At 37.0% G+C, this 128,794-nt stretch overlaps 7 protein-coding genes across 13 annotated transcripts in view; 3 read left to right on the top strand and 4 right to left on the bottom strand.

Annotated features, from left to right (window-relative positions):
• The first annotated feature begins 12,815 nt into the window (after positions 1 to 12,815).
• Positions 12,816 to 33,709, top strand: LOC586953 (protein tilB homolog). Of its 3 annotated transcripts, none has more exons than XM_786709.5 (16): positions 12,816 to 12,923; positions 13,634 to 13,701; positions 14,461 to 14,554; positions 15,667 to 15,740; positions 16,182 to 16,259; positions 16,882 to 16,978; positions 18,266 to 18,341; positions 18,935 to 19,045; positions 19,507 to 19,610; positions 20,539 to 20,595; positions 23,287 to 23,382; positions 24,350 to 24,433; positions 28,536 to 28,671; positions 30,503 to 30,598; positions 31,148 to 31,239; positions 32,523 to 33,709. In XM_786709.5, the coding sequence occupies exons 2-16, from the start codon at positions 13,692 to 13,694 to the stop codon at positions 32,698 to 32,700; spliced, it is 1,383 nt and encodes a 460-aa protein (XP_791802.3). In that variant the 5' UTR covers positions 12,816 to 12,923; positions 13,634 to 13,691; the 3' UTR covers positions 32,701 to 33,709. The 3 variants fall into 3 exon arrangements, with proteins under 3 accessions (XP_791802.3, XP_011666757.2, XP_011666756.2); XM_011668455.2 differs by lacking the exon at positions 12,816 to 12,923 and adding an exon at positions 13,120 to 13,154; XM_011668454.2 differs by lacking the exon at positions 12,816 to 12,923 and adding an exon at positions 13,120 to 13,242.
• A 1,081-nt stretch (positions 33,710 to 34,790) lies between these two features.
• LOC373482 (tektin B1) lies at positions 34,791 to 40,530 on the bottom strand. Of its 3 annotated transcripts, NM_214624.1 has the most exon segments (7): positions 34,797 to 36,266; positions 36,662 to 36,885; positions 37,379 to 37,601; positions 38,010 to 38,224; positions 38,670 to 38,915; positions 38,917 to 38,930; positions 38,932 to 39,110. In NM_214624.1, coding segments are annotated over 7 exon segments (1,203 nt in total). In that variant the 5' UTR covers positions 39,008 to 39,110; the 3' UTR covers positions 34,797 to 36,061.
• Positions 40,531 to 40,713: 183 nt separating this feature from the next.
• LOC577654 (PITH domain-containing protein 1) lies at positions 40,714 to 48,754 on the top strand. The gene is made up of 6 exons (XM_776059.5): positions 40,714 to 40,988; positions 41,925 to 41,968; positions 42,770 to 42,847; positions 44,755 to 44,859; positions 45,533 to 45,641; positions 46,203 to 48,754. Exons 1-6 carry the CDS (start codon positions 40,800 to 40,802, stop codon positions 46,302 to 46,304), a joined length of 627 nt encoding a protein of 208 aa, XP_781152.1. The 5' UTR covers positions 40,714 to 40,799; the 3' UTR covers positions 46,305 to 48,754.
• A 1,084-nt stretch (positions 48,755 to 49,838) lies between these two features.
• Positions 49,839 to 62,300, bottom strand: LOC100888495. Its single transcript, XM_030983481.1, has 11 exons — positions 62,115 to 62,300; positions 60,749 to 60,930; positions 59,789 to 59,908; positions 59,012 to 59,158; positions 58,098 to 58,288; positions 57,777 to 57,900; positions 55,858 to 56,699; positions 55,211 to 55,416; positions 54,307 to 54,548; positions 53,549 to 53,724; positions 49,839 to 52,708 (listed from the first exon to the last, which is right to left on the bottom strand). The coding sequence occupies exons 1-11, from the start codon at positions 62,281 to 62,283 to the stop codon at positions 51,874 to 51,876; spliced, it is 3,234 nt and encodes a 1,077-aa protein (XP_030839341.1). The 5' UTR covers positions 62,284 to 62,300; the 3' UTR covers positions 49,839 to 51,873.
• LOC578509 (solute carrier family 2, facilitated glucose transporter member 10) lies at positions 62,299 to 84,349 on the top strand. Of its 2 annotated transcripts, none has more exons than XM_030983483.1 (14): positions 62,299 to 62,541; positions 64,172 to 64,269; positions 65,461 to 65,641; positions 66,038 to 66,154; positions 71,931 to 72,037; positions 73,688 to 73,771; positions 74,613 to 74,716; positions 76,288 to 76,570; positions 77,191 to 77,301; positions 77,866 to 77,982; positions 78,536 to 79,217; positions 79,855 to 79,977; positions 80,810 to 80,942; positions 81,434 to 84,349. In XM_030983483.1, the coding sequence occupies exons 1-14, from the start codon at positions 62,487 to 62,489 to the stop codon at positions 81,546 to 81,548; spliced, it is 2,310 nt and encodes a 769-aa protein (XP_030839343.1). In that variant the 5' UTR covers positions 62,299 to 62,486; the 3' UTR covers positions 81,549 to 84,349. The 2 variants fall into 2 exon arrangements, with proteins under 2 accessions (XP_030839343.1, XP_030839342.1); XM_030983482.1 differs by having other exon boundaries at positions 81,431 to 84,349.
• Positions 84,350 to 86,698: 2,349 nt separating this feature from the next.
• Positions 86,699 to 91,476, bottom strand: LOC105441182 (AF4/FMR2 family member 4-like). The gene is made up of 4 exons (XM_030983747.1): positions 90,987 to 91,476; positions 90,062 to 90,300; positions 89,286 to 89,453; positions 86,699 to 87,159 (listed from the first exon to the last, which is right to left on the bottom strand). Exons 1-4 carry the CDS (start codon positions 91,474 to 91,476, stop codon positions 86,872 to 86,874), a joined length of 1,185 nt encoding a protein of 394 aa, XP_030839607.1. The 3' UTR covers positions 86,699 to 86,871.
• Positions 91,477 to 122,363: 30,887 nt separating this feature from the next.
• The window catches only part of LOC578747 (syntenin-1), a 16,318-nt gene continuing 9,887 nt past the window's right edge, over positions 122,364 to 128,794 (bottom strand). For both annotated transcript variants that reach the window (XM_778901.5, XM_011672069.2), the window contains exons 6-8: positions 127,277 to 127,448; positions 125,631 to 125,722; positions 122,364 to 124,555 (exon numbers count right to left, since the gene is read on the bottom strand). In XM_778901.5, the coding sequence (XP_783994.2) occupies positions 124,501 to 124,555; positions 125,631 to 125,722; positions 127,277 to 127,448 (319 nt within the window). In that variant the 3' untranslated portion in view covers positions 122,364 to 124,500. The remainder of the gene's footprint in view (positions 124,556 to 125,630; positions 125,723 to 127,276; positions 127,449 to 128,794) is intronic.

Here is a 128,794-nt window from a genome sequence, read left to right as displayed (position 1 = left end):
CCCCCCCCCCCCCCCCCCCCCCCCCCCCCCCCCCCCCCCCCCCCCCCCCCCCCCCCCCCCCCCCCCCCCCCCCCCCCCCCCCCCCCCCCCCCCCCCCCCCCCCACTGAGCGACTTTTCGGCCGGCGCGATTTTCAAAATTTTAAGGAGAAAAAAACAAGTAGTGGGTTATTGATGTAGACAAATGCCCAGGCACCTGTTACAGCTCATTTTATGTATGTTATTACCAAAGATACAAAGATATCAGCCAGTCACTCAATAGTGTCTGACAGTGAAGTCTAGAATGTAAACGTTTTTTTTGTGCATAATTTAAATACTAGGACACTGCTAATGTTTAAATTTCACAGATAGGACATACATGAAACGGGAGGAGGATATAAAAAAAACAGAAAAACGCCCCAGAATCTACGATTCTGTGAAGACTGTAAAGAATCTTGTAGGAGATAAATTCCATATAATTATGAAATGTGACAAGAATAAAGATTTACGAGTAGATTTTATAGAAAAAAATAGTAATCTGGAAGAAATTCGCTTAGCGTAATATCCAGTCAGCAGGATCACACAGAACTCGCTCTTAACTATCAAATGTTAGTAATTTGGAAATTCATATTTATAATGAGATTAGACAATTAAGTTGTAATAGATATTTTTCTTCGTTCACCAAAAACATAATTGCAATGAGGGGTAATTTTTAGATACAATGTAATAACAAAGTAGAAATGTACAATTTTATGCTCTTGGTTTAATTCTGCAGTAGGTCGCAGTTATGTATAAGTACTAATAAGTCATTTATTTTAGGCATTCCATGTACTTCATTTACCTATTTTGTATGGTATGAGTTATAATTTATTAGAAAAGTGCTGTTTATGTTTTATATATCTAAATCTTCGGATGTAAATTGGTACATTATATTACTAAATGCATTGTGTCATGTAATTTTCCTTCTGTTTTGCTATAAACGCTGCATTGTAAATTGACTTATACGGTATATATATGTTTACAAAATATTGATTTGTTGCATTACATTGTAAATTGACTTATATGTTTATAAACAGAATATTGATGTACATCAATGAAGTTTAATAAATAAAACACATGACATATATCATAATTCCTGCAAAGTTCTACAGAATTTTATGTTGGCTGCAAAAGGGACATAGTATCTTTAAAACAGTTGGATAATATTTTACAAATAGGAGGTAAACAGAAAAGGACCATACAGGTTTGTTGGGTAAGACAAAGAACCAACACTAGGTATTGTTTAACCAATTTCTGGTACATTTTACCTAACTACAAACATGCAATAATAATAATCGCTCATACCCAACTTTGAGTTTAAAAACAGTTAGTATTTTGAATACCAATATATATTCAAATACCAATTTATGAAGGTAGGTGTAAGACACTAGCACCCTTAGACCCCCTGTTTACGAGATCATTGGGCCATCGTACCCTCAAAATTGCATAGATCCTGATAAATGTGCACTAAAAGCCCGTTGCACAAGAGGCGAACAAAAAGAAATGCAGACCTACGCTCAACAACTGAATATACATTAATTATTCCCAAATTCTGAATCTCATAGACCGAAAAACGTTTTATAGTGGCTGCTTCGGAAGATAATTAACCTGTATTGCCACGTTTAAAAGATCCCATTAAAACATACTTCTTCCTCAGTAATAAAGATTGATTCACCTATCTAATAGTTTATTGTTTCTCTTCACATTCTGTTACTTAGTAAGCGATAAGGTATTTTTTGTTTTAGCGCTCCTAAATAATCGATATCATTGTCAATACCATTATAAACTGACGGAATCAGAAAGACATATCTTGTTCAACAGGCATAACGTAATGGATGTTGGGTCCTACCTGATTTCGATGCGGTGTTCGAGTAGAATTCTGTGAGATGATGATATACTTCCTCGACATCCTCGTAGCTTGATGTGACGAAGTGTCCCCGAAGTGTCTCTACCCAGATATCTGTTGAATTACTGTCTAGATAGCTTCTAGTATTATAGCATATCGAAGCCTGCAATGACCTTCTGCTCGTAATTGACAAGTCACCGCATTCAAATTAAATTGCAAATAGTGTTCAACAACACGATGATGGTTGAAACTTTCTAATATTCGAAGATATATGACCCTCAGACCATATTGTTTCATTATTTTTTATTCAATCAATCAACGTCAAAGAATTGATTCGTCATCGCTCTTCAATTTTATTATTTCACCTTTCAATGTACTTTCATTCTAATTATATGCATCACGAAAGAACACTGAATTGGATTCTTCAATGTTTGTTTTGATAAATTTCCTCCCCTTTTCTTTCTCCCTGTTTAATACTGATAAATTTTTCAATTTTTCTTAATCAAGGCAAAATATTATTTTCATATTTTCTTTATGCAAGAGAGAGGGAGAGAGAGAGAGAATATGTTAAGTGAGAATTATCGAGTACAACTATGAATGGCATCCTTTTCAATATTATTCAATTCGCTGAAAATATTCAGAATATGAATATGATAAATCCACAAATATGAAAAGATTTTACATTGAAATTTGAATAAAAATCAAATTTTCAATGCACTGACAGGCATCAGTTGAAATAATGAATTCTCTGTGACTGGCTTAGCACTAGTTTCTGAGGGACCAGTCACTGAAGATCCATACTTTTACATGTGCCTCGAATAAAAGTACAATGTAAATTTGATTTATATCCTTCATCAAGAAATGACAAAACTAAAATTGTTAGCTATAAAGAAATACATCAGAAATCAGTTATTAATTCACACCTTCGTCCAAAACACACACACACACACACACACGCACGCACACACACAAATGAACAAACAACAAACAAACACATACCCAAACACATGTACATAAATTTATACATGCATACATACATGCACGCACAGCCAAATTTGACAACCATAAAGTAAAAGAATTTGACATATTTCGAAATACTGACAGCTGCAAACTGTAATGTTTTATTATAATGAACTCCGAAATAAGACGACACACTTTCAAGTAGTAACATAAAGATCAGGGGCGGCCGAGCGACTTCCAAAGTGGGGGGGGGGGGGGGCACCACCTAAAAAGGGCACTTTCTGGAAAAAAGGGGCACCTACAGTGGGAAATCTCAAAGCGAAAATATACCATTTTTTAGACATTGGTATATACCCCTACATGTACATTGCGATTACATTATCAGAGATGATTTCAATATTTGTTTCTCTTCATACATCATACAAGATATCGCTTAAGCATCATACTTTACAGTTGGGTGTGATGTCTGAATATGCATTTACAAGCGAGCGAAGCGAGCGAGAAAATTTTTTAAGATCTGAGAGGTCGCAGTGCGAAAAATTACATCTTTTAAAGAGGAAAAAAGCCAATCGTGATGGGGTTTATAAGCACATTTTCATAACGGAAGACTGAAAAGACCTTTGATAAGTAACATAATTATATCATCTTTAAATGCGAGCGAGCGCATCGAGCAAACTTTGGGGGAAATTGCTCTTAGTTGCTTTAAATAAGGGACACGTTTAATGATTACATGAAAAGGGGACAATTATCGAAAGGGATAAGACACTTATTAGAATAGAAAAGGAGCACGTGTCAAAGTACAAAGGATAATTATAAGAGGTGAAAATGAGGCATTTTTTCACCTGAAAAGAGGCACTCACCAGTGATGAAAAAGAGGCGTTTACGAAAATGGGAAATAGGCATTTGTTGACGGAAAAGGGGCACCCATTAGATTTTGATAGGGGCATTTATAAGAGGTGAAAAGGGGATAGGTCCCTTATTAGAAAGTAAAAGGGGCACGTATCATTATTAAAAGGGGAATTATCAGAGGTGAAAAGGGGCACTGACCAGATATGAAAAGGGGCCCTTATGAACATGTAAAAGGGGCACTTATAATAAAGGAAAATGTGCATTTGTTGAATGAAAAAGGGCACCGTTCAGATTTTTAAAAGGGGCAGTAATGCTAAGGGGAAGTAGCTCTGTCTTCTTTATGGGGGCACTTATCATAAGGAAAAGGGGCCCAAATTTGAAATTATGCGAGCCAAATATTGGTACGTAATGGTGACCAGCATTGGCGTAATGGGGGGGGGGGGTGTAGGGAGAGGCGATTTTCCCCTCCCTCCTCCGCAAAGCGCCGAAGCTTTGAAGTTTCATTAAATTATTAGAGAAAGGAGACGATTCGTTGTACCGTTCTCGAAAATAATCCTCGTCTGAATTCAGCCCCCCCCCCCTCCCGCGCGATGTGCGGAAGCTTTTATGTTTCATTAAATCATTAGAGAAAGAAGACGATTCGTTGTACCGTTCTCGACTCTTAATCCTCGTCTGAATTCAGTTCCCCCCCCCTCCCGCGCGAAGCGCGGAAGCTTTTACGTTTCATTAAATCATTAGAGAAAGAAGGCGATTCGTTGTACCGTTCTCAACTCTTAATCCTCGTCTGAATTCAGTTTTCCCTCCCCCCCCCTCCCGCACGAAGCGCTGAAGCTTTTACGTTTCATTAAATCATTAGAGAAAGAAGACGATTCGTTGTACCGTTCTCGACTCTTAATCCTCATCTGAATTCTGTTTTTCCCTCCCCCCCCCCCCTCCCGCGCGAAGCGCGGAAACTTTTACGTTTCATTAAATCATTAGAGAAAGAAGACGATTCGTTATACCGTTCTCAACTCTTAATCCTCGTCTGAATTCAGTTTTTCCCTTTCCCCCCCTCCCGCGCGAAGCGCTGAAGCTTTTACGATTCATTTGAGTTTGAGTTTATTGATTTCACATTTCACATGCAGAAATAATACAGATAACAAAATATACATAAAAGACATATTGTTTCATAATATAACAAAATGATTATATTAATTGACAAGGTAATCATCACATTTGTTTGACAACTAATATCATTTAAAGGAAACCCAGATAAAAGTACAAACTGTGAAATGTGCAGGAACCTATAGAAAAGCAGAGCTTGTAAAGAATAGGTTCCTGGGCGACTTGAAAAATAACAGGGACAGAAAATGTTTACTGTAGAGAGAGGTACACAATTAGAATTAAGACGGTGGTAGTTTGACAAATAGTTGTTTGCGAGTTCAATACAATACAATACAGAAAAAAGAAAGAAAAAGAAATACATTAAACCGAAGAGTAGTAACGAGCCAATAAATAGCAGAGTATGCACCATACATGTTTGCACCACCTGAACGTTTACAAAAACCGAACAATAGAAATCATGAAATTTTTTATTCCTTTCCTGTTAAAATGCACTTAAATGTCACATAGGCAAAAGAACGCCTAAAATTGCAAATGAATTGTAAAATGAATTGTAAAATGGTACACGTTATAAAAAAAGAACATTAAACATGAAATGTCTAATCATCATTATTATTGTAGGCATTCAACAAATGTAACTTGAGTTTATATTTAAATTGATGAATAGAAGAAGAGTGAAGTAAATCAGGATGAAGATTGTTCCAAAAAGACGGACCAGTATATACAATTGTTTTTTGAGAAAATGAAGTGCGTAAACGGGGGATGTGAAAATCATTCCTTTTCCTGGTAGGGTATGAATGAATATCCAAGTTCTTAGTGAAAAGAGAAGCAATAGAATCAGGCAAATCATTTGTTGTAAGTTGATACATGAAAATACCCAAATTATAGAGAAATATATCAGACACATGTAAAAGGTTATTGTTGAAAAATAAGATGTTTGAATGTGACCGGAAACCAACATTGTGAATTATTCTCAGGGCTCTTTTTTGAATGACCAATAAACTATGCAGTTGAGTCTTGGAGCAGTTGCCCCATGCTAAAATACCGTAATTTAAATAAGGGAAAATTAAGGTGGAGTATAGATTCAACAGGACATCAAGAGGAAAAAAGTGTTTAAGTCTGTTGATGACGCCGGTATTTCGTGATAAAAGTTTACATAAATTTCCAACGTGCATTTTCCAATTAAGTTTGCAGTCTATAACAAGACCAAGAAATTGTGTGTGTTCAACAAATAAAATGTTTATGTCATTAATGGAAATGTTACCAGGTAGTGATGTTATGGAGTTACTGAAAAGCATATAGTTCGTTTTAGTCACATTAAGAGATAATTTATTGGCATTAATCCACTCCAAAACAGATAGTAATTCATTGTTTACAACGTCAGCAATAATATTGGGATTTGGATGAGTAAAGAAAATATTGGAATCATCGGCAAAGAGTATGAATGACAAAATGGGGGAGGAAGTTTGGAAATCATTAATGTAAAGTAGAAACAAGAGCGGACCCAGGAGAGATCCTTGCGGGACACCACAAGTGATATGTCGTAGACATGAGTCATGATCATTTAAATTAACATATTGCATTCTGTCTGTGAGGTAATTCCTGAACCACTCCAAGGCCTTCCCTCTGATCCCATAATGGGATAGTTTATATAAGAGAATATCATGGTTAACTGTGTCGAAGGCCTTGGAGAAGTCCAGGAAAATGCCAATAGTATGGGACATATTATCAATAGCACATGCAATCTTATTAATGAACATGAGTAATGCATGAGTTGTGGAGTGTTTACGTCGGAAACCATATTGAGATGACGATAATATATTAAATTTAGATATGAATTTAAAGGTACGAGTATAAATAAGCTTTTCTAACATTTTTGAAAACGACGAAAGCAAGGAAATTGGGCGATAATTACCCAAGTCATCTTTACTACCAGATTTAAATATAGGAACCACCTTAGCAATTTTCATTTTTTGAGGTACAATACCATTTAGTAAAGATAAATTTAAAATATGAGCAAGAGGATGAGCAATCACACCGATTACCTTTTTTAAAAGAAAATTAGTTATGCCATCAGCACCTGCACTTTTTTTATTCTTAAAACTATTGACAATACTAATTAATTCAGAACAGTCTGTTGGAGTTAAAAAGAATGAACTTTGGTTGGAATTTGTGAGAAAAGAATGAAAGGGTTTACCAGATGTGGGTATTTTCTCAGCTAGCTTTGGCCCTATTTGAACAAAAAAAGAATTAAAAGATTCAGCTAAATCACGAGAGTCTTGAATCTTCACACCATCATCAATCACACTCTCAATGTGTATAGACTTAGTTTTACTTTTCAGGACATTATTAATAATCTTCCACGTATTTTTAGCATCATTTTTATATAAATTGAATTGTGAAGAATAATAATCTTTTTTAGCCTGTCTCAATAAAGATGTAAGAATATTACGATATCTATTGTATTTCAATTTAGAGCCCTCAGTTTCTTTTACTTTATATTTATAGAACAATTTGTTTTTACGGTTAATGCACTTCAAAAGAGATTTAGTGACCCAGGGCAGTCTGGGCACTTTTTTGTAATTAGAACGCAATGGAATACATATCGGAATATACAGGTTGTATAAATCATCGAAAATTTCAAGGAACCTATTATAACAATCGTTTACATTTTGACAATTATATAATTCAGACCAATCAGTAGAGATAAGACTTTGTCGAAATCGTTCGATGTTCACATGGGACAAATTACGAAAACCCGACACCTGCTTACTGGAGGTACACTGTGAATGAAAATTGGGAATGAAAGCAAACACTGGGAAGTGATCACTCAAGTCGGAAAGTACTATACCAGATTCAATATAAGAAGATACATTTGTAAAAATATTATCGATCAAAGTGTGACTGCTATTTGATATTCTTGTTGGTTTGGTGATTTGGGGAAGAAAAGAATGGGATAAAAGCAAATTTAAGAAATCCAAATACTGAGAATTTGAGTCACACGATAACAAGTTGGCATTAAAGTCGCCCATTATAAAGCACATCTTGTTGGCAATATGAGGTGATGATAAAATAGTCTGAACAATTTCAAGAAATTCAATGAAATTACTTTGAGGTGGCCTGTAGATTTCACCAATAACGATATGTTTTTTACCAGGAACTTCGATCTCTATAAATATGCTTTCAAATATATCAGACATGATGGTTAAGTCATTAAGTATTTTGGATGCATAATCATTTGAAATATACAAGCCAACTCCGCCGCCAGTTTTGTTTTTCCTGTTATTAGTGACAAGAGTGTAGCCATCAATAAAAAACAGTGAGGAGTTAGATTTAATCCAGGTTTCACAAATACCAATGAATGAACAATCATATTTAATTTTGTCCAGGAGTAGTTGAAACTGGTCAAAATTTTTACCGAGACTTCTGACATTGCATTGTAGAAAAGATAGTTTATTGACAGCCTTTGAAAAATGATCAATGAACTGAGATTCTGTAAAATAGCGTGAATGTTTGCTGCCTGACAATGACTCACATGAGTCCATGTTCAGTTGCAACTCAGCAGTGCATAAATTTAAATATTCAGCCGTGTCAGCTTCATGACGAACGTTATCTGTAGTTATGTAAGAGGAGGATGCCTGTGAATTATCAGGTGGTAAAAGTTGTTGATCATTACCAACATTAGATAATAGAGGTTCAGTCATTGATAAAACATGAAGTAACAGGTGAATAACGGAGAATCCAGTAGATGAACTGGAATGACATGTATATAAATATGAATAGGAAAGAAGAACGTTCAGGTGGTGTAAATACACAAAAGGCGTGGTTTATAATATGACATTTGTTGTATAGTAGAATTAGAGATGGTTCGCAATAGAATGTAATAACCGATTTAGTACAGGTAGCATCAATCAGGAAGTTAACTGAATCAATTGTACATACGTATACATTCATTGGAAATAAGATCGAGACAAAACACAGATAAGAAATAAAAACAAAAAAATTCATTACTTAGCACTTGTACTAGAACACGTACAAGAAACTCATGGGCTCCTTTCAGCCACCGCACGTAGAAGAAATTTAGAAAATTCAGGCAAAAGCAAGAGAGAGAGGGGGGGGGGGGGGGGGGGGGAGAAAGTAGGGGGGAAGTGGGGGGGGGGGGGGAGATACCCTTCTTACGGTATCGGGTTACATGTATGTTTACATGTTAATCAAAAGTTAATTCAGAATTTAAAATGCATTTAAGTTGAAACGGTAAAATAGATGTACATGTATCACACAGTAAACAGAGCATATTCCAGAGAAGGTAGAGAATAATTATCGTGATTTGTGTTCAATGCTGAGGTGATTTACCTTACTCCTGCTGGTTATTCCACTTGGAGGTGTTTTTTTCCTTCCATTTGAGTTCAACTGAAGCTCCGACAACGATTATCTTAGTGGAGACTCCCTTTTGCTTCCGGAGGTCGTAAGCGATCTTGGCAAGCATTCCCCTCCTGGCTTTGAGGGCTGGGGGGAGGTCTGTGCGCACTGTGATTCTCACTGACGCCGTGGCGCGATCTTGGGGGATCCTTTGGCGCTGACCGTTTTCGAAAGCGGCGAGCAGGCGGTTACGATCCTCCATGTAAACGAACTTCGCGATGATTGCATTCGGGGCTTGTGGGCGGGTCGATGAGGCGGTAGCTCCGTTGTTGCGTCTTGGTAGGCGGTGTGCGTTTGCGATCGCGATGTCGTTAGCTTCCCTTTCATTGATGCCGAGGTGTATGAAGACCTTTTGCAAGACGTCGCGTACTTTTTCGTCGGGGGTTTCATTAACGCCGTAAAAAAGAAGATTGGCGCGCCGATTGTAGATTTCCATTATGACAATCTTCTCTTCGAGGTCGGCGATTTTTTCCGCCATTTTCTTTTCAATCGCGGGTAGCTTTACATGCTGAAGATTGGCAACCAAATCGGAATTCATGCTAACAGAATCCTCGAGTTCGGTTTGCCTGCGCTTGATGGAGGCCACCTCTGCTGTGAGTAGGTCCAGTTTCCCGCATACTGCAGCTGAGCTAGCGGTTATCGAACGCTGGATGTCGGCGAGCGTCAATTCGGGTTCCGCTTGCGGGCGAAGTAGCGGCTCACTTGGGCCTGGCTTGCTGGCACCTCTCGTAGTATTTGCACCTTGCGGGTCTGGAGATTGGGCGGGTCCGTTTGTGCTTACAGATGAACGTAAAGCCCTGGAATTAGCCATTTCCTTCAAAATTCGCGATACTTAACCCTGCTTCTAGTGTGGAATGAGATTCTAAGATATGAATATCCTCTATAGTCCAGTAAAATCCTTGAAGCAGAAATGCTTAAGCTCGAGTAAGGGTTCGTTGGGTGAATAAAAGGGCGGTGGCTGGAGAGAGTAAAAATTACACGTCCGTTCCCATTAAATCATTAGAGAAAGAAGACGATTCGTTGTACCGTTCTCAACTCTTAATCCTCGCCTGAATTCAGTCCCCCCCCCCCCCCTCCCGCGCAAGCGGAAGCTTTTACGTTTCATTAAATCATTAGAGAAAGAAGACGATTCGTTGTACCGTTCTCGACTCATAATCCTCGTCTGAATTCAGTCCCCCCTCCCCCCTCCCGCGCGAAGCGCATAAGCTTTTACGTTTCATTAAATCATTAGAGAAAGAAGACGATTCGTTGTACCGTTCTCGACTCTTAATTTCTTTAAAAAGGGGATGGGTTTTTTCACATTTTTTTCTTCTTCTTTTTCTTCCTTTTTTACTCTTTTTTTTTGTAATCTCAGGGGGGGGGGGATGTTTGTACAGGCCATCCCCCCTCCTTCGAGCCAGGGGGATGCATCCCCCATCCACCCCCCCCCGATTTACGCCCCTGGCTATAATGACATGATTTTCCAGGAATTTTTTTCAATTTTGGTTATAAATTATAATTGTATATGAAAAATTGTGTTTGTTGGAAAACTACAACTTCCCAAATTTACAGTCAGGCAAAAATAATTATGCTTATTTAGAAGCCTTCATGTCAGGGCCTTAAGGTGGGTCCCTGCATGCTCATCTGACCGTAATTAAAAAAACCTAAAATCCCTGGGCTTACGGGGGATCTGTCCCCTGGACCCTTACCAAGGGCCTTATTATAGACTGTAGGTGGTATACCCAATCAAGCAAAGTAGAATTTCCAGGGCCAGAGAATACCCTGATGAAAAGTAAACGGATGCCAAAAGGGCGGCCTGGAAACGAAATTCACTCCAGCTTCCTGAAAAATGGTGCCCCTCCCGCAGGCTTAAACTTATGCGATCGGGCAGAAATCGCTTTAGGAAGTAGGGGTTATAGTCTTGCACTCATAGAAGAAAGTGCAGGACCAGAGAAAACCCCGATTAAAAATCAACGGATGCCAAAAGGGCGGCCTGGAAACGAAATTTGCTCCATTTTAATGCCTAAAAAACCCTAAAAAAGTTATTTGAGTTTCACGTCATCTTCCCAAAAATGGAGCCCCTCCCGCAGGCTTAAACGTATGCGATCGGGCAGAAATTGCCTTAGGAAGTAGGGGGTATATTCCTGCATTCATAGAAGGAAGTACAGGGCCAGAAAAAACGCCGATGAAAAGTAAACGGATGCCAGAAGGGCGGCCTGGAGACGAAATTCGCTCCATTTAAACGCTTGAAAAACTAATAGAGGGTGTTGCACAGTGACGCCTTCAAAGTAAACCATAGAAAGCTTCGTGGTTTGAGGATTTTTTGAGGATTTTTTTGCATGTCAGAGGGTTAGTACAGTAAAAGGAATATAATGAGTAACATTTTATACAAAAATTAAGCAATTTTTTCATCAACCTTCAACAGTGTTACCGAGTCACTAAGGGCCAAGTGGGGAAACTGAATTCAGACAAGGATTAAGAGTAAAGCGGTAAAGCGAATCGTCTTATTTCTCTAATAATTTAATGAAACGGCAAAGCTTCTGCGCTTCGTGCGAGAGGGGCGAAACAAGAATTAAAAGTCGAAAACGATAGTGACAACGGATCGTCTTCTTTCTCTAATAATTTATTGAAGTGTCAAAGCTTCCGCGCTTTGCGCGGGAGGGGAAAACTGAAAAATAACTTAGTTCCTGGCCCTGGGTTTATAGGTTTAAATTTGTAGACATTGGGACATTGGGGTCTGAAAAGGCATGAAAACCCAGGGGACCCCACCGTGGAAATAAGCTCTCGAGCTTTCGTGGGTTATCCTGTGCAAGCTGACTTAATTTTGATCTGTTATTATTGTATATTGTTGTATCGAAGCTTGTCGAATAAAAATAAATCAATCAATCAATCCTTAACCCCCACCGGGCCCCTGCATGCTCCCCTAGCCGTTTAAAAAAGAACCCCTAATTGAAAACTCTGGATACGGGCCATACGGGCCTGTAGACTAATTGCTCCAGCTCCGCCCATTATAATATACGCCATTGATTTTACATTAATCGTTTCTCGAAAAAGTCGACGCATGATATCAGATCAGATGATATGTCATGTGGAATAAAGTTTTAATCAATCTACTGTCAACTATAGTAAGTCTTCACAAAATATGGCCGAGGCCTACAAGCGTTTTAACAGATTCAGAGAATATTATGATTAAAAGATGTTGTACGTTGGGGGGGGGGGGGGGGTAGGAGGTGGGGTGTATCATGGATACTTTGGGTATCAATAATTCTGATGACAATTTTCCCCTGACGGCTTGCTAGCAAATTTAAGTAATATTGTGCCCCCACTTACGGATCAGCCCGTCCCCAAGTAGGGGAGGGGCTAGGGGTAGCTGTCCTATGGGGTTAATTGGCACTCCCTGCATGGAAAAAAAACTCACATCTCAATGCTCACCCGAAGTGCATGAGGCCAAACAATTTTCGTGATAAAAGTTTATGTAAAAAAGAAAAAGATGTATTTGGTAATAACAGTAAAAATTGACTTTTTGCCATATAAATTAGCAACAACAACAGTAACAACAACAACGACCACAAAATCAGTAACGATAACAACACAGCAAGCTAGCTAGCAGATGATGCGATCCTGCGGGCTGCAGCTGGCATCACAAGCGCTACAACTATAGCACTAGGAGCGCGCTCAGAGCTAGCTAGCCTGCGCTGGACCATTCGCTGACGATTCAAGCATTGTAGAATCTTCAGTCTCATCCAGTGACAGGTAAATATTTCATTATTTGCATGTTATAAAATGATTACTTAGTTATGTAAATGGCTCGCTCTCTATAAACGTGAATTGCTGTATTTATTAGTTTTATTAGGGAAACTTTTGCCGCTTTTGGCATTTTGAGTTTTTCAATGATTTCCCACCTAGATCTAGGCCTAGTCCGATACGTGTCATTTTTTGTATGTTCTAGAACTGCAGAAGCGCGAGGCTGAGCTGTCCAAATGTGTGAGTTGTAATCGGCCAGATTCTGTACTTAACCAATATTTCGCAATGATTATGGACAATTTATGACCTGGGTAGTCATTCGTTAATGGTAAGCCACCCGATTTTCTCACAATGTCATTCATTTGAAGTAAACATAGACCGTCACCTAGATCTAGATCTAGATCTACAAGCTTTGCACTTGTATTAGTTTTGTATGTACATTAGATCTAGTCTAGATTCTAGTCTCTAGATCTAATCTAATCTCATTATTTGATAAATTTTCGCATCAGATTCTGTGTGCGTGCGTATCATAAATATTTAAGACTAGCGCATGACGTATGGTTCCTATTGAGCCAATCAAATACAGCGATAGGATGGCAAGGACAGGTACCCTACTTAAGTTAAAAAAAGACGCGGGCCCGGGCGCAAATTTTTTATCATAGAACCTAATGGATATTAATGGATACTAATTTATCATTAATAATATTCACTTTCTGCAGGACCGTGGCATTCACTTCAACCTTTGACCTTTCATTCCTGAGCATATTCTGATTCAAGATGGTGCGAAGTAAGTCTTTATTTGTTTAATTTTTTTTCATCCTTGAATTTTGAAACGGTAATCATATTTCTCACTTTTATCTTTATTTTCCAATCAATTTTTAAAAGAGAAGTTTGACACCTTCCATTAAATTAAGTTAACATCAAATTCTAAAGAACTTTGCAGGAATTATGAATAGGTCTATTTCCCAAATGAAATCTTGCTTTAAAGGGAAATATATCTTTTTTTATTATTTTATCTCCTGTCAGTCCGTTGAATTATTGTGAAAGTTGCCATAGAAGGTCAAATATATTTATCGACCACTTCTTTTAAAGGCACACTGTCCTACTTGTAGCTACAGGTACTTGCTCCCTCTATATAGAAAACTTCCCCAATCGGTGCCTGTTGGTCCCCCATGGTCCTCCTTTTCTTATGTTAAATGAGAGCTGAGTTAATGAGAAAGCCACCTGTCACAGTGACCTCGCTGGCTCGCTGGGTGGTCTAATCCCTTCTACCTGAAGTAGTAAAGCCTGCCTTTAAGATGTTTGAAAGGGATAGTTGATTTCTTGTTTCAGACCGCAAATGCCTTCAAAGTGCATGGTTATTGTGCTTGTTCTTAGTCATGACATTTCTAGTGCTCTTTTAGGACCTAAAATTGCTATGAAGATAATTGTACAAAACACATCGGATATCTGAAACTATGCATTAATTATATGGCAAATGAATAATGATTGTAGGAAGAAAAGTGTTCTTTCATCAAATTATTTGTGTGACTTTGGTTGTGTTTAGTCACTGAAGATATGGTACGGAAGAGATCAGAACACAACGAGATGGAGATATCCACCCTTGAGGAAATCTCCCTTCATCAGCAAGATATAGAAAGGTAAGTATAGGCGCGTCTTCATCATCTCGAGATTGCCAAATAGCCCGCTATTTGTGATTTGGGAAATAATCCCAAATTTACAAATCACGTCTTCATCAGCTCGAGATTCGACCTCAAAACTTGAAACTCGACCTTGAGAAATTAGCTCAAGATATTTGCCTAGTGTTAGCGCATAGTGCGAGTCTTCAATCTGGTGAAGACGCACTGGACAAATAGCTGGATATTTTGAAGGTCATGATGGAATTACAAATCGAGGGTTCAGTGACACAAAGACGTAACTCCATATTTTGCCAAAATGAGTATTTGATATCAAAATGTTCAGAAAAATGTGGGCTTTCCAGTTTCCAGGAAACACAAAGACTTAACGCCACCTAACACCCCATCGAAGTCAATGGCTAGTGAAACATAGAATTAACTCCCTTAAGGCCCAAGTGCTCAGTGACACATAAACCACTTTTTCTCAAAATGGCCAAAATGGAGTTACGTCTTTGTGTCACTGACCCTTCAAAATTAACAATAGTGCATTTCCATCCACCTGTCATGATCCCGTATTATGAGGTTTTGGTAGCTTTCCAAAATCAATAGAAGATATCAAACTGATTATCAATTGCTCTTTAAAGCCTGTCTGTACTAGTTTGGCCAGGGGGAATTAGACCTCCCTGCAAGGTCACTAACAGGAGGTTATCTCATCAAATCAGCTCTCAATGGGGGACCAACAGGCACCGATTAGGCATTGTTTGCTATATAGAGGGTGCAAGTAGCTATAAATAGAGCAGTGGGGCTTTAAATGGAGTATCACCAACAAATCACATTTTCAACAAACCTTCAACAAATCTTGACCAATCCAAAGTATATTAAAGTCTAATATTATTAGACAATCAGATCAGATCTGTACATTCCTTAACCGTAAGCTAGTTAAACTCCGGGTTCACTTATGCTTGCACAGGGATTATGAGAATTATTTTGTATTCAACCTTGTGATAACTCATGCTGTAAATCTATAAAGTGCTATCATTATTAGGTATACATGTATATGTAAGTAAGGATTATATATTATATTTACCTAAACTTTATTTGACATTACCAAATGCTATTTTTGCTGTTTAATTCAGGATTGAGTTTCTTGACAAGTGGTGCAGACATCTCAAGATTCTTTACCTTCAAAGTAATCTTATTCCTAAAATTGGTGAGTTTTTACTTCTCTTCTCGTTTATGGATGCAACATATTTTACAATGCTGTTTAATTCCCATGGGTTTTGTTTCATTGCAAACAGCCAATACTTAATGGATGTAATTCATCAACATATAACATGTACAGTATTTTGCAATCATATTTGCATTTTCTTAATGATGCAAATGTTGCCCAATTTCACAGACAATTTTTAGGTAACTAGATACAATTATGTAGGGCATAGTATATTCAGTGGAAAATAAGTGGAATTGGGCTGTGGGATAATTAGCTGAAAAGTCTTGAGTATTAGTAATGACAAGAATATCATTCACTTTCCAGCAAACTACCCTTTGAGTACTTTACATGACTGTCCTAGCTGACTTAAGGATTAAGCATTTGAATAACATTCCCTCTGTAGTCTTGATTACACCTTCCTCTTGTATTTGTTTCATGCAGAGAACGTTGGGCGGCTGAAGAAACTAGAGTATCTTAATCTTGCTCTGAATAATGTGGAGAGGATAGAGAATCTATCAGGTACCAGTAGTTTAACCCCTCCCCCCCCCCACCACCACCACCACCACCACCACCACCTTGCTCTCTTCTGCATCTTTTACATTTCTCTCTTTCTCTCATTATTTTGTTTGATTATGATGGAACATGTACCAGTATTATTATTTTGTATAATTCTATTCTACATGTATATCTTTGTATTTTTATTTATTATTTATTCAGCAATTCACAAAATATATAACAATGTAAATATAAGTAAAGGAACATTGAGAGAATGTCAATAATAAATGCACAGTCTTCCTGGAGGTCCTCTGAGTGCATCAGTTGGCTGCCCGGGAAGAGGAAAGCAAACTAAATCACTGTAACCGTAATGGTCCCTCTTCCCGACCAACTGGTGCACCCAGAAGACCTGGAAAATATAGCATGAAGGTTATCAAAATGTATAACATTTCTTGAACAAACCAGCTAACAAAAACAAAGCACAAGGAGGAAATCAAATTAATATGTATGATGACACTGGGTCATGACATGATACTGAACATAAACATGAGGAATTAAGTCTGGCTTAAAAACTATTGCATAAATTGTCAAGTAGGCAAACTGAAACCATGAAGTTTACCGATGTGTGTTTCTCTCGTCTATACAGGATGTGAATCTCTGACGAAGCTTGACCTGACGGTGAACTTTGTTGGTGAGCTGACCAGTATCGAGTGCCTCAGGGATAGTTATAGCCTCAGAGAGATGTAAGCTCATAATACCAGGCAACTTTTGCTTCTCCCAATAACATTTCTTAAAGGGTTCCGGTAACTTTGTCTTAGATCCTTGAAAAAATTCGTTGATTTAGCTCATGCTGCAATGATAATTATAAACTTTTAGGTCAGTTAGGAACCCCACGACTTTTACAAGCCTGTCTGAATATCAAGATATTTATGATTGAAAATCAAAATCAAATTTTGCGTTTGCCAAACGGTTTTCATAACACTACAGTCTCTTAGGGTAAATGAGTATGGTAAAACCGGTCACTCAAAGGTTTCTACTTTTTTGAGGCACTTATTGATTATTTTGAAGCGCAATTTTTTAGGGCTTTAATATAACACCATATTACAGACACTGCTAACACGTAGGGCCATGCATCTCAGATTTAACACTGTTAAATGATCCCTTTAAGATCAGCTTCAGAGATATTTATATTTCATTTGAATCTCTGACTTTAAGATTGCATGTGAAGGTTCATGCAGGAGAGCTATTTCTTGAAAGCATCACGGACTATTGGTCTCTACTTACTTAGCTCTTCATATAACGGGTTGGGAGTGATGTCCTCCAATCAATCACAGAGTTATAATCACTTACATCATGTATATCTTGAACTGCATGTATGGAGGTGACATTGATATTTAATCTCAAGATATTATTGCAAAGTTTGATCAATGACATGACACCTCTTCCTAAGGCAAGTGCTAAAATACATAGAGCTTTAGCCACTCTCTACCTGGGTTTAGTAAGTGGGAACCTTCTCAAAAGAAATTCTTTGAATATTTGAGAGCTTCAGTAGGGAAGCCTTGCTAAAATAAACCTCAACACTGTATGCATTCTTTTGTTTTCATAGAAAAAAATGCTTTTATAGCCCCCTTAAAGGTATAGACCAATTTGGAAACGCCCCCCTCTCCAAAAATGAAATGAAAGCTCTTATTACCAATCATGTGAAAGAATATGTTTTGACTAATACGTTATGATACAAATTTTGCCGGGAAACTGCCTACTAATGGATATATTTGGTGAATTATCATATTGATCTGGCCTGGATAGATGTCGTGAATGCACTTTAACATTGAACATTCAGGCATATATTTTAGTTTTTTTGCAAATTTAGGTTGAAGAATTGCCATTCAAACCTCTGAAGGTAATATTTAAACAATATTGAATGGATATTTTGCACCCAAAACCCTTGAATCGCAATTTTACCACTACTGGTGTATACCTTTAAGATATTTTTACAGAGGTGAATTGAATGAGTTTTTCCATTACACTAGATTCCTTACAGGTAATCCATGCACAGAATATGAAGGTTACAAGGAGTTTGTTATTGGGACTCTACCACAGCTAAAGGTAACTTTTAGATTATTGGACATTTTCATTTGTTAGAAAAAATGAAAGGGAGAGTGGCATATATCGTTATGTGAACAGTAGTAGGATAAGACATCTGAATTCCTTAACATTATCAGTTATAAAAATTTAGTTCTTGAGAAAGTTCTGTGAAGATGGATATACAGTATCAGTGAATGAAAAATTTCTTGAATGTTATATGTGTAATACAATGTACATGTATACGGTACAAGGTTTATTTGGCATAATAATGATAGTAAAGTGATACCTGTCTATAAAGACCACCCGAGGGAGACAAGAAAAGTGGTCTTTATAGGCAGGTGGTCTTTATGTACAGCTTCCTTTAGTACATGTTTCAATGAGAAACCATTTCAAGGGAAACAAAAAATGTGGTCTTTGTAAAGCAGATTTGACTGTGTTTACATTCTGTTCTTGTGTATAATGCTTACCACATTACAATAGAATGTCTAAATTCGCTTCCGGAGGATTTTGAATATTACTACCCCTTAATTACGTGCAGAAATTTGTTTGTTTTGGAAAGATTCAATGCATGTATTTGATTTGACATGAAACATGCCTGCCTGTCTATATTGCAGAGATTAGATGGGAAAGAAATCGAGAAATCTGAGCGAATATCAGCTCTACAAGAAGTGGATGCAATCAGACCTAAGATTCTTGAACAACAGAAAGCATATCAACTTAGAAGGGTAAGTATCTCTGCTGATCATTGAAGATACAGGAGAAAAGGTAAAGATTATAGTTCATTACCAAACTTGATAATTACATGTATGTGCCCTTCAACACATATATTGGATATAGATTTTCAAACAAAGTTCTTCTTTTTATTCATCTTGATACAGATATTATTCCATGACATCAAATCTAAATTCTTGACCCTGTTTTGAATGTTGAGATGCATGACAGTTATCTTTCTCAACAAATATATGTTAACAGAAATGTAGGTATTCCAAACAGCCTATAACAGTGAAAGGGTTTTCGTTGAGGTAAACAAAGTGAGGAGAAGGAGATTGGGAAGAAGAATATAAAAATATTGACGCAATAAGGGTTATATGTTAGAATTTCTCTTTAATATGATGAAAAAGAAGGATAGGGCAGAGAGAGAGAGAGAGAATTCTGATTTTGTTCTTGTCCATGATTCTGTTTCTAGGAGAAAGAGAAATCTGAAGCGGAGAATCACAAGAAGGAAAAGGAAGAGAAGAAAGAAAGGAAGAAAGGTTTCGATAAAACATGGTACACAGATATCAATGAAGAGTAAGTTATTAACTTTCCAATTCTAATAACCTGTGTGTGTGTCAGGGGGGGGGGGGGTGATGCTTTGAAAGCCAGATATTTGTGAAAGAAAGGAGAATGTGTCAAATTTGCCAAATCATATGTTTAATTTAATGTTTAGTGAGTGAAAACACATTTATCGTGCATATTAGTTTATTTTATTGAACCAATTTCAATATATTGTATTTTAATGTAATTATTAATCTTTGGTAAATTTAACTTGTTTCAGCCTTTGGCTGCTATTTTGAATGTATGATTTTAAATCAATAAAATCACTTTATAGAATTATTGATTAATAGTTCTTTTGTCCTGCAGAAATAATGATTAGTAAATGAATTTAATCATATATTGTGTGGGTCTTGTCTCAGGTAGATATTAATGCTAATATTGCTGGTGAATACAGCAATCACACACTCTATCCCTCTCTCTGTCTCTCTGTCTGTGTCTGTCTGTCTGTCTGTCTGTCTCTCTCTCTCTCTCCCCTAGGCCCTTTTCTCTCTCTTTCTGTCTCTGTCTGTCTATATGTCTGTCTGTCTCTGTGTCTGTCTCTCTTCTATGTCTCTATTGTACTGTCTCTTTTTCTGTCTGTCTCTCTCCTATGTCTCTATCTGTCTCTTTCTGTCTGTCTGTCTGTCTCTTTCTGTCTCTGTCTGTCTATATGTTTGTCTGTCTCTGTGTCTGTCTCTCTTCTATGTCTCTATTGTTCTGTCTCTCTTTCTGTCTCTCTCTCTCTTTCTGTCTCTGCCTATATGTATGTCTATCTGTCTCTGTCTGTCTCTATCGTTCTGTCTCTGTCTGTCGGTCTGTCTCGTCTCTCTCCTATGTCTCTGTCTGTTTCTACCTCTCTCTCTCTTCTATGTCTCTTTTATTTTTTTTCATCTTGCTATCTTTCATTTAATCTCTTCTACAGTGATACACTCCGAGAGAAACCAAAGAGTAAAGATGAGGAGGAGGATGAAGAAGAAGAGTAAGTTTGCTGAGTTTATCTTCAAAGATATATTATTATGCCTTGTTTGTTTCAGTTATATATAAGCATAAATGGAAAGTGTACTAAGTCACACCAGCACTTGTGAACACTCAGTAGGCATTACATGTTTTAAATTAATGAGGCATTCAAGTTCCAGCATGGAATGTCTAAGGAAGTAAACCGTGAGCCTGGGTAAGTTACCTTGAAATCCACTTGTCTGACTTACACGATAGGGTAAGTATCAAAATGTTTATTGCAGCATCATGTAGCGGTAATATTCATCTGCTGATTATTTTTTTCTTCCCGAACTCCCCCTCCCCGATTTTTTCTGATTTTACTCCTATTTTTCCTGATTTTCTTACTCAAAATGGAGGAGGGGGGGGGGGATGTTGTTAGATGCCATTTTTTCCCCAGAATACTTATTTTTTTCAGTCAAGGGGGGGGGGGGAGGGAGGAGGGTTAGTGCTCACTATCACCCATGAATATTACAAAGACATACCTTTTAAGATGTTCTAGCGAAGTTGTTTTTATTTCCAGAGAAAATATTTATTTCCAATTCCATTGGAAGATCATAGTCATGATAACTGTTATAGCAGAGGTGATGTGGTCTAATGGATAAGTCGTTGGACTGTGGATCACAGGGTTCGCAGTTCGAGTCCCACCACGGCACCCAGGTGTTAAATGGGTACCGGTAGGAAGGAATTTCTTGAATGCTGTGAGCTCTGAAATCGCCGCAGCCTAGCTGAGTCAGGGTAATAGTTGGAGCACCTTGCATGGTGGATATGTGCGCTATATAAATATCCAATATTATATCCCTTATCGTAAGATTGTTGCATTAGGTGTATACACAACAAGAAAAAGAATACCGTAAATCTCCGTGTATAAGGCGCACCCCTATTTTTTTTGGGGGAAAAAAAAAAAAAAAAAAAAAAAAAAAAAAAAAAAAAAAAAAAAAATCTTTTTTTTGTTTTGTTGTTGTTGTTGTTTTGTTGCCGAAAACCCATGCGGGGAAGGACCTTCATTCTACATCGAGGTGCAGTTGAAGTTGTGAACTTTTCAAAAATAATAGTAACAACAGTCTAAGGCTTCATGATACCAAGTGTCCCACACCAGCCTCTTCACATCACCTAGCAGAAGCACTGTGTTCTATGCCAAACATCAATAGTCATGCATGATATGAATAGCATCCTCTAAATTTCTGACAATGGAGTACCTAGGATAGAACCTTGTGGTACACCATTTGTTATAGAAAATAAATTTGAGGAATTATTATTATAAACTACATATTGAGATCTATTAGAAAGATTACTTTCAAACCAAGATGACAGACAAATTTGAGTGTTGTTGTAGTTTCCGAGTGGTGAGTCACCACACTGATTACTGAGCTAGGAGACATTGCCAGGCATAGCGCCATAAATAAAAACTAAAAAAATACTAAAAAAAAAAAAACTAAAAAAAAAAAAAAAAAAAAAAAAAACTTTTTTTTTTCTGTACCTGTGTATAAGACGCACCCCCGACTTTTAAATTTTTTCGGCGGCAAAAAAGTGCGCCTTATACACAGAGATTTACGGTAGTTTTACTGTAAAAGACGTTTCCTGCCGACTAGATCGAAATAGTTCATTTTTATTGATGACGTCACGCATAGTACCTTTTTTTCCCTGGGGAAAAAAGGTACTATGCGTGACGTCACAAAAAAACCCCGCATATTCTTTAACTATGCGTTTTCCTAGCGAGCGCGTACATGATTTCAAAGTGCCTCTGCGTGGTCAACCCCTGCGGTGTCACGGCGCTCAAGCCATACACTGTGCGATAACTGCACTACACTAGCGCCAGCTAAACATTTTTACATCCTTCAATGTTTCATTTGAGCCGTGCAATTTTCTTTATTTCTTTTCGATCTGAATGTAGATGTGAATGTGAGTATAAGGTTCATGTTATTACAGAAGTTTACAAGGAATAATACAGATGGAAGGGATATAAAACAAATATAAAATGACTCATTCTCGGAACAAGCTAAAACCATTCGCACTCAGGAACATCATTAGTACTTTTCTCCCTCAGGCCGATGGCCCTCGGGAGAATACATGTAGTACTAGTTGATGTTCCTTCGATGCGAATAGTTTCAGCTAGATCCTCGAGTGTCATTGTGTATTTGTATATTGTATCATGCATACAAAGAATATTGCAATCAGATGCATGGTCTAAAAGAGGTCACATGATAAAATATAGATAAGTACTATCTACCTTAGATAGTACTTTTGTAAAGTAATTTTTTGCTGCTACCCCACTTGCCCACCCTTGCCCATTGAATACGCATAGCAAAGTAGGTTACGCGAAATGTCAAAGTCAATGTCAATGTCAAATGAGCACGCATCGACTGTATTACATGTATGCATGTTGTGCTTTGTAAAATCTAGCTGAAGCTAAACTGTCTGCAGAATCAATTCTTATTATTATGTAACATTCACTTTAAATAGACCTTATTGCCGATGTGGGATATAAAACAAATATTAACCTCCTTTACTCGAGCAATGGATACAAACTATCATCGCCTCGGTGATGATAGTTTGCACCATTACCCTCGTAGTCAATTAATATTTGCTTATTATTACTAGTAGTAATAGTAAGGAACCTTATACCATGGATATTTTTTGTATTAATGAATATTTCTTGGAAAACTTTTCATTTGAGGTTTTGGAATGAGAAGGTTGGTTTTACACCTGAATCTCGAGTGGCTCTGAGTGAACATGTACAGGAGAAGAAGAGACAAGAGGAAGAGGAAAGAAGGTCAGAGCTTGGTTTGGATTTATTTGGATTTATATAAAGATGTATGTACTAATCACACCAGCTTCTTAACCTGTGGGGTCTGAACATTACCATAATAATCATAATAAAAACTGTGCTTAAAAACTGCTTACCACCGAAGTCTCAATGGCTATAACGAACAAAATACAATGATAAACAATTACATATTAAACAAAACAAACAAAATGCAAATGAACCTACAAATTACAATACATACTGAAATATACATCAATATGAACAGAGCAAGTTAATCTTCAAAAGCAATTTTGAATAAATGTGTCTGAAGAAAAAGACTCAAGAATTGATTTATAAAGGAAGACAGAGAGGTTGCCACTCAATGAACTAAAACTTAATAACAAAAGATGGTAAGGGAGTATGAAAGATCTGTATTGTCATAAACCACCACAAGTTGAAAATTGAAAGTTCACCGATATCCTAACACACATATCCATGCCAAGGAATATCCTTACAAATTATTTATATGGTTGGTAGTCAAATTATGTTCTGAAAGTGTACAATGATGTTCTCATGTGTTGCACTTGTGAAAATGAAATTACATGATGTCCAGATATAACTAAAATCATCATTATTGCTTCTTAAAGCTTGGGACCCGCTTAAAAGCAAACCTCTTTGTATCTTCTTATGCAAGTAATAAGGGCCTAACTACTACTACTAGGTCGAGTGTACTCGCACTGATTTGACAAAGCTTTTTCCATTCAGTTCTATTCTCCATGATCTTTGGGAGTTCCTGCCTTGGTAGACAGGTGTCATTTTCTAACTGGGCTATGTAAGTCATTGCTGGGCCTAAAGAGTATTGTAATACCTGCCGCAGATGAAATAACATCGCTAAATGATTATAAGTAAACTCTAAACGTTAACACCACCGATCAGATGAAATGTGAATGACTTGACAAAGATAAAAATCAGTTTTTCTTTGTTGTTATGACAGTAAGAAGCAAGGTCCTAACCCACCAAAGAGAGTTGTAAGACTGACGACAGACGACGGGAACCCGCTTAATGTCAATGAAGCAAAGTAAGTTTCAAGAGTTTCTTTGATATATTTTAATAATAATAATAATAATAATAATACATGAGATTTATATAGCGCCATTATCCATTTTGATTAAATGCTCAAGGCGCTTCAAAATATAAGGGAACACATTACATCATGACAAAGAATCGTGTACATTTACATAAGAAAGAAAATGCATAAATGAAAGAATGAAAGAATGAATGTCTGTCTTCAAAACGCAAAATTAAACAAATGGGATTTAAGGTTGCTCTTAAAAGATGTTGAAGAGTCGGAGTTCTTCAGCTCCTGTGGAAGTGAATTCCACAGGGCTGGTCCGGCATGAGCAAAAGCTCGTTCCCCCCAAGATTTCTTTGAAAGCGGTATGTGTAGAAGACCAGAGTTGGAAGATCGGAGGGTACGTGTGGGTTGGTAGAGGTGAACTAAAGACTGGTTGTATTCAGGAGCTGTTCTGTTCATGATTTGATGAACTAAAAGGAGGATTTTGAAAATTATACGTTCTTTTACAGGCAACCAATGGAGATTTTGTAAGATAGGTGTAATGTGACTATGTTTGCTTGACAGAGAAATGATGCGTGCAGCTGCGTTTTGTAGTTTTTGTAACTGTGCAATTTGAGAATTTGGTAAATTATAGAGTAAACTGTTGCCGAAATCCAAACGTGAAGAAATAAGTGAGTGAACAAGTTTCTCTGTTGCCGAACGAGTCAGATATTTCCGTATGAAGCCAATATTGCGCAATTGATAGCGAACTGATCTGGAAATGCTTGTGATTTGTTTAGACATAGACATTTGAGAATCAAGAATGACGCCAAGATCGCGACATGAATTTGATAAGGGAATGGTGTTACCGGAAATAGAAATTGAGTCTATATTTAATTTATTCAACTGAGATTTTGAGCCGAAAAGAATGAATTCGCATTTACTATGATTTAATAGCAGAGAATGTGACTTCATCCAGGCGTCAATATCAGCGATGCAATTTTCCAAATTTTGCAAGGTTTGGGAAGCTCGAATTTGATGCGGCGGAAAAGAAACAAAAACTTGTATGTCATCTGCATATAAATGATAACGAACAGAATGACGTTGAAAAACATTTCTGAGACCGGTTAAATATATTGAAAATAAGGTGGGCCCGCCCACAGAGCCTTGGGGTACTCCACAGCCAAGTGGCCTGGGGGAGGATGTGAAACCATTTAAAAGGACAGACTGTGAATGGCATGAAAGATAGGATTCAAACCATTCAAGAGCCTGGTCCTGGATACCCAGACTTGTTAGAGTATTTACAAGTATTTTGTGGTCTACGGTGTCGAAGGCTGAGGACAGATCTAAAAGGACCATGGCAGTGACGGATCCGGAGTCCATTTCTCGTAAGATTGAGCTTGAAACATTGATGAGAAGGGTCTCAACACTATGATGAGGGCGGTAAGCCGACTGTAAAGGGTCGAATAAATTGTGTTCCAGCAAATAATCTGAGAGTCTAGAGAACACGACTCTCTCTAGAATTTTGAACAAAAATGGCAGATTACACACAGGACGGTAATTTTTCAGGGATTCATTGTCCAAAGAGGGTTTCTTCAACAAAGGGCGTATAAGTGCTGTTTTTAAGACTGAGGGTACAGTGGCTTGATTCATACTAAGATTAACAATGTGAGATATAATCGGGGCAAATATCGGAGCGCAAACTTTTAAAAGAATGGTAGGAACTGGATCTAATGGACAAGATTTAGGGGGCAATTTACGAAGAAGGGAAAGAATTTCATCTGCGGTGGTATGTTGAAAGGTCCTTAGTGTGGAAGAGGTGACAGGTTCCAGTGGTAAAACATTTGGATTAAGGCTATCTCGGATTTTTTTAACTTTTAAACAGAAGAATTGAATAAACGTTTCAGCCATGGAATTGCCATCAACATATGACGGCAATGGAGAAGACTGTTTTCGGTTCAAGAGTCGATTGGCGACATTGTAGAGTTTCTTGTGATCATCGCCGCAGTCCTCGATGAGTCTGGTGTGGTATGAACGTTTCGCCTTGGAGACAAGGTAGCTCACCCGGTCTCTCTGAGCACAAAACATCTCTCGGTCAATCGAGAGCTTTCCATTGTCCCGCCATTTCCTCTCAAGTCTCCGCCGCTCTTTCTTCGCTTCGGTGATGTCATGGTTATACCAAGGACTGTCTTGATGAGCTCTTACTTTCCGAGTCTTGGCTGGAGCATGGGAGTTCAGTAACCTGCAGAGTTCTGAGTTGTAGCGGATAACGGCAGCATCGACGCTCTCTGTTGCTGAAGACATGATGCTACTGTTAGTAACATCGTTGGCGAAATCAGTCCTGTTGATGCCCTTGATATTACGAGAGGAAAAAGTTGCATTTTTCCGCTGGGGCTTGTCGAAACGTAGCAAACAGGTAACAGCAGAATGATCAGAGATACCGGGTATTACTTGTAGGCGAGAGTACAACAGTCTATCGGAGTTCCTGACCAGAATGACATCAAGGATATGGCCATGGTCGTGCGTAGGCGTAGTCACCAACTGGCAGAGTCCATGCCCGTCGACAAGATCATTGAACCTTTGGGTGTGTTGGGATGAGAGATTGTCTAAATGTATATTAAGATCTCCTGTGATGACCAGAGGAGATAATTTATACAATTTCTCATCCAACAGATCTGAGAATTCATTAATAAACAATGTAAAAGATTGATAACCTGGTGGTCTATACATGACTAAGATCTCAAGACTAGTCATGCCATTGGAGACCACGGCTGACATAGATTCAAAACTTGTATAGTTAACTAATTGGTTAATATGTACAGAGAGATTGTCCCTGTACAGGAGCCCGACACCACCTCCACGCCTGGAGGCTCTGGGGTGGTGCAGAAATGCAAAACCAGGGGGAGTGAGGTCAGCTATGACTGCATCATCAGATGCAGACAGCCATGTCTCACTGATAGCAGCGATATCACATTTGTTATCCTTAACAAAGTCATTAAAAATTGTGGATTTATTTCGAAGGGAGCGTGCATTGATAGTACATAATTTAAGATGGTCTTCGAATCCGTCACGGCCACCCCTTTTCCCCCGATGTGTCCTCAGCCGTCGCCCGATACCTAGGGATAAAATCCTCCCCCAGGCCAAGGTGTTGTCCTCACGCCATTTTTCACATTTACATGTACTTCCGGAATTGAGTGAGTGTAGAAATTCACTCGTATACTGAATCCTATGAATATCCAAAGTCGTGGCGGAGTCATCACCAGAAGGGCCTGGGTTAGGGTTAATATCCCCACAACTTAGTAGTTTGACATGATAGGTTGACACAGAATTGTGATAGTACAGTATGGGACCCCCAATATACTTTCCCTTTGATTGTGCAGAGACATTGAACTGCTGAGAGTAGCTAGCTCTCATACAACAATAAGTATGTGGTAGCTGAGTGCTTCTACACAAGAGAAGCACCACCAATACAATGGAATACAATTTCAATGGTATCATTGTGTCTGTGAGAGTGATCACACAATGCCAAATACATGTACAGTATGGTCTATGTATAGGCAAAACAGAAATGGCTGTACCTACATACAGTATGGCAAAACTGAGAATAAATCTTACTCTAAATACGCTAGAAATACAGTGTAAAAAATCTCAAAAACTTTACCACAGGTGCTTGAAGACAGACATTCATAGATAGAATACAATTCACAATCAAAGAAATATCAGAAATAGCAAAAATATACTGAAAATCAAGAGCTCTGTAGGCGGGCAGCCACAAGGCGCACACAACCAATAAGAAATGATTATCCTTGGCTTTTTGTTATTCAATGGGTAAAAATTGTCAATGTCCTTGTTTTTTTTTCTTCGTGTGTTTCATGTCACGATCCCCTTTCTTTTTAAAGCATTTGTTGAAGCTTGCATATACTTTGCATTTCATGCGAGGTTGAAGATACGACAACTGAAAATGGGAAATTCTAAACACTTCTAATGCTGAAAAATGAACAAATACCGGTATAAGAAAGTGAACTGTTGTTTAATACATTGATACTTACCAGTATGTCAAGAATAGAACTCAGTTATATCAAGCTATAATTCAGTGATACTGTCTTTCCTTTCCTTGTATCTTCAGAATTGATTTCTCTCTGACTGACAATGAAGAAGAGAACACATTCGATTTAGATGTTTCATGTTTCAAGCACCTAGACACATCACTCATTGATGTAGATGTTCAACCTACGCATGTTAAAGTAGTTCTCAAAGGAAAGGTAAGATCATAAGTACTCATCACAATGGATGTTGCTTGCCCTATGGAGAAAAATAAGAGAAGAATGTTACTTTAGAGAAAAGTGCTTTGACTTTATTGTGCAAGGTGACGAAATTAAGATGATTAGAACTCTATAGAATTTTTTGAGAAGTGATTATCAGATTGTTTAAAAACTTGGCACACCAATAAGCACAAAATTATTTTTATTAATTTCATATTAATTTCATTATTATTGTTGAACAATTTATGCTAATCCATAAGACACGGTGAATTTGAAACTAAAGTATTATATTTGTTTTATCCAGCTAATTAATGCAATAACTTGTCCTATTTCAAAGTTACAGGAGATCATGATGAGATCAGTAGCACAAGATCAGATAAAAAAAGGTCAACAAAACACTACCAAAAACTCCACTTTTAAATTTCTTGGTGCTTCCAAATTTTGAAATTTTTTAGAAGAAAGTTTCAGAAAATCCAAAAAACTAAAGTTGACCATCCTGACTGAATACACTTTTTGTTTTTTGATGATTTGTCGATTATTCTCTTAAAGATAAGGTTGAGTTCTGGGAAGAGGTGAAAAATAATTTGTGAGCGTTATCATTCTTATTATGCAAGTGTGGAAGAACATCAGATAAGACATGTTCCCTGAAAAGCATGGCTCTTCAAATGCCTTCATATTCTAAATATGTCATGTAACTTCGTAAAACTCTGGGGTAGGATTTTTACGCCATGTGTTCGTGTAGTCCCATATACATTTTTCTGTGTACAGTGTTTGTAACGTTACAAAGACATGGCCAAATTTCTTATCATTTTGATGATTCTCGAACCTTGCAATACACACAAATTCTTATATGCTAGATGATCAACCTTTTCTGGTCGATTCCACACCGTTTCTTTCACAATGCAATCGCATGACCAGAACTCAACTTCATCTTTAAATACGGAATGGGCTTTGATATTAATGTTATCGTTATATGCATAGCAGGTTTTACAGTTAATCCTTACTAAAAAGAGGTGATGCTAGTGAACTTAAAGATGTTTGTAACGTTACAAAGACATGGCCAAATTTCTTATCATTTTGATGATTCTCGAACCTTGCAATACACACAAATTCTTATATGCTAGATGATCAACCTTTTCTGGTCGATTCCAAACCGTTTCTTTCACAATGCAATCGCATGACCAGAACTCAACTTCATCTTTAAATACGGAATGGGCTTTGATATTAATGTTATCGTTATATGCATAGCAGGTTTTACAGTTAATCCTTACTAAAAAGAGGTGATGCTAGTGAACTTAAAGATAATACAAAGTTTTGGTATGGGTGTCATGAATTTGGTTCAAATGAACATATTGGAAGTATATGCGATCCTACAATATTCAATGATCCTTGTCGCGGTTGAAATCGAGTCTAAAGTTGTGAAATTGTATATAACAAAAACTCTTCATGTGGTATAGCTCCCTCTCAAGGTCAAGATATCAATTAAGATATAAAAAAATGTTTCTTGAATAAAATCGACCAATTAGCTATTCCCAATTGGAAATTATATATCACAACTACATATTCTGAGATTTTCATGGTCGCAGCTACCATTGTACGGCCGTAGGCGGTATTTTAAATTTATCATAATTTACCGGGAGCACCGGTAAATTTTTATATTCAATTTTCCTCAAAAGCAGAAGTGTTTCAGGGGCTAAATTTTCTAGTGCTTATAATACATCCATAGGGGCATCCAAATATATCAAAATTGTAAAGAATCACTGTCCACCCAATTTTCAAAATTCCCCAAAACTTTGTATTAACTTTAATAAAATATTATGTTTTATACCAGGTTTTACAGTTAACCCTTACTGAAGAGGTGATGCCTGATGCTAGTGAAGCTAAAAGATCCTTGACCACTGGTCATCTCCTGGTCAAGATGCCTAAGGTATGTCATGATTGGTCCATGTTTGAGGGATCATTTCTATCAAAAATTATCTGTAACTTTGCTACAGACTGCATTTTGAGAGCTATTATTTAAATATGATTAAGTATTGTTTATCAAACTTATTTATTAAACTTGATAGTCTTAGGCATAGAACCCTAATATGGCATTGCTCCCTTAAGGATTTGCATTACCATCATCAGATGGCAACACTTTTTTATATTCAACACCTCCCCCTCCCCCCAATTTTTCATTAATTTAGTTGTCAGTTTAAATTAAAAAAACACAAAAAAACTACCTGTATGTTGTTTTGAAATACAGGTACTTCCTTATTTCTTGTTATTGAAGATAGTCGTAATCATGACAAGAAATTATTATTTCAACAAACAATTTGCTTTGATTGTGTGCCATTTATGCTTACAGGCAACATGTCCTTACCCCCATCCTGAAAGCGATTATGAACTTGCATTTCTTAAAACATACGTCTTTGTTACTTACATTGATGATTGTTTTTCATATGATTGATTGATTGTTTCTCTGATCTGATTTCAGGTTAAGGAGTACATCAGACCAAAGAAGAGCTCATCAAAACCCAAACCAAGCACTACCAGCAATAAAGACACAACCAAGACCTCATCAGTAGAGTAAGCAACAAATATATTACATCAAAGTTCAGTCAAATTACCCCCCCCCCCCCTCTCCATTGCTTCACAGTTGAATTACATAACAAAATATTTTTGCAAGTTGCTCTATATTTGTTACTGAGTTTTGATGGAATAAGAGATACCTTGGACATGTTATGCTCTGCTTGTTACTGAGTTTTGATGGAATAAGAGATACCTTGGACATGTTATGCTCTGATTGTTAGTGAGTTTTGATGGAATAAGAGATACCTTGGACATGTTATGCTCTGCTTGTTACTGAGTTTTGATGGAATAAGAGATACCTTGGACATGTTATGCTCTACTTGTTAGTGAGTTTTGATGGAATAAGAGATACCTTGGACATGTTATGCTCTGCTTGTTACTGAGTTTTGATGGAATAAGAGATACCTTGGACATGTTATGCTCTACTTGTTAGTGAGTTTTGATGGAATAAGAGATACCTTGGACATGTTATGCTCTGCTTGTTACTGAGTTTTGATGGAATAAGAGATACCTTGGACATGTTATGCTCTGCTTGTTACTGAGTTTTGATGGAATGAGAGATACCTTGGACATGTTATGCTCTACTTGTTCTATGCTGAAGTTCCAGAGATGAGTGGAAGAGTCAGGAGGCTTGTACAGTAACCATGGAGATGTCTTAAGAGTTTTTATAGAGTAGATACATATATATGAATAGGCTAAAGGCATGAAAGGTTGCTATATAGAACCTCAACTCTGGAGAGGTAAATGAGTACCTGGCAGGAATTAATTCCTTGAAATGCTAGAGCTTTGTAATGGCAGCTAGGCTAAAGACGGGGTAATAATTAATGCACCTCTGAATAGAATTTCTAGATAGATGGCGCTATAGAAATTCCTATGATTATTATAATTATTAACCTTATATATCTCAAACCTCCCATTTCTCATTTTTAGGGTAAAAATATATGGGCATTGAAACTACCACATTATCTAAACCCTTAATTTGATTTTAAGCCACACTGTCCTACTTGTAGCTACTTGCTCCCTCTATATAGAAAACAAGCCTGATCAGTACCCTTTGGTCCCCCATGATCCTCTTTTTCTTATGTTAACTGAGAGCTGAGTTGATGAGATAACCACCTATTCTGTGACCTTGCGGGGTGGTCTAATCCCTCCTGTAAGCTAGTACATATAAGCTTTAAAATAAGATGTGGAAGAAGATTTGTGCATTTGAGCCAATTAAATGATAAATTAATTATTTAAAATCTAAATTCCTGATTTGATATTGTGATGATTGATTACAGGCAGAAGCTTGAGACGTTAGAGGTTGATCCTAGCAGTGGAAAACATGTTGATCTGATGGTGACCAATAGCAATGGAAGACCAACTAAGGGACCAGTACAGGCTAGATGTCAGACTGTGGAGGAAAGGAAAAACAGCGAGGACTTTATAGACAATCCAGATGTACCGCCTTTAATATAGCATTAAAGGCATCGCCTTGCTTCATTCTATCTCTCACAATTATGTTCTATCGGATCCGGGCTAACTCGGACCCGGAGACAACTCGGCCCTGCTGCAAAAAAGGTTGTTTTTTGTCATTTTACCTTTAACCCCTTCCCTAACCCTGACCCTAAACCTAACCCTTACCCTAACCCTAACCTTAACCCTAACCTGCAAAAACTGACCATTTTTGCAGCGGGCCTAGTTGTCCCTGGGTCCGAGTTAGCCCGTCTCTGTTCTATCTATCATGCAATGTTTGAATGACATTGAAGATCTTGCTTTCCTTTCGTTTGTCTATCACATTGATGTTCTACCTATGATACGATGGAGGAGAGGAAGAGCTGCAGATTGTGTGGACGCTCCAGATTTATACATTTTGATCTGAAGTTGGAGACCTTCTGATCTCCGGAGGTTTATCTTCAAGTGGTTGCTTTAGTCCAATTTTGAAACTTGTTGTGTGGAAATTGCATGATTTCATGAATAAGCCAAGCCCATGAAGTTTGATAGCTACCATCACTACTTTTGAATTCATTCACGTTAAACCTGCATACATGTATTTTACAAATCAAATGAGAAACGTCTGCTTAGGGCTGTGAGATGTTGCTGATTTTTGACACTGTATGTTAAACAAGTTTCGAGATATGTTATGTTTTGTATTGAATGATGGGCCAGATTTGCGGCTATTAATGGCAGTAATTAGGGGTTTCATGTAAAATTATACAAATATTGCATACTTCCCAGTTCTACTTAAACTTGATGAATAAACTTCTAAATTAAGAATATCTCGAGCAGCAGATTGGACTTGAAATATTGTGGCACAAGCCATGAGGAACATGCCGAATTTGAAGGTGAATTTTGTGATTTAGAATGACGATGTGTATGCAATATTAGTTGTTTAGAATTTATAGTTGGGCTTTAAAAAAAAAAGATGTTGTATTGCCCTTTAAGTGCCAAGACATGGGTCGGAAATATTTTTTTCTTCTTTTTTTTTTCTCCCTCTTTAAGCTGATACTTCTCAGTTTTGAATGCTTCAATATTTTTTTCCTCTAAAAAACGGTAAAAAAAAAAACTTTTTAAAAAAGCAGACCGTAGATTTCAAGATTTTTGGGACGGTCACAAAGGGCAATACAACATCTTCTTTTTTTCAATGTGAATGCACAGTATGTATAAAACAGGGTGATACATCTACCCTCATATGACAATGTAATTGAATGTCATGTGATTGCTTTTTAGCCAATAGGATACTCTCTGATCATTACCCTATACAACATGATGACTTTACGTTTCAAAGTGTTAGTGTGTGTGTCCGTTTTCACCAGAAAAAAACTTCAGAACAGTTCCTCCTTTAAAATTACATTTCCATTCCGTCCTGTATGAAATGCCTTGAAATCAATCATCTTATTATTCATAGTGCTTTCTTTTATCCAAATTTTGCACAGGATATGTCTATTTATATTGTGTATATTTTGTACTTTAATAAAAGGCTATAAATTAAAGGAAACGCATCATCTTGTATTTTTTGCTGGGAGATTTTTGTTGCACGCAGTTTCAATGGTGAATTGTAGTAAATCAACAAAGTGGGTAATTATTAGTTATGTTTTGAGGATTGTACATATTAGGTATACTCTTTCAAAAATGAGTGAGAGTCCTTAAAAGGGGCAGATAAGATCTAAATAGTATATCCTGAAAACTAATTATCTTTTATGGTTGTGAAAAGAGTGGTAATCAACAAATTAATATTGCATAGAATAAACACTTTGACCTATCTTATCTTATCATTGTTCATAAATTTAAACAATTTTTTTAAATTTTAAGGTGATATAGTTTTGGAATGAAATACCCCCCCCCCAAAAAAAAAAAAAAAAAAAAAAAAAAAATATTTCTTAACTCGCCTGTCTTGAATCAACTTTGCAAATGTAAAAGCTATCAAAGGAAATCAAGAAGTCATGTATCCCAACTATTTAGCTTAGAGCTTATAATTTGCATTTAGTTCTGAAGTAAATTTAAGTAGTGGAGAGTTTATACTTCTTAAGTTGATACAAATTGAAAGAAATGTCAAGTAATACACAGTATTTATTCCATTTAAACAAGTTTATTTGTGTAGTGCAATATATTTATACATGAAAATAGTTATACCATAGAATACATATCAAATCATCAAGAAATTCACAAATATATACAAAAATGTCAAATTATTATCTTGTAAGAAATGATCTATGGTGAGCCAGAAGAGCAAATATAACTCTTGTGACTCAACACCCTCCCGACTATAAACAGATAGGCCCAAATGCACAAAGGAGGTTAACATTTAACCCATGGTTTAAACCCTCATTTACATAACCCATGGTCTATTAGACGCGTACGAGGCAAGGTATGCTTAATCTGTGCTAATTTTAAACCATGGGTTATTTAACTGATATGGCTTAAACCATGGGTCAGATCTAAACCTCCTTTGTGAATTTGAGCCATGAAGTTTGATTTCAGAGTCTGAGGTGGTATTCTGGCAAACTAATTTATCTTTCACTTTAATAGCGAGAGTTATTAATTTGTCATACTAAATTGAAATGTTTGCAGACAGCATCCAGATCTATGATGTGGCACTGATGTCTTAATTCAGGTTAGATATGACAAATAAAAAACCTCTCACTATCATAGTTTTTAGAATACAACCCAAGATTTCTATAGAATATACATTTCATAACACTATTGATTAAAATATCTACAATTTTTCTTTGTAGCAATATTGCAATAAACCTAATGGACGGACGATAGAATACATGATATTTTTCTATGATCTACAATGAATGGCAAAGAAATTTTAAATCTTTATTCAAATACACGTACAGGTTAACAATTGTTGCTTTATTATGAGACTCATTTATCGGGATATAAGAACTGATCAATTTATTCTTGCTGGGAGAGACACATCAAATGAATTAGGATAATGGTATTCTTGATTGGAGTATAAGAAAATTCTTTCAAAAATATCTTTCACTTGTTAAACAGAAGATTGATAAATAAATGTCACAATTTATCTGGATGGCACAATGTTTCATGTAGTGTAGTAAATATACCACTTTGATATTGATAATGATTTACATGTAACATGATTGTGAGCTTTAAAAACTTATTCACAATCACCCTAAAGTGGAGTAAACAGTTCAAGGTATATATGAATGCCATCTATCTAGTGATCAATTTACTGAGAGTCCTGACAAGATCAGTCTATGGGTATCTCAGCTGTGGATCGATCAGCATTATGAAACAACTAATGCAGCTCTTCTTAGTTGCTATGCTTGATCCTAGATCTATAAAGTCTCTTTAATTGGAATGCACTAGCTGCTCAAGCAAGTAGACTCCTCTGTGCTGTGTAGAGCTCTCTATCAGTCTTGAAGGTAGAGAGGTTGTTCATGGTCTGAGTGACCGGTCCAGTGGTCAGCTTCTCTCTGACCTGCATGCACTTGTTGTCTAGATCCAGAGAATTGTTCTTCAGTTCCAGGTCTTTGTTGATACGGTACAGCTGCTTCTCACACGCATCACGAGCATTGCTGTAACAAAATAAACGAGACTCGATCATTAGCATTTCAAGCATATTAACCTGAGATAACTTGGGACATCAACATTACATCCAATGAGTTTTTTACCTTCTTTAATGGGCTTTCCAGTCAAGACAAAGATGTCAAAACTTTTCAAGACATTCACAAGATATTTCTACTGGATATTTGGAAATTCTTAATGTATTCTTCAGACAGTGCTGAACATAATCTTACAGATCTCATCTCTGATGATCATCACCTCCATATCAGCTTCACCCTCTTCCCTCAATTCATTTCTATTCAATGTCTATTCCATGAATAAACTAATAATATGTTATTCAGAGATTTATTTTCAATAAAATGGCCTGTCGGAGGGTCCAAAACATTGAAGAAGAAAAAAAACTTACTGTGCATCTTGGAGTTTCTTCTCCAGAGCTTTGATGCTATCTTGGATCTCATGCACCTCATTGACGAGTCCATACTGAGCATTATCCCTGCACAGCTCAACGTTAGGTCTGTAGGTGCGGTTCTCAAGTCTGGTCATGGCTAGCTTGAGAGGGTTCTCCTTGTCCTTGATAGCCTGCTCCAGCTCACGAATGTTACGCTCCTGCTTTGCAATCTCCTCTTCAGTCTGAGGTGAAGGAATGATAAACAATATCAATTAGAAATCATCATTCTTTACATCTAGATACATCTAGACACAGTGAAGCTACTCTCTCTCTCTCTTTCTCTCTCTTAGTTTGGAAACTCTTGCACAAGTTCAAGCTCTTTGCAATAAAAAAAACTAGAATTAAGAAAAAGGGGTAGGACATGAAAAACCCTGAAAACATATAAGATTTATGCAACTATTTGGACTGTCTGAATATCTACAATTTAATGAATTGGTTTATAGAAAGTGTAGATTGCTACTACACATACATAAACTATTCTATGCCTTGGGTAAGTGCACTTGTGTGTTGGTTTAAAATCGTTAATTTGGAGCCAGAAGGACTTTAACTCGATGATTAATTTTACAATGATTAAGTTAACAAGCCTCTGGCTCCAAACTGTTGAAATGTACATGTTTACGTAATGTATATTGGACATTAAAATAGGACAGATAAAGATTTTGAGAGTGAACTTACATTCTTCTTCTGCCATTCATCTTCATCCTTAGCTCTCTTCATCTCATGGATTCTCTTACGGAGAGCAAACTCAGTAGCTTGACGTTGAGCTTCCAGGTCGTTATCAGTCTGAGCTACTGTGCTGTGGATCGCCTCTCTAAGACGCTGTGAAGAGCGCATCTCAGCATCGGCTCGATCCTTGTTGTAACGAGAGAAGTCTTCCCATGTCTGGGGTGTGGTACTCCTATAAGAATGGACAAATGAAAAGATATCATCAAAATGTATTCTTACAGAGCTAAATTATGTGTGCTGCAAAAGGAGAATATGATCAAGAAACACCCTGTGTAATTAAGAAGACAGAGAACATCAAATCACAGACTATGAAAAAATATGAAACAAAAGATTGGCACTGACACTGTCAGCAAAGAATTTAAGGGGGAATAAAGTTGAATATGTTTAATAATGTTTAAAATCATATAAAGTTCTGGTTTAAGTTTCTGCTGTTCATTCTCTGTGCATTTTTCAGAATACATGAGTTTATGTACAAAATTACAAATAGAAGAGAAATACAATCAAAGTGTTGATATGAATAGCTTAATTGTATGCATAAAGAACAGAGATGGTGATAACCATTCGTTATGAAAGAACTTACCCTTTAGGTGTCCTGGTAGAGTTTGGTTGATAGCAGATATCAGGAGAGCTAATAGTGAGATCATGACAGTAGGTATCAATCTTCTTAGCTTCAGTCTTATCCCTGAGATCAGCATGAAGCTGCTGACGAGCTTCCTGGAGGAGACACAGCTGCTCAAAGGCAGAGCTCACCTTGGCTTGCAACGCATCCTTGATACCTTCTATCACATCAATTTCCTGGAAACAACAACAAGAAACAAAACACATCTTTAGTCTCCATGGATACTCAATCAAAGGAAAAACCAAATTTGAGATAAAATTTTAGGCTTAGTAGTTTTGGACAGAATCATGATTGCGAGGATTACACAGAGCAGTAGGTTTAGGGTATGTCAATCTCTTTATGATAGGAAAACAAATAGGAGATCCATGCATAAAGGTATTAATTCAACTCGAATTCAACTAAAATGGTATCTAATAGTAAAGATCAATTTCATACATCTCAACACTGTTAATTAAAGACTGTATTGATTTTTTTTGTTACGAAATTGTGGTTGAATCTAGTTGAATCTAGTTCAAGATTAGTCTATGTGATTTTGTCTCCCGTCTTTAATAATTGATTTTGTCTCAATACTACAAATTTTACACCTAAAGAAATTGCTAATCTAGTCTGTTGAACACCTACCTTGCCGACTTCTGAGTTTGCTAGGTCATCTACCACATCGATATCCCGCCTGCCATCACGTAGGGTCTTGCATTCTGATGCTACATCAAGAGGAAGAGCTTTAGCCTCTAGCGCCCTCTCTGCCAGGTCCTTGTCTTCTTCCAGCTTCCTAATCTCCTCATCGACGTCTGCAAGGGTCTTCTCCAGAGTTTCACGCCACGTCTCAATGTCATCAATCCTGTTTGATAGACGAGTTGTGTTGTCATGGATACCCCATGATGTGCGGTTGTAGGTTTCGTTACGAAGCTGGCTAGATTCTTGGCGGGTGGAGTGGGAATTATCACGGAGTTTCTCAGCATTTGTAGAAAGGAGGTGGCTGTTTGTGTGCCAGTCTGATGGGGCGAAATGGGTGACTGGTTTGCTGGCGATATCTGTCTTGATCGACATGATGACTTTTCTTGAGTTCTCTGATCTAGCAAAGATGAAAGAGAGACAAAGAATGATTAAAATATTACAATTGTTATGTAAGTGATATTTGACATATAATTTTCATAAGTCTGAAGGCAAAAGACAAGGTGTCATTTTTGTCAAGTGTCCAGACATGCACAACCCATTAACAACAGTTAGGCCTAGAAAGTCTAGTTTAGCTATACTGAGTTAGATCTAGAGTCTAGTCATTGACTATCAACAAAGTAGCCATCAATGCACACCATTACACAGCACCCATGATCACTCAAAGAAGTTGCTGGCTATCCCATCCCGCACCTCCAGTTTAAACACCTTTACGGCGTCTTTTGGAGGAATCCTACCAAATACCAAGTACCAAGTACCCAACTCTACCAAGTACCAGAACTCATTTTTCCCTCGAACAGTAACTGCGTGGAATGCACTTTCGAAGATCACCCTTGACGCTTCTTCACTGGAGGGCTTCAAGGGAGCGCTTCCACTCAGCATCTAGACCAAGAACTAGATAGTTTATTCCTCAGCACTACATCCTGACTTATGGATCCTGCTGAGTATCGTCGTAGAAGTAGAAGAAGTATCGCGAAAAGTATCACAACTAGTCTAGAGCCCACATTAGATCGATCTAGACTCTAGATTAGTCAAGAAGCAGTCAAGTCAATAAACCAATAACATTTTGACAATATGATTTTAATAAGATCCACTTTGTCTTGGCTCTTGCATCACAAAAGTGCACACCAAATATTACAACCAGGGCTGTCAACCATCCCGCATTTGGAGGGAGTCTCACGCCACCCCAAAACTAGAGTCGGGAGACTCGGCCGCCACCACGCCTTTCTCCCACTCTCCTGCCAATGATGTAGAATCTTCCAGTTTATGAAAAAACCTCCCCCCCCCCCTCCGCTTTTTCAGCGGCTGGTAGAGTCGTTGCGAAATTTTTCTCCAAACTAAAAATCTCCCTCCAAGCAGTTTCCCAAAGTTGACAGCCGGCAGCCCTCAATATAGATCTACGACTAAAGAAACATACTATGCCTCACTCTCTTGTTCAACTCTGCATCAACATGATTCAATTTCAATTGCTCCCAATAAATATCGCCTCAGCCCACCAGCTGAGCTAGCTCAAGTAGCTGCTCACTCCACAACAGAAGTCAAATTCAAAACCAGTTCCAAATTTTAAAACAATCACGTCATGATCAATGGAATGCCTGGGAAAATCTTCTTTAAAAAATGGAAATCGCTGTAATATTCACCTGATTATATGTTCCTCTGATACAATTGGGTTTATCTTTACTCTTCAGACTATTATATTTATCTTCCCTTAGTCTTGGTAAACTGAAGCAACATGCATGCAAGACGGTGAATGTGTAGACAGCGTGTGATCATTCACTTTACAGCTTTGCCAACTAGCTCTAAACCATTCGCGATCGCTCGCCGTATATTTCTGTACACAGCTGAGAGCTGCTTAGCAACGAACACAAAAGGAGGGGAAAGCTTCCTATCTATACGAGCCATTGGTCAAAGTGCGGTAGCAGGGAAACGATCGACCAATGAAAAGCCCTCTAATGAAACCCTGTAGTCATAACAACCACAAAGGATACGTAGATTTGTACCAGTCGTTTAGACAAAAATACGACATAACACGGAAGTTGTCTTTGTTTACATGTCAAAGGTCATCTATGACTTTTCAAAATGTCTCACGGACACAGTCACGGATGTGGAGGCCACGACGATCATGACCATGATAATCCTGATAGAGGTGCATTATTCTCCCTTTACACGAAGATTGATACAGAAAGACTGGAATGTCTGAATGAAGTGACGGACGGATCTGGAAAACTGGTTTTTAAACCATGGGACGAGCGTCTCGATTTCTCAAAGGTTATAACGTTGCCCCATTCGTTTGTTTTTCTGTAGGCAAATTTATTAAGACTAGAGTATCCATGCGCATGCTCAATCAAGTCATGATGCTCAGCATGCACATGGATACTCTAGTTTGACTCACACATAGCTGCATTAGTATACTTTTTTCTGTGTATTAAAAATGTTTAGACAACCTCTATAGATCTATATCACTCACCATGCTCACTGTACAAAACTCAACTGAGTTCACTCAAAATTTACTTCAAAGTTTAGTCACATTGATGATGACCAAATTTGCTAAAACTTATAGAGTCTAGTCTTACCTTTTCTTGTTAGAAATTAGAGGACATACCTGTAGATGACAATAAATAAATATAATAATCATCAATATGCTATTCAATTCATACTCTTGAGTAGCGCCCAAAGCCTCCAACGGAGAATGCACTTAATTAGGAGAAAAACAGAAATAAATGATATGTTTGCACATTGTCTCTGGCAACGTCACAATCTACTGACCGAATTGCCAATTTGAGATTAGCATAGACTTAGTGATCTCATTTTCAAACATTCATAATTTCTTATTCTTGATCTGATTTATTTCAAACTTGTGCCATTCCATTTATCTTATTTTTCTGCTTTCATACAAATAGTCGTACTGGTCTTGAACAAATGCTACTACCGGTAATGACAGGACAAGTATTTTATCTTCTTTTGTGAAACCTTTCGTCATCTGACATTTTCCCCAATTATGATACAAAGTATAAAAAACAATCAGTAGATCTACTTGATAAGACTTACGCTCGAAGAGAGATGGAAATGATTTCAACCTAATTATCGATGAACAGGCATTGCCCTACAAGCATCGATGGACTAAAGTAAGTAAGTAAGTAGGCCTACTGAATTTTCTTAATTTGGTATTTAAATCTTCATCTTTCATCCTCTTTTTACTTCTAGTTTGTAGAGAGCGACGATGATGAAGAACTTTTATTCAATATTCCGTAAGTATGGAGACCTTGGGTGGTATTCTGTTAACCTTTGTTAGGTTACCTCCATGACACGCCCATTTTTCATTGATTCTCCATTGAGAATTAATCGCTGTTAAAATGTACTCTCAGCCAATCACGTTTCATGTTTGATCACACGTAAGGCTACATGTATGTGAACGAATCTCCATGTGAACTATAGCACATATTCAGTTCACTGAGCAACATGATTTTATATGCAATATCTTTCCTTTTTTTTTAAACAGTTTATTTAGTTGTTTTACTATTGGAAGTTGTACATCTGAAGAATCGGTGTAATGATCACTGAAATCAAATTAGAAAAACACAAGAAAGAAAATATCTTATGCATATTTCACCTATAAATAGACTGGTGTACAAAACTTAAAAGTCCTCTAGGCCAATGTTATTTCCATGTTAACTTCTATGTTATCTGCGGGCTTAAAGAGTTTTCAGAATACCAAAACTATTTTAACAATATGTTAAGTCCTGCCCCCTGAAAAATCTGTTACCCAATTTTGGACTTTGGACTTAACATCGTTTTCTGAAAACTACCCCTGCTTAATTCAATTTTTTGTTTCTATTTACAGTGAATATTAAAATATGGTTTATTTTTCTTTTCATTGAATAATAAAAAGTGGTGACTGCTTTCCCACAATTATACACGAGTGAAGCAATTTTACACAAAGTCTCCATTTGCATAAATTCTCATTGAATAAAATGAAGCTAAATGATATAATTGTGGCTGTAGGAGAAGCTGTTCATTAGATGTTTGTATTTGTGTAATTTCTGTTCTAGGTTCACTGGGAACGTGAAGTTAAAGGGTATAATTGTGATCGGAGGAGAAGATGATAGTCATCCATCTGAAATGAAACTGTAAGTTTTTTTCTTCTATTCTTCTGTACAAGTTAGAGAAATTGTGATGACCAATATTCATATGTTACCGTCTCGCCCATTTCGAATTGAGAAACAAAAATGAATTTATATGAAAATTGAATCACTAATACCAGATTAATTTTTGAAATTGAAAAAAGGAATGGTTGTTGCTTCCATAGAATTCCATGCCATGTCCAGTAAGGTAAAACGTTGGACAGCAGTATTATGGTAAATTCTTTGCAGCATGTACAGCATGTACATTGAGTGATTTCAAGTTGGGTGTTTAAGGCTGGTGTTAGTGTTTAATAAACACTAACACCAGCCTAAACACCGAAATGGAAATCAGCTGGTGTTAAGGCTTTGACCTCTGAATACCGTCAACTTCCGGTAGCTAGTGTTATCGATTTTGCAAAATTGTCGTCTGCTGAACCGACCTTTGTGGCTGGTGTTAATATTTTACGTACAAATGTCCTATTCACTAACACTAGCCCCTAGGGATTAAGCAAATGTTGATTTCCAGTTCGGTGTTAGTGTTGTACCCGCACACAGTCAACGCACGAACGACGCCAATGTATTGTCTGACAATCAAATAAAAAATATGTGAAACAGGTAATTAATATATTCTTTCGTGTAAAATTAGTTATTTTCTAAGACCAGAGAAATAGGTGTAAATTTATTCTGTACTTTTCATGATATCTGTAGTTTTGATGTACTATTTTTAAATCATTGTCGTGAAATCAAGTATGTGGTGACGTCACGGCTGGTGTTAAGCTATCGATTTTGATATCGGTATCGGGCTCTTAATTTCATCAGCAAATTCTCTGCTCGATTTAAGAGCTCTTGACTGCTCTAAACACTAACACTAACACTAACACTAAAGGCCCGGTCACACAGCCTTTCGCGTCTGTATCGCGGGTAAAATTTCGCGATTCTTTTTTTGCCCGCGGTTGCCCGTGGTGGAAAATGTACAAAATTGGCTTACCCGCGGTTTACCCGTGGTATGCCCGCGGAACAGACGCCGGCGACTGTTCCGCGTCCTTATCGCGGGTGAAGCGCGGCGGTACCGCGGCCTACCACGCTTACACGCGGTACACACGCTAATGCACGTGATAACAACGCGGTACAGACGCGGAACAAACGTGCTATGACCGTGCTCCACCCGCGATTACCCGCTAAAATTTCGCGTCCAATTCCGCGTGTAACCACGTCTTAACCGCGGCCGTAGCACGTCCTAGCACGTTCGTTCCGCGTCTGTACCGCGTATTTACCGCGTGTGTACCGCGTGTGTACCACGTGTACCGCCCGCGATTACCCGCGGTCTAAATTTTTGGGCAGCCCAAAACTTTTTCACGCGGCCAACCGCGTGTGAATTTCTTACCGCGTGTAACGACGGGTAAAGTACGGCTGTATCGCGTCTTTATCGCGACCTCAAAGCGTCCAACAGCGTCTGCTTCACGGGCAGAAATTTTTGGCCGTGATTCGGCTGCGATACGCCTGTGGAGGGCTGTGTGACCGGGCCTTAACACCAAATTTGAAATCACTCAATATGTCTATACACCTTGTATTTTATTCTTGGACGATTGTATCCTTGGACATTTTATCTCAATTGTCAGGTTCATAGTTCTGCTTCTTGCTTAAATTAACTGTCTTAAAATGCACTTGAATCAATCTTTTGTGAACAAAGCAGCTCGTGCATATGCTGTAATTAGCACATCTTGTGATTTTCTACATTTATGTACCCCTAATCCTATTATTATATCTTATTGTCTTTTGACTCAATCTGTAAAGGATACAACCCTGCAGTTCTCCAAACCTGAAAGTAATCAAGAGGAAGAAGAAGATGAATAAGATAACAATTTTCATTTAGAATTCCCAGTAATTCCAATCTGATTTCTCTGATTGATCAGGTATAAGAATCGACCTCACATGACCTTTGATGATGTTCAGTCTGATCCTGATCAAATGATTGAGATGCACAGAGATTCTACAGGAGAACTGGACTATGCCACAAAGTAAGTAATCAAATCTGTTGCGAAGAAAGGTCACCTATTCCAAACAGGAGGAACTATGAACAAAATAAAAAATAGAGGGGAAAGGTTGCATCAGAGCACATGAACATGAATAAAATAAGTCCCTCAAAAATAATTTTCATTGTAATATTTTTTAATGGAAATGAAAACACAGTTTAAGGTGCGGACACACTGGGTTAATATAATCAAATAATGTAAAAGTGCTAGATAATTTAATCCCTGGAATAATTCCATAGTTTCTAGTGCTTGATGATGTTTTAAATTCCTGTTGAATATACAATTGTACATATATTGTTAACTCTGGGCATTTCTAAACTTTACTGCACATATTCAATTATTACATGCATCATGAACATCTATTAGCCTTACACGCACTTACACCTAGTTGTAGAAATGGTCATAAATACAAAAGAACTTGCCAAAGTGATGTAACTTTGATGGGAATTAAAGAAATCAAAAATCAAAATTGCTGTTTCTTTTTAGCTGGTGTTAGTGAACCTGTTTTTTAATAGGAGAGGGTAGGTAGTTATGGCAAATCATTCCAAATCTTGTCATGCATGAAGGATGCATGATGGAGCAAACAAGGCCAGGGTGAAAAGCTAAAGTGTACTTCATGTAGGTCTTGATTATTGTTTCATGTCCATTCTATTTACAGAGCCGCCCGCTTCTTTAATGTCAACCATCTTTCCATTCACTTCTCAAAAAACTTTGGAGCCGAGACATCAAAGATCTACTACATTGGACTGAAAGGAGAGTTTACAGAGGTGAGACTGAGATGAAAATAAATAATTAGAATCAAAGTTAAAATATGAAGTATTCTCATTGCAGGACAGTTATATGAGTAAAGCTAATTTTTATAAGAAGAAGAAGGAAACTTATTTCAAGTACATGTATAACTTTTAGAATTGATCTTATGCAGTGGATAATGATGAGCAATGTATCATTGATACATCTTCATAATGTGAATCTTCTAGAGGTCTATTTCCTCCCTGTTACATAGATTCTACTTATATTCGTGTTCATGTTCATTGATGTATCCTTTCCCATCTATCTTTTATTTTGTCCATAATTCCTCATGTTTGGAATAGGTGACCTTTGCAACAAATTTGATGACTTTTATGAATTCCCAAAATTGTTGGCAGGAGTTATAATTTTTCTCACTACAAGTATTAAAATGTGAGCACTGAACAATAAGATCATGATACAGACAATCATATGCTATAAATGTTTTGACTTGTTATCTTTGCTGAAAGTAATGTTTGTTAAGGATGTACATCTGCACGTGTTACATGATTGCTCTCATTCCACTTGTATTTCTTATGCAGGCTCCAAGGCAGGGGATTCTGATGGTGAATTATGAAGCCGTGGCCAATCCTAAGGACCATAAAACTGATCTTCGTGACAATGTTCAACATCAGATCAGATAGCCGCTGGACCACAGCTCCTCAACTCGGTAGATAGATAGCTCTTGATGTACTTTATGTACATGGTACATGTAGAGAAGTATTATAATATTAGTTCATTACTTTGTAGCAGTGATTTGGCTCTCTTGACCACAGCTCCTCAACTTGGTAGATAGCTTAGAAGATAGAAAGATAGCTCTTGATGTAGTTAATGTACATTGTAGTTCATTATTTTGTAGCAGTTGAATCATTTAGCTCTCTTGAGATGCCTCGAGTTCAAGGATAAGAACTGAGTGTTTTCAAATTTATTTTGAGAAAAAGGGGTTTATGTGTCACTGAGCACTTGGGCCTTGAGGAGTTAAGTCTATGTTTCACTAGCCATTGACCTCAATGGGGTGTTGGGTGGAGTTAAGTCTTTATGTTTCCTGGAAAGCCCACATTTTTCTGAACATTTTGATATCAAATACTCATTTTGCCAAAATATTGAGTTACCTCTTTGTGTCACTGTCTGAACCCTCGAACAGAATCGTGAACAAAGGATGACCATATTACAATTTCATTTAGTACTTCTTTGTAGAATGAAAGGTAATGCAAAATTAATTTTGTTCAGTCAAAAAGAAATACCTGTATAAGTTTTATTTCATCAATTAATGTATCGCAGTGAGCTTCTTGATTACAGGTTGTCCCGAGAAACAGTAATTAAGTTACCGGTAAGTAGTTAAATCTATTTAGTAAAGGCAACTCTGAATATATACTACTGAAGGTAATGCACTTGTATTTATCCTGGTACTTTGCTGATCACATTGTATTATTCATGCATCAAATGAATGAGTGGGTGCTTTAAGTCCTAATCATGGCTTTGTTTCTTTCCTCAAACTACTTTTCCATGATACAATTTCATATAGAAATTTGGAAAGGAGCCTTACAATCATTCAGTGTACATTGATCCACTCAACTACTTTCTGCCAGTCCATTTTTATATGAAAGTTTAATTGCTGCTTGATCATGTTACTTTTATATTGTATCTTTTTTTAAATACAGCAGTGTCATTAAGTAAGCAAAGTCTGATATTTTCCATGCATTATTTCTTAGTGTGATACTTGAACAGCAATTCTCGCTATTGCCCATACCCCCAAATGGTGCATGCATATGGTGCGCACATCCATGCATTACACGTATTATGCATGTGCAGTATGTATTCGAAAGCTCTCTTGTAGGTTGCTATACTGACCTCTTTGGAATTTTTACAAGTCCATGATTGTTTAAGAAGAAATACTTATAGAGGGCATACCACTGCTTGTCCATCATTTTATAATTGTTCTTTTAAAAATTCTGTGAACTTAGCCGTGATCGTGCAGTGATTTCATACTTGTCTTGCCTTCTGAGCAACTTTTCACAGTATCGCACCATATTTTAACTGACAATGCAGTTTGTAAAAGTAGAAGACAAAGTGAAAGGTAGCTAGCTAGCTCGGTGACTACGGCTTCGGCCAGGACCGGACGGTGCGCACATGTACACAGCTGCGTGAAATGGACCGGAAGCAACTAAGGCACCAAGCTATTACAGGGTGCATTTGAAATTGGGACATGCAATTTACATCCAGGCATTTAGGGTATTGGCGATAGCGAGAATTTGATTTATCTGTCAGACATGCCTGTATAAGATTAAAGGATGAGGAATTAAAGTAGTGAATTTGTTGAATATTCTGGAACATTCAGTGAGGCTTGTTTACATTCATATATTACATGAAATGGTAAGACTAAACAATATCTATTCATAATTAATTGTTTTGAGAAAAATAAGTGGATTATGGGAATCGTTTTCTCTGTGGGTAATACCTATCCCTTCATAATTTGTTATTTACTTTTTTCTGACCCACATTAGACTTTGTTATTATTCAGTATAAGATTTGTACCCTATCAGGGATTTTTTTCATGGGTCTTTTAGGGCAAACAAAAACTTGGCCCTCATTTATAAGTTATGACTCTGGGTCTGTGAATTAATAGTAAAATCTTTGAGGCAATCATGAATAAAGTCCTGTAATCAGTGAAGAATATTATTTTGAAATAAAATTCCACACTGAAAAATGTATCCTGAAATATTTTGAGAAAGGGAACTCTATAATGTTGTCATGGAATATATCTAAGAATGTATTTGAAGTGAAAATGGTAAAATATCATTATTTATGAAGCACAGCTACATTGTACAGTATCTGTCTGTGTTATTAGTTTATCATCAAAATGACACCAAGTGGATGATAAATTATATAACTTTTCTTGGAATATCAAGTCTGATTTGTAGATTACATATTACATAGAAATATAGTTGTGTATGTTTCGCATAATTTTGTTCTTTACTTTTAAAGTTAAGTTGTGTATATGGTACGGTACGTATTTCATTCTGTGTATGCATCTTCCATTTTTTTTGTGTAAAACATATAAATTGATGATTGCTTTAAGCATCATAAAACTACATTTCATAGTGTCAAGGTGTTTGCTTGTTGTATGGTCAAATTATTGAAAAAATGTGTCTGTATCATGATACAGTCAAACCTGATTTAGTGACCACCTGTCTACAGAGACCACATTTTGGGTTTCCCTTGGGTGGCCGCTATTGAGACAGGTTTGACTGTAGATTATTATCGTTGATCCTACATGTGTATACATGTATCAACGTGAATTCCACATCATCAGATCAACAATAACCACATCTATTGCAATTAACACTTTTAAAGGCACTTATTGTACTCCATTGCCACCATGCACATACCCTTTCAGAGGATGTTGCATCTTCTTGTAGTATTAGGCCTACAAAAAAAGAAGTTGTATTGCCCTTTGCGACTGACCCCAAAAATCTTGAAATTTATGGTCGGCTTTTTAGAAAAGTTTTTTTTTTAATTAAAAAAAAAAAGAAGAAGTTTAATAAATAAAAAAATATGTATTAAAACATTTAAAACTAAGAAATATCAGCCCAAAGAGGGAGGGAAAAAAAGAAGAAGATTTCCGACCAACCGACCGACCCATGTTTTGGCCCCTAAAAGGCAATAAAACATTTTTTTTTTAGGCCTTAGAGGGCTGCCAGACAGAAAGCTACTCTTTGCTAGGATGTTTTTCTGCCTGTTCTCTGAAACGGTTTACCATGCAACTCATATGGGCTAAAATAACCATTGGTGCTGAGAACGGGCCAAAAGAAACATCTTAAATTTTCTTCAACTTAATGGAATTTTCTTTAAGCTATTTGTTTAAAAAAAACACCTCTATTCTGCATACCGGTATGCATTTGTGTTGGTGCACTGCATAGTTATAGCAACATTTAGAGTGTATCTATGGGTTACAAACAAATGACATCAACAGGCAAATTCTATTGGCCGCTAAGAAGTAAAAATTATTCACAAAATTCATGTCCGCAGTCAATTATAGATTGATGGTAAGCATCTTTCTATTCATCAACTAGGCTTGAGAAATCTAGAAGAATGACTTTGCATACTTGCAAATACTATTCATGGGCTGAAAAAGGAAAGAGCACTATAAATATAAGGTACAAAACACATGTATTAAATTGTTTAGATAGAGTACTGTTTATTGGCAAGATTCATCTCTGTAAATACTTTTCTCAGTTCAACATAAATACTAAGTTATAATATAATTATATATATATATATATAATACTGCACCGACAACTCCCAAGATAATCATTAGTAGACCATTTCACAAATGGGTTTCATGATAATAACATATATGTCAAAAACAACAACAACAACTGTATTTTCCAAGATTTCTGAACCTATAATGAGTGGCAGGTTTTACTCTCTGTAAAAGTACATCAGGGTATCAAAGAGTGTTGTGGCTTATAATTTATTTGGTTACTAGATAAATTGTACTATTCAGCTGGTACTACTTCTCCAGTGCATTTGGACTAGGCTTTAAGAATCAAGATGTTGGTAAGAAACAAAAAAAATGGAGGATCTTAAATTCCATTTTCAGACTAGAAACTGAAGTTTGTTCTTTTATACAGAAGATGAAGAAGAAAGAAAGAAAGAAAGAAGAAAGCACACATAGTAACTTTTAACTTATGTAGGTACATTTATCCTCATGTTCGATTACTACAGTAATAATAATAAAGTTGGGACTAAAAAAAGTGCAACTAGACAGCGAAATTTCTCTATGCACTGGAGTACTAGAGGGTATACAATAGTGTTATAACATCACAGATATTTCCAATTCCGTTTAACCGCTAGTCAAAACGACAGTTTTTCGGTTAAACAATTATTATTTTTTTTTACATTTGTTTCTGTTGTTAAATAAATGACATCAGTGAAGTATTGTGCATGTATTTCAAGGCTGGGAACTTGCTTATACGAGTCAACTTCTCAATCTACAATCTTGCAATTGATTGTTATCGTGTAGATTGTTGCTCTGCAATTCAACATTCAACAGTCAGGGCTTACTTATGATGACTATAATGTTGGCAAAACTTGATTTATTAGCTTCATAAAGAAAGTGAAACCCAGTCATTAATTTCCAATACATTTTGTTAAAATAAAATTTAAAAAAAATAAAATAAAAAAATTAACCCCCTCCCCCCCCCAAAAAACAGGAAAACGAAACCGTCCAATTGAAAATGGATAGTGCCATGGACGGTCGGATACCGTACGGTTAAACGTTTGACCACAGCACTAGTATACAAATACCTTTGTGTTCACACGACCTCTTAGGTACAGTAAGACTGAGAATTCCTCAGATTATTTGTTATATACTGAAGAGTAATTATGAATGAAAAGTCACATTTCAATATTTCATATTAAGGATTGCAGAATTTTGCTTAATCATGAACATGCTAATGATGTACTACTACATATGTAGTTGCCCTTCACTTCTTATTTCATTATTGCAACATAAGAAGGCATAATCTTATACAGGCTTTGTTGGTTGTAAATGTAACTGTAAGTCAAAATTTTAACTGTAACAAGTCAGCAATAGAACATTTTACACAATATTCTTGTAAACAATTTCATCCCTTTACCCAAATATTTGTCTTGACCATAACAATAATAATAAATAACAACAACAACAATAATCATCATATAGGTTTATATTCACCCTGTAATATTACTTTTGATGTGCAATTAAATGAAAATGCAGTATATGTTCATCACTATTTAAGTTGAATAGAACTTATGACAGAAAATCTATGAACTGGTCTATTAAAATGCATCCAAAAACTTCAACTCATAACTGCCTGTGATCGTATTTGTACTCATTATAAAACGTTATTACTTGAAGTTGCACACATGAAGACCTGGCCCTTGTTAATGAAACGGCCATTGCAGCAATCGAGCGATGGAAGAACTTAATTTAATTTAATTTTTAATTAAAGAACTTTACATATCTATCTTGATCAAAGGAGACACGAACGAACAAACTTGAAGTGACCTAACATTTAAATATATTGTTATCAAATAGATTAATAGAACATAGGACTGGTCATACATCATAAAAACAAATACATCAAACCAGGTGTCCTCTTGTTATGATGCAAAATTCATTTGATGATGTTGTTGTTATTACGTTTTACTCTTTGTAACCTCCCAACTCTACTCCTGAGAACCTATCCTTTTTAACTTTCTTCGTTTTGGCCTAGTGCCGAGGCTGTCTGGCACTGTTTTTCTTACTATCGACCTGTCTATGGCAATCTCTGTCTTGTTCAATAATGAAAGCACAGTCTCGAATGTATTTTCATCCTTTATCAATGCTATCTTTGAGTGGAGTCTCTTCAGTACTGCTTGGCACCTTCCTAGAACTAAGACTGGGGCCTGGTCTATTTCCTGGTCCTGGTCTTGGTCCAATATGTCATCTGGACTGGGATTATGTGTCTCATTGCTACTGTCATCTGGTTCTAAGGCACCACCTTCCTCCATGGGTATGGTATCAAACAAGGTAGCTACGATTCTTTGATCAGAATCTTGGAGACGAGGTTGATCATCTTCTCCCCGTGCTGATAGTGGTGTTATGATGGGGGAGTTACCAACAATCTTATTCACAAAGTCATAATCAATGTTAAAGTAAGGTGATTGAGTGTATGAGGATGGTAGTTTCTCCCAAGACCATGCATTGTCATGGATAATAACAGCTAGGATGTGTTTACAAGGCAGGGCTGATCTTACCCATGTCTTACAACTACAATCTGGATGCATCATGTTGACTGTGATGCGGTCTGATATGAGGTTGGTTGCCGAGGGTGACTGGACGTGGAAGATGCCACAGCTTTCATCAAGGAGTTTGATATGATCTGGTTGGATGTTCCTTGCAGCCTTCCATTGCTGTAGACATGTCTTGAGGAAACATCTTGGTCTTTTATGAAGGAAGCTGGGTATGGAGGTACAATACTTACGGCATCCGTCATCTGCTTTGGAGTTACATTGGAAATACCTGCAATCAAGAGAGACATTCAATCAGCAAAATTTGTCTACTTAGACTTCATTAAAGGCATCGTTTAACAATGTTAAATCTGAGATGCATGGCCCTACGTATTATCACTGTCTGTGATATGGGGTAATATTGAAGCCCTAAAAAAATCACGCTTCAAAATGATCAAGAAGTGCCTCAAAAAAGTAAAAATCTTTGAGTGACCGGTTTTACCATACTCGTTTTCCCCAATAGACTGTAGTACTATGAAAACTGTTAGGTAAACGCAAAATTTTGTTTGATTTCCAATCATAATATCTTGATAATCAGACAGGCGATCGGCTTGTAAAAGTCTTGGGGTTCCTGACTGACCTAAAGGTTTATAATTATCATTGCAGCATGAGCTAAATCCAGGATTTTGTTTCAGAATCTGAGACAGAGTTACCAGATCCCTTTAATGTAAACAAGAATAAAATGGATACCATTAAATTGCATTGTGACTATTTACTGAAGTAAAAAATAAAAGGTATCCTTCCATTCTTAATCCTAAATGTATCCCTAACACTTGCAATTAATTTCCATCACAAGCAGATTTGATTAAGACCCACATCCCCTTGACGTATCATATTGATATCATCTAGCTATCATGTAAAGCTAGATCTGTTCTTTGGTAGGAACCTGTAGAGGATATCGCTCATTAGTTGAGATAGTTTGTATAGCTCACCAAGATTTGTTCTTTGGTAGCAACCTGTAGAGGATATCGTTCATGAGTTGAAATAGTTTGTATAGCTCACCAAGATTTGTTCTTTGGTAGCAACCTGTAGAAGATATCGTTCATGAGTTGAGATAGTTTGTATAGCTCACCAAGATTTGTTCTTTGGTAGCAACCTGTAGAGGATATCGTTCATGAGTTGAGATAGTTTGGGTTGTTTGTCAGCTTGCAGACAGCATTCTTTGAAGGCTTTATTTTGAAGACCTATCCCAGATGAGGTGTTAACTGCTTTGATGAAACACTGCCGCCGGAAGGCTCTCACCCACCTCTGAATAACAGAAAAAAGTGACAAAAACATCAGCTTATAAAGTTCATAAATAAAAAATAACATGACTCCTTAAATGCAGATCTCATTAATAAAACATGTAAGGTGGAAAAAGAAAGGTTTTTCATCTGATGTACTGTATTAATGGAAACCAATGTGCAAGTAAGTTGATCTAGTGGCTAACACTCTAATCCTGATTTATGCCGTTTGAATGGTCACATTAAATGTCACTCTCTAGACTTAAATCTGATTGATTTTTTTCTGTAAAGCAAAACCATTTTGCAATCCCTACCCGATCTCAAGTCCCTAAACCAATCTCAAGTCAATACAAAATGAAGTGCAGGATCTGTGATTAATATGAATCAGTTACAATAATTAATTCTGATTTTTTTAAATTAAATTTTTTTTTTTTTTTTAAATTGTTTATCACTGTATTTTGTTTGTTATATCGCTTAAAGACTTCGGTGGTAAGCGCTTTATAAGCACTGTTTTTATTATTTTTCATTATTATAATTCCATTTGGTCCTGATGCTCCTTCATAAATATTAAATTTACTGTTAGCTCATGAATATTCATAATACATACCTGATGCATAGGGAGCCAGAACCTTCCCAGCCAATCTCTTAGAGTACCATGCTCTGTCCAGGCCTGACTGCCCTGTAGGTGGACAACGGCTGCCATGTACTCCCCTTCAGTTGAGGCATTAGCTATACGGTCAAGCATGGTCTGGACACTGTGCTTCATGGTTCGTAGCTCACTGGACTCTGAGTTTAGCCACTGATCCCAAGCAAACTGGCGGTGATGATCACAGAAATAAACAGCGTAACCTGTAGGTTGGTGGAATAAGCAATGATTAATCTTAAATTCTAGTCAATATCCTGATGAGTAGTATCAAGAGGACCCCCCCCCCCCTCCTCCCTGACTGACTGACCGACCTGGGAATACTGTACTATAGACCAGGGCTTCCCAAAGTCCGGCGTGCAGGGCACGCGATCTGGACCGCCGAGGGGGCTCTGATTTTTTAGTTTTAACCATGAAAGGGCCTGGGGCAGAATCCATCCGGCTCCTATCTTTTTGTACCAAATTTAAATGATTTCGACCAAAGGACACCAAGGGTACTGTGTAGTGTCAAAAATCGCTGCATTGTGAGTGGTCAAAATGAACATTGCCTCATAAAATATGTACCGTACACAGTGCAGAATTGTCACTTCTTCGCTAATATGTGAATCATTCAAACACCATTTGAGACATAGATTTGAAGTTTCATGGACTTATTCTTGATGACATACATATGTCAAGTTTAATTTGTTTTTATCATTCCATGGCAGAGATTCAAAAGGGTACCAAAATAACCCGGCCTTTTTAGGGTAAAACTGTAACAATTCCCCTTAGATCAGATATCGACCTTTAAAAAAAGCCTCAGTTTCTTCAGTGTACAAGTGACATTACTGTTAATTTTAGGAAAAGATTGTTTGAACAATAGGCTGACCTGGAAATGCTTGTTGGACTGCATTCAAATCCTCCTGTGCAACATCAGTTAGGAAGTTAGCTGGAAGCCACGAGGGGTTCCACTCCTTGAGAACAGCCAGGGCCTCATTAATCAACCCCTGCCTAGCTTCTTCCACTATAAAACTTGCTACAACCTGGTAGTCACAGTTTGTCTTTACAATGACAAAAAATAGTGGCACCAAGCACCTGTATGATACATTGTTAAAAAGGAATTGAAAATACCCTGTAATTAGTTATGTGTGCTATGAGATTGCTATGCGCACCTTCAGCTTATATCATTAGACTCATGAACTGATATACTCAATTAATAGTTTCTTTCAGAGTTTCAGATATTTTAATTGAATTCATTTAAAATCATGGGTGGTAACATAAAATATCTGGAACATGTGTAATTCACAAGATACAATCTATTTATTATTAGTATCTAGATGAAATCAAGAAGACAGTGGTTACAAAACAACTGCAAGGTTTGAAGTGTGTCAATGGATGATGGGATAAGAAAAGATATTAACTAAATATTTAACCCAAATCTGAATTTGTTTTCAACAAAATTTAATTTTAATGTCCTAAACTACATCTTACTTTGACAAAACCACAAAACAAAGTAAGTTTCTGCAAGATATTTACCCAGTAGTTCTGAAGACAGGATCCAGTATGCACAACTCGTTTCCATATCTTGCCAACAAGTATTGCTGCCACAGTGTTTGGTGCACCAGCAACAAAGACTCCCCTAAAGGCACAGCCAGTTTCACATGTTCAGGGTATTGCACTTGGGTACGTTGCGCTCGTGGTATGTGTTGCGCTTGTTGCAGGTGTACACTTTGTGGTACTTGCGTAGGTTGTGGTTGCGAGGAGTGAGTAGATTGTTGCAGTTGAGTTGAGGATTGTTGATGTTGAATAGATTGGCTCTGCTGATTGAGATGCAACGTTTCTTGTTGTAGATGATGTGTGTCTTGTAATGGTCTGGATGTCATCAAGGTTTGATTCTGAGAGAGTTCATGATGTTGTCTTAATGTCCCCTGAGCGTGAGCTTGTGGGAAGCATTGCAAGTGTTGAGGATGCAGTACTGACATATGTTGCTGCTGAGATACCGATGGCATTGGTGGTGATGGCAGAGGGGATGTGGCATCATTGTTTGCTCTATAGTTGCTGTGGTAAGCTTGTTGTATCTGTTGTAGATGTTGAGAATGAAACTGATGTTGATGTGATGGTGATGGAGGAAGCCTCTGAAGATCTTTGTTGGTATTGAGGTATTCTTGTTGATCTGAATGTGCCTTCTCTGTGTCTTCAGTACCCAGTCTGTAAGATAGAGCTAGCTGGCTTGGAAGGAGCTGTGTGGCAGCCTCACTGGATGTCTGGAGATGTGGCAGGTGTTGGTTGAAACTAAAATCTGATGATGATTGCTGAAGTGGTATCAGTTGTTGTTGTTGTTGCTTGAATTGTTTTGTGTTGCCATTCGACCCATGAAGCTATGGAATAGGGAAGAGAAGAGATACAATTAATACATTTAGACACACACGAACAAACACAAACAAAAAGATTATAAGTCTGTTACCCTAATGTTAAACTGGGCTTAGCCACCATGGCTAGGTATCAAACCATTTTTAAAACTTTCTTTTGGTAATTTAGCTTGCAAATCTCCAGGAGTTTCAAACTTCCTCACTAAATGGGTAAGGTAAAGAACCTTTGAGACATATTTTGAATAACATAGATACATTTATTGACCTTGACTGAGCTACCGTATTTGCCGGCGATAAGGCCGCACCGCCGCACCCTAACTTTGACATTTCAAAGAGGGAAAAAAAATAAAAATAAACAAAAAAAAAAGGAAAAAAAAACAAACGGACAAAACAAAATAATCATAATTTTCTCGAAAACACAATTTTTTTTCACAAACCGATACCAAATTCATCCATATTCTTATAATTTACCGGAAGTTTAGCTAAAAAAGTGATCGCAGGCAGATTTGGTGTCCGATATACCCCTACCACAATGTACGGTGTAATGCGAAACTGCATGAAATGGAAAAACAAAATGGCGACTTTGGATGGATGTTCGCAGCAGCTCCGTTAGACTGTCCCTTCCTTTACTTTTGCAATGCATTGGCACGAACTTAGATCAAGATCTATCGGCAAATGTTGTGTTAGGACGTTTACTTTTGTCTTCATGTCAACAATGCAAGATAAAATTGTCGGTAAGATGTTTGGAAATGTCCTGTACCATAGTGGTATTGTTATTTTACTGTTTCTAGTCCCATACGTGCAAATTCGTGTTGGTTTTGACTTTCGTTTTTTTTTTTTTTTTACTCTTTCGTCGTAAAGGCCGCACCCTGACTTTTTGATATTTTCTCTCCCAAAAATACTGCAGCCTTTACGCCGGCAAATACGTAATACAGGGAGTACATCTGTGACTCCTTGAGTATGGTTAGCATTGTTCATCGACCGTACAGCCGAGATAAAATTTTAGGTTTTGGCTCGATACGTTTAGATTCAGAGCCTTAGAAATATGCCAGATGAAAGAGAATTACTTCAAAACCTGAACCATACCTTCTTAGAGCCTCTCCTGTATAAGAAACGTTGATTAGGATCATCTTTTAACCATTGCATAATATCCATTTCAATATCAGTCTGATTGGCTTTCTTCTTCCCTTCCGCTGTGTACATGTGATACCTAAACATAGTATAGAAATAGACAATTTATATTCAAACATCTTTCAGGAATTAATAAAAATATTAAGAGGCAAGAACAGGCAGTATTTTGTAAACAAAACATTTAAAAATTATGAGCAAAATGGCTAGTTGTAGTTTAAAACACTTCAACCATTATCAGTAAGATGAAATAGACTTTAGAGGAAGTCTTCTCTTCACCTGATATCACTGTCTTCAGGAAAGTATCTTCTGTTACTAAGGTCCGGGATCTGTTTGCCATTGAACAAAGCTCCAGAGACAAACCTCTCGACATGTATCTTCATCTCAGCTAAACTGGTTACTCCTGCTCCTACCATTCGCTGAATATATTCAATGATCCGATGATCCACTCTCTGTCTGGCTCCACAGATCTGTATTATGATAATAATGGTGGTAAATCAAGTCTTTATTAGAGATCATGTACACAAAAATCAGGTCCGCCAACCCAGTGGGTTAGGCGGCAGGTTATAATGAAAATACATACAATAGCAAAGTACATTAACAATAACAATACAAGTTACAGTGTAATAATATATGTGATAACAAGGAGCACCGGGATAAAGAGAGAGAGTTATATTAGCAAATCAATGTTAATTGACATAACAGATCAAATTTAGGACAAGTCATAATAAAAGTCTATACTAAGGTAACTGTGTTCACGTACAGTTAGTGTTGGTTCAGCGCAATTTCAGTTTGTTATGACAATAAACATTGTTTTCAATATGTTTAATTAAAAAAAATCACTTATCACCCTATAACAAGGAATTATATAAACTTACCAACTAGGTTTTTCTTTAATCGCAAATAAATTCTTATCTACATTTGATTTAAAGGGAGTGTAGCTTGGCAAATACTGGTTAACGCCAACTAATCTCTACATGATCAGCGTTCACGAAACAGACCAAAGTTTTCCTCCCGCCTCTGTTTCGCGTATGTTGCACGCAGGTGATTGCTGCGGTCTCATCATCCGCAGTCTTATTATACCTGATTGGCCCCGAGTCAGGCTATGGGAAAGACACATAGTCTCGTCAAGCTACACTCCCTTTAATATAAAATTGGAACATCACTCTTTATATTTTGTTATAGAATATAACCTTGCCAACAGGATGTCCCTCATGTTCACTTTCCTCTGGTAGGTAAATATAGATCCTCCTTTCACCCAGGTTAGTATGACTGGCTTTGATAGCATCGTTTATCCTCTTTGCTCCCCGGCGTCTCTCACAGTTAGAATTCTTTGAAATCTGTAGGAGATAATGGACAACAATTAGTGATTAACATTAATGGGAAAGGATAGATTGTTTGAAAGGTTGCATTAATTGTACACAACTTGTACAATGTACCTACAATAAGGACTAATTCATAACTTGATTATTACTGACAATTTTTACACTAAACTCAAATTAAAAAGAGCCTTCTACATTTATAAATAACTTTTGATTGGGGTTACATTAAAGTCAGAACTTGAAGTTTAAGATATTATCCCTGTTCTTAAATATCTTAAACAGAATTTCAGATAAATTGACCAGGGTGTGCTATCCTCCCAGTGTCGCTATGCTCCATGACTGACGTTGAACTTTTTAAAAGAGCGCTGAAAACTCACCTCTTTGATGAATGCTTCGAGTAATTATTACGTAAACATACATTGTACATTGTAAAGCGCTTTGAGAGGGCCTTCAGTCCTGAAATGCGCTATAAAAGAACGAACTATTATTATTAATATTATCCTGTTTAGTGATCTTATGTATTATAACACATCATTATTATTTATTCTTAAAAGTGGCTTTCTTATCATGAACTTTTAAAATTTAGATGAATACTCATCTTGAAGCCACTATGAATCTTCATCTTGAAGCCCTTACAAGATTACTTGCCTTAAAGTTTGGAAATTTCATGATTTCCTTCATGACTAGCTTTGCCTGGCAATCTTTCTTTTTAGTATCTTGTATTAGGTTCCTGGGCTTGTGTGCATTTCCAATTGCTGGTTCTCTCATCTAAAAATTAAACAAATGAATAACAAGACATCACAAGAGTATACTGATGGCCACAATCTACCTTTTAAAGAAAATAGAGTGATCTTTTTAACTTTTGGCACAAAACAATTATACACTGAGTGAAGTATTACATTTTATCAAATAAACCCAAAGGGGGTGATTTTAATATCAGAAGGAAAGCAAGTTATTTCAAACTCTTAACTGTGCAATATCACATTAAAGATAAAGACCAGTTCTGGTCATGCGATTGCATTGTGAAAGAAACGTTGTGGAATCGATCAGAAAAGGTTGATCATCTAGCATATAAGTATTGGTGTGTACTGCAAGGTTCTGGAATCATCAATGATAAGAAATTTGGCCCAGTCTTGGTAAAGTTATAAGAGCTAGCTGTACACAGAAGGAGGTATATGGGACTACGCGACACATGCACGATATCTATCCGGTCTAAATAGATATAATAATGTACCAAATATATGAATTAGTAGGTGGTTTCGAGGCAAAATTTGTATTCTTTCACATGATTGGTAATGAGAGCTTCCATTTCATTTTTTGAGGGGGGGGGGGGGGCGTTTCCAAAACTGAGTTAAGACAACAAAGAGGAAGGGAATCGGTGAAAACACATGCATTTGTATTTTTTAATAAAGCATATTATTGTATAGCTTTACAGATGTTAGGTGTTTGGACAAATTATCATTTTACACAAAAGATACACATCACAACTTTCTACTTATTGGCATAATTACATGTAAAACATTTATCCATTTTGAAACAACTCAAAAAGAAAAATCTTAAAATTAGTACCAGTATCTTAAATGCTACAATAAAGTTGGATATACTTACCCTCTTTTCAGCTCTTGCTTCCTTAGCTTTCACCTTGGATTTCAACTTGTGATCTTTGGCATATTCACACTCATACATGTTCTTATTGAGGTGTATGAATGGTATGCCATCATACTTAATTTTTCCACCGTGGCTAGGTTGTGCTTCCTCCCATAAGATTCTATGCTTGCATCTATCGATAGCTGTAAAGAGAACCAATAATCTTCAGATGAATCAGGCTTGTCCATGGACAAAACACAGAGACCCAAAAATCCATTGTATTTTGAAGTGCATTGTAGCTTGAAAATTTCCTTCATCATTATCATCATTATCAAGTATCAGCACCATCTTTACCATAATCACGATCACCATCACCATCATCACTATCCTGATCATCGATCACCATCTTGATTCCTGGTCACATGCATCCATCACCATCATCATCAAAAATTGTAATCATCATCACCATCATCATCATCAACAATCTTCATCATCATCATCATCATCACCATCATCATCACCAACATCACCATCATCATCAACATCACCATCATCATCATCATCATCATCATCATTACCATCATCATCATCATCAACAATCTTCATCATTATCATCATCATCACCATCATCATCACCAACATCACCATCATCATCAACATCACCATCATCATCATCATCATCATCACCATCATCATCATCATCATCAACAATCTTCATCATTATCATCATCATCACCATCATCATCATCAACATCACCATCATCATCATCATCATCATCAACATCATCATCATCACCATCATCATCATCATCATCACCATCATCAACATCATCATCATCAACAATCTTCATCATTATCATCATCATCACCATCATCACCATCATCATCATCATCATCATCAACATCATCATCATCATCATCATCAACAATCTTCATCATCATCATCATCATCACCATCATCATCACCAACATCACCATCATCATCAACATCACCATCATCATCATCATCAGCATCATCATTATCATCACCATCATCACAATCAGACATCACCATCATCGATCATCATCACCATCATCATCATCATTACCACCACCATCATCATCATCATCATCATCATCATCATCATCATCATCATCATCATCATCATCATCATCATCTATTACTATATTATTATCAACATCACCAGCTATATTATTATCAACATCATCATCTATATTATTATCAACATCATCACAACCATCATCCACTAAGTAGGTCTATACGCGTCGGAACGCTAACGGGTACGGGAGTCTCTGCAGAGGGCACCCCGCCGGCCGCCTAAACCCCTGGCGGCGACAATGGCAAGAATACGCATTCATTTTACGGGCATACAGCTCTATTACTTACGGGTTGTTCCAAACTGTATGGACGTTTTCAGGGAAACAAAGCGCAGTGTTTTATCCAATTCATGGTGTTCCTTTATCGTTTCTGCTGCCTGTTTTGTATACACATAACCGAAATTCTTGGAGTAGGCGACATCGAATTGTGGTGTTTTCAGCGTGGTGGGAGCGGCCATGTTTACATCATCATGCCATTACATAATCGCCGGATGTCGATATGCGATGCAGCTGATCGAGATCGAGCGGCAACGGGCGGGCACTATGATGATGCATGATATAGGTCTACAGCTGAATTAAGTCTCAGCAAAGTCTGTAGGAAATGGGACTGGATTTGATTTAAAATCTATGAGTTTAATACTCCACTACATGTGAAGTCGAGATGGAGTATCATAGGTTGCAAGAACAAGGTTCCGAAGAGGATTTAGAAGATACAGGTGAGTGCATGCATGATGCCGATCTGATTCTGAGGGATATAGATCTAGATCTAGACCTCTTTTGTTTGTTGTGACAGTATATATGTGTGGTGATCGAAGGGTCATTTTATTAGTTCTTCTTCTTCAAGATAATCTGCCTCCTTCAATGCTGAAGACTCTTGCAGATGCCGTATACTCGGCCTGGGTGTGCAGGTGGACCATATTACACCGGGGTTCCCCCCCTACCCTAATAGTAATACGAATAGTGCAATGGGTTCTTAACATGCAAGGGTTGTGACTCTCCTGTACACGGGGCCTCCATTTCATGTCCTATCCGAGGGACGAAGTGTTTTCCACTTGACATAACCTGCATCTATGAACAAGGGAAGGGGCACGTTAACACAACACATGCAGGCTTCAGTCATCCGCCTGGGTGCATGGGAGTCGAACCCGGGATCTTTGGTTCGACAGGCAGACACTTTACCGACTGAGTCTGAGCCAACTCGCCTCCTGACCTTAGTTATACAGTTAGTTGAGTGGCATGCTGGCCGTTGTCATGGATCAGGCATGAAACCATGGCATATGAGGTAAGCATGCAGCGCTATAGGGCTGTCAACCCTCCATGCATTTGGAGGGAGTCTCACGGCACCACGCTCATTCTCCCCCCGTCCCACCAGCTCGTAGTGGGAGACTCCCGCCAACACACCCTTCCTCCAAGGTCAGGTGCGTAGCCAGGGGGGGGGGGGCAATGGGGGCGGTCGCCCCCCCAAAAAAACGCCTGCCAAATAAAAAGAGAGAGAGAGAGAGAAGAGAAAAAAGGGAGAGGACGTAGGAAGAAAAAGGAGCAGACAAAGACAAGAGTCGAGAACGGTACAACGAATTGTCTTCTTTCTCTAATAATTGAATGAAAGGTCAAAGCTTCCACGCTTTGCACGGGAGGGGGGGGGGGGGAGGGAACTGAATCCAGACAAGGATTAAGAGTCAAGAACGATCCAACGAATCATCTTCTTTCTCAAATGATCAAAGCTTTCGCGCGGGAGCGGGGGGGGGGGGGGGGGGACTGAATTCAGACAAGGATTAAAAGTCGAGAACGGTCCAACGAATCGTCCTCTTTCCCTAATGATACATTTAATTAAATGTTCAAGCTTTCGCGCGGGAAGTGGGAACTAAATCTAGACAAGGATTTAGAGTCGAGAACGGTACACAAATCGTCATCTTTCTCTAATAATTTGATGAAACGTCAAAGCTTTCATGCTTCGCTCGGGAGGGGGAGGGGGGAGGGGGAGGGGGGAGGGGGAGGTTAGTGAGCACATCAATTTTTTTTAATTTTTTTTTCTTACTCAACATCCCCCCTCCCCTTCCCTGTTGAGCCCCAAAAAATTGCATACGATCTCCCTCGAAGCAGTTCTCCAAAGTTGACAGTCCTGGGTAGTCTGTTTGAATTTTGATGCACATTTTTGTGTTCTATCCACAAGGGTCCGGACACACAATACCCCCTATGTACCACCCCCCCCCCCCTGTATCTCCTTCAAATCAAAAAGTGTATCTCCTTCAATAAATTGTAACTCTGCAATTAGCAGTATATACCTACATTCGGTTTAAGTGAGGTAATTAAATAAATGAATCAAAGTTGTACATTTATTTTCTTTAGTGAAGCTTTTAAGGCCAGCTGGAGGTGAAAATGACCAAGAAGAAGAAATCATGGATGAGCATCCTGATGTTCGCAGATCAGATCAACTGTCCAATATGGTAAATATACAAACGAATGAGTGTTTCTGAAAAACTAAATTCCCTCTACCATCTGTAACTGTGTAATGTGTATATTTATATTTAGTGAATTGGTACATTATCACTTATGAGTGACTGTACGTGACTGTGTGAGGGTATATAGGCTACTTGCAAAAGTGAACTTCTAATACAAACTAATTTAAAATTAACATTCAAGACTTCAAATTAAAATCATGCCATACTTGTATTTGTTACAGAATTACTCTTTGTTTCTCTAGTCTCTTCTTGAGCTATAATTTGCTTAGTCACTTACATGTAATTCATTTACTTCAGTTACTCATCCCAATTTCTTTCTCCATTCATCTCCTCTACGTACCAAGTCTTCCATCTCACCTGGTGTGACGTTCCTTGTTCTCTTCTCATTCTTTATTCATGGTCTTGTGTGAATGCATTAGTATTTCCACTTCTCCCTAATCATTGGTTCTCTTCTCCTTTCTTTTGAATATTCAAGTCTTACTCTTAAATCCTATTTTGCTTTTGGTGTACGATGTATTTCATTTGAATATACTTTGCCAAAAAATGTTCAGTTCGTATGATGCTACATACATGTAGCAGTGTACCATAAAAGACAGACAGACCGGCACTGGACATGGTCTGAGTCAGTCGTATTGATTTAGGGCTCTGCTACTTCTGTGTTGGAGATTTAGGAGAGAGGATTTAGGTGAGTTTGGCAGTGGTTTTTGGATGAATGGTGTTTTAGAGATATATTGGTGAGAGGTTATTTGTATGTTAATACATTAGATCACATTGATCTTGATGATATAAAACCATTTAGATTTATTTGAACATCAATCTTTTAAAGGTGCAGCTTTGTACATTAACAGTAACCCTTGTCCATTGATAAAGTAATTTTATTATCTCATAAAAAGCAAATCTACAGTGAATAAATTACCCACTTCTTTTAATGATTTTTAGAAATGATTATAATGTAGGTTTCCACTACATGGTAGCAGCATATTGAAGAGCTCTAAAATTATAATTTCACAGGATGAAATAGACCATTGTTTTCATTAATTGGAGCAACTACATGGATTGATGATAAATGTATCTCAACTAGCTGCACTATGATGCTTTTTTTCTACATCCATCATTAACCAGCCTACTTTAATATGATCTAAATTAAATATTGTCTGTTATTTAATTCCTGTTTAGGTACAGCAGGATATCCTTAATACATCGATGTTAACACGTGAGGAACAGGTTATTGATGTAGATCATGACGTTTCAATAGTCAATATAAACCCACCCCATCCTAAAGGAAAGCCTACTGTATATTTGGTAGTTGCAGCAGCGATGGCAGCTCTCGGAGGTGTTCTATTCGGCTATGATATTGGTAAATAGTTTGTTTCAAACTTTCATTAGTCAAGGTTAATGTTGACTGTTATGGAATGATATGGCTTTCATAAAGATGAATTCAAGACATTAATAAGTTGTTGATGATTATAATGATGGTGGTGGTGGTGTTAATACAAGCAATGCAATTATGATATAATCATGATGTTCTTGATGATGATGTATTGGCTTTTAGCTGATGATTATTTTGTGATGATGATGGATATTGATGATTAAGACTAAGAATGGGATCATACTTAATTTGAAAGAAGAAAAAATCCTAATAATGTTTTAGAAGGTTTAATACCGGTAGTTGATTTAGTCAAACACAATTTTTTCTTGTATTATAAAGGATCAGTGAATTAACCCTCTCTTATCTTGGTTTGTAAATTTGTAGGTATTATGTCTGGTGCTCTTCTACAGCTGAAGGAAGAATTTTCACTGTCTTGTTTTGAGCAAGAGTTTGTAGTCAGTTCACTGCTTATAGGAGCAACCATAGGGTCAATATTAGGAGGTGAGTTAATAGTCATATAGTCGCTGTCTTGTTTTGAGCAAGAGTTTGTAGTCAGTTCACTGCTTATAGGAGCAACTATAGGGTCAATATTAGGAGGTGAGTTAATAGTCATATAGTCGCTGTCTTGTTTTGAGCAAGAGTTCGTAGTCAGTTCACTGCTTATAGAAGCAACTATAGGGTCAAACTGCTTATCCTTAAACTGCTGGCGAACAGAGCAACAAGACCAAGCTCTGTAATTGTTAGGTTTCTCCAATGGTAGGTTTGTCCAATAATGCCGAGTTTGTGCCACGGAACTTAGTCGGACATTTCGATTATATTCTTTTCATGTCATACGTCTTTATCTTTTTTTTTTTTAATTTTTTTTTTTAAATATTTTTTATAGTTTAGTCTACCTTAATTGCTGATACCTCCTCAATATATATATATACGATAGACTATCATTAATTCTGCTGCATTACCATATAGCTTACTTAAAGGTTACTGCAGATCAAATCAATTGATTCATAATATATTATAATCAGTTACTCAATTTATTATTTAAATTAGTTTGATATCCTAAGGTAATTCGATCTGCCCTTAATCTCCTTAATATTCTTGCACTTATTTCGAGAAAAAAAATCTTTGTTTCTCTACTATAATCAGTGTTTTTATCACAGCACTGAATAGAGATATAATCAATAAAGTAAGGTAATATTTTGTTGGTTCAATTAGTACTCTTATCATAAGAGTAATTGTAATCGCCTCATTCTTTTAATAATTGTTAATTGGTTTTGCCATGCTTAGTTGTAACCACTGCCCTGTGGTTCAGGTTCTCTTTAGAATCTAACTAAGGCTAAGGGAGCAAACCCTAACAGAAAACCATGCTACCGTGACAGCATTGAGGGCGATTGACGATACGGAACTCCCGACATCCTTCGACCAGTCACTGCAGGGTCTAGTGGTTCACACCCGTCCTGGTTTGTCCTCGCCGGTGTGAAACTGCCACCAGTTCCCCGAGAGAGTGCCGGTAGTAACTTGCAAGAGCTACCGGTACTTATCCACCTTTGCAAGCAGCCTTCACTATGCGCAACAGTATGAAACTTCATACCGGTTCGGTCGTCTTCCGGGTTAACAAGGACCGCGCTGTTAGATCAGGACTTCCGTCGACAGTGCCAAGTATGCTAGGAAGCAAACAAAAACAACAACAACAAAAAGATGACACCAGCGGAATTACTACAATGACGTTTGGACAGTGGAATGTCAGGACACTCCTCGATCGGGAAGGAACTGGAAGGCCAGAGAGAAGGACTGCCCTTGTAGCCATGGAGCTGGAGAAGTACAAAATTGACATTGCTGCTCTGAGTGAAACACGTTTCTCCGAGTCAGGTAGGCTCGATGACATGGGCTACACATTCTTCTGGAGCGGCAAGCCGGATGGGGTACGACGAGAGGCTGGAGTGGGATTCGCCATCAGAAAAGAGATCTTAGCGAAGCTCACAGAAATGCCTAAAGCGGTGAATGATAGAATTATGACAATGACAGTACCACTGATGAAGAAGGGAAATGCTACTCTCATCAGTGTATACGCACCAACCATGACGAGTCCGGATGAAACAAAGGAGAACTTCTACAATCAGCTGATATTGATGGGAGACTTCAATGCCCGGGTAGGACGAGACTATGAGAAATGGCAGTCGGTGTTAGGCAGGCACGGAATCGGTAAATGCAACACCAATGGTGAGCTACTTCTAGCGCTGTGCTCTGAGTTCGAACTCCTACTGACAAACACCGTGTTCAAGCAGAGGGAAGAACACAAAACCACCTGGATGCACCCTCGCTCTAAGCATTGGCACCTGATTGATTACATCATAACAAGACAACGAGACAGAATGGATGTTCACAGCACAAGAACTATGCGTGGAGCTAACTGCTTGACCGATCACCAGCTACTAAGATCAAAGATTGCATTTGCTTTACGTTCAAAGCGTAGGAAGCAAGGAGCTACTAAACTTGCAAAGCTGAACACAGACCGGCTACACGTCAACACACAACGGCTAAAGCTAGAGCAAGATATGGAGAAAGCTCTGGCGACTTGGGGAGTGCAAGAGGGAATGACAGTTGATCAGACCTGGGCATCACTCAGCAAAGTAGTATATGACACAGCGAGCAACACCCTCGGTAAACCAGAGCGAAAACACCAGGACTGGTTTGACCCAGAAGACTCCGAGCTTCTGATACTCATGAAGAAAAGGAATGAAACACACCAACGTGTATTACAGACTAGAAGCACCAGGTCAACCACCACCGCGTACAAGGAAGCCTGCAGACACTTGCAGAGGTACACACGGAAAATGAAAACCACCTGGTGGGAGAAAAAGGCAGAAGACCTGCAGCGCTCCGCAGACAATAATGACATGAAGTCCTTCTACACTGGACTGAAAGAAGTCTGGGGCCCCCAGACTAGGAGTACAGTTCATCTCAAGTCCCTGGACGGTAACACAACCTTTTCAGACAACAAAAGGGTGCTTGAACGATGGTCGCAGCATTTTGAGACACTACTCAACCAGCCAGGAGATATCGAGCCTGCAGCGCGTGATAGGATCAACCAGCGACCTGTAGTTACTGCACTCGATGATATTCCAACACGAAAAGAGCTAAACCTGGCAATTGCCTCCTTGGGTGATGGCAAGGCACCCGGAGTGGATGGGATACCAAGCGAGATATGGAAGCACGGAGGAGCCACACTAACCAACAGTTTACTAATGCTGATACAACAAGCATGGGCAGAAGGCTCCGTACCTCAGGAATGGAAGGATGCTAATATTGTCGCCATCTTCAAAAAAGGAGATAGAACTCAATGTGGAAACTACAGAGGAATATCGCTATTGTCAATAGCAGGGAAAGTTTTTGCCAGGATCCTTCTGAACAGATTGAATACCCACATAGCACCAGATATATTGCCGGAGACGCAATGCGGATTTAGGAACAACCGCAGCACAGTAGATATGATCTTCTGCCTCAGACAACTACAGGAGAAGTGCATTGAGCACAACCGATCCCTCTATGTGGTTTTTGTCGATTTCACGAAAGCCTTTGACACTGTTGGTAGGACAGGTCTTTGGGAACTACTACGAAAGTATGGATGTCCCGAGAAGTTCACCGGAATGGTAGAGTCCTTACATACGGGTATGATGGCTAAAGTCAAGGAAGCAGGCGAAACATCCCATAGCTTCCCTGTAAGTAACGGTGTAAAACAAGGATGTGTGTTGGCCCCTACGCTGTTCTCCATCTTTCTCTCGGCGATGCTGGAGGAGGCCTTTGCGGATTTTGAGGAAGGCGTTTACATACAATCGCGTCAAGACGCCGACCTATTCAATGTCGCACACTTCAAAGCTAAGACGAAGTCTACACAGATTCTCGTGAGGGAACTCCTCTTTGCAGATGACAGTGCTCTTGTTTCTCATACACCAGAGCAGATGCAACATTTTCATCAGCATCAAAGAAGTTCGGTCTACAAATAAACATCAAAAAGACTGAAGTACTATTCCAACCAGGTACAGACCACCGAGAGGAGGAGGAGATCCTAGTGGATGGGACAGCCCTAAACCAGGTAGATGACTTCACTTACCTCGGCAGCACTATATCCAAAGACGGACGCATCGACTCTGAGCTGTGAAAAGAATGTCAAAGGCCAGCAGTGCCTTTGGAAGACTGCGAACCAGGCTATGGAACAACCATCATGTCTCAACAAGAGTGAAGTGCAAAATCTACAGGGCTATCGTCCTATCCACTCTCTTATACGGTGCGGAAAGCTGGACTCTCTACACAAGTCAAGTAAAGAAACTTCACGCGTTCATGATGAGACACCTTCGAGCAATCATCAGAATCAGTTGGAAGGACAAGGTGACCAACAAAGAGGTACTAGAGCGAGCAAACCTTCCTTCTATGGAGGACCTGCTCATCAGGAAGAACCTACGATGGACAGGCCATGTCATCAGGATGCCCTCTGAGAGGTTACCAAAGCAAGTACTATTCTCGCAACTACCCGCTGGCGAAAGAGGGATTGGTCGTCCACGGCTTCGCTACAAGGACACGATCAAGAGGAACCTTAAGCGGAGGCAAATTGAAACCAAGACTTGGACAACTGCTGCAGGCCAGCGAGCTGTATGGAGAACAGCTGTAAAGTGAAAATGAAGGCGGTCATTGTCGCTTCGCGACAGACAGCTACTACTATAGGGTCAATATTAGGAGGTGAGTTAATAGTCATATAGTCGCTGTCTTGTTTTGAGCAAGAGTTCGTAGTCAGTTCACTGCTTATAGGAGCAACTATAGGGTCAATATTAGGAGGTGAGTTAATAGTCATATAGTCGCTGTCTTGTTTTGAGCCAGAGTTCGTAGTCAGTTCACTGCTTATAGGAGCAACTATAGGGTCAATATTAGGAGGTGAGTTAATAGTCATATAGTCGCTGTCTTGTTTTGAGCAAGAGTTTGTAGTCAGTTCACTGCTTATAGGAGCAACTATAGGGTCAATATTAGGAGGTGAGTTAATAGTCATATAGTCGCTGTCTTGTTTTGAGCAAGAGTTCGTAGTCAGTTCACTGCTTATAGGAGCAACTATAGGGTCAATATTAGGAGGTGAGTTAATAGTCATATAGTCGCTGTCTTGTTTTGAGCAAGAGTTCGTAATCAGTTCACTGCTTATAGGAGCAACTATAGGGTCAATATTAGGAGGTGAGTTAATAGTCATATAGTCGCTGTCTTGTTTTGAGCAAGAGTTCGTAGTCAGTTCACTGCTTATAGAAGCAACTATAGGGTCAATATTAGGAGGTGAGTTAATAGTCATATAGTCGCTGTCTTGTTTTGAGCAAGAGTTCGTAGTCAGTTCACTGCTTATAGGAGCAACTATAGGGTCAATACTAGGAGGTGAGTTAGTCAGTGATCAATACTGGGAGGTGAGTTAGTCAGTTAGTGATCACTACTAGAAGGTAAGTTAGTCAGTTAGAGGTCATTTGTTCACTTCACTTTTAAGGAAGCAAGTAGTAGTAATATGCGCTTACTTCAAAATCATCTATTACAATGCAATACTCATAGACAGACTGTTCTTTGTAGATCAAGTTGTTGGTTATAATTCTTTGAATGAAGTAATTTAGAATTTACAATGGCATTTGCAAGAAAGATCATAAGAAACCAGGAATATGTCATATTTATAACATGTAGTTCAATCCTACCCTTTTGTATAGAATATTAATGTACCATCACTGATGCCTTTAATGGTTATATGATATTGTATGTCTGGAGCCAGAAGGGCTATACTTTAACACAGAGTTAACAACCCTTGTGGCTCTAAACAGACAATAGACCTCTTGAGACCCTAAGCATGATAACATAATTCAAAACAGCATAGATGATAATTCTAAAGTATGAAGGCAGATGTGTATTGTGCTCCCACTGTGTCACTAGAGACCTCATTCTTTGAAATAACATGAAATGCCTTGATGTAATAATAATAAGAACAATATTTATAAAGCGCATCATATCCATCTCTAGAGATGCTCAAGGTGCATACAAATAATTTAAATTGATATTGAACATACTTAAGATTAAAGAAATATTAAATGTTAACTTACATTAGATCACACAACTTCATGGTGCCATGGAACATACAATGTGGCACAGCGTGATTATTCATTTTTCATGCATTGTATAAAAAGAACATTGAAATTTAACAATATACATTGAGCATCAGGTGATTTTTAAGCCCACTTTTTGTACATCATGTATCTTTGTTTTATTGCAGGATTTGTGATTGACAAGATAGGGAGGAGATGGGCCATCATTCTGAACTCATTGGTTTTCATTATGGGAGCTATTGTTCTTTCAGCTTCTGTATCATACCCAGTTTTGGTAAGCTCAGATCTGAATTTGTATTTGTATACTCGATTTCTTGACAAGATGATAACTGAATTATTCATACCCCTTGTAAATTTGAGGTTCTTTGTGTTTTGGTAACTTAAGAATGAAAGGTGAACTGGTTGAATAAAGGCCTTTGTTGAATACTTTTCTATATACCTTTTTGTTGACCCCTCATTTGACATAAATTTGCTTTCTTAACTAATTTCCTTGTTAATTTTATTGAATTCATATTATCTGTAATATTACCCTTCTACATGTATTTATGTATTTCAATTTTTTTTTTAATACTCTGTACCGGTAAGTAATGTATATGTTTTTTATGAAGAACCATACATACAGTACTTCAACAATTAAAAAACTTGGTAAGGGTATGAATTATTTAGTAGTTAACTGTAGATGAAAGCTTATAAACCTTTGTATATGATGTGGTACTAGGTATCACTTGAAAATGTTGATAACAAGGAAAATGATTTTGTTGGTTGAATATGAAATTTGTCAATCGTTGAAGATGTTGATTGATTATTGATTGAAGGATTTTATTGATAATTATCCATTCTCGCAGTCCAAAGACTGAATTGCAATGGTTACAACAGTTTACAACGTATATACATGATAAAAGCAACTATACAATAATATATTAAAACAGTCTAGGCAATCAACATTGAAATTCAAATAAAAGTGATCAAATGACAATTATTATGGCAACTATCATTATTTTCAATTAGTAAGCAATGAAAATCTTAAATGAAACATTCTAAAAATATACTATTGAAATTAATCATCAAAACCATTACTATTACGAATTTGGCATGCCGAAGGGTTGATTTTGTGTCATATTTTGTGGTAAAACATATTGGAAATATTGGAATTGAATTTCATAATGGATTAAGAAATACAGTGAATTACATTGCAAATTTGTGAAGAATATTGAAATTTGTTGATAATAAAAAAAATTAAAATAAACATATCGCACTGGCTAAATAATAGGTGATCAGTGTGAATTCATTCATCTTCAAGTATTGCTTGTTCTTTAAAATTCAATGCTATTAATTAAATTTTAATTCACAATTAAATATGAAATAATTAGAAATTAAATACCTATTGCACAATTACTGGCAAATACTCCCCACTGCGAGTTGTATGCATTACACTCTATATTACAGTAGAGTGAATGTCAGACACACAAAATTATTGGCGTCAGAAAAAAATTACAAGATGTAGTCTGTATGATGATGTATTTTGTTTGTTTGTTTACTCAGATTGTTGAAGGTGTAGCCTGTATGATGATGTATTTTGTTTCTTTGTTTGTTCAGATTGTTGAAGGTGTAGTCTGTATGATGATGTATTTTGTTTGTTTGTTTACTCAGATTGTTGAAGGTGTAGTCTGTATGATGATGTATTTTGTTTCTTTGTTTACTCAGATTGTTGAAGGTGTAGCCTGTATGATGATGTATTTTGTTTGTTTGTTTACTCAGATTGTTGAAGGTGTAGTCTGTATGATGATGTATTTTGTTTGTTTGTTTACTCAGATTGTTGAAGGTGTAGCCTGTATGATGATGTATTTTGTTTCTTTGTTTACTCAGATTGTTGAAGGTGTAGCCTGTATGATGATGTATTTTGTTTGTTTGTTTGTTTATGCAGATTATTGGTCGCCTGATAGTTGGCTTTGCTGTATCACTATCTGCAATAGGAGAGTGTATCTACATATCAGAAATATCTCCAAAGGTATGTTTGAACATGGGGAGGCGCGATAGCTCAGTCGGTAGAGCAGTGGTCTCGTAATCCGGTGATCCGGGTTCGATACCAAGGCGATGAGCCAGTGCCCTTTGGTAAAGTATTAATCCTCATTACCAGGTCCCTCAGAGAGGACCTAAAGCTGTTGGCCGTCTGGTTGCGTACTTACAAGCATTAATGCTTTCTTACAAGCATTTATGCTTTCTTAGCAGTCGGGTAAAATAACCACCACCACCATTCATTATGTGGTAGACAGATCAACAGTAATTTAAGCATACATACATACATGTAGATAGCTTCTTTATTGGGAGATGGAAACGATTCAGTGCTTCAACTGTTGTATATTATTTACCAGCGGCCCCTCGTTCAATTGAATATGTAAGCATAGCTTTGTCACTCAATATTAGCAAAGTCTGACAGTTTTGTTGTATAGTTATCTTATTATTTATTTATTTTATTTGTTCATGAATTCTTTCAAGAGGGCAGTTCCATTCAGTTCCACTGGAAGCCAGAGGATCTGCTTTTCAAGAACCCCCTGCATAATACAATGACAGTATAAAAACATAAGTATAACAATACAACAAATAAAATTTTACATACGGTGCCTGTACATTTGAAATATCAAATTAAGCATATATCTTGGTGTGATAGCTAGTTCATCAAATATCTGTAAGGATATGTATTTAATTAAAAATGGCAGTTTTTATGTGATTTATTTTCATACATAGATATTGTAGCCTTGTTGTTATTATTGTATGTATCACTTAATTGTGTCTTCAAGATTGAATTGAAATGAAAGATTAGAATGATTATAATGTGTTGTTTGTTTCAGGAGAGAAGAGGTCAGTTAGTATCTATCAATGAGTTAGGTATCACCTTGGGTCTTCTCTTGGCATACGTGGTCAACTTCTGCTTCATCAAAGTCATATCAGGATGGTAAGTCATGTAAAGCTTTCTTTGTCTTGGGAGTAAGAAATAACTTTCAATCTTACTCCCTTACTCAATATAAATATGTGATGAGGGTTTCTATTAGTTCATGATGCTGTAATTTTGATGAGAAGTACCTATTCAGACAGTCTATATGACCTGTGATAACAAGACTGGATCTTTTATAAATGTTATGCTTCCTGGGAGAAATTTCAATTATTTAAATACATTTGTGGCAGGTCCTGCTGGTTCCAAGATTTTTTCTGACTTATTTTTCAATTACAGATCGATCAATCGATCTTATACTGGGTGTAAGCCACAAATATGTTTAAATAAAGACTGGATCTGATGAAATTCATGATTATTGACAGCAAGATTGTTCAGTCCTTGGTTGATCTGTCTTACAAAACCAATATGAAGTCAATGGCAGCTGTTACATGTATATAATAGTATGGTATTTATTCATCAACATATCGCAGCCAATGGCTGAATTGCATGCATGATTTACAGAGATTTTATTTTAAAAATATTTAAAAAAAAACAAACATATTTACAGTTCGTTATTTAACAATAATTCAAAGACTACCTCAATTAAACTCATAAAGGGAAGACAGAAATAAAGCAAATATGGAGCGGGAGATAAGGAAAGAAGAAAAGGAATGTTGAGGGAGAGGGAGTGGAGAGAGAAGGAGAGAAGAGAAGGGAGTGTGAGGGAGAGAGAGAGGGAGCGAGAGAGATAGAGAGAGAGTGAGAGAAGAACAAAGAGAGAGAGAGAGAGAGAGAGAGAGAGAGAGAGGAACACAAACACAGAGCTGGTATAATATAAAACAAATTGAAAATGTAATTGAAAAGTTATTTTATCCAAGTTAATGGGAATGCACTTCAGAATGATTGATTTAAAGAAAAGAATTTTGAGGCAAGAATAAATAGATTTCCACATTTATAGGCAACATTCAAACATTAATCTTCAATTCACTATTTAGAGTTCAGCAGTTTGATAATTTGTGGGCTTTATAATATAAGGCTTTACCTACATAGCAATAAAGCCTGTCCTCACTAGTTTGGCCAGGAGGGATTAGACCTCCCTGCATGGTCACTGGCAGGTGGTTATCCATCAAATCAGCTCTCAATTAACATAAGTAAAAAGGGATCATGGGGGACGAACAGGTACTGCTAATAGGCATTGTTTGCTATATAGAGGGAGCAAGTAGCTACAAGAAGTGCTGTCCCGCTTTAAAACAAAATTAGAACAATTTGAGGTGAACTACTATGTCTATTGACAGGGGATGCAAACATATTTTTGTGTATGCCTGGTATATTGTGGAAAATAAATGAACTGAACTGAAAAAAAAAAATATATTGACTTGCAATTTTGTTTGCCTTTTACCTTTAAAATAGATCCATGGAGTTACAATACAACTTAGTTGTGAAAGATTGACTTTATAAATCTTTTAAGATTTCTTTGTCATGTTTGAGTTGGTAAAGGTATAGGTATATATAGGATTTGGTGTTTGATAGGAAAGCCACAATCACATATATGTATTTATTCTTACATATGTTTGTCATGTATTTCTATGTAGGAGATATATGTTTGCCTTGTCTGCTGTACCAGCACTGTGCCAAGGCGTGGGCATGTTCCTGCTACCACCAAGCCCTCGATTCCTGGTCCAACAGAAACACAATCAACAAGCAGAGAAGGTCCTAAAGAAGCTCCGTGGATCCGATCACGTTTCAGAAGAACTCTCTGCAATCCAGAGATCTGTATCATTAGAGAGGACGTATTCCATTCTTCATTTATTCCAATCAGTGGACAACATGAGATGGAGAATGGGCATTGGAACTGCTTTAGTCTTCTTTCAACAAGTATATCATGAGCTGTTTTATATAAATTTATATGTCAAGACTACATTGCATATTTACAAAATGATTGTCAAATGCTTGGAAATATTCTCAGAAGAAATTGTTCTGTATTCTGGGACACAAGGTGCTTATAGGGTGCACATGGACTTTCTCCACTTACTTTCTTTTATTGTTTTGAGCAAAAAAGGGCTAAAAATAACTTTCCAAAAGGTAAATTACTGTTTTAATTGTTTTTCTAATAACATTCCATGGGTTTATATATGCAGTTCATTTCAATGGGCATTTTTGATATACTAAATAAGAAATGATTGAATGTTAATGTTTCAATAGAGTTGGGATGTAATGACATAGTGAATTGAGATAGATGGGTCTGAACGATTGGATTGTTTGCTGTTACTCTTATTTGAACTTGTATGATAATTTCATTCATGTAAAGTCAAACATTAATTGATTTCATATAACAAGCAATACATTGAAACAGTGGGAGCAAAAGAGTGGAAAGGAACATGACTGAATGAACATGGTCCTTAAATGTTCTTCTTGTAGTAAACATCTTTATTCAGAATGTTAGGATACAGAGTTATATGTTATAATTAACTTTGTTTACCTTTGCTGTTTTTCAGATAACTGGGCAGACCAATGTAGTCTACTATGCTCCAACTGTCTTGGAGAATCTAGGCTTTGAGGATAATATGTCAGCAACAGTTGCTTCTCTTGGAGTAGGAATAGTCAAGGTAGATATTGATTTTGAAAGGTTGTGTCAAATATATTTTCATGTCATAATGTCAAGGGTAGTGCATCCATCGAAATAGATCAATAGGATGACCTTTAATGTGTTGATCATATAGTGGTAGAGATAGACAGATTTGTATGGATGATGCCCAAAGTAATGACATCTCTAAAGTGATAACTTTCTACTATCAATTATCAATGGTTATTAGATATATTAAAAATAATATCAAAGGTTAGAGATTGTGGGTTATTTGACAGGGTATCCTGCTTCATTACAATAACACTATACATTAATGGAACCCCCATTATTAGTCTTTTTTTCTCTCTCTATGTTTCTTGCCCAACTTTGACCGTTATGTTCTTTTGTCTTTCCCTCTCTCTCCTTTATTTATATCCTTGTCCATATCTGCCTGAGTTTGCCCCTCTCCCTTTCTCTCCTCCCCTTTCTCTCTTCTCTCTCTCTCTCTCTCTCTCTTCTCCTCTCCCTCTCTCTCTCTCTCTCTCTCTTCTCCTCTCCCTCTCTCTCTCTCTCTCTCTCTCTCCTGCTTGCATCCTGTACCATGTAGGTAATAACAACCTGTTGTTGTCTGATGTTGGTAGATAAGTTTGGTAGAAGGTGTTTTCTTCTCTGTGGTTCTGGATTGATGGCTCTCTTCATTATCATACTTGGCATCATAACACAGGTCAGCATACAAAGGGCATTATAATGTTTTTATACAACAGTATTGAAACACAGATGAATTCACATGTTATTCATGAGATGTCCTGCTCAGAAACACTTGATTTGATTTATTTATTTCTGTTTGATTTTCTTTTTCTTTTGCATTTTTACAAATATGTAACAAACAAAACATTACAGATTTTACACATTTCAAAAGAATATAATGTCGAATAAAGTAAGGCTGGCTGTAACTAATCAAAAACATCAAACAGGAGGGTTGACAAAGTATAGAAAGCTTGATAGCTTGATGACTACCCCAGATAGACAAGATCACGCTACATTATGAAGACAAAAGTTGTGAAATTGTCTCAAATGTTTGCTTTTTGAGGCCCTTAACATGTGAACTAAAAAGATAGTGTATGGTTTGTTTGTGTTTGAAAAGATAATCTTGAATACTAGTAAATACCTACAGAATTTATTATTTCAACTGCAAACTGCTTCATGATTACAGCTATATCTATTTGATTAAAATGTATACTTATTTTTTTTTCTAATCATATTTAACTTCTATTCAGACGATACCAACAACAGTCATCAATGATACATGCCAAGCAACCTCACTTTCAGCAGAAAATATTTCATTAAATTCCACACTGCACATGAGGCATGTAAGAAACACTGAACCTATATCTGGAGAAGAGGTTGGTCCTGTGCATTCTGAAGCTCACCCAAGGACATTGTTTCCTTTCTCGCATCAAGTTCATCGTTACAGCATAGGAGATCGAGTTGAAATCACAAAGAATACTCCAACGCCCTTTCATTCACTGGAGCATAGGAACACACTTCTACCAGTGGGTAGTCAACATCCAGCTGAGAGCATAAAGGAAGTAACTCACCATCTGAAAAGAACTGATTTACACAGTGTCAGCAATAGAGGGCAGCAGCACCATTCAGATGTCATCCCTTCTGATGGTGTAAGAGAGAGACGTAATATTCATCGTTCAACTCAAGAGGGCTCCCTCCTAGGTGCTCACCAGGGTTCATCATCTCAGCTCAATTCAAGAACTTACCTCAACGTAGCACTGGAAGATCCTTCTATTGTTACACTTGATGAAGCAGATTCTGGCACGGATACTACAAGCAATACGGATGAAGATGAAGGAAGCAGTGAGGTCCATATAGCAGGATCCACAAAGTGGTCAGCTCTTGTATTACTTCTCCTCTATGTTGGTGCATACTCTTTTGGATTTGGCCCAAGTAAGTAGATCTAGGTCTTTTAGATTTGGCCCAAGAAAGTAGATCTAGGCCTTTTAGATCAATTGTACTTGCCACCTTGCTTCAGTGGGCATATATCATATTACTCCAATATCAAATTATGTTATATCATGTAAATTTTAGATTTTGTTATATATCTACCAATAGAAATGAAATTCTAAAAAATTCTGTTTACAGATAGACAGCTCAATCAATTCAATTCACTTCAATTGAATGTTTCTTGTTTACAACAATAACTTGCACAATATGTGACAAAATCAACCTTATTCTTAGCAAATTACATGCAATAATTTGTGTATATCGCACAACTTATTTGAATGTCTTATTTCTATTATTATTTTTGTGTGATACAAGGCTCAAGTTATTCTTTTATTTTTTTCTTAAATATAAAAGGGAGGCCAAATTATTTTATAGAAAATTGCACTGATAAGAACAAGAGTGAAAGAGATAGAAACCAATCAATAAATATATCAGACAAACAGTATTAAAACAGTGTGAAGTTCAGAATGTTGTAATAATTTTGAATATGTTGTTCTTTTCTGGATTAGTAAATTGGTCATTTAGTCCTGCAGCTATGATGTCTTATTTTTATGGATGATGTTTTGTTTTGTACTAATAGTCACCTGGCTCGTGATTAGTGAGATCTTTCCAGCTGGTGTTAGAGGGCGGGCTTCGTCTTTGACGACAGTCTTCAACTGGGGAACAAACGCCATCATTTCTCTGACATTCCTTGATGTTATAAGTAAGTTAAAGAGCCTCTTTTTCATTACACTGACCAGTATTGAGTATGATTCTTAATTTTCCCAAGACTTGATAATGGCATGAGAAGGCCTCTGGAATTTCAAATATTATGATTCAAGCTACATGTATCTATAGTTCACTTACAGATAGATAGTGTTCTCAATATTTCCCTGCAATGTACAAACAGATTTATGTATGTAAATATACCACTTCATGTGCATGTACTATAGTTCTTTATTGGAGACAAATATGTATAGGAACCACATTAAAGAGAGATATCAGGTATTCCAGGGGCTGTGATTTCTTTTCATGACCGGAGGGGAAGAAATGCGAGGGACGAGGGAGCAAAGTGTAAACTGTGGTTACATGATACCAATGGAAAACAGATTTTCTACAATATTTACTTGTACATTTTGAAGGATATTATGCTAGGTAGTGTAGCAACCGAGCGAGAAGACTTTTTGCATTTTTATTAGTCTAAACGCTGTACTCTTGAGCCCTCCATAGCCTAAAAGTGTGTTGCAGTATTTGCTATACATTTTTTTTTTTTTGCACTTTGTCAATTTTTCTGGGGAGGGAGGAAGGGGGGGGGGGGGAGACTATTCCCACTAAAAAATTGAGGAGGGGACCCCCAATCCCCCCATGATTGCCACCCCTGACCCCTACAGCCTAAAGTAATTTCCTTTCCGATCTCATTCGCTTGAGATTGTGGCAGCTGCCCAAACTTTGAGGGAGCAGAGCCCGTATTGTATCCTATGTCTATGCTACATGTACATGTAGTTACCCCAAATCAAACATGTTTCTACCACTCTTGTATTTTGTTTATAAACTAGGAAAGTTTGGTGTGTCTTGTACCTTTCTGATCTACGGTGGTGTGTGTTTAGTATCGGCTGTATTTATCTACCTTGCAATACCTGAGACAAAGAACTGTAGTCTAGAAAAGATATCAGAAGACCTGAGTAGCAAGTGAGTATTCTTTGCTTTTTATTGGCCAAATTACCAATATTTGTACTGCAATATTATATTAAAACAAGTAGCTTAAACAGATTTTCTCTCAATTTAGGTTCACCATGTTTTGTCAAAAGAGTGATATGGTTGCTAGCAAATATGTGTAATATTAACCTGAAGAATAAAGAACTAATGATTTTAATATTTCTCTGCCTTTGAATTATTTCTCATCCACAGTATTATTGAAGCTTGTAAAAACTTTGGATTGTTTTTTAATGGTAAAAGAAAACGATGCTTCAATGTATGCATGGAAGAGTGAGATAAAGAGAAGCACATATCCTTTATGATTTGAACTTTACAAACTAATGTTTCCCTTTAGCATACATATATGTTGTATGCATTGGTCTTGCTTTGGGGGAATAAAATAGACAGTTATAATAGCCCGATTCAAATGTTGTTTCCATTAATTCATTCATTTTCTGGTCAATTCTTCTTGTTCTCTACAGCAGGTCATCCATCCGGGACAGATGTACCTTGAGATGCTTATCTTGTGACTCCTGTTGTGTGCGCTCCTTTTCACGCTACACACCTACTTTACTCATCACTGATGATATGATAGAATAAGACAGTCAGATGCTCATCTCTTGATTGTATCTGTTTGTTTCCTGTATGTGCTACACACCTACTCAACTCATCACTGATGATACGACAGAATAAGACAGTCAGATGCTCATCTCTTGATTGTATCTGTTTGTTTCCTGTATGTGCTACACACCTACTCAACTCATCACTGATGATACGACAGAATAAGACAGTCAGATGCTCATCTCTTGATTGTATCTGTTTGTTTCCTGTATGTGCTACACACCTACTCAACTCATCACTGATGATACGACAGAATAAGACAGTCAGATGCTCATCTCTTGATTGTATCTGTTTGTTTTCTGTATGTGCTACACACCTACTCAACTCATCACTGATGATACGACAGAATAAGACTGTCAGATGCTCATCTCTTGATTGTATCTGTTTGTTTTCTGTATGTGCTACACACCTACTCAACTCATCACTGATGATACGACAGAATAAGACTGTCAGATGCTCATCTCTTGATTGTATCTGTTTGTTTTCTGTATGTGCTACACACCTACTCAACTCATCACTGATGATACAACAGAATAAGACTGTCAGATGCTCATCTCTTGATTGTATCTGTTTGTTTTCTGTATGTGCTACACACCTACTCAACTCATCACTGATGATACGACAGAATAAGACAGTCAGATGCTCATCTCTTGATTGTATCTGTTTGTTTCCTGTATGTGCTACACACCTACTCAACTCATCACTGATGATACGACAGAATAAGACAGTCAGATGCTCATCTGACTGCCACATGTTCTGTTGAATATTAAATATTTATTGTCTTTTACTCATGAAAACTTACTCTGACAATTACTGTAACACTTGACAATGTAAAGCAATAATACAAATGGTAGCGGCTGAACGTAGTGTGCGAGGTACGTGCTGAGTAAACAAAACCTTATAGATTATAGTGCAATTTATTTTCTTCTAAAGGACCAAATGGCTTTGTAAAATATTTTGTATACATAATTATATATCTCATGTTTAATGTGCTATATAAATGTAGGCTGACTTAGTGTAATCCTTATTTACACGGTTCCCAGCTGTCCATCAGTTGAAATCAGGGGGGTGTCACAAAGATCCTATTAGTCAAACTTAACTCAAAGTTAGACTTAAACATTATGGAGAGCCATTTGTAGCATTATAAAATATATTAAAAAGCGAAAATTCAAGTATTTTAGACTTTATATAAATTCCACATCAAGAACATGAAATCCCCTTGATAATAGAAAATATGAATGATTTGAATCCCATTTCATGCCTTTTAAAATAAATTTTACAAAATATTTCATAGGTGCTAACCATAATTGTTAAATCCAACTTAGAGATAAGTTCAACTTAGGATCTTTGTGAAACACTCCCCAGGTGTCCAAACTGGTGAGATCATAGTGTGTATGCAACCCTTGTAACCTGGCATGATACTATTTTATTTTCAAACAAAAATATAATTATTATTTAAAAGAAAAGAAAAAAAAAAAAAGTACTACCACAAAACAAGAGAGAAATCATTTGTATTATTCCATATGATAAACAAAAATTTAAAAAAATTGTTGATGGTAATAGTCAAAGTTGACTGATTGCTGTAAAAACACTAACCAATAACGTAATAAGTTCATTTGTATAAAAGCAGAAAAATAACAAATAGAATAGCAAAAGTTTGAAAAACTAGGACCAATAATAAGAAAGTTATGAATGTTAAAAATATGAGATCACTGAGTCTAATATGCGAATCTCAAATTGGCAGTTTGATCGGTAGATTGTGACGTAGTCGTGGAGAACACTCCCTTTTGTCACATGTGTGGAACAAACGGGGAAAGTTGTCCGCCACTACACTACAGAGACATTACCGATCCAGCCAATTTGAAGAGCCCAAACCTGTAGTGATTACAACTTCGAGATATTCATAACGTTTTTCAGCTTTCCTATAGTATTTCACTATCAAAGTTGGATTTCACGGGAGTTTTGAAACTTTTTCACAGAAAAAGCAGGGATATTTGTTTTCATAAAAGGCTGGAAACCCTTTATTCATTTTTCAGTAAAATCTTTTATTGTAAGTAGAAGTCATTCTCTATGATATTGAAAAGAAATATGCTGTTTTAGAATGTTCTCATTCACGTTGATAATCATGTACCATAATTTGTGAAAAGCTTAATTCTGGTACACCATGTCACAATGTTGTTAAACTGCAGTCAACAGACTAAACAAATCACAAGTTGCTTGATTTGAATATCTTTATTAATATTGGTCAAAGCTGGTATATTTACATGTACATAGTATTGACAAGTTATATTTGATACATTATGAGAAAGTATGCTATTTTCTCTATACATTATGAGAAAGTATGCTATTTTTTCTACCAAAGTCCATGTACCAAATAGCAATAATCCAGCTGTATAAAGTGCTGACTACAAACTTATACAAAGTGCTGGGTAGATAGATACTGTATGATGAAATCAGCTCTTTTGTCATTATATTACCAAATGGATGCATATAAAAGTTGTATAAATTACTACATTCCCAGCCATTAATCTCTGCTATAGGAATATACAAGAAACCAGAAAACTTTGCTTTGCAGATTGATTCTGCAGTATTGAACAATTGCCTTAGGAACATTCCATAATGTCTATATTATGATATATTAGTTTTATTTACATAGTGTGTGTGGTGACTTCTATCCATCTCACCTTGCGTTTCCCAGTGTATTCACTGCTTAATTCATATGATGCCACAAACTTTGCACTAACAACAAAATATGATTAAAAGTAGATTTTTAAGACTAATTTTTAATCTATGTGCTTTTTAATTTGTTGTCTTATTGCAAAGAGAACTTATTTAAATGAATCGGTTATATACTGAACATGCTTAGTATGTATGCAACACATTGTACATTAATGTAGTATCATAAAACCATTGTTTGAATTTGAATTTATTAACAACACATCATAACAATGACAGTGTATGAACAAAACCATTATGTGCCTCTATGATGGCAACAATTATTTAATCTATGATTTGATATTTGCTTTAAATATATTTGTTGAAGTGTCCTCCACAAAGAACCTGTTCTATCCAAATGAGGATAACAACAAAAAGCCATTTTTCATCCAAACATAGTACAGCATTCATATTCTTGGGTGAGATTTTTAATCCAATACAGTACTGCATCAAAATCAGTGGGTGAGAATTGGTCACCCAAAGCATAGATTGGTTTAGCCTTTAAAGGCACTATGTCCCATTTGCAAGCCCCCCCAAAAATTGAAAAGGTTAAACTCCAACAGCATTTGAAAGACGATACTAATTTAGAACTTCCCTCAAAACGAAAGGGCTTGAAAATGACTTTTAGTGGGAAAATAAGGACCATTAGTTGTCAAATCGACTTAAGTGATTGCAATCACCTAAGTAATAGTCTGATTTTCAGACCCTTGTACCGAATGGTCGTAGGTTTTGTGCTGCACAAAGATTCAATCAGTTTAATTTTGGCCATTACAAGTAGTGGGTTATTGAAGTAGACGAATGCTCATGTAACTGTTACAACTCATTTTATGTATGTTATTACCAAAGAAGAAAAAAAAGTCAGCCAGTCACTCAATAGTTTCTGTTAGTGACGTCTAGAAGGTAAACTAATTTCTTGCATAATTTGAATATTAGGACACTGCTAATTTTTAAATTTCACAGATAGGACAAACATGACATTTTCATAATTCCTACAAAGTTCTACAGAATTTGATGTTGGCTGCAAAAGGGACATACCAGTAGTATATTTTGTCTGACACCTTGAGTATTTACTTTCACTTTCACTTTGAAGCCTATAAATCATATAATGAAACTACTTATTCAAAGCAGTATGTAAATTATACCTGGTAATCATTGTTCACATGCAGCTCTATGTATAATGTACCAAGTGTGTGTGTGTGTATGTATGCACACATTATATTGAGAGGCACTGTAAGATAGATCAATGATTGATGTGTGTTACAATCTTATACATTATGATGATTGGTAGTAAGAGGCTGAACTTCTATTGTTATGATGAAAATACATGTACAGTTTACTCATACAGCTTTATCATCTGTGGTAAACGGAAAGCATAACAACTACCTGCTTCAATACACAAGTCTACCCTTCGATATGTTTTCATCTAAAACTGATTAATTAAAATTGAAAAATGAATTATTGATTTCTTAAAATGCTTGAGCATGCTTCAGCTGGGATTATTATACTGGAGTGGCACATATGCCAGACACGAGAACTATGGAAGACTCCACTATTACTGCTATTACTATGTCATACATATATCATATTTACAAAGTTAATATGTGCAGGGTGTAGAGTTGGAAAAACGTGTACCTCTATTGTACATTTGACAGTTGTAAAAGACAATTATTGAATGACGTACATGTACCACATTCATATATGTTTTTGTTTTTTACTTCACATCTTCATAAAGATAAGCGGCATTTAAGAATTCATTTGTGTATAGTTTTCTAGATTCTCTTTTTAGTCCATATTATTATGAAATCCAGACATATATTAATAGATTTTTAATTGTGAGATTCACAATTATATTTTCTTGCAGTCGTAATATATAATAAAAGAGAACATTTCCTTATCAAGAGTATACTTTGTTTTGAAACTGAAAGTAAAAGTACAAGGAGTAGAGATTTACATCATTTGCCTAAGAGAATGGTGGTGATGGTTATAATGATGATAGTGATGATGATGGTGAAAATAATAATGATGATAAAGATGAGGATATAAATGATGATGATGATGGTGATGGTGATGATGATGATAGAGGTGATGATGGTGGTGGTGATGATGATGATGATGGTGGTGGTGATGATGATGGTGTTGATAGTGTGGATGATGATGCTAGTGGTGATGATGGTGATGATGATAAGGATGGCAATGATAAAGAATGATGATGGTGGTGGTGATGATGATGGTGGTGGTGGTGATGATGAGGATGATGAGGATGGTGGTGATGATGATGATGGTGGTGGTGATGATGATGGTGTTGATGATGGTGTGGATGATGATGATAGTGGTGATGATGGTGATGGTGGTGGTGATGATGATGATAAGGATGGTAATGATAAAGAATGATGATGAGGGTGATTTTGGTGATTTTGATGATGACGGGTGAGGATGGTGATGATGACATTGACAATTGGTGATAATTCTGCTAGTCTAAATGGTACAGTGTAAAGGATATGATTGAGAATTTAAAATGGTCAGATATGAAGATAATAAATGGTGATAATGTTGATGAGTGACGATGGTAAACTTAATGAAAAACGGACTAAGGTCTCCAACCAGAAACAAACTGCCTGATTTTGAAAAGCTCAAAGTGCGTTAATTCAAACTCAGACTTAAGAATATCCGCATCCATCTTTTCAAGGAGAGCCCCGTTTACAAGATGCTTAGCGAAACGTTCTACAGTCTCTTCCCTCATGTGTAGTAAACGCAAGGCTTGCCCGAGCTCTCCGCAGGTCAGTTCCGACATATCACGTGGAAGTTCTGCAGGTGAGTTGAAGGTTCGCTCGGGTAGACGAACCCGTTTGGTTGATGTATATGAAGACGTGTTGGACTGATGACATATGCGGATAGAAAGAGAGAGAGAGAGAGAGAGAGAGAGAGGCAAACGTATAGCGGTTAATTAAAGTTGTTAAACCGTCCATTGTAGACTCGTGTAGAAATTAATATGAACCACTACAGATTTCAACGGGGGTGATCCAATTTCTACAAAATGAAAAAATAAGGGCCATTTAAATATTTCCAATCCGCGGGGATTAATTCTGGATTAACATTGATAATCTTCTTTAGATCGTTCGTTCGTGTCTCCTTAGATCAAGATTAATGTATCTTGATCTTCGGAGAAGTTGTTACAACCTGCCGTGCCTGACACGTTGCCCCGGGGTGCGAGATAGGTCTCTTGTAGCGTGCCCCCATTTAAAACAATTATACAGTGACAATTAACATTACATTTAATTAAAAGTGTGAAACTATTAAAATTACTCTCATGTTACGTGAACGAATATTATATTATAATGAATAAATTGATTTGGTCGATCCACTAAAAGAATCCAACTAAACGCAATTCGAATCCTGACGGAATCTTAGATTGCCGCTCGAATGCGGCTCGAATGCAGTTGAAACGTCCCGAATGCAATTCGAATGCACTTCGAATGCCATCGGAATCTTAATTGCAGCTCGAATGCGGCTCGAAGGCAGTTGGAACGTCGCGATCGAATACACTTCGAATGCCGTCAGAATCTTTAGATTGAGCTCGAATGCGGCTCGCATGCAGTTTGAACTTCCCGACCAGGATGTAAGAATGCATTTCGATTGCCGCCGGAATCTATTTCGATATATTTTCGGTACTCAAAGAATCAAACTGGAATGCACTTCGAATGTCGTCTGAATCTTTAAATTGCTGCTCCAATGCGGCTCGAATGCAGTTGAAACGTCCCGAATGCACTTCGAATGCCGTCGGAATCTTTAGATTGCAGCCGAAATGCGGCTCGAATGCAGTTGGAACGTCCCGAATGCACTTCGAATGCACTTCGAATGCCGTCGGAATCTTCAGATTGCAGCTCGAATGCGGCTCGAGTGCAGTTGAAACGTCCCGAATGCACTTCGAATGAACTTCGAATGCCGTCGGAATCTTTAGATTGCAGCTCGAATGCAGTTGGAACGTCCCGAATGCACCTCGAATGCACTTCGAATGCCGTCGGAATCCTTAGATTGCCGCTTGAATTCAATTCAATTCAATTCAAAATGGTTTATTTCTAATAAAAACTTTCATCGCGGCGTTAAGCCGAATTACAAAGGTTTACAAACAAATTAATAACACATAATGTAATATATAATATAGCATACCCTGACATATTAAATTGGAAAAACAAATCAGTATAAATACGAGAAATATAGGTTATTGCAACATAAATTAGAAAGAAATCTGAATTAAATAGCATAAAGTAACATAGTTGTACTGAAATCATGTGAGAGAAGAATTAGAAGGACTGAAGTATCCAATAAACGGTAAACGGAGCAATATATGTGGTGGAAACTATCGAGAGTAAAAACCGAAAAGTGAGGAGTAACGTTTGCAAATACACTGTAACTTATTAAAATTACGAGTGGGAGAGATTTAGAGAGGAAGAGTAAAGGCTGAGGGGGAAAAGGTTTAGGAAGAAGTAGTAGAAAGCGGCTCAAATCCAGTAGGAAAGTCCCAACCAGAATGCAAGGATGTCCCGAATGCATCTCGATTGCCGCTGGTATCTATTTCGATATATTTTCGGTACTAAAAGAATCCAACTGGAATGCACTTCGAATGCCGTCGGAATCTTTAGATTGTCACTCGAAGAAGGCTCGAAAATCGAATTCAGTGTGAACTTTCCGACCAGGATGTAAAAATGCATTTCGATTGCCTTCGGAACATATTTTGATGTAAGATGCCTTTTCATAAAAACACGTTTTCCTTCTTGCTTAACTTTGCTTGTTCCTTAAAACGAAATTTAAGTTGCCAGACGGATGACATTTTGAAAGCGATTGTTTATTTTTTTAAAAATGAAGTGAACATCGGGCAGAAAACAAACACCAATATTCACCCCAGTGACTTCATTAAAAGTGCGAGGGTGTAAGTAAAATTGGTAAAATGATGTTAAAAAATCACAAGAGAATGAGATGAGCTGTCGTTAGTATTACACTCACCTTCCTGCACGGTTTAAGAGGGCTAGTGAATGTAAGAACAGTGGGTGACGTCAAAGGTGACGTCACAGATGACGTTAGAGACAAAGCATCGTCGGTATCGTCTTTGCTTGAATCCTCACGAGTGCTGTTAGGAATGAGATAATCCGTTGCCTCCTCAAAGCTATGATCCTGCACATAAATGAATGATAGTTATAGTCATTATGATATAGCAACTAAATAGGTTAAAGATTCACAAGTAATGACCTATAACAGAGAAATTATGTATATCTTTTCTTTAATTATCAATCGAAAGGTAACGGTAATTTTGTTTAGTTTTTGTAAAGATAAATCAGATTTTACTAGCAGCAGTCAAGGTAACCATACAACATAAATCTAATTTATGTATAGACGTAGATTTAAGATGATAGAAGATAGAACATTATATTATTTTGTGTAAAGGCAACTATAATCTTGAAGCAATTGATATTTATTTTGGAAATCAATTGATCTAAGTTCGAAAGTAATCTGCTTATCATGGTTCAACCTTTAAATATAATAGACAAAACAATCATGAGAACACATATATTTATAATCTGTTCATAACTTTTCTGAGAAACAAGGAAACTAATCAACAAACTACCAGGACACCATCTTTGCAATTATTTTCAATTCTTATGCTGTAAGCTTTTTCTTGAAACAATCTCTAGCCCTCCCCATCCATTTTGTAAAAGATACTAATAATTTAGCATTCAAATACTACTTGACTATAAATAGAAAGGAGCTGGGGTTAAACTCACAGCTATCTGTTGTGCACCCGAGTCATTCTGTTCCATGATGGAAGGAGCAGACATCTTTCGACCTTGTCTCATCTTCTTCTCTCCATGTTTGTGTTTAGAAGAAGAATGATGGCGTCGTACTTTGGATCGGTGTTTGCCGCTCGTCGCCCCTACGTCACTGTCGCCTTCGAAAGATACTGAGCGATCCTTGGGTGACTTCGGAGAGAGAGGATCCCTATATTCCTTGCTGTGTTTTCCACCTGAAGTTATCATCATATTATGACGAGAAAGACATTTATTTAAATCATTTCTACACTACTTTGGCCAGGAGGGATTAGACCTCCCTGCATGGTCACTGACAAGTGGTTATCTCATCAAATCAGCTCTCAGTGTACATAAGAAAAAGAGGGTTATGAGGGATCAACGGGTACCGCTTAGGCATCGTTTACTTAATCGAGGGTGCATGTAGCTACAAGTAGTGCAGTGGGGCTTAAAAACAAATTCTCCAGGCTAAGTCAACATCTTTACTTTACCCTTTTCTATAGACATTTCGTACTGATATAGACTGTCATTATCATTTCATTTCTAGAAATATCGAACAGCAGATTTAGCATCGGAACCAGCTTGCAAGGATGCTTGTTTGTAAAAGGTTGCACTCTGAAGTCTTCTGAATTTTACAGAAAATGTTCACACTCTCAAGAAAATTATAATATTTGACGAGACAGGTATAAAGCTTGACACAGTCGTGGCACATTTACTAATCTGTCCGATGGTCTTCATGATAACAACGAATTATTTGTGTTGATCTGATTGTCTTTTGACAAAATTCGCAAAACAATATGAAATGAGGGCTTCCTTTCTCTCGTCGGAGAAGATATTACATAATAAAACCACTAAAACTTAAACACATCATTAAAGACTCAAATTTAAATTAAAAAAGAGTTACTTTTTGAGCGATGTTTCTCCAACTTCTCAAGCGATGGTGTACGAGGAGGTAACGGTGGTCCATCAGCATCAATGGCACAATCCAAACTCAATCCAGAACCACTAGGAGAATGGTCACGTGATGATGATGACATCATATCATTAGCACTCTTCCTCCTGGTTTTCTTCTTTGACGAGGACGACGATGATCGTGACTTACGATGACCACTCCTGACGACATCAGCATTGACCCTGGCTGATGATGTAGGGGTAATGTATATACCACTGGCCTGACCACTGGGCTGACCACTGGGTGATATGATAGGGGTAGTGTCTTTGGGAACGTCCGGAAGGGGGCGATTCTCTGCTTGAGGGTTGCGTCGAAAGGAAGATAACCAAGACGACTTGGAGGATTTACTCTTACGTCTACGATACGGTACAGGTGGTGGGATACTCCGAGGCATAGAATCCCTTGCACTGCCGGTATGTTCTGTAAAAACAACAAGCACCATGTTTCCATATAAGGGAGCTTTTCTTCACAACGTTATAAAAAATGGATACGAAAAACAAAAAGAAGATGAACAATCAGCAACATAGAGTTGTAGTACGTTTTTTGTTTGTTAAATACCCTACAGAGAGGATCTATGGATACCAAAACAAACAACACTATCAACTTTTCGAATCTAAGGCAATGACGAAATGTGATATATTCTTTCCCTGAATGTTGTAGTAATAATAGTAGTGATAATATTTTACATGTTTCCGATACAGAAATTAACTTTTATGGCCAGCTGCAATTTTCTGAACTACCGGAAACAGGAGAAGAATATAAAAGACAAGGATTCAAGAATCATTTTAATTTGCAGCTGGTACATTTTTTATGCTGTGAGATGATCTTTAGGATTTGTAAGAAAGAAAACAAAATGAAAATAAAGATTCTTACTCTTTACGATTGTCTTCGCATCATCAGTGTCTGAAATGGAGTTATACATGTTACTCTTACTATCTGACGTCACGCAAGTTGAAGATCTGCTAGTCTGATCGCAGTCATCATCCTCTTTCTTATCCTTAGATTTATCTGAGTCCAAGATATTGTTGAAAACAGGTAGAGGTTCGTCCGCATAGCAGTTCCGTGTTTGTAACTGAAATGAGATGGAGTAATTATGATACACTGAGAGGGTTTCTAGGACACTTCACACATTTTCGTTATTATAGTTTCCTTTTTAAAAAGAATTTAAAGTCACAAACTGATTGGTTAGTTGGATCCAAAGGAGGACCCCCCCCCGTGAAACAAAAAGTTACACTAGGTTACCGCCGTATAAAGAGTCGTTGAAGGGGGGGGGGGGGTGCCTCCCTATGTTTCAATCCTAAATCCCCCTATTTTACTCAGATAGTCTCTTGCTAAAAAAAAATATATGTATCATTAAAGTCTGTTGATTATAGGGGACGTGTGTGCTATACAGATTGCGCTAATTTCTTGCATTCCAGCCTTCCGTTTATATCATGTATCTAGCTCAGGGAAACCGTTCAACATTTGGTAAAAAGTAATTATTGAATGGAAAAATTATTCGATATTCAGTTTTGATATAGGAATATTTGTTTCTATGAATTGTTTTATTGTTCTGGCTGTGACTACGACGAAGGCCTTTAATTTGCATACCGTTTAATACTTAATAACGTAAATTTGAATAGTATAAACAATTAAAGGATATATTGTGGCATGACAACCTATAATCAGGTACACATTTACCATGGTAATAATACCTTTTTAGAATCAGCCGGCTTCGTTCCTCTTGGTTTTTCTGAAGGTGGTGAAATCTCCTTTCCATCCTCCTTCGCTAAAAAGTAAAATATAAACTTGATACAGTAATGATTTTACGTTTCTCTTTTATTCAAGACTATCAAGAAATTACAGAAATCATGATTATAATTATGACCCCAAAATATTGATATTTCAATTCAAATAAAGTGTCAATATAATTTGTCTAGGCGAGAATATCAATCATACGTATACTGCAACTAAATAGGTTCCATAATTATGTTCCACTAGTAACAAGTTCTTACGTGGACGAGGATGCTGAAATGTCTTGGTGGAATCGACGTTGATGTAAGAATGATTCTCAATATTAGTAGGTCCGGTGATACATACAGATGTCAGTGATCGCCGCGAGAATGGAGCTAAGATATTGAAATGTAACAAAATCAAAGTTCATAGGTCAGAATAGAACGTTCAGATTTTATTTTATTGATGAGCTCTAACCCGGATGAGCCCACAATCAAAGTAATAAGATAATTCGGCAGACTTCCAGTGAAGCCTTTATCCCCTACAAATGAAATTTGTAATCAAAACGCTAACGTTACTTTCTGCAATCTAGTATTTGAGGGGAAAAACACGCAAACATTGTAAGAAAAGAGAGAGAGAGAGAGAGAGAGAGAGAGGATTATGCATCATTTATCATAATATATGGTGAAACGTTTTGGTTGTACCTTTGTCAAATGCATTATTGTTACTAGAAGAAATGTTTGTGCACAATATAAAATCGATTTAAATTATTTTCCAGTTGAAAATGATTAATGAAACTAAGTTAGGGTTATTGACTGGCCTTAGATTACTTACCTTTCTTATTTCTGAGTTTGACGTTCCATGATTCAAGCTCCCACAAAGGCACGGTGACAAATATCGAGCATTTAGGCTCTCTGATAAAGATTTCCTATTCAATCAGAAAATAAGTAGAAAATATATGAAAATCATGTAACATGTAATTGATTCTATTAAAATTGAAAAAAAAAGAGCCAAATTTTGTTGTTGATATGATTCAAATCATTAGATATATGAAATATTGTTTTACATTTTAGAGTTGTGTTTAAAGTACTGATGTTTTCGGCAGTTGTAGTTACTTTTCTTCTTATATTTTCAATTTAGGTAGGCCTATGATGCGCTATTAGATCTTTTCTTTTATCTGAATCGCCGCTTTATAAAACAAAAGTAGAATCTTACGGGAGGAATAAGCTCCACATCAGCACGAGTATATGACATCATCAGTTTCTGATATCTTTCGGTTTTTTCCTCCATCTCTGGTGAAACTCTAAGAAGGACGTCTGAGTTTGTTGATATGATGACGACTGATCTCGTGTTCTTATCCCCTCCAACAATGATACCGATCGCGAAATATGCAGTGGCCTCTTGCCCAAGCTTCAGATGAAGGTCCAGGGTTCGAATCTGTTTGATAAGTGATGTTGCCTTAGGGTTCATCCATTTACCCCGGGTAGGCGAGGTTTCGCGGATCCGCACTGTGGTTGGTAGTCCATGGAGTGAAGTCAGATCCTTACAAAAGGAATATCCACAAAACAAATTAGGTATATAGCTGTTCGTGTTTACAGTGCAATGGAGACTTATGAATGTGCAAATGAACTGCAAATATCAAATAAAAATATGTTAGAACAGTCATTTGGATTTAGTCAATATAAGCCTAATTGTAGATTTATTTGTTCCGTTTTAAAATGTTACATTTTTCTCCATCTGAGTTTACGGCAGAAGTGCAATATTTTTAAATGCGTGAACAAATACGCACATTAACGTTTTGAACCGTTCTGATTCGATAATGCAGGGTATTTTATTGTCATCGCTTCCAATGCTGTAAAGTATTTTAAATGTTGCCATTTTTCGGGGGAGACGTATAAAGAGCGATTTCCGGTTCCTGTTCCCAAGCATCATCACGCGCCCGTTATGCACTTTATGATGCATGCATTGTGGGACATGGTTGTCGATACATGGGGACATTATGAACAGCAGAGTGGCAGTATACATAAATCTGAACTAGTGTAGTAGAATTCCCTGCCTTTAAGATGTATTTCCTTTTTTCATGGAGTCTCCTTCAGCATCCTATAGAGATGTTAGATTTGCGGGAAGGAATCACACGTTCAATCTGAATTTTGTTTGATAAATATGGTTTGGGATTTATTTCTGCCTGGAGGACACAAGGAGAATTGAAAAAGAAGCAATGTATGAGGACATTGTAGTTGACACAGTGTGATTGGAATTATTAATATTTGATCACAGCTTACCTTCACATGCATGGATTGTGGTTCAGGGATCGTCTCATAAATCCCATTCCATTTCAAGTTTAATTTGATGATCTTCTGAGGTTCATTGTTTTCCCGTAGTCGGCATCTTATGGAGATGAAAACGGATACGAATCACAATGATGTACTATATCTTTTTACAGTTAGTGGAGTGATAGGCGCGGTATCAAAAGTTGTAAAAACTAAAAGGACAATGCAGTTTGAAATCACTATAGTTGCAGAAATGTGTGTTAGATTTATACAAGAGTATCTGTGTGTACGTGGGTGAGCGCGCGTGTACTTGCGTGCGTGTGTGCGTGTGTGTGTGTGTGCGTCGATGTTTTGTGGGTGTGCGTGAGTGTGGTTTGATCAGCGTAAAAGAGGGATAGTCAACATTTTTTAAATAATCTTTAATTTATCAAGTTGGGCTTTTTAAACAAGGAAAAAACAACAAGCATTGACCTAGGAAGAATGATTTCATGACTGCTACTTATTATTATATACAAACAGCAGCTTTAAACACTTATCTATCTTTATATAGCTTTAGTGCTCTTCTTGTTATCTACCCATAAGACATTCATATTTGCAGCGTTATGTTACCCATGCATGTTTTAGTTGATCTGCCTCTCTCTATGGCATTAGGCACTTATCACGGCAACTAAAATATCAGGCAAATTATGGTCAGCATACGTGCACACTATTTGAGTTATGTGTATTGCTATATAATTTGCCAAGATAATGCAATAACATACCACCATCCTGTCTGTAAATTGGCGACTACATGACATGCTAGTTTTGATCGTTTTAGAAGTGGTTGACTATAGTGGAGTGCGAGTTTAACCGGAAATGTCAAAACCTTGTGGTTTCACTACTCATCATGGTCATTCGTAGAACTACATAAAAAGCTCTCTAAAAGAATTGTATAAATACATCTTTCATTCAAACTGTTAAGACATCTTATACCTTCAGAGATTCGATTAAAAATTTATTGTAGATGCAAACTATAACGCAATGCATTTTAGGTTTCAGGTAGCTATAGGGATCAGTTATCGAACTCCTGTTTATGATAATTTATTGTGTTCTACTTGTTTATTTTATCAATATTTTATCGGGGATGCAGCCCTAAACGGCTTTTTTCTCAAACCTTTTGCTGCCTTTCCAGACACGCATGGTTTATAGCGAATATCTGAATAAAAAACCATCAGTAGCGTATATAGCCTATAGACAATTAGCTTCATTCTCACATGGCGTCACAAACCGCCTCATAAAATTGTATTTAAAGCAGCAGTGAAAGAAATGCTGCTCTCCCAATAAATATACTGCTGAATCATGAATGTATTATGTACTCCTTCCTATCAATGCATGTTTAGGTCTGTTTAGTTATGCTACGTGCAATATTCAGTAACTCCTTCTCACTTCTCTCTCTCTCTCTCTCTCCCCCCGTCTCTCTCTCTCTCTCCTACTCTCTCCCCGTCTCTCTCTCTCTCCCCCGTCTCTCTCTCTTTCTCCCCCAATCACTCTTCAGTCTCTGTCTATCATTCTTCTCTTGAATTCTTCTTGCTGTATTTCTGTATCCCCAGAAATCCCGTACTTGTCAAGCTTCGAATATCTTGGAGCCCCACGGCCAGTTTTGTTTAAAATAAGTTTATATCTCTTCATAATATATCTTTTTATGTATACTGATTTGTATAATGTAATCATAAATGAAACATAGAATGATGTTGTAAAGCGTAGTGCACTGCACGTGACATCTTCTAAAACACAAATATTAAAATGACTGCAGCAAGGGGTCTCGTCGGGCACAGCTCGTTTTTATCATTCTCATACTGATTAGCGTGACCCCTAAACGAGCTCCCCTCGATTATTAGCTCTGTATATCTGTGATCTACGATAGATATTGACCAACTTTACAACAACTCAGCTTTGTGTTCTGATCACCCGTCTTTGCAATACAGGTTACAGATGGAACATTATCCAGAGAAACATCCCCACAGAGTGGACTTACCTGAGATATTTGACAGCTAACCTTTGACACTCGATGACATCTAGAATTAGAAGTTCGTTTCCTACATCAAGATCTGGTGATGCAACTAGTTGGGGAGGAATCTTGATCACACGAACCACCTTAGGTCGGTGTTTAGAAAGAGATCTCACGCTGGTGAATTTCATCTTTGGTTTCTTTGATAACCTCGATGGCCACCAAAGACTGGATTTTTTGTTTTCGTTCTTTGATCTGTTGAGCGTTCTGTTAGAGCCTTGATCAGCATGTCCTTTCACAACTTCTAGTGAAATTGACGTTAATGTTTTAGGAAGAGCAATGGTAGAAGAAAAGGATGATGGAACGACACGCTCGTCAAGGTTTTCTCGAAAACCATTCTTACAACCCTCAACCACAGATGCTTCAACGTAATCAACAGCAAGAATGGACTCAATCTTAATTACCTCGTTAACTGAGATCGTCTGCATATCACCTTCTGCCAGGGTGACAAGTAAAGGCAGTTGATATTTGCGGAGAACCTTTGAAATGGAGTATGAATCTGTACCCCATGTAAGATCTGTCTCACTCGAAATGTCTTGATGGATGTCATCTTCAGATGGTGATTCTTCAGCCATTTTGAAAGCCTTGTTTAGAGAATGATGACCGGTGTCAGATGCTGGTATTGAGAACGTGCAGCCTTATGATGTTGCACTGACTTCTGCAGTGGATCGTCCAAAATGGTGCGAAATCAGATCACAAAGTTTATCATCCCATTGGAAAGAATTATTGAGCTGTATCTATGGACTAGGTCACTTACATAAACGATGTAGGTAGCAATTCACTTACAGAGGATCTACGACGCGTATCACTATCACTTGTATGTTGTGAAGAAGAATCGGTATAGTTTTTAGCATTTGGTAGATACTCGCTGGTATGCTATACATGCGGAAGTAGTCTGACTGATATGCAGTAAAGCCTGGTTTTATGCTAGCGTTTAATAGCATCCAACAATCAATCTTCTCATCTAAAATGTATAGCAGGCGCTATTAATTATCGTTGATAGTTAAGTGGAATGAGTGAAGAGACACTCTTAAACAAGGCATGAATTAATGGAATTGAAAGTGAAACTCGTATTGACGCTGTGTGATATCAGACTCTTTCTAACTTTTTGAGAGCAGTATATGTTGTTCTACTCCATGCGACTCCTCTCGCTCTCTCTCTCTCTCTCTCTCTCTTGTTCTTTTCTCCGTTTTTTTTTTTTTTTTTTTACTCATACTCCATTTCTGGGAGAGAAGGAGTGAATGTTCAGAGCATTTTTATTTCATGCATTCTGAGCATTTTTGAAATTCAATTTTATAATGCCAGTTTTCTAATTTTAATACATGTCAGTTTTTTAATTCCTTTATTGTTATTATTATTGTGGTATTTTCTTTGTATCCTCGAATGTATTCATATATTGTTTATGTTGTTTATACATATGTATGTCACTCGCCAGTGGAGGACGAATTTCTGTATTTTTTAAATCAGGCGATAAATTATCTTGAATCTTGAATCTTGTTCAGGATGGTTTTGGAATACGAAGAGTTTTGGAATACTGAGCGCCTTTCTAATCTCCAATAAAGTCGGAACATCACACACCGAGTCTTAAAATTAACCAAATAACTTGAGTTTTGGGTTATACAACCACAAGTAATGTTATAGTTATACAACTATTGTTTCAAAATTCATTTGGAACTTGCAAATCTGTTAGTACATTTGTATGCTTTCTAAATTGTTTGTATCTTTTTATTTTTGATAATTTTCTTGTTCCTGCAGCACCTATTTCCTAGGATCGAATATATTTTCTTCTTTATAGATTGATATTTATCTTTATCACTGATATGCGGCCAGCCCTAATAAGGTTGACTCGCATAATTCGTCATAAATGCCTCTATCATTCTATCTATCTGATGACCAGGGTAGTAATAAAGTGCTAAGAGACGGTATTCCGTATGAAGCGGTGTATGAATCCAGATTTATTAATATCATTATTATTGATAGCTTGAAATTTAGAATGTTTATTCATATGTGTGTCCATGCATATAGACGCAGACATTTATCGGCATGTGAATTACTAAGCCTGGAATGACTATGTATATGGTTACATATCATGCCTAGCTATTCTTGTCAAAAGATAAAAAACATGGAGGGAGAGAAGGGGTGGAGAGAGAGAGAGAGAGAGAGGGGGGGGGGGTATGTAAAGAGACGAAGAAGGTAATAATATTGACAACATTGTATAGAAATTGTATTCCTTGCATTGCTTTCTTTTGAATTAAAGCAACATAAATGACAATGGTGGAGTATGGTAAGGGCCAAAAAGAACATTTTTCTTCAATTGTGGTGCTGGCAGCATTGTGACTAATGATATCAGACAAAGCAAATAGAAATAAAAACCAAAAATTGAATAAAAACAGACATTCTTGTTAACAAGAAATAAAAACAAACCAGACAGTAACACACAAACAATATAAACAACACGATATGAAACAATACAACGCAAACAAATGAGCAAAAAGAAGAAGAAAAAAAAAACGAATTTACTTCTATAATGAGATATACAAATATATTTCACTAGGTATTCTCTGTTTGTTCGGTCTCATGTCGGTTTCGTCGATGTGACCGAGAAATGAGGTAATGTAGGCTCTAATTGTGTGTTCGGTATCTTGTCGGTCTCTTGTCGGTCTCGTCGGTGTGACTGGTGTATAACTGTCCAATCATACGAAGGTAAGAGGAGACACCTGTACTACCTAGTCACATTGGTGAGGCCGACACCAGACCAGAAAGGAAATTACATCACCCCCTATTATGAAGTTGAGATATCGGTAGGTTTCCCAAATTCATTTTGGGCACAGATTGCAGAAGATGATATAAATCAAGTGATTTTAACTTAATTTCTTAAATTGATAAAATACAAGAAAGTTAATCTTAACTGGAAACTGCATGATATATGCTTATATGTATTGGTTTTAAGAATCGCTACTTTTGTCCGCCCGATTCGGTTTCAGACAACGAAACAGTCTCCGAACTTGTATACGATATGCGTTCCTTCCGTAGTAGAAGATCAGAGCATTCCACCAAACCCGATTCATATATAAGAGATGGACTGTAACAAAGACTTGGTAAATATCTACGAATCCGATAATCTGCATGACTTTGTAGATGGCCTCTGGTAGGAACCCGAGGAAGAACGCACCTGACAACAGAATAGCCATTTTGACAGCCTTCCATTCTGCGGATCGTCGCTGAGGAACTGCCTTGGCGTCTTGATAATGGGGATCACCGTCTACTCTGAGAAAAGTTTCCTTGGTTGAGGGTTGGCCAACTCCGGTTTGTCGCTGAGGAACTGCATTGGCGTCTTGTTGATGGGGATCACCGTCTACTCTGAGAAAAGTTTCCTTGGTTGAGGGTTGGCCAACTCCGGTTTGTCGCTGAGGAACTGCATTGGCGTCTTGTTGATGGGGATCACCGTCTACTCTGAGAAAAGTTTCCTTGGTTGAGGGTTGGCCAACTCCGGTTTGTCGCTGAGGAACTGCATTGGCGTCTTGTTGATGGGGATCACCGTCTACTCTGAGAAAAGTTTCCTTGGTTGAGGGTTGGCCAACTCCGGTTTGTCGCTGAGGAACTGCCTTGGCGTCTTGTTGATGGGGATCACCGTCTACTCTGAGAAAAGTTTCCTTGGTTGAGGGTTGGCCAACTCCGGTTTGTCGCTGAGGAACTGCATTGGCGTCTTGTTGATGGGGATCACCGTCTACTCTGAGAAAAGTTTCCTTGGTTGAGGGTTGGCCAACTCCGGTTTGTCGCTGAGGAACTGCATTGGCGTCTTGTTGATGGGGATCACCGTCTACTCTGAGAAAAGTTTCCTTGGTTGAGGGTTGGCCAACTCCGGTTTGTCGCTGAGGAACTGCCTTGGCGTCTTGTTGATGGGGATCACCGTCTACTCTGAGAAAAGTTTCCTTGGTTGAGGGTTGGACAACTCCATGCAGAGTGGTAGGAGTGGTAGGAGAATGCTCGGAGACCTCGACCGGAGCAGGTGCTTGGAAGGCATCGACCGGAGCAGGTGCTTGGAAGGCATCGTACGACGTCGGAGGATGGTTTGTCGTTTTACTTGAGGTGTAGGTGGACGTACCCTTTTGGAAATCGTTAACCTGATCGGGTTTCCCATTTGGATGGGTCAAAGACGTCTTTGTAAAAGCTGATGTCACTCCCGACGCGGATGTTTTTTGTTTTGTTCTGTTTGTCATCAAAACTGAGTTGACTGTTGCCCGCGGGGCCATGTTTTGACGGGTTTTAATCGTTTTCGAGTGGCGGCGCGTGATGCAGGCGATATGTGAATGTACGCAGATAATCGTGACAAGGAAAAGGCATAACCAACTGAACGTTATGGTCTGATCATTGGACAAATTGCCGGCGCTATCATGAGCCCAGTCGCATGCTCCTGCGTAAGGGTCATAGGTGATGGTAGGCTTTGAAGGTGAAAATAACAAGGAGACTGGACCCTCGAAAACGATCTGACTTGAGACGCATGCAGTGACAAAACCTAAACGACTTTGCGTGACGATTTGCTCATACCGAAGAGGCCGAGTCACATAGATGTGCCTGTCAATGGCCAGAAGAAACAGACATGTGCTTGTAATCCTCGGGCAAGTGTTCCACACCAAGGTGAACATCAAACAGAATGTTTCTCCAAATACCCAGCGACACAGGATAAAGCCTGGGAGGGTGAGGAAGGCAGTCAGTGAACCAAATATATCACTTATGAATACAATGCTGTACAATACCTTGCTGGCAAGGCTCGTACCGGGTAGGTGAGGTATGACGACGATGTTGAAGATGTTTGTCAGAAGACCTGCAACAGATGCTAAAGAGATGACGATAGCTTCGAAAAATAATACCCCGTCTCTTGCGGAGTAGGACGCATCGCAAGATTCATTGAATTGAGGCAGTTTTACCGACATTGTTGTTTTGAGTTTTCTTGTTTATTATTATCCGAAAGAAACAGATGTCTAGCGTAAAGGTTCAGGTTTCCTGTTGAGCGTTGTTTTTCTTTCAGCTATGTATTTGACGGCAGAAGCATTAACCCAATGAACTGCGGCGATCTTACGGACAATGATAAATATTCTTTTATGTCCTCTACAAAAGAGTACATCCAAAGTCTGTTTAGTTGTATAGGCTCCTTTGACCACAGTCAACTGAAACGAGGCAGTCTTTCCCACATTATTTTTCATTCACTGCAAAAGGTTGTCTAGCTTCCAATAAAGATTGAATATCCATATTGATTGTTGTTTTTCTTCCCATTTGTGTGATTCCTTGCCATAACACTAGCAAAACCCAGAACGTAGTATCCGAACGAAAATATCTGATCTTCATCTGGTGAAACTCGTTCCTCAATGTAAAGTTACCCAATTTGCGGTATCTCCAACAGTGTGGACAGAAACTACAACACGCATTTAGGTTCGTTTCAGTTGCTCATAGTCGTTCATTATACCAGTAGCCCACACAATAAAGAAAGGTCACGTTCTCGTCTAGCTTAATTGATCTGTAAACGATGCTGAAAATGAGATAATTTGGTGGACTTCACCTCGTTCATCACACGCACCACTTTCAGGACGCTGGATATTCACGCGCCACTTGCCACTATTAAAATCTAATTTTGAAAAGGGATTTTCTGGATGGCGTTGTAATTACTGGTATATTTCACGATAAAAGGGAAAGCGTGCCCCGACGTGTGCTCTACAGTATAATGAGCATCGATAATTAGATATCAGTGCAGAAGCTATAATGGGTCAGCTATATACACTGTTGGTCATAATGGTGGAATAATGATTTTTACCCCAATTTATTGAATGATTTTGACAATGATTTATTCCTAATAGATCTAGATAATAGTATACTACTTATTATTGGTCCGATTCATTTCAAACTTTCGACATTCTGCAATACCTTATTTATCTGCTACCATACAATAAACTCATTACAAGGGTTGGATTGCCATTTAAAGCTTGTATAATCTGACGATGTATATGACTATACACAATTTAGAGCCAAAAGCTGATAGCATGTAGTAGTAGTAGTAGAATGGTTTTTTATTAGACAACTTCAAAATGGTAGCCCGAAAGCTAAATTACATTGCAAGTTTTACATGTATTAAAAATCATTTCAACAAACTTAGATAATATGGACAAGTACACATAATACACAGTCGGTTAGATCATAACTAATTACATATTCCCTACTTACAAACAAATTGATGAAACAAATAAAATAGATTCGGCGTTACTTTTTTTCTATAATCATTGTTAAGTGAGGAATATTCATATTTTAAATATAAATTGAGGCTGATTAATGGAGTTATAACAAGTAAGTACTGAAGATTTGTTTAACTTCGAACCGTAATACACATTGAATGTCTATAAAGCTACACAATATATAAGGATTTATCATAGAAACATGATTAAACAATTACCGAAAGGGGAAAAAAAGGTTAGGGAGAGACCGATGTAGAGAGAGAGAGTTAAGTTAGAAAGAAAAACAGGAAGAGATGCGGAAGATGGGAGAGGGAGATAGGGAGAGAGTGGAATGAGAAGAATGGAACAGTTGGAACTGTGAAGACATGGAGAAGCGGAATGATGATGAAAGTAAGATGACAAGGAAAAGGCGATTAGAAAGAAATTACAAAGTAAAATACAAAGTTTCCCTTACAGAGAAAAACAGTACAATTTACCAATCATGCATTACTAAAACAATAACATAATATATGCGTAAAAACTTTAAATATGTAAAGCATCCTATTAAATTGAACCCTGGTCTGGTGTAAGTAATGGTCAAAATTCCATTTACCAAATATAGGCAGTTTACAATATATATATACAAGGTCATTATATTGTGTGTTTGGGATGTAGGTCTGCTCTATCATTCTGATTTCAGGCAATTAATGTAGAGCGCCGAAAGTGACAAAACCCGGCGCATACCTGCGCGACGTTCATGGAATATGTAATGTAAAATGTTAAACATTATTCGTGATTTATATTGCTTTTAAGACGAGGTTGGGGGCATAATAATAATAATAATAGCAGAGTGTTATAAAAAAAACTCATATCTGGCACGGTGCCATTTCTGGCGCTCCATTATAATTACCCCGGCTTTAGCACGGCCACCACGTACTAGCCTTTAAACAAGGCCACATGTCTGATAGACGCCGAGCGACTAAAAAGAGACTAATCGCGAAAACCTGAGTGAACGCCAGAGCGAGCAGAGTAGACATGTAGCCTTTATCAATCCAGTTGGATTTCTTATGTTAACCTTTGTTTCCGACTGGAATTCTCTACCGAAATGGTAGCGTCCAATCAGCGAACGTATCCTCGCATGACGTCAGCATATAGTATCCATCACACACACACACACACACACACACATATAGTAAACTCTACGTAGTACGAACATGGACCTACTATTAACTATTATGTACGTGCTAAGACCACTGACCTCTACATGGAACGAATCACGAACGAAGCCAACTGGGAGATCGCCGTTCTAATTGGTCAGTATATCCAAACTTAGCGTATTGGCATGCTAATATGTATCTATGAATAATTCTTGCTGAGCAGTAATATCTACATTGCAAAAGGCCTCGTGACGGTCGTCACTCGGTCGCGCGTTAACCCCGTGTAGCTAAACTCATCTCAGCCGCTTAGCCAGAGTCACGAGGCCTTGTCAATAGACTAGGCCACCACTAGCATTATTATACAGCCCTCGTTCATTTTAAGCCCCACTGTCCTACTTGTAGCTACTTGCTCCCTCTATATAGAAAATGTAGCCAATTGGTGCCTGTTGGTCCCCCATGATCCTCTATTTCTTATGTTATTTGAGAGTTGAGTTGATGAGATAGACAACTGTCAGTGACCTCGCTGTGTGGTCTAATCCATCCTGGCCAAACTAGGGCAGATAAGCTTTAAGGTATTATTTTTTTGCCAGATACACATTTACCTCACTTGGGTCGAGGATGGAAAATGTAGATTAATGTCTTACCAAATGACATTAGTGCTGCAACAGGGATTTGAACTCATGGTGGTTTACAGTCCAGAGACTTATACACTGGACAATAACACATCTATGTTTTTTAATTATAAGAAGAGGTAAAATATCAATAATGTGGTGAGTGATTTCTACCATTTTATAAAGAGATCGTGTGTTTGGTGTTAAGGCGTCACCACTCATGTTTTAGCATTCAGGTAATACCTCAGCTGAGAAGACTCCAAACTGATCGCCTCTTGGCGATTATTGATAACTGATTTTTGTTCGGTGTGGGCCCTGTTTCATCAAACTTGTTATCAATAATAACTGCCACAGATCTATTACAAATCCACTCACAGCCAATCAATTGCAAGGATTTCAGTAGCTTTTGACAACTATCGTAACTTTTTATTGATAACAAGTTTCATGAAACAAAGCCCTGGTTCGGTCTCGTTGAAGTGACTTGGGTATTTTAGATAAAACTAGGTTGTGGTGGGTAGTGGAAATAAACTTGGAAGAAAACGTTATGAATCTAGCAATAAAGAAAAGTACATGGGTGAGGTATTTGATGTGATGTTCCCTCTGGAAATTCTAATGAATAATACTGTAACTAAGGTATATCCTAAAGCGACTCCAAATCGATGCTACCCGTCGAATCTGTCCTGCCCCCCCCCCAAGAAAATAATTAAAAACAAAATTATGAGTCGCAACTAAATATTTTCTCACGGATTGCCCCCCCCCCCTCTTGCCGCCGGCTGGATCCGCCACTGTTTGGAAGCACTGCAAATTTATTGATAAACATTTGAAGGGGGTGTTTAAAATTGTAAACAAAAGCTACAATATCCCTGTCTGATATGAGAAACCAACATTTCCATTGAAATCAACCACAAAAGTTCTTTTCAGATCTCATTAAAGAAAGAAAAACATTTCTGTGAATTAAGGAGTGTGTTCCGGTTAATTTCTGGATTTTGGCAAAGCATTTGTCAATATTATTGATGATTCTATCATGTGTAAAGAAGTATTAAATAATAACAGAGGTTCACATCCCTACCAAGAATCTCATATTTTTAGATCATGTCGGACCCCGGTGTCGGGGTCATCACGAACACCGTGATAGTATTCAGACATGGACTATTTAAGCTGGAAATGTCCATCACATATCCTTTTGTTTCCTCGCTCCGCTGCCTGTTCAATGTCACTTGTTCTCCGTAACGTTTATATATCACGAACTAGTTTATATTATGAACACTCCAGCTGGTTTACGTCATATGATGAAAATCTTTAAAAACAGCATTTTGAAATTGTTTTCTAGTACTTCCCTTCTCCTTAAAAAACCCCGACCATTATAAACAAAAAACCCGGATAATCATAGCTATTTACAAGTTATCCTTGCCTAATTCCTCACCGCAGGTTTACTGATCTGTTGGTTTCTTTACACAGATCTTCATGCATGCGTGTAATACGTCTTACATAAATATCAAATTATAACAGATTTTTCTTTTCTTCTTGACGTTGAGGGGGCGGGGGGGGGGGGGGGGTTAATGACACACGCCCAGTGTACCTGCTGGCCTCTAGATCCACCACTATAATGAGGAGCAAGATTTTAAATGTGTCTCGGAGTAAGGAAATAGCAATAGTAACGGGTGGAGGATTTATTAGGGAGGACATAACGGATTCAACAACAAACTATATTTCATCCCCTTCCCTCCCAACAATGTCTTTCTCCGGCCTCTGTCTCTCTGTCTCTCTGTCTCTGTTTCTCTCTGTCTCTCTCTCTCGATGTCTGTCTCTCTTTGCATGTGTGTGTTGTGTGTGTGTGTGTGTGTGTGTGTCTCTCTCTCTTTGTTTTCTCTCTCTCTCTGTGGATATTTCGATCTTTCTTGACGTATTTCCCTAACATAATACGTCAAATTTTGTTTTGTCTCTATTTATTATTCCATCATTGCAAAGCATAGTTACGTGCCATTGGTTTCTAAGAAAGCACATAACCTACCTTTTCATCATAAATAACAAGATCCAATAGTGTAAAGATTGACTTCCCTAGGCCTCCAATAGTATAATTATGAAAACCATTTAAAGCGTCTAGAATGGCGTTCCGTTCCGCATGAGTACAAGGAAGTGGATCGGAAATAACAGGGCTTCAAAACTATTGTGTAAGATGAGCGCCTTTACATAGCTACCTGCGATTCGGTGGAATGCGCAGGGATAACAGGTTACTGGGTAAACCCGCTTTTAGGGAAAATCCCTTTAAAGGTACTATGTCCCATTTGCAGGCCAAACAAATGAAAAGGTGAAATTCCAATTGTATTTGAAAGATATTACTAATTTAGAACTTCCCTCAAAACGAAGGAGCTTAAAAATGTCTTTTTGTGGGAAAATAACGACCGTTAGTTATCAAATCGACTTCAGGGATTGAAATCCTTTTATCAAATAGTCGGACATAGTACCTTTAATCTGGGGTTAGGGAAACGACCGTATAATATCGAGGTCTACAAAATAAGTAACTTGGAATTATTGAGACTTTCATAGAAAAACCAGTCTAACTAAAAAACTAAATGTAATTTTTGTTCATCTAATTTTCTTTTTAAACCCCCTCTAAAATGTTGGGTGCCCCAAATTCACCAAAAATTTGAGGGCAAAATTTCATTCAAATTATATCATAATGTGAAGGAGGATGTAATTTAAGACACACTTCAGCAAAAATTTTCCCCAAAAAATGTGTTCGAAGACAAATATTGATTTAAAAATACACAATTGGTTTTTTTTGTTTTAATCAGAAAATCTAAATTTTGTATTCTTTCATCTAAATTTGACTTAAAACACATTTTGTTTTGAAAATTATTGCAGAAATGTATTTTAAATGACATCCTCTTTCACATTATGAAACAACTTAAATGAAATTTTGCATTCAAATTTTTGGGGCTCCTATAACACTTTAAAGAGGGGTTTTAATATTCCTAATGAAAATGAAACCGTTCCTTCCTCGAAATTCCACCATTCCCCATTTTCCAGGACCCCCCTTTCTCTCTTTCAATGCCTCCCTCTCTCTCTATCACTCAAAGCACTAACAAAAACATACTATGCTCTTCTCTCTCTCTCTCTCTCTCTCTCTCTCTCCATCACTCTCTGTCTCTCTCTTGATTCAGTAATTGGTCTCGCTCTCTCTAACCCCTCCCACTGCCCGTGATCATTGTTCCCTATCGATATGTTTTTACCACCTTTGTTCCTTCTCTACACCTAATACTGCTATCCCCCCTCTCTCTCTCTTCTCTCTCTCTCTCTCTCTCTCCATCACTCTCTGTCTCTCTCTTGATTCAGTAATTGGTCTCGCTCTCTCTAACCCCTCCCACTGCCCTTGATCATTGTTCCCTATCGATATGTTTTTACCACCATTGTTTCTTCTCTACACCTAATACTGCTATCCCCCCTCTCTCTCTCTTTCTCTCTCTCTCTCTCTCTCTCTCCATCACTCTCTGTCTCTCTCTTGATTCAGTAATTGGTCTCGCTCTCTCTAACCCCTCCCACTGCCCTTGATCATTGTTCCCTATCGATATGTTTTTACCACCTTTGTTCCTTCTCTACACCTAATACTGCTATCCCCCCTTTCTCTCTCTTTCTCTCTCTCTCTATCTCTCTTTCTCTCTCTCTCTCTCTGTCTCTCATTTTCTTTGTCTCTCTGTCTCTGTCTCTCTCCCTCCCTCTTTCTCTCCCTCTTTCTCTCTCCCTCCCTCTTTCTTCCTCTTTGTCTCTCTCTCTCTCTCACTCTGAAATACTAACTACGAGGGAAAAGGAATTTAGAATACATAGAAGCAGGATTAGGTGTAAAAATGATGACTTCAACAATCAATGACAGTAATAATGGCATGATAGTCACAATAAAGGAAGGGGGGGGGGGGGGGGAGCTTGTGTGTACACGGGGGAGGAGATATAGCGCGCTATTTTTCTTTTAAGTTATAAATGTTTTCTCAAAGATGTGGGTAGGAGGGATATATTACCTGTTTGAGCAAGAAAAAATAACAACAACAACACCAATAACAGAAAGAATAAAGTATTGCTGTGTCAATCGATTTTTTATTTTAATTATAACAAAAACAATGTAAAGAAGACAACCTAAACAAGTTACATCGCTGTATACAATATCGAGGTTTAAATGGCACTGATGATAATGGATAACTTTTATGTCAAATTATTTATATTCATACACAGTGAATACGCTATTATATCGTTTTAGATTCCCGTTAATTATGTATTAGTGAATGATTCGGATCATGCATGTAAACTGCTTTAAAGATGATGATAGCAATACGTATACCACTTATATAGCGCAATTCTTGTCCTCAGACATATAATTATGAGTGCGCTTTAAATAAATTACATCATATAACATGACATAAATAAGATACTGCTTAAAGTAGAAATATAGATTTACTGTAACATTTATATCCAAAACATATTTTTACCTAAATATTTTAAATACCAATTTAAATAAACTACAATTATTACAAAGAAACAAAACTCCTGAATAAGAATGTATGCAAGTACATGTACAGTGTGAGTCTAAATATATGCACTTGAAAAGAGGTGGGATTTCAGTGTTTCTTGGACAGGTGAATATTGTCCTGGGAGCGAAAAGTACAATGGGGAGAATTCCATAATGTGGGTGATTGGAATGAAAAGGCTTTATTTCCAGATGATTTGGTCCTACGTCTTGGGAGGGTTAAGATATTTTGTGAGAATGATCTAAGATTCCTTGAGGGGACGTAACGTAATATCAAGTAGGATAAATAGCCAAGGTAAATACCATGAATTATCTTGAATGTTATTTATACTTTATTCGGGATCTAACAAGTAACCATGTAAACTTCATAAAACAGATGTAACATGATCACAAACGAGCTGCTGAGTTTTGAATTCGTGGTAATTTTGAAATGTCTTTATCAGAGAGACCAACAAGCAGACTCTTGCAATTATCTAAGAGTGATGCCCACGTACCTCAAACATTATTATAAAAGTATTACATTGAATTCAATGATTTGGTCATGATGGTGATATCATACACCTCTAAGGTATGGTACCCGGCAGGAATCAATTCCTAAAAATGCTAGGCCGCCCTATTGGCTGGCTTGCCTAATCCGGGGTAATAAAATGTCGAGCGCCAGAAGATTCTAGTCTGACAGATATGAGCGCTATACAAAATCTAATTTTTACTTTCAATTTTAAATACATTTTACAACAAATTATGATTTAAGTAATTTTAGGTTGTGCCAACAAACGGTACCGGGGAAACGATAGGAGGAGATAAAGAAAGAAAATATAACATTATTAACCATGACTATTCAATGATTTGTTACCCTCGGTATAACTCGTTTTTAAAAGTTTTCATTACATTTTTCAGAAATAAATCAATTTAAAATTCGCAAAATAAACAGATCTTCCTAAAACGGAAGGTACACTTGTCTTTCCGTACTACGAAATATTTTTTCCAGTAAGAATAGTAAGGATAACCTTACTTTTATGACGTATATACTATTTGAATGAAAATACAAAAGCCTTAATAGAAACAACTATTCGATTTTATAATAGGCTAAGCTGTGTTCGTACGCGTACTTAGTCAAATCATTTGTGAACGAAAAATTTAGAAGCATGGAAGGTAATATAAATTAGATTCAAGTGAAATTGCTAAAGCCCTTCAAGCAAGACAAAACAAAAGAGATTTCAAGACATATAAGTGAACATTTCAAATTATGTTTTTGCACACACTTAGTCCTATCAAATAATGGGAATTGAACGGAACATTTACAGCCATGATTACGAGCGTATACATACACAAGCTACGGGTACACTTTGGACATGTTCATGATATTTATACAAACCAGTTTGACCGACACAGGAGTCGTCTGATCTTACAAGAACTTTGATATTATGATAGACCTCAGAGCATCTTGAAAACAACCTATGTATTAGAGAAGAATTGGTGGTCATTGGATTAATACATTCACCTGTACAACTAAGACATCTTGCCTTATAGATAGTTTGTGGGATCCTGGTGGCATTATGGTCGGCTATGTACTCCCATGGACATAGACCAGCATTCTGTGGAGATCGTAGAGCACCAGGTTGTGAGAGTGGATCACGACATTGAAGCTCAGAGGCAGGTTGTTCGACGTCGGACTGGTAGTGGAGAACATTTCTTGGATGGAGTCCTACAGCGTCAGAATCAAGTCTTAAGAGAAGGTCACTATCCTCATAAGAAGTCAGGTATTCAGGTCTGGTAACAGGACAATGTTGACTACTTACTGGATTGCCCATAGTCATCTCAGTCAAACATAGTACAGCCACCATGGTGAGGAGAGTGAATAGCAGTGCCACCTGAATGCATGAAGATACAAAAACAATCCGTTACACAAAGCGGAAACAGCAATGTGTTAGAATATTTTCAAATAAAATAGTTTTACAAAGTAGATACTCATGAAAAATGTGTTCATAACTTTAAATCAAGTTTAAAGAGACAAAACTGAAGATGGAAGAAAAAAAAGATTCTTAGACCGATAGAAGTACAAAAGAGATATAATATAGAAATATGCAGAGAAACAGCCAAAGGGAATCGTTTGGGAATTTTAATAACAACTATAAAAAGAGAGTAAAAAGACTCCCCCCAAAACTCACAAAAGGAGATAAAGAGAGAGAGAGTGAGAGAAAAAAGAGAGAGAGAGAGAGAGAGAGAGAGAGAGAGAGAGGGAGAAAGAAAGAGAGAAGGGAGGGTAAGTCTATAACAATATTATAATATTGAAAGGGAAAGAGAAACAGAGAGAGAGAGGGAGAGAGAGAGAGAGAGAGAGAAAAAGAGAGAGATAAATTACAGTGAACATACCTTCATCGTTAGCGTAAGAGATCACCAAACATAAACTGGAACAAAGATCGTTTCTAGAGAATATATTTTGACGGCTATTGTAGTAGCGGTAGTATAAAAAAAAAGGATAGAGCTGAATACAGATCAGATCAATCAGTGTCAAGCTGTTCTTTTGAATGTCGTCTCTTTGTATTAAATTTGTCTTTTATAGTTTATTATAATGTTTATTCAGGTAAACTATGCATGAAGTGACCAGTTAAAGATAAAGATTCCCCCAAATACTCGGAATATTTACAAAAATTGATATCACGATCTGCATTACCGGTTGCCAAATCTAGCCCCAACTTAGATGAAAATTACATTCCTGTTATCAAGGTCTCTTCCTCTCCAGCTAGAGTCTCATCCAGAGTTCATCGTTACTCAGCCGATATGAGAAACCAGGATGTTTGCTCAGGTAAAAGATTATCATATTCAGTTTTAGTCAATCTTGATTTTAGTTTGAATATGACCAATAATTAAGAGTGGATGTAATCATCGTACGGTGGGTGATAGTTTTAGCAAAATAACAATTACATTACAATCATTATAATAATGAAAATGGTGGTGGTTATTTTACCTGACTACTAAGAAAGCATAAATGCCTGTGAGTAAGCAACCAGACGGCGATATCCAGGTGATTTAGCAAAAAGGCCAACATCATATATTTCTACAAGCATGTGCAGTTGCTTATGTTGTTTGAAATATAAATGGATAAATTTCCCCCAAATTCATGCACCATGTCCATTTCTACATGATGCGTGGTCATCCATCCCCATCACCCCTACATAAACTATTTACTTTTAATTTCTATATTTGAATTTAAAGATTACGTATATGTGAATGGAATTTATTGAAACTGTGAGGAACATAATAACTGCAAGGTACAATAACTGCATACAATGGATCGCAGAGGAAGAAGATTATTTAAATAGTTCCCCATGAAGCTAATATTCAAAAGGGAGACATGCTAGTTACGTACATAAGAATATGCAAACAAAAATAATTGTAGCCAGGGGGAAGGGAGGGGCAGGAGGGGAGGAGAATGGGGGAAGGAAGGGGTGTGAGCTGGTGCCCTCACTTTTTCGCAAGTCTAGAATAATGCACCTCTGGTGACAAAAATACTCTTCCTGTAAAGAAAAGAGCCCCTTCAAAGTGCCTAAAAGCCCCTCCCGTGATTCTCAAAGTGCCCCTCATAAGGCCAACTCTCCCTTGTTGTGTTCTTAGTTTAGTTCAAGAAAGCCTTTAGTATAGGTCTAGTAATGTTTTAATGTGCTTTATTCTATCGTTGCAGCTTCTCAACGTGTATAACCAATGTGTATAACCAATCCAAATGCGGATTTTCTATATGATTTTTGATGAATGCCTAATCCTTTGACCAAATGTCCTTTCCAAGTGAATTATTACTCATCCCACGGTAGAATAAGTACCCAAATGAGAATGTCTTTATATTATAACATCTATGTTGTACCCTTAAATCATACGCATTCATGAAAAATACATAATGCCTGATTCATAAACTGGCTGGCTAACATCAGTTTTGTGTGCTGTGTTCCATCAATGCAGTTTTTCTCTGCAATTTGATGCTTGCCCCTCCTAAGACAAAACACGTCCTTTAGAGCAGGCCTTCTCAACTGGCGGCGCGCGGTCAGTGGGAGTGGCGCGCGACTGTTGCAACAACAAAACAAAAAACAGAAAGAAAGAAAATATATATGTTAGAATTAAATACTCAGCTAAATCAAAAAGTTGCAGTTGAATTTGAGCCCAAAATGCCTGCTTAACAAACAGTGAGAAAGGGGAATTTATCGTTTTTTACCATTTTATACGATTCTAAACAATAAGGTCTGAACAACAAATAGCTTACGATGGGATACCAACTTTAACATTGCCAATCTCTGGAAATATCTTGTTTTTGTCTGTTTGATTTTCACTTTATTTTGACATTTCCCTAGTTTATTGCACACAAAAAACTACATATAAATATACCTCCAGTGTAATTGTACCCAGGAATTGTACTGTTTTTTCACATCAATATGAAATTAATATGATTGATTATATTGTGGAATGAAACGGTGTTAGAAATGCCCCATTTGGGCCTTTTGAAAGCCCTAATTCCGCCATCTTCAGAGGGCACCGACCCCTGCTACCCCCGTTAGGACTTCACCCCTGGACCCCACCCATTTTCGGCTCAGTTGCTACGCTCCCTCGCAGAACAGTCAACCATACAGGGTGGCACTTCAACTACAAATTCTTTTCGTTTTGGCACTTCTAATAAACTAGTTGAGAAGGCCTGCTTTAGAGTCTTGGTCTGTTCCTGACCCATATGATCTTTGTTTAACGGATAGACGGACCTACATCGTTATCCTTTCTTTTCCTTTGTTTGTTAGTTGAGGGGGGGGGGGTGTATTTAAAGTATTACTAATGTCTTCCCCCGAAGTATATAACACAAACCGAAAGAATCACGGAGCCAAATATATAGCTGTAATGTTTTGTTTTTATTTAATGACTTTTCTTCAAACACCCTTTTTGGAGCCTTATTCTATTAGTCCATCATTGTTGAATCTAGGTTTGAAGAAAGAGAAAAGGGTACATGAGGTATCAGTAGAGAGACTATGCTCACATCTACAGCTCAAAAACGGTTTATGCGACCATGTGATAACTGTAAGAGAAAAATGAATATTTAACCAATATAAGAAATAACTGGATTATGATAACAAAAGCATTATAGTAAGTAGCTATATTACAATGGTGTCTCACAAAGCCTATTATAATGACAACAGTAGATACACAGCACAGTTCAGACAGAATGGAAGACTTTATATTAATAACAAAATAAAGGTACGTGTCCTAATTGATTCTTACAAGGTTGTCAGATACTCTCTCTCTCTCTCTCTCTCTCTCTCTCTCTCTTTCTCTTTCTCTTTCTCTCTTTCTCTTTCTCTCTCTCTCTCTCTCCCTTAGCTTGCTTGTTTTATTAGTTCACAAATAGCTAGCTAGATTATTACCAGTCATTAATTTTTGTGCCCAAAACGTTAATAATATAAATAAAAAAACTAGGAAAAGAAAGAAGTCGACCGTTACCCTCACCCTAAGAAATGGTACTTTGCAGAACTATAATCAGACTCATAGGAAATCAATATTCTGATGTAATACGGTCAAATTTCAAGAAATAGGGGAGGTATTAAAGGGAAGTGTCTGAAAGAATTGGGAAATATCACCTACATCAAAATTATGCTTTGAAAATCGGCAGAGTGAATCGGAATGCGGACATATAAGGTAATTTTCCGCGCCTAAATTGGAATATTCCACGTCAAACCTGATTACGTGTACTATTGGGCTGAGGATTTTTTTTTTTTAAATGTCAGAAACCTTAAATATCTTCACAGAAGTTTTTTAAACATGGCATGCCCTCAACAATGCTTTTGAATGAAGAGAGATGTAATAGAAACGTACCTAAGTGATGACATGAAACTTTGTTGTTGTTGTTGTTGAAAATCGCGCCGCCCGACACCGACATTTCGCTCAACACCCCCCCCCCCCTCCTTGAGCAAAATAAAAATTGTAAATTTCTGGTCACAATTCTTTTTTTTTTGGGGGGGGGGGAGGGGGGAGCAAGGCCCGCTCGGCCCCCTGGATCCGCGCATTCTCCTTGCTATCCGAGCCATGATATGGGTGTAACCAGGTAGCCCATAAGTTAATTTTTAGGAATATTTCTCGCCAGTATATCAAAGAAATTGAGAACACCTTGTGCACATCAGGGCCCTGTATTACAAAGAGTTTATATCAATCGCAACTTATTTGTGATTGATATCAATCACAACTATGTACATAAGAGATGGGAGACTGCAAACTTGTGATTGATTTAGGGACTTGATATTGATTCGGATCAATATCAACTCTTTGTAAAACAGGGCACTGATCTACTATGCTATAGGGATCATTTATGCCAGTCCTAAATATAGTCCTAGGGGCGCCTATAGAGCTCCTAGTCAATCGGCGCGATTTTTCATTTGTTTCATTTTTTCATTTTTTTTTTTTTTTTTTTTTTTTTTTTGGGGGGGGGGGGGGGGGGGGGGGGGCGGGGAGGGTGGAAATGGAAAATTTGTTTTAATGCTCATTATTCCCCCCCCCCCCCCCCCCACACACACACTGATCGAAATATTGGTCGGCACGACTTTTAAATTCCGAGGAGGCAAAATGGAGAAGAAAACAAATTATTGCTCAGTATAATCGCGTTGAATTACTGAGCCATGTACTTATTGCCATTATAGCCTTAATCAGCGTAGTTCGATCTATATAAAGCATTAGTTATTATCGATAATTTATATTTGGAATGAGCAATAATCGCTTATTTTTTCTTCAAAAATAGTATTTCAGTAAAGGGAGAAATTATCATCATCGGCCGGTTTTAGGGAGAGATGGGATTCTTTGTTATGAAAGTCTCAGTCACACCGTGCTCATAAAGCTTGGTTGGTTGACTGAATACAGAGCTCACTCAGGGAATGCATGCGGACAGGCGATTTTAACTCTTGCACTTAACAATTACCCGAAGATGAAAAGAACAGAGATGGGCAATCTGTTGCTATACAGTAGTCATGACAACAAGTTTGATTTATCACCCATTATATCCCTTTTAACCTCTTTCGAAACTGCTAGATTATGCATGGTCGGTCATGAATGTGTTCAATGTGATACAAAGACCTCTATACACGCATTAAGAAATCATATCATCTTAATCATAATAGGATATAGGGATATTTCTCAAATTTTCCCGTGTTTCGTGCCTTTGGTTTTATTTAGAAGCAATTTAAGTTAGGGCTTAACACGAAGCGGATAGACATTAAGAAATCGAATGAAAGCATGGAGAAAACTATAGAGAACAGTACAGGAGTTGACGTAAAATGATAATAAACAGAAGAGAGAGAGAGAGAGAGAGAGAGAGAGAGAGGAGAGACAAAATCTAGGAAGATAATGATGTGGACAAAACATGGAAAATAATCTCCTTTACGGAAGTCCCCTCAAACCCCCGGCCCAAACCCGACACACCTTTTTAACTGACCATCTACCTATTCATAAAACCAGGGGAAGGGGGGGGGGGGGGGTACTCACAGAGACATAAGGGGTGTGCCGCTTTTGGTCACTTTTTCACACAAAATCCCTAAACATGAGTCCCATTTTTAACAAAAATATCCCTAAACATGGGTCTGCTTTTTCAAAATTTCCAAAAATGTTGAAACCCGAAAATTGTGAAAATGAGCTTTACTTCGGGAAAAATCCCCCAAAATGATCCTTACAAATGGGTAGGGGTTTTATGGCTTGAGCGGCACACCCCGTCATAATCTGGGTATAACTCTCCATATAACAGGAAGAAGAAGATACGGAAAACTTTAAAAAGGAGTAGAATTAAGAGGCCGAACAGGTATTGTAAGCCTACACTTCAAATATATTGTATGAAAGGCAATAAACCAACGAATGAAACTAACCTAAAAATAAACTGAATGCATTTACGCTCTACCAGGCTCGAGAAATTAGGAAAGATAGTGACGTGAACAAAACCATGGACATTTTTCGCCTTTACGGAAGTTTCCTCAAACCATCAAACCCACCACCTTCTTAACTGACCATCTAAACCTATTCATAAACCAGGAACAAGTAGACTGAAACGGATATGATCACATTGTCTCTTTGATTCGGTTCACTAAACTTTCCTATCTTTTTTTAGTTGCAGCAGCTTTGGAAAGGGTGTTAAACATCTAAAAATATCAAGGAGTTTCCTTTCTGTTTCATGAAAAAAGTGAAGGGATGATTGGGGGTTTTCATTAAATTGAACAAGATGGGGTATAAACTTAAGAAATATTCTAAAAATACAAATCCAAATTATCTTTATGAATCGGTATGTTGAACTTTTGATCCAACATTGTATATAAATGATTTCCAGTCAATCTTTCTCAACAGTCACTTGATGTTTACACACGATCTTACCTTCAAGAAGTTTGCTAGAGAATTGTGCACGCTAGACACTTCACCAAGGGATACATTCGAGACATACAGCATTCTTCTAGACTGAACATCATACCATACTGAATTTTAATTTTCTGCAGGCTGATATCTACGTTCAAAGATCGCTAATCATGAAGGTATGTTTAAATTGTTCATCTAAGAAATTTTTGAGAAAGATGGAAATTTATGAAAATGTTAGTACAAAACACGACAGTAGACAACTACCAGCATGAGCATTCGAGTTCAATTTCGCCAGGGAGCTTACGTAGTTTGCATTGCTCGAATATCAACTTCCTAAACATGAATATGTTGCGAGTGGCGGGTACCCGAATATGTTTTTTTTTTTTTTAAGTATTCAGTTTTATAGATATGGTTGATACTTTGGTTACAGCCTTTCTCTCCTCTGTGACAAACTTTGTTTAGGCCGACGGAGGCTTAACTAGATGATATATTAATACTAATACTAATAATACTAATAATGATAATAATAATGATACTGATAAATAACAAAATTATTAAATTTCATTATTAGAAGTCACTTCTTTATCAGACAAATAGACAACCGAATAAAATCATTAAAGTGTTCTGGTTATATCAAGACTCATTCTCTGTTTCTTTTTACATCTAGCTGGAACTCATGATGACTGTATTGTGTTTGACTGCGATGAGTATTAGCAATCCAGTAAGTAGTCAACATTGTCCTGTTAGCAGAACTGAATACCTGCCTTCTTATGAGGATAGTGACCTTCTCTTAAGAACTGATTCTGACGCTGTAGGAGTCCATCCAAGAAATGTCCTCCACTACCAATCCGACGTCGAACAACCAGCCTCTGAGCTTCAATGTCGTGATCCACTCTCTCAACCTGGTGCTCTACGATCACCACAGAATGCTGGTCTATGTCCATGGGAGTACATAGCCGACCATAATGCCACCAGGATCCCACAAACTATCTATAAGGCAAGATGTCTTAGTTGTACAGGTGAATGTATTAATCCAATGACCGACAGTTCTTCGACAATACATAGGTTATTTTCAAGATGCTCTGAGGTCTATCATAATATCAAAGTTCTTGTAAGATCGGCTAACTCCTGTATTGGTCAAACTGGTTTACTTCAATATGAAGAGCATGTCTTGAGTATACCCGTAGCTTGTGTATGTACGCGGTTTGGTTTCTTGTGATTTATCTTTACAGCCCTTTTTCTACACTGGACAGTATTCTGAAACTAATTCCTTTTATCCACTGGACAGTATTCTGAAACTAATTCCATTTTTCCACAGGACAGTATTGTGAAACTTTATTCTTAAATGTACTGATCAGTATTGTTAAACGCTAGCTCAAAAACCAGTATTTCTACATTATTTCAAATGTTGATAAGTGCTAAAAGATAATATGCGTAACGATATACTTATGTTTAGTGTTCATTGTTGATTCATCTTCATATTTCAAGACTGTCATAAATTGAATATATATTGTGAGACTCTGTATCATGTACATTTTTGTTTACATGAATACATATGTATATGTAACTTTCGTTTTAGAAAGATGAGTTGTTGAATACTGAAATCCAAACTAGGTATGTCTGGTATAACAAAATAATCACTCTGCTACTCAAATTATATCATAAAGAACGAATGTTGTTCATCGTATTAAAATGATACTTACTCGCTTAAAGTCGACGCGACTGAAATCAGTTCCATCTCAGTATTTGTTTTCCCCTAATCGATTGTCAGGGGGGGGGGGGGGGGGGGAGGGAAAAAGAAAGAAGAGAAAGGAAGAGATGAAAGTGGGAGAAATAGAGCAGATAACAGGAAGCAGTGGAATGAAACATGAAAGCAAGATGCTTTCCTCTCACACGTTTACTCTTAATTCAATAGGACTTGTATTTCTGTATTTTCTGTTCGCTGAAAAGTGGGATTAATGTTAGAGATGGACTGATGATGTCGTATATTAAGCTCTTGTATTGTACTCACTGTGTGAGGTATAAACACCGCTTCTACTTCTTATGTTAAATATAATGTTGTATTTAATCTTTTAATTCATAATAATAAAAAGCTTTTGTATTTTTATATAATAATAATAATAATAATAATAATAATAATAATAATAATAATAATAATAATAATAATAATAATAATAATAATAATAATAATAATAATAATAATAATAATAATAATAATAATAATAATAATAATAATAATAATAATAATAATAATAATAATAATAATAATAATAATAATAATAATAATAATAATAATAGTGTAAACTTATAGAGCGCACACACCGTCCAGGGACGCTCATGGCGCTAGCTCAACAACAGTTCTCTTTGATACAAGTAAAGTAAATAATTTTGCAATATTTTTTGCAATATTTTGTTATAACCTATTTCAATCCTCAGCTCTGCCTGATGAATAATAAGTTATTTTCGTTAATCAAACTACAGTTCAATCATTTTAAAGTGACAAAATTTACATAATTCATATGGGAATGAATGCGACTGCATACATATGTATTTTTAATTAATTTCAATTAACCTGAATTGAATAGTTCATTCTTGCGTTTTGCTTTGACTTATATTGTTAGATAAGACTGGAAAAATGTGTACCATCAATAATTGGGTAATAATTAGAGAGAGGGACGCCCTCATCGCTTAATCGGCGCAGTCTTGTTTATACACCTTTTTACTGAATGATTGGTTTTGTTCTGTTTTGTTTTTCACACTTCAAAATAGCGAAGTAATATTCGAGAGAATTTAGAAATCTCATGAATGGTTTCGTATTCAATCTTGCGTTCATTAGGGCGAAATGTATTTACATGAAGTTATACAAAAGTTTGACTATGCTAATGTTGTAATGTTTAAATGTTTTGGTTTTGAAACTGGTAGACGGAGCTCATTATGTTACAGATGAATATTAGTTTGATTAACTATTAACGTCATAGTAGCTCAGAGCTCCATTTTTAAAGGTATTGTGAATGTGAATTCTTTCACATAAAGTTTGATTCTAAAAATATTAGTGTCTGTTCTGGTAAATAAATGTATTCTGCTTAGGCCTATTCGTTTTTATTGAAGAAAAACAATTACAAAAGTTTTTTTTAAATTTGTCTTTCTGCGAATAAACTGTGCACCCGCTTCTCAACTTTACTAAACCGATCTATTATTCGTTTTATTGAGTCACTCAGATGAATTTCTTTACTACTACTATCACCTCCATTGGGGTTACTTCAAACAATGTTGTTTCTTATCGTTGTGTAGTCGTGACGTTACGGAGAAGGGAACAAGAGGGAGCCACGCCCTCCCCTAATCGAAAAGAAAAGAAGAGATGAAAGTGAGAGAAAGAGAACAGATAACAGGAAGCAGTGGAATGAAACATGAAAGCAAGATGCTTTCCTCTCACACGTATAACTCTTAATCCAATAGGACTTGTATCTCTGTATTTTCTGTTCACTGAAAAGTGGGATTAATGTTTGAGATGCCCTGTTGAGATGGACTGATGATGTCGTGTATTAAGCTCTTGTAGTGTACTCACTGTGTGAGGTAACATCGCTTCTACTTCTTATGTTAACTATAATGTTGTATTTCATCTTTCAATCCATAATAATCCTATTTTTACAAGACTTACTGAATGATTGGTTTTGTTCTGTTTTGTTTTTCACACTTCAAAATAGCAAAGTAATATTCGTGAGAATTGAGAAATCTCACGAGTGATTTCGAATTCAATAGGCTTATTAGGGTGAAATGTATCTACACGAAGTTATGAAAATGTTTGACTTTATGCAAATGTTGTAATATTAATTTGTTTTGGTATCAAACTAATAGGCGGAGCTTGTTATGTTATAGATAAATATTATATAGTTTCGTTTTAACTATTAACGTCATAGTAGCTCAGAGCTCCAGTTAAAAATAATATATTTTTAAAGGTATTATGAATGTTAATTATTTAAAGTTTGATTCTAAAAATATTAGTATCTGTTTTGGTAGATAACTTTATGCTGTTTATTCGTTTAAATTGAAAGAAAAAAAAGTGTTAAAAAGATTTGTCTTTTCGAAAATAAACTGTAGACCCGCTTCTCAATTCTATTAAACCGATCCATTATTCGTATTATTGAGTCACTCAGATGTATTTCTCTACCACTAAAACTACTACCACCAGTAACATCACCCACGCTTCAGTTATTACTACCATCACCATAACAGACACAACTATGAATATTCAAATCATTTTTATATTTCCATGTTTGTTCAAGATTCGCCCTTCTCTAGCTGTGCTCCTCATCACCCCCTTCTGTCCCACCCCTCCCCTCTTTCTTGTCTGAACACTCTTACTCCCTTCCTACATTTAAAGAGATACAGAAGACACGATATCAAACCAAAAACTTTCTTCAAGTACATCTCACTACTGATAAAAAAAACTGATCAAAAGCATATTATGAATGCCAAATGGCTTTTTATTGATGGCAAAACATGAGGATTTCATCTCATTTTACACAGAGGCACATGACAGAGCTTAGCTAGATATCGAAAAATAAGTCATCAAATTTCTAACACAGAATTTGTATTTTGTTTGTTGTTTATTTTCAAACCAGACTAAACAACCACGATTAGATTTTTATCATTCCTTATTATATTCAACAAGATTATTAGAAAAATGCATCAAAGTTTCTAAAAATTAATGCATTGTCTGTAGAATTGGTGGTTCAATATACTCATAGGAAATATTATATTCTCAGTGAAAATGGACCAACTTACAATGATTAAAAAACGAAAGGCCCACAAAGAGAAAACCAAAGTACTATCATATGTTACATACTATTTAACAACGTAAATTTTCAGTATAAAAGTACTATCATATATATATATACATGTATAGACATTGTGATATCACTAATAGCAGCTCATACATGTATTACTTGAAAGGAGAATCAATCAACCCCCATAACAAACAACAAAATGTAATAATACATGTAATAATATCTACACGACTAGTACATCCATTCCTCAACTACATATACAGTCAAACCCGTCTGCAGCGACCGCCAAAGGGTAACACAAAAAGTGGCCTGTGTAGACAGGTGGTCTTTGTACACAGGTTCCTTTAGTACATGATTCAATGAGAAACAATTTTCAAGGGAAACGACAAGTGTGGCCTTTGTAGACAGGTGGTCACTAAAGCAGGTTTGACTGTATATCATATATTAAATTAGAAAGTAGAAATGGAAAGCAAGTGTACATAAGCGAGCTGTTAACTTGTGTGTGTGTGGGTGTGTGTACAAGGGTGCATCCATTGTTCATCTACCCTTAGACTTTCACTTGAGGCATCTATCTGCAGAAATATTAGTTGAAGCTGATATCAGTATACCAGCAAAGAAGTTGATAGAACCTACATCAAAGTTTAATACATACAAAGCTAAATATATCTGTGATTGGCCCTCTTACATTATTATTTGCAGAAAATATTCCATGATAACGGAAATGTATATTGATTCATTTAACTCATAAAGTAATGCTGTTTTTTTTCCAATTCTTCGTACTGATTAATAATAATGATACTATTTACAATGATATTGAGTTAGGGTTAAGCCTATATAACCCCTTACAAAGTATAAGTTGTACAATCCATCACAGTATATGGTAAATAGAATGCTTTCACTGCATAAGGCTTTTAGCAGTTATCATACACATAGATGTAATCCTAGACCTAAGGGGTTCATAAGAAATTACTGTGTCAATATTTTCTCTAAAAGCAATTACTTGTTGAGCTACATCTACATGTTAACTCAACATTATGTTTGGTATCAACTTAAATTGTGCCGGTTATGAAAGAAAATCAAATTAAAATCTTACATTATATAATCTATTATTTGCATTTTGTCATATGGAAATTATAGTTCATTGCATAAATTGATAAAATTGATCAAACTAGGATTTAGTTTTAAAATTCATGTACTCTGAGAATACAAAATGTATATCTGTACATAGTTGCACATGCTTAATACTAAGCAATTGCTGAAAGTATATCATAATAATATTCTTTTACTTATGAAATTATAAAAATAAGCAATGATTAAACATTAACATACTCACTAAAGATCCGTTCTTTTCATTCACCTCGTATACATCTCTGACAAATATCTCACTCATACAAAAGTTAATTGCACTAGTTTAGTAAATCTATCTTGAGTTCTGTTTATAAGTCTTGCAGAGTAGTATAAACTTAACACAAATACTTTTGCAAATTGACCTGATCTTGAATGAAAACTAAAATGTTCTCACCATTAATGTTTATGATTGTGTCATAATCAAAAATCAATACAATATTATGTTGGTGAAGTTTAATGTATATACATCATTCAGTAAATTTCCAGAATTTTGTCAGTATTTAACAGTGTATTTAATCGTGTTGAGAACATTCTACTTAATAAATAATCAGCTGTTTGGAATAACAGCTGACAGCTTCTCTTGAAATACAGTAATGATTCTCAGAACTATATATCCTAGATTCCTGTTATCAATCCTCCCACATGCATGAACACGAATGATAACTGTACAATGGTGTACTCCATTCTAAATCTCAGGGACGGAATGATCCATAGAGCTCTTTACCAAAGATGACGCCATGCTAGAGAGAAAGAAAGAAAGAAAGAAAAAGAGAATTACTATCTATCTTATCATGTCATAAAACATTGTTTCACTCAAGTGGAGACTATACATCAAGTTTGATCAAAAATTACTGCACAACTTTGATAAACAACAATTACCTCACTGGACCGCATTTGTCATGATATTAAGTCCAAATATTAATTTCATATGCTCAAAACTCACTAATGACACGATTAGTACATACAGGCAAACTGAGTTCTTTCCTGTCTAATCAGGCACATAATTACTGATTTGTACTGGTGACAAGCCAGTATGCCTAATTTATAAAGCTTATTATGAGACTTTATGCGAGCCAAGATATTCCCTTGCTTACTGACAATACTGTGTAGTCCTAACTTCTCAGATTATTGTCTAATAGCTAGCAATGGTATACTAATTCTAAGGATTTCTTTAAAAGTCAGTAAAAGTTAGAGTATAGTATAGAGTGCTTCTGACTTGAGAAATAATTCAAATAATGGACAAAAATGGGCACTTTATGATAATACTGATTCATGATAGAGAAAGTTATGGTAGAAAAAAGATCTTGAAACAAACACAACTTCTCGAGATTGAACCTGATGTTAGATGTAAACCTCAATTCAGTTAAGGAAGTGGATGGAATTATTCATGAAATATCATGATGAAAACAAAAAGCCTATAATCACATAAGATCTTTGACCTTCGACCTACCTACCGGTACTCAATAACCAATCAAATTGTCTTCATACGGTGATACATATTGTCACCAAGTTTGAAATTCATATCTGCAGTAGTTCTTGAGATATCGCAACAACAAGGCTATTACCTGTAATTTTAGAGATTGACCCCTATGACCTTTGACCTACATATCCCACAATCTAATCAGATTGTCTTCCTAAGGTAATAAGCATTGTCGTCAAGTCTGAAGTTCATGGGTGCAATTATGAATCATGTAAGTGAATAACCCCCATCTCATATCCAATATTACATGTAATATCTATTGACCTAGTATCAGACTGACATACTGTAAATGGATTAACAAACAGACATTCCATCTAAAGAAAGAGCTGACTTACCTCTTCATCATATGATCAAAGAAAAAGTTGGGCATGATAGTTAGAGTAATAGAACGTCCACATCCATCTAAGATCTGAGAAATATCTTTGTCCTGAAGAGAGAGGAAAGGAAAATGGAAATAATTTAAAAATAGAATAAATCAATAGTTAGCAGTATAAAATACAGTACAGAATTAATGGTAGTAGTCTAAATTACTCTGCTGCAAACTGACCAATTCATTACCCGTAACAATTAATAGGATTATATTTCTCATTGTAAAATGATTTGTTAGGGCTCATTTAGTACATTTAATACATATCAAGTAGGCCGGAGTGATTACCTTTTTTTTGCTAAACGTTTAACCGTTAACTTTATATGGCGGTTTTGTTTAACCGCTATGAAAATACACGTATTTGTACAGAACCTCACAGTCACAGTCCAATTGTAGTATGTACCCCACGCCTGCTGAAGTTTAACAGTATACCGGCTATGCAGACGTGGGGAAATTTGTTTACAGCTGTGGCATTTTGTTTACTAATAAGTCTGCATGTGCGCCACTAGTTATCGTGAGTCTAGTCGTCTAGTCTAGTACAGGAAGTGTGAGCATGCGCTGCATATCATGTAGCGTGCACATCAAATCTGCATCCGAGGTGTACTACAGCAAACGCTGGTAAAATCTGATTACTAGAAAGTAAATTACGTGTTCTGTATTACCTAGCTTTATTAAATTTTCAAGTAACATGCAATGGAAGTAATTGAAAATCAGATGCTCCCCTGTAAGTATAAAACTTCTGAAAAATGTGGTTCGCTGAGCTAGCTGCTACTACGTTTTCGGGGGCTGAGCATGGTGGGCTAGAGCTCATTATCATCACCAGTGCACTTTCACTACCATAACAGTCGGTTAAATGGTGTGACTCAGGCTTAGTATCAAGTAAGTTTTTTGTCAGATTTGTGAACATTTAGTGCCGGCCATGTGAAAGTTTCTGAAACAAGAAGTGTTAATTCTCCCAGACCGGGCGCAAAAAATAAAAAAAAGACCTGCATCTGAAACTCATTTTTTTCTGGGCGCCAAAAGTCAGGGACCATTGGGTAAAAATTGCCCGGCCCCCGCTTATGAAAGGCTTGGCAGTAGTACTTAGTAGAAATACAGTTGTAGAAGTGATAAGTAGTAGTATAGCAGCAGTAGTAGTAGAAGTAATTAGTTGTGGTATTGCTAGCTTGGTTGGGAAAGAAAACCTGTGTGTCAAGGATAGTACCACAATCCTTTCTATTCCGAGGAAGTTATATTATAGAAGGGTTTTATTGAACAAATTCCATCGTTGCGGTCTTACAACTGAATTGCCATTGGAATACAATTGAAAAGTACATGTATTTACAAGTTAAAAGTACAATAGTCTTAGGGCTATGACATAATATATATAAAAATATCATGTTAAAACTCTGTATCAAAATTCAATGAGTATGGAAAGAATGAAGGGATGCATGAAGAATAGGAGCAAGGAGGAAGAATCAGGTAAGTAAGAGGAATGTATCAAGAAAGATGAGGTGAAAAACATGTGTAATGAGCCTTCTATTAATTAGTGCAACAGACCTAATCAATAAATAATCTTTTCTTATCATAAATATATGTTGCCAACTGCATAGAATATGAATATAATAGCCATACCTTGAGTCCGATGACGTTTTGTCCATTGATCTCTAGGATAGCATGGTCAATCAAGAGACCATTCCTTGCTGCCGATGTATCTTTAGCTATCTTAGTGACCTTGCCATTCTTAAAGACAAAACCAACATATCCAGCACTGTCCTTCTGTAATGTGATGGTTCTCTCAAAAGGTCTATTGAATCAAAGAAAAGCATTTCAAACAGTCTATGAAATCAGGTGCAGATGAATTCAATTCAATTCAATTCATATTTATTTCATTTCCAACAGAAAGATAAACAAATGTATTACATTTTGTTCATACATAATTAATTTTTTCTAGTAACTATACATTACACTTTGCACGTAATAAAATTATTACAAGAAATTCTTAATTTCGGAGGAGATGAAGTCATTGAGATGCCTGACACACCCACTAAGAAGGCCACACATTAAAACCTCACACAACTGGGAAGGAGCTGGGGGAGGGAGGGTGGGGGGCATCTCTGTTTCTCTTTCTGCAGGAGCAGAAGCTGCACATTATTGAATAAAGAGAACATGTCCAACAGATATTATAATAAGGGCCATAAAGCTTAATAATGATTTGTTTGTGTACTTTTTTTTACATCTTAGAAGCAGGGGAAAAAATACATGGGGGCTCGGGCAAATTAGCCCCCGAAATGCCCAAAAGAGCCCTCAAATTTTGCATAGAGTTCAATGCAAAACAAATTAAAGAGTGTTATTTTCATGCAAGCAAGCTTGAAAAGTAGCCCCTGAAATTGTTAAAGTAATTTTTTCTCTGCTTAGAAGACAAGTCAGAAGAGAGTCTGAAAGGAGAATGTTGATTTGAAGCTGGGTGAATGAGATGACTTAAGCTGAAGGTTTGTGAACAAATTTCCTAGCTTCTATTACACAGGTTAGGATAGGGTTAAAGATACAGTTGAGGTCTGGTCATGCAATGATTGCATTGTGAAAGAAACGGTGTGGAATCAATCAGAAGAAAAGTTGGTTATGTAGCATATAAGCATTGATGTGTACTGCAGGGTTCTGGAGTCATCAAAATGATAAGAAATTTGGCCCAGTCTTGGTAGAAGTAACAAGCACTGCACAAACATGTGGCATAAAAATGAGGGCCACATTTTAAAGCTGTAACATGTCATAATTAGAATACCAGTATGAAGGCATTTGATGAGCCATGCTTTTCAGGGCACATTTTTTCTCTGATGCTCTTCCACACTTTCATTATAACAATGAAAATGCTCACAAATTATTTTTCACCTCTCCCCAGAACGCAACCTTCTCTTTAAAACACTGACACACTGTCAGCCACCAAGTGTTCCATTCTGACCACAGGAGATTGGTGAATAATCACTAAATAGTTTGTATCATAAATAACATTCTGAAATAAAATTAAGTAAATGCTCACAAATTAACTTAAACAGTGTGCAGCTCTAAATAATTTTAAGCATTATCTAAAACTTCACCTGATGCAGAAAATTTGAATTTTACAAAAGCAATTTTGTTTAAAATGTGTTATTACCA

Source organism: Strongylocentrotus purpuratus, unplaced genomic scaffold (assembly GCF_000002235.5).
Source record: "Strongylocentrotus purpuratus isolate Spur 01 unplaced genomic scaffold, Spur_5.0 spur5_scaffold_13, whole genome shotgun sequence".
NCBI lineage: Eukaryota > Metazoa > Echinodermata > Echinoidea > Camarodonta > Strongylocentrotidae > Strongylocentrotus > Strongylocentrotus purpuratus.
This window is presented reverse-complemented; position numbering and strand designations above follow the sequence as displayed.

Excerpts from the sequence above, each read along its gene's own strand:
- LOC578509 (XM_030983482.1), top strand. The coding sequence starts at position 62,487 with ATGGAGTATCATAGGTTGCAAGAACAAGGTTCCGAAGAGGATTTAGAA. Across the intron at positions 77,302-77,865 it reads TTGGAGTAGGAATAGTCAAG|GTAATAACAACCTGTTGTTG; the intron begins GTAGATATTGAT and ends TGTACCATGTAG. Across the intron at positions 77,983-78,535 it reads TACTTGGCATCATAACACAG|ACGATACCAACAACAGTCAT; the intron begins GTCAGCATACAA and ends ACTTCTATTCAG.
- LOC105441182 (XM_030983747.1), bottom strand. The coding sequence starts at position 91,476 with ATGGTGCTTGTTGTTTTTACAGAACATACCGGCAGTGCAAGGGATTCT. Across the intron at positions 89,454-90,061 it reads CGGGTGCACAACAGATAGCT|GATCATAGCTTTGAGGAGGC; the intron begins GTGAGTTTAACC and ends ATTTATGTGCAG. Across the intron at positions 87,160-89,285 it reads CTCTTAAACCGTGCAGGAAG|TCCAACACGTCTTCATATAC; the intron begins GTGAGTGTAATA and ends ATATGTCATCAG.
- LOC586953 (XM_786709.5), top strand. Across the intron at positions 19,611-20,538 it reads TACACAGATATCAATGAAGA|TGATACACTCCGAGAGAAAC; the intron begins GTAAGTTATTAA and ends TCTCTTCTACAG. Across the intron at positions 24,434-28,535 it reads CTTAATGTCAATGAAGCAAA|AATTGATTTCTCTCTGACTG; the intron begins GTAAGTTTCAAG and ends TTGTATCTTCAG.
- LOC373482 (XM_030982642.1), bottom strand. The coding sequence starts at position 39,095 with ATGTCGATCAAGACAGATATCGCCAGCAAACCAGTCACCCATTTCGCC. Across the intron at positions 38,225-38,669 it reads CAAACTCAGAAGTCGGCAAG|GAAATTGATGTGATAGAAGG; the intron begins GTAGGTGTTCAA and ends TGTTGTTTCCAG. Across the intron at positions 37,602-38,009 it reads TCTACCAGGACACCTAAAGG|GAGTACCACACCCCAGACAT; the intron begins GTAAGTTCTTTC and ends CCATTCTTATAG.
- LOC100888495 (XM_030983481.1), bottom strand. The coding sequence starts at position 62,283 with ATGGCCGCTCCCACCACGCTGAAAACACCACAATTCGATGTCGCCTAC. Across the intron at positions 60,931-62,114 it reads CATACAGTTTGGAACAACCC|CTATCGATAGATGCAAGCAT; the intron begins GTAAGTAATAGA and ends TTCTCTTTACAG. Across the intron at positions 59,909-60,748 it reads AAGCAAGAGCTGAAAAGAGG|ATGAGAGAACCAGCAATTGG; the intron begins GTAAGTATATCC and ends TTTAATTTTTAG.
- LOC577654 (XM_776059.5), top strand. The coding sequence starts at position 40,800 with ATGTCTCACGGACACAGTCACGGATGTGGAGGCCACGACGATCATGAC. Across the intron at positions 40,989-41,924 it reads AGCGTCTCGATTTCTCAAAG|TTTGTAGAGAGCGACGATGA; the intron begins GTTATAACGTTG and ends TTTTACTTCTAG. Across the intron at positions 45,642-46,202 it reads TGAAAGGAGAGTTTACAGAG|GCTCCAAGGCAGGGGATTCT; the intron begins GTGAGACTGAGA and ends TTTCTTATGCAG.